At 30.6% G+C, this 144,179-nt stretch overlaps 2 protein-coding genes across 2 annotated transcripts; both read right to left on the minus strand.

The window, feature by feature from the left end:
• Positions 1-2,657: 2,657 nt before the first annotated feature.
• On the minus strand, positions 2,658-91,473 carry LOC129988447 (serine/threonine-protein kinase SBK1-like). The gene is made up of 6 exons (XM_056096675.1): positions 91,307-91,473; positions 46,693-46,795; positions 19,123-19,452; positions 14,326-14,618; positions 11,435-11,678; positions 2,658-6,591 (listed from the first exon to the last, which is right to left on the minus strand). Exons 3-6 carry the CDS (start codon positions 19,426-19,428, stop codon positions 6,388-6,390), a joined length of 1,047 nt encoding a protein of 348 aa, XP_055952650.1. The 5' UTR covers positions 19,429-19,452; positions 46,693-46,795; positions 91,307-91,473; the 3' UTR covers positions 2,658-6,387.
• An 18,802-nt stretch (positions 91,474-110,275) lies between these two features.
• LOC129989362 (anillin-like) lies at positions 110,276-143,777 on the minus strand. Its single transcript, XM_056097852.1, has 19 exons — positions 143,615-143,777; positions 140,773-140,887; positions 139,283-139,483; positions 136,928-137,157; positions 136,664-136,769; positions 134,295-134,837; positions 131,533-131,702; positions 129,464-129,755; positions 126,476-126,543; positions 125,309-125,521; positions 122,718-122,853; positions 121,925-122,083; positions 121,019-121,188; positions 118,757-118,807; positions 116,875-116,932; positions 115,543-115,655; positions 114,008-114,094; positions 113,591-113,698; positions 110,276-111,576 (listed from the first exon to the last, which is right to left on the minus strand). Exons 1-19 carry the CDS (start codon positions 143,639-143,641, stop codon positions 111,289-111,291), a joined length of 3,135 nt encoding a protein of 1,044 aa, XP_055953827.1. The 5' UTR covers positions 143,642-143,777; the 3' UTR covers positions 110,276-111,288.
• Positions 143,778-144,179: the final 402 nt, after the last annotated feature.

Below are 144,179 nucleotides of genomic sequence, written 5' to 3' on the forward strand. Positions count from 1 at the left end.
CAATCCAAAGGAATCTGTTACCTATCCATGATCCATAATCTCTTCATACTCTTTCTTACACTAAGGCTTACTTAGTTCGACACGGTACTTAATTTCCTCAAATCAAATCCAGCGGAATGTAATATTGCTGTAGTCGAAAAAATTAACTAACAGGAATTCTGAGTAGTTTTTCTATAACATTTAATATCCACTCAATGTTTCTAAACTTAATTGACGCGTAGGAAATTTAATATTTCGTAACATTTTGGACAATCCTACGATACACAAGTTGAATTAAAGAGAGAGAGGTTTACCCAAAGGGAAGGCGCTTAAAATGCAGTGTTTGTGTTGAATTACCTTCCTAAATACTTCCCTTCACTTTTGAAAAACGCAGGTAAATTCTCCCGAAATTTAAGAATCGAATTCAATAAATTTAAATAAGATTAATTTCCATTTCAAAGATATTTATTCTTTCATTGCATCATTCAAAGATATTTATACTTTCTCTTGTACAAAGTGTACAGAAAGTACTGTCAGTAAAAAAAAAAAAAAAAAAAAAAAATGCAACCTCTAAATTTTGAGGAATTTTTACGCTTTAGACTTATTTAAAAACACATTTTTGGAAAGCACTCGTCAGTCCGTCTCTTCGTCTGTTTGGGACAAAGATAACTCAAAAACGTTTTGAGCTAGATGGATAAAATATAGTGTGTGGGTTTTACACCAAATTTGTAGATTTATATCAAATTTTGAGCAAAATTTATTTAACGAAGAGAGCTGGATGGATAAAATTTGGTACACCAGTTTAATATTTATATTGTAGAAACTTATCAAATTTTGAGTCAATTCCAACAAGTGGCTGAATGTCCATTGGTCTGTACTTTCAGAAGAATATAAACGAGATAACTTAAAAACTCAATGCCTTTCCAGATTTCTATCAAGTTTTGAGCTAAATCTATTCAGAGAAATTCTGTCTGTCCAGTTGTTCGAAGATAATTTAACATGTTAACTACAAAGCGAAGATCTAGATGGATAAAACTCAATACAAAGATTTAATGTCTAGAGTGCAGACATCTATCAGCTTTTCAGCCAAATCCGACAAAAGGTTGACTGTCAGTCAGCGTATACTTTCAGAAGCATATAAGCATAATAACTGAAAAGCACAATGACTTAAACATATCAAAATTCCTATGTGATTTTGTGATCCAAATGTAATTCAGTGTCAAATTTTGGCTTTAATCGTTTGTTGAAGAATGTATCTAAAACAGAAATTCACCTTTATTAAAAAATGTACGAGAATTTTGAAGAGATCAGTCCCAGTAATTGATAGTTATACAGATGCAAAAAAATAATAAAAAAATAAATAAATAAACAATCGTATTCAGAAATGAAAATGAGTATCATAAATATTAAATAATTTTTTAAAATTATTTTTCAAAAATTCTTTTTTGTTTTCGGAGTTTCATTCTGAGGTAATTAGGATCAATCTTTTAATATAATAAAACATATTTTTGATGCATTTAGAACAATTTTTTATATGAGAAATGATATTAAATCTAGGAACACAGAGCACCCCGTCTCTCCAATAATGATCATTATTTTAACAGCTTATATTTTTAAATTATTTTCCGTGTTATTTACATCCATAATACTTTTCACTCATGAAACTTGATTACCAATGATTAGAAGATGTGGTCGTCTAGATAAGTTAGTATCAAAACGTGATCACCTAGACAGGTTATTATCTTGCTAACTATATCTAAGATATGATTTATGTCTTTTGCTTTGTCTTTCCGTCCCTCGAGCAATTCTCTATCTTTCTAACCTTTGTTTCCTTGCATGATATCCTCTCTAATAATAATATTCCCCAACATTCAAATCAAAACTCTTTGCCAAAATCGGATAAAAAGTAATGATCCGTTTACAGAAAAAAAATGGCTTAAAGGAATTATTAGCAATAATCTCTAATTTCTCTGTGATATGAGAATATGATGAATCAGCAGATCTCAACTCACTGATTTTTGTTACAACTAATTTAATATACCGCCGATAAATCAATCATTTTAACTATCTATATCTACAAAACAAAAGCTAATATGCTTGAATAGGAAGTCTCTCTTATTATTTGCAGTCGAATGGCAACAGTCAAATATAAACAAATCGTGGTACGAACATTTTAAACTGTTCCAATTAACCGTTTTACAGTTAACAGAACGTTACTTGATTTCTTTTAAATTTCCATGCATATTGATTTGTTGCCTATATATTAGAAATCTATGAAAACATTTCAGATAAAATAAAAGTAATCCTAATCGACAGCCATGTTTGATATTTAAAAGATCTGCCTGTTAGATATTTAAAAACATCTAAATGGAAATAAAGCAATTTTATTTTATCATGCATTTTTTTTGTATGGTCATGTATGAAGACTATATACTTCGTTATATGTACACACACGCACACGCACAAGCCCCCACACACACACACACACACACACACACACAACACTTACATACACACACATACACACTATCAAAACAGCATGTTATTTCTTGCACCTACCTTCAATTAAATAAAATTTTAAAATTTTCATGCATTTCCATAAAAATTAGATTTTTTTTTTCGTTTGTCCCATGCATCGGAAAATTTTGGAATATTACATTTCAAACTCAGAGAATGAGAAAATTTCAAAAGCAGTTCTTTATTCAACACATTTTGTACTGTATACACTTCAGACATAATCGCTCTCAGTAGAAGCAGCGTTTTTGTAAAGGAATACACATCAGACATAATTACTCTCAGAAAAAGTAGCGTTCCTGCAGTGGGGTTCACTTCAGACATAATCGTTCTCAGTGGAAGCAGCGTTTTTGCAGAGGAATACATTTCAGACATAATTTTTCTCAGGAGAAGTAGCATTTCAGTAGAGGTATATACCAGACATAATCGCTCTCAGAAGTAGAGTTTCTTCAGATGGTGCGTGTGCTCATCGACAGGGCTTCCAAAATCACGTGGATGCAGAAAATTTTGTACGTCATGTGTATGTCTTAAATTCTTTGAAGGGAATGATTAAAAAATCATATAAATTTAAAATTAATTGATCAGTTTATTGACAATTTGCCAAATTTGAGGTATAAATGTTATATTAACTAATAGCCGTTTTTAGCGACAAGCTGAATAATTGAATTTAGCTCTTGGAATATTGTTTGTATGTGATTTCAATTAAATCTCTTATGTATAACTTGATATCCATGGTTCTTCGAATGAAGTGTTTTTGAACTCCAAACTGGGATAGAAATTTGAGTAGAATTATGAAAGTAATGCTCTTAGAGATCTACTCTATGTAAGTACGAACTTGCTTAAAACCTACAACTAAACTAAAAATCAAATTCTTTATACAAAACTTTGAAATCGAGTATCTAAAATTAAAACTAGGATCTAATATTTAATGAGAATATTGTCTTACACGGTGATGTAAATGCACTTTCTTAAAATGGGTGGGGCACATTTAATTTATATTATATGCACACGCCCGATACAGTGTTAACTAGATTGAAAAATGTCCAAAATTTAAAAAAAATAGCAAGTACAATCACACAGCATTAATTCCCTAATATTTTACAGGAATTGGTTTAATTCCACAAAAATAGAATATAATAAATTTAAATAACAAAATTTCGGGAATATATTATTAAAGAATGAGGAAATATAAACAGTATGTACATTCATTGTCTTTTAACATTGGAAGTTACTGCAAATTATGCAAAAAAATTAAGAAAAAAATGTGGAAAAATTAGCTTGGTTACATTAAAAATAATTCATAACTTTTAAATCGATTCAAGACATTTTTGTGCGATAATAGTTTTAGAAATTACTACCAGAAAATTTCAAAATCTCGCTTTTCCCACTTCATTAATATAACAGGAGCTTGAGAATAAAGGGTGAATGCAAAAAGTTTTTTTTTGTTAGAGAAGGATTTTACAAATTGGAAATAAAAAAATTGGCGAAATTTTCCAGATAACTCTACTTAAATGGTATTTACAAGTGTTTAATGGTGAATTTAGTTTAATTAAATTGGCATCTATCTTTCAGATTCTATCCCGACTTATCACTCATTCGATGCAGATATATTCAAACAAATTAAGAATACGTAAAAACGTTTTAATGGCCCGTTTTTAATCAGCCATTAAATACAAAGAATAATAAAGTATACTGTTTGTCAATATAGTTTCAAGGAGGTAAGTTGACACTAAAAAACAAAGACAAAAAACAACTTAAATTGTTAGAAATAAGATTTCTAATTACGTTACAATAAAAAACACGATTTTTGAAAAAATTCTGAATAACAAATTGTCCTCATCATTATTACATTATGTTTAATTAAAAAATTTTCAATTGTGCACACATACCATCTGCGAAAACCAAAATAATTTCTGAAAGCTTCATGTGAGAGACAAATACTTGCACTAATATTTCATTAAGTTGAAAACACGCATATCCACATTAGTTCAAGGCTTCTCGGCACAATATGTATTGCACAGTCGCAGTTCCTGAAAAATGAGTTTTTTTTTCAGACGAGAACATATTCCACAGATTTCATATTAGATATCGTTCGTTCCAGACAGCAATATATGACAAACACCGGAAGCTCTTTAAAAAGTTTTTTCACCCAACTAGATGTTAAAATCGTATTCTTATAAGAAAAATAACAACTATTCCATTCTCACTAAAATAAATTCGTGAAGTCCTAGAAAATAACGAAGTTTTTGATTGATTGATTGAAATTCGCATATTATAGATTCCGACGAACAATCATCGAAAAGGCGCCATGTTTCTGTGGAATTCTTCTAGAACACAGAGAAAAAATGTAAAAGTTGGACTGCCGTGTTGATACTGCTAACTAAAGTCGAAACTCTTATTTTATACATATTTTTTTTAATTCCACAACTTGAATATAAAATAAATAATACACTGAACGTTTCTGGAAAATAATGAAGGTCATGTAAGGAAATTTATTTTAAAGTTGATAGTTAGAACTCAAATTGGAAACCTTCTGTCGATATATAAATTTTTAAATTCAATAATGCCACATAAAGATGATAAAGGTACAAACAGTTTGAAGCAATTTGCTAGAAAGATACAGGTACTACCAATGAATTAAGAACCTACAAACTATCACGCAAATGTAACTAATTGGCAAAAAGTATATAAATTCACTTGGAATATACGAGTTGCATATAATCACAACTAGTTCTTGAGTATTGCATTTGTCCATGCCATTCGTAAAGTCCGGATCAAAACAGTACGTTGAGAAATGTTGGAAAGACGCATCCGACTATAATTTTCGCTACTATTCTGCTCAGAGGTATTTAAGCTTTGCTGAAATCAAGGTATTTTCTGCACTTAAAGGTGCCTCACTCTCTTATGGTGAGCCATTCATGTCTAATGTCATGTCTAATGCTGTGATTCAGTGTAAAAAAATCATTAAAATGTTGAACTAAGGTTTTTAATTTATTGGTCAGTACCTGTCTGAAAGCCACAGAAAAAAGGTATTGTTTTAATATCTCTGACGATCCCCAAAAGAACGTTTTAGAACATCTGTCTCATTATAAATAATCAACAATGGGTATATTGATAATTTAAATAATATTTTTTTTAAATATGAGGAAGAACAGGCAAAATAAATTCAAAATCTTCTACAATCCATTATCAAAGACAAGACGATTCAATAAGGATTATTATACAAATTTGGCTCTTGACCATTTGATGTTCTTTAGAAGAAACTTCTTTAGCGCCAGAGGATTATTGTTATCATAAAAATATCAAGCATTAAACATTTTAGAGATTGACTTGATTTCTATTTCATGTAAGAGTGGACATTGTTCAAAGATGCAAAAAGAGAGAAAGATTACAAGCCACATGTTCTTTTCTTCAGTTCACTTCCTTTGTTTCTGTCAGTGAAACACTACACAAATATTTCTTTTCAATGACGCCTTATACCATAAAAGAATAGAGGAAGTATCATTATGAAAAAAAGAGATATAGAAATTGTCCATCTATTTTCAAAAGTCAAGTGCAGAAAATTTCATAAAAATTTGCTTTCCATTTTTCAAGTCCTTGCAATCATGCATTTTTTTTAAAACTCATATCTACAAGCCTTTTTTGTTTAAGTTTAGGAAACCACTTGATTATTCTCTTTGGTTAGTGAATTCGTCCAAAGCTGATTATTTTTTTTTAAAAACTCATTATTATACAGAATTCTTGCTTCAATTTTAAATTTCCAAAATGAAACTATTTATTTCTTTACAGGTTCTTTGAAAATTTTTCGGCTTTACTATAATCCAACTTTTAACACTGGACGCTGATCCTTGTCCTGATATCTCTACGCCTACTGGTAACCCGTATGCGAGCAGTCTATGTATCACTGTCAGAGTCGAAGTTGGACTGGACCCATTCGCTGACCCGACGCTCTGTGGTCCGAGTGACGGTTAGAGTGGTTAGCATCTGTCCGAGATTCTCGGCGTGCTGCGCTGCGTCAGCCGCTTCGGATTTCGAGACCGTCGTCGTCGCCCGCGGACTTCGACAAATCAACCACTTGTCGTTGAGGTACTTGTACACCTGCATGGAACAATATAATATTTGTTACACATGAGAAAAAACAAAATGTCAAAATTCAATCCACAAATCGAATGCAATTCATTTGAAATAATATAATTGTATATTCTAAAAGTAAACTTCCTTAACCACTTGCGATGGTAAAAAATTCACTGCCGCGCGTGTGCCAAAACAATCCACTGTTAACTCCACATGAGGCCACACAAACCAATCTTCGGAAAAATCGGAAAAATATTTATATCTTCAAAATGGATTAACTTTCGACCAAAGACCGTGCTCCTGTGAATTGAGTTGCAGCAAATAGTTTCAAATGACAGGTTAGAAACGTCTTACTTCTGTGATAATTGCCTGATGACGTGTAGAGCATGTCGTTGGTGATTCTGTTACAGCAGCATCTTTTCGTGCCATGAATGACAAGACGCTTTTGCCTTTCTACCACAATTGGGTAAATTAGTTGTGATTTTATGCAAACACACCCGCCCGTAATACGAATTCTGGATTTTTCCAATTAATAAAGTAATTTAAATCGCTTCATATAGAGTTCTGTTATGATCTTAAGAGAAAAAAAGTACACTACAACAATAATTTTTCTGCACATGAATGCATTTGTGTAACTGAGGAACTAAGAGATTTCTTTCTCGATAAAGAAAATAGCTGAAATTAGGATTAAAAAAAACAATGATATTTTTTCTAAATGTAATTATAACTGATTAAATCCTAGTATATATAGAAAAAAATAATTTTTTTTATTACCAAATATTACATGAGGTACTCCTATTTAATAGTAAAATGAAATGTGCTGTGATTAAGTAATCTACAAATTTATAAGCTCAAATCAGTAGGATCAGTAAAAAACAATTCTGAATAAAATCATTTCTCAGTCAGCATTATATGTGGATAAACTTTCAATTATCACAGTGAAATTATTTTCATTTAATGAACTTAGAATAAATTAAAGCATATTAAGCATCATATAATTAAAAAATAAATAATATATATTTTATTATTATTGTTGTTGTTGCTGTCTTGTCCAGTAGTGCAATAAGATTAGATCTGTCCAAAAGTGTCTAAAACGGCTTTGGCCACATCAATAACCTCAGTAGAGTAGAGGAGTTGATGCGGTGAATCGAGATGGATCTTGAAGAGCTTCGCCAAAATGGCCGGGCAATCAAGGATAGGGTCGGGGGAGAGTTCAGTATCAATGCAGTGAGGACAACTTCTGTAGCTTCGACGGCCATCGGAAGATATTTTCATTTCCCTGAAGTATTTAGTCCTCAATCTAGCAATGGTTGTGGATATAGTACGATCAAGATTTAGGGCAGGGATGGAGTGCTTCTGAAAAGAAGAAGGAAGTAGTCTGCGGCTGGCTATTGCATCAGCATCAGTCAGGGTAAGAAAGTTCAGGATTTTCTCGGGCCTCCTTTGCCAGGATATCAGCTTTCTCATTTCTCTCGATATCGACGTGTGCCGGAATCCATTGGAGAATGCAGGTTCTTTGGGCCTTAGTTATTTCGTTTAAGAGAAGGGTGATATCTTGGGTGAGTTGGGAGTTTCCTTTTAATATGGCTTGGAAGGCCCCTTATTATTATTAATAGCTTTAAAAAAATTACTACCCAAAAATAAATAAAAATAAATTTAATACATACATAATACTTACAAATATTATAACATATAATTTCTTATTTGTGCAATGAAGGAATTTTGTTGTGCGTCTACAAATTTGTGACAAACCATGTTTGGGGAAAAAAATACAAAATATGTATATATTTTTATCCGACAGTTGTTTACATTTTTAAAAGTTAATTTATGAGTTTACGAGTTTTGAAACCTAATGCATTCACACACATATAACACATTCCGGAATCGGTGAATTACTCCCTATTTTATTGTATTAAAAAGCAAAAACAAAAACAAAAAAACGTTTTTTTACTTTTTGTATAAAAATAAAAAAACGTGTTTTTTTTTTTTTTCGTGCAAAACTTTCCACTTTCCTAAGATAAATCTCCTTCCACATCTCGAAAGAGACACGAAACGAAGCATAAAATAATGCCTTAATTCTATCCTTTTTCATCTTGCATATCTTTTTTGATGAATCCATTATTTGTATTCAATATATGCTCCCCCAATGTTTTAAAGACAAGAATTCAATATCAAAGATGCCAGATATTTTTTTAAACATTTAGCCACAATGAATATTCAAAAGACGAAGACTTGAACATAAATGATATAAAATGTATACAAATTATATCGTGACACCTCCAGACTTGTATTACAGCTAGGGACTCAAGGTAGATTAATACTTGCAAGACATGTTGAAAAAAATATTAATGATACTGTCAGGTAAATGTTCGTTTTCTTTCGTATCTGTCTCAACATTTAGACCTAAATCTGTCATTTGTTGCCATATATTAATATGCAAAAAATGTTTGTCGTAATAAACTTAATTTCACATTTAAGGTTTTTTTATACATCTTATGTGTGTGTTATATCGTAGAAAGATGTGTTATGTAGTAGAAATTTTGGGCCACTACGTTATCATTTTCGTAACTATATCCAGGATTTTTTCAATGTTTACAAACTTCTTTTATTCATTTGCAGATTATCTTCGATTCTAAACTGCTTTCTTTTGACAATTTACTCATAAATGCGACTTAAATTGTAGTTAAATAAAAGTTAACACAAAATTAACGGATTAATTTTGACAAAAGAATACCCATAAAATCGAAAAACCGTAAAACTGCAATTTATTTTGGGACATTTTTTTAAAACTAGCTATTATATTAGAAATTGGCTGTATAATATGAATATAAAATATCCAACATTTGTATCTTTTTATTAACTAAACTACTTACAGCTATCTATTAGAAATGTAACAAGATAAAGAAGGAAAAAAAATTCAAGAATATTACTGACTGCTAATTAAGGTGTCCATTAAATTGAGTATTTGCAGTAAAATCTGCTGTATATATAAATTAACTAACGAATAAAAAATAATTTGTTATTAAAGTTAAATTTAAATAAGTCTCACTACACTGAGACTAATTAAAATTGCATTTTGGAACTGCTTTAAACGGTTCAAATTTCCACATAAAATATATGCCATGATAATTGGAGATGTCAGTTAGGAAGCCTGAGAGCAAGAGGATTTATTCAAGATTTAAAGATAATTCAAGATTTTTACAGGATGTTTCATTGTTCACATGTACTTGCAACGCAGCCTGAAGAGATGCATCTAATTAAATCTAAAATTCGAATCTAAAAATTGATAAAACTGTTTAAAAGATTGTGAAATACGTGCTTTCACGAGATGTACTATGAATCGAGGGATGAATATAATGAGCCCTTAGAACAAATATTCAATAAACAATTTAAGATAACGTTAAAGCAAAACAGACATACATGCATTGGACAATAAAAAATAATTAAAAACTATAATTATAGATTTTTGTATTTAACTATTTTAATTATTATTACTACTGTATTTATATTTTTATTTAATTAAGTATTAATTCTTGTTCTTTTTTATATAATGTTAACTCGGTGCCCTGGCCTAGGGGTAACGCGTCCTTCCCGTGACCTGGCCGTCCTGGGTCAGAATCCTGGTTTGGGCAGTGTTGCTCTTTATTGTGTGTTCTATCGGTGAGGTGTGTGAAAGATCCCCCCCCCCCCTGTAAAAAAGAGGTGAGTTTCATCTTCACATGAGCTTAAGTCAGACTTCTGCCCTCTGGTATTCAGGGGTCCTTGCCCCTCTTTCCCGATCTCTTGGACTTGATTTCAATTGGAGTTGAATACAAGAGGGATTAAAGCAAAAACAACTCTTGTTCGGAATCTCAGTTTCATGGAATTTTTGGGACATGAAGAGAACATTTATACACATGAACATCCCTGGTTTGCATCCCTGCTTGAAGATAACTACTGATTAAATTTTCGGATCAGAATAATATTTATTATTTTTTTTCTAAACTTTTTGTTAATTTATACTTGTCACATAATTGATATTTCTCTTATAGTGAAAGATGAGATGGTGTTTGGCTATGAAGAAAAGGATCCACTTGCCAATATTCGGGCACTCACTATTTATTGTAATCTTCCTAAAATCATCACCCACAGGCCCTTGAATTCCAACAATTCCATAAGAACCGAGAGTTGCTGCTGTAGCCTAATGATTTTTACCCGCAGCGTATTAATTTAGACCAGAGAAATCCGTAGAAGAATAAACGGATTTTCATTTTCTTTCGTCTCATTCACAGACGAGAAATACTTCATTAAGGGATGTATATTAACCCTCTCGTTCCTAACAAAATTTTAGTTTAGATACTTCAGAATACTAAAACACCAGAGTTCCACTTTCAGAAATAAGAGAAATTTCCCATCTCTCACCCCCCCCCCCAAAAAAACAACTCAATATTCCGTGTTCTTAAGGGGTTGTTATAAAAAGGGATATCCTTAGCTGAAAATTATTAAGCAAATATATATTCGATCATCTTTTGAGTATTCTTAAAAAGTCTCCTTGTTCTCCAAATCCATCGGGGCGGGCGTCTCTTGGGGAAGAGATTTGACAATGACATCCAGGCAACTTCTAGCATCATTGGACGGGTATTTTCGGCCTTCCTCTATTGATAGAATTAATCCGTGTTTCCGAAAATTTTCCTCGCTTTCTCTACAAGTAATTGTTGAGCTACAAACTTGTTACAATTTTGTTTCCAGCCCCCAACTGCTGTTTGATACCACTTTATCTTTGAATACTCCACCGAGACATTTGCACACGCAGTGACGAATCAGTCCGATTGATGACGTCAGAAAATGGTACGAGAAGAACATGTGTTAGACCTGCCAGAATGCTTACCTCCTTGATCTCATAGCGCTTGGAGGGTTTCGGATCCATGAGGCGGCGGATGAGCCTGTGGAGACGAGGTGTGAACCTGCGGAAGTCCTTGGGTGTTCGCGTGATCTTCCGTTTCTGCCACTGGACGAATTCTGAGAAACGAGGATCCGTGATGTCCGCTTTCTCCCAAGGAAAGCGAGCGAGCAAGCCGGCGAAGAGGAACATGCCCATCTGCCACACGTCTGAGCCAATCTCCACCGTGTACCTGCGAATGAAAAACATCGCTTAATACGAAGGGGAAAAAGATATCATAGACATTCTAAGTTTTAATATGCAAGAGGGTCTCCTGTGAATCCAGGAACGAATTTAAGATCCCTGCTTTCAGATGAAAGAACTTAATAATTTGTTGCTTATGTTATGACATACCATCAGAAAGGCTTCGAAAAGTATAATTCTTCATCTGACAGCTAATCTCTTGAAGATAAGACGTACGCTGGTTATCGGTAAACTGTTACTTCGTCAAATATCGTATCTTATGTAGCGTATCATTCCATTAATTGCAGAAACATCTGGACCAAATATGGACCGATAAATTCAGTTTAGTTTAGTTTAGTTATATTAACGTCCTGTTTTAAAGCAACATTAGGACTATTTTGGGGCGGACCTCGAAATTTTGAGCTGCGGTCAGATGGCGAGGACGACACTTGAGTTGGCGCACCCTCTCCAAACTTCCACACCACACCAGCGGGATAACTCAATAAATTCAGACTTTATGACCCAAACATCCAATTTCATTTCTATCTTTTCTGTGCAAATTATTCCTTTCTAAATTCGTAGGCAGCGGTGGTTCGGTGGTAAGATCTCGGCTTCGAAATCTGGGGATTTTAGGTTCGACACTCAATTCCACCGAAGAATCGTCATGTAGTTGGGTCTGGTGCACGTTAAATCTGTCAGGGCCAAACGTGGTCCCGTTGGTATGGTGTGGAGTTTGGAGAGGGGGTGCCAGCTCAAGTGTAGTCTTTGCCATCTGACCGTAGCTCAAAATTACGAAGTTCATCCCCAAATAGCCCTAGAGTTGCTTTAAAACAGAACGTTAATGTAACTAATCTAAAATTCTGTGTTAATTTATTTACTAGTAATGGATTTGTAAACTTTGTTTCAAGTTTTGTAACGTCCAGTACGCATTACATTTGAAAGCCAAGAATGTAGGTAAAATATAAAAGGTATAATAAATTTTGATATTGAAGGCAAGATTTTAATTACACGAATATTCTTAAATATTAAATATAAAACAAATATATAATTACAATAAAACTAAGGAAAACATATACAATTGCCATGAGGAGGTCCAATATTTTTAAAGATCCTGTTAAATGAAAAGAAATCGCGTGTTTGAGTAACAGCGGTATTCGCTGAGTACCCTCCAGATCGTAAAGTGCTTAATCGCATTTCCTAGAGTGCCACAGTTCATCATTCTATTCATTCTCTGAAGACTCCCGCCGTGTAAGCGAATTTCTATTCACACTAGAAACAAAGGCCATTGCACTTAATTACTTCTCTGCCACTGAGCATCATAACATCATCATTATTTTATAACAGGTCACTCAAAAGCTGCGATCACAATAGAGAGTGCTCTGTTCAAAATATCTCAGGAATAACAAATGATCCTCTTTTCGGAAAGTTTGTTAACACATGTTTTTTCTTTTGCTAACCACAGACGGTGTATATCTCTTCCAATAATGATCAAATAGTCCTTTCTTCCAGTGAAATAAAAGGGCACAAATTCAAAGCAGCTCTAATTCTATATAGAACAAAACGCATGCCAATGTGCCCAACATAAGCAATGAGGATGTTCACAAGGCACAGAATCTATATTTTATTAAATCCAAGATTTTAGTTGGACCATAATATCACTATACGAATCCTCAATATCAGTTCTACAATTACAAATATTTTTATAATCATGTACTTAAATCGTAACAGTGGGAATGGTCTCCTTGAAGCTTTCATATTTTCCAATACCGGTTTTATCCATACTGCATAAAATTGTGAACCTTTAAAAGGCCGAGAATGCCCTCATATGCCAGTAGTGAAATGTTATCCAATTTATCTTTATGCTAAAATATGTGGACAGGTGGTCAACACTTTGAAAGATTTAATTTAAAACTTGATAAGAATCCAAATTTCAAATGCCAAATTTGTCTACGAAAGTTCATCTGCCCAGCTCTTTATGTTCTCGAGTTCACTTGTACTTATACTGCCGGACAGGAAGATTTCTTCTGAACGGATTTCGTTCACGATTTCGTGTAAATCTACAAATCTACAAATTTGGAGTAAAGTCTATATACCAAATTTAATCCGTCTAACTAATTTGCGTGTTTGAGCTATTGCATTCAGAGAGACATAAAGTCAATCAACTGACTCTCCGACCCGCCACGAAGGCACACGGATTTAAACCATAAGACTGAATGACCAGACCGCTGCAACAGCAACACTGGCGGTAACTGTGGTTGAGTCCTAAGGGCCATCACCGACCACGGTACAACCCTCCCCGAAGGAAGTACGTCCCGTCATCGATGAGAGGAGTCAGATCCTCCACCTATTTGTGTACCCTCCAGGGTGGCGAGATGCAATCGCCATGCCGGAAGCATCTCATCCTCATTGCGAGGTGCCCCCCCCCGGTGGTTCAGAGAGACATAAAGCTAAAAATATGTTTTTCGAATTCAAAGAGGTCCGAAATATGAAGATTCATCAAAGTTGTGATTTCGAATTTTTTTTGTAGATTACAATCTTTCTCTATGCTTACTTTTTTACTTTTATTGACACTTTTTCTATGGATACCATTTATTTTCTAGCAAAAAGAGAAAGCAAAAGGTATCCATTTCAAAATCAAAATTCAAACCAGCACTAACCCTTCTAGGTGCACGGCCTCCCATATTTCAGGTGGGCAGGTAGGCAGCGACCTCGTCCTCTTCTTGACCAGCGTATCCGTTCTACGCGTCAGTCCAAAATCTGTTAGCTTGATTCGTGAAAAATCTTCGCTGAAAATGAGCATATTCTCCGCTCGCATGTCCCGGTGAACCAAGCCCTTGCTGTGCATGAATTCGAGGGCGGATGTGATCTGGCGCACCACTGTCTTCAGGTCTGACTCATCCAGTCCGCCAGTGCGTTCAATCGCTTGCCACACATCACCATAAGGAGCCACCTGTTGCAAAGAAAGCATTGATAAAACAGATTTTGTATCACAAAAACTCTTCCATGCATAAAATCTGAGAAAGGATATATCGATGAAATGAATTGATGGGAAGCATAATAAACAATTCAATTATGTGGAATGATGAAAACTTTTATTGAAAATACAGGAAAATAAATGATTAGAAATTTATGAACATTTGTGCAAAGAGAATTTATGCAAAATTAGCTGGAACCAGTAAATTCTACTGAGTATCTGGAGGACGTGTAAGGAAAATGTTCTACTGACTGGTCATTTAAATCTCAGCTCTTTCTGAAAAGTGCCTGCACAAAGATTACACAAACTCTTTTGGGCATCGCAATTGTTCTGCAATGTTGGAGTTTTCACTCCGCTTATGACAAGTTTTGTATGCATACTTGTAGGTCTCATACTCATTCTTTTAAAGGAACTATTCAACAATGGTTTCTTGAGCATGACGCTGAGCCTCTACATAGCATTTACTGAGCATTGCAAAGTCCAAGATTTGAACTCTAGAGAACATTTTGGGCCTTCACCTCCATCAAGGTTACAGGCCCTTAAGCTTTGCTTGTCAAATACCAAATATACTTTGCACTCAAGTTTCATATAGAGTTCCTTGCTATAATTTGAGCAATAAAATACTGAATTTCCTGTGTGTATAGCCGACCACCCCACAACCACTGAACGAAGCATTATTGACAGGATTTTCCAGTGTATAGGAAAAAGGGTTTAGGCTTAAATGGATAATCATTTTGGAATAGCTACGACGATTCTAATTACGACCATTTGTACAGTTACAAATAAAAAAAAAAATCCGATGTAAACGTAGTTTTTACAAATCAACTTCATATTGTAGGATGAAAACTGCATTTAATTTTTATAAATTAGCTCTTAGGAATTTTCTCCTCCAACTTGTTTTATTTATGGACAGTGGTTACTCTATTCCAATATACAGTGCATTCAGTCTGGCAGTCGTATCCTGTTCTTTGATCAATGGTAGTCGAGCCACAATATGTTCGAAATCCATTAATATAGTTGCTAAAAAGACCTGCAGTGTTTTAGTTCATACATTATAGAATCTTTTACAATCCGACGCGCTTTGTGCATATAACTACAGACATTCGGGAGAGATTGGGACTATCTGTAAAAATTTTGGAGAAAACGGTTATATTTCAAGCTGTATTTATATTTCTTTGATTATAACTATTTTTTTATAGCTTAAGCATTCTTTCATTATATTTTTTGATTTTAGCAGCAGAAATATTTTTTCAAAAATTGTAGGCTGTTGCAGTTTGTTTCATTTAAGAATCTAGTCATAACAGTAAAAACAAAAATATTTAAATCACTTTCCCTACCATTGTTTTATTAATTAAAAAATCAGGATATTTGGTAATTACTATCTATTGGTATACTAATAGTGATAAGAAAAGGTTTACAGTAATATAAAACTAAAATTATGTAACCAAACATTATAAGTCTGTCAGCATTAGCGATGCAGTTAACGCAAGCAAATGATAGCCTGTTTTCTATCGTATATGTATTGTACCAACATTTTTCAAATTGGGCATTGAACTAATTCTTCTTTTTAGAATTGGAGGCCTCGGTGATCGTTTTATAATGTGTTTTTAGTTTGAAGTCCGATTTCGACACTGAAACGCTGTGTAAGCGGATTCGTTGTAGGCTAAATGTGTTGGTTTTGAACGTTGCTTCATAACGAAATGATAATACAAGGTGGTTATAAATGAATATCCTAACTTTACAAGACTATCAAAATAAAATAAATTAAAGTATAACCCATGTTGTTCTTCGGAAACTACAAAAAGAAAAAAAAAACACTTGAAAATTTAAATTGAACGCTTTTAAGTTTTTACTATAAGCACCTCCAAAAATACTAATTATATTACAGCGACACAATTTACCCCATCTTGTTTCAGCATCTCAGATGTAATGCTTTCAAAGCCTGCAAATATACATTTCTTCAGTTTATCAGCGTCAGTTAGTAAAGGGGGAACAAACATCTGCTCTCTTACGTAGTCACAAAGGAAAAAAAATCTCCATAAAATGCAAATCTTTTCAAAGCTTCACACTAGGCATACAGAGAAAATTGTGTCTACGTTATCGACCGTTTCGATATCCTTCGTATTTCTGGGGCGGGGGGAGGTCATATTGAACCATACAACTCTGCTGAATTTAAATTGTTATATTTTATTTCCGATGAACAACAAGGCAGTACTTTATTTTGTTTTCTTTTACCTACAAAGCCGAGCTATTCCTTTAAATCATCCTGCACTATAATATATTTTCAGAGTTGCTGTGTGCATCTCCGCAAAATTAAAGGCAAATGTTTTTTAAAAATATGTATGCTAGTTCAAAAATTCTCTTCCACATTATTTTTCTTCACTTTCTCGTATACGAAGAATAGAGACACTATTGTGATCTTCAAAAAATTCGAGCTCAAAATTTTGATGCATTTCAACGTCTCTGAATTCGTGAATATGATAATTCAAAAACACGTTGAGTAGACGGTATAAATTCGGTTTATGTACTTGAGACCAAATTTGCAATTTTTTATTAAATTTTGAGCAAATTTCATTCAAAAGAAGTCTATCAATTTTGCTGCTCGAGCACAAGTAAACTCGACAGCTACAAAACGTAAAGAGCTAGATGGATAGAATTTGATAAACAGATTTAGGATCTAAAATATAAACTATTAACAGAGTTTGAATTAAATTTGTCAAAGGGTTAACCGTTTATGTATTTGTAATGTTTTCACGCACATAAACGCAACTACTTAAACCAATGAAATTTAATAAGTGTTCTTATGACTAAAGCTGTAAAGCTGTATCAAATTTTCCTTTTAATCGGTCGAAAAAAAAAGTGGTTCAAAATATATATTCACGCGATAGGTTAAACAAAAATGCTAGAATCAAGCCAAGGTTCTAAATTTTTCGCCAATAACATACAAAGCATTTTTCGCTTTACTTGAAATAGGTAATTTTATGCAGAGGAAGAGGGTAAAATCTTTACTGGAGCAAAAAAGTTTTAGGGAAATCAGCTATTCCGTTTTCTTTTGTTTTCTTTTTTGGATATTTTTCAGGTGTCCTTTTTCTCTTATTTTCTCTTCGTGTTTTCATTTGTTATTATTTATATTGTCGTTTTCTTTTTTTTCATTGCTTCTTTATTAAGAAGGTGGAATAAGGTTATCTTTATTTATCTTTTTTTATGAAGTGGTATTCTATCAGACCCTTTCAGAGATGTAACCTTAGGGAGAGAACTGACCTATGAAGATGCGCGTTTAATATTTAAAGCACAATGTCTAAGAAGATGAATCAAACACAACTGAAGGTAAACCTAAGATGTTGTCATCTGTAACAATTTCCTTCATCACATAGTTTTGAACATACTTATTGATTTATAAAAGAATATGGCGATCAGGGAGAAAAGATGAAAGCAGTTTTCTTTTAAATTTAAAATATATACAAATGAAATACAAAAAACATCTTTAAAAACTATCAATAAACATACCTTAAATCAAAATTTACGAAATATTTTTTCCTCCCTTTTAACTCAGACGTAGCATAGGATTCACAACTTCTCCCTACCTCCTTCCCCATGAGTCATCTTAGAGTATATCGATATACTCAATACCATCGGTATTTCGGTGTACCCATCTTAGTAAAAAAATTATCAAAAATTCTGATTAATAATTTTAAAATCCGAGGTATAGTGTACGTGTTACAACTTATCTCTGTTACAATTAGCCTCTGGCGCTCCTAAAAAATCCAGAAAATATTTTGAACTCTTTCCTTCAAACTATTGAGTAATAAATCGATTGGTGTTTTGAACAACTTGACACTAGATTTAAAATTATAATACCAAAACCATATGTTAAATATTTTTTTTATCTAGCATGTTCTGTTTTTAAGCTATCGCAGTTTCATAAACAGATAAATCGACAGTCACTCCAACCTTTCATGACTTTGTTCCAAGTTTTGCCAAAGATCAATAATTTTGATGATGAAATCAGAAATCGAATTTCAATCATTACGCCTGATATATTTTTAAATTATAAAATCTTCTCTTTTTTTATGAGAAATGTGAATTTACTGACTGAAAAATTACTTACAAACCGCCATTGGCATCTGAATTCTACCATATATTAAGGAACAAAACAATTATCTATCATCGATTCACAAATCTAGCATCTAACATGGAACAATCATCTATCATCGATTTACAAATCTATCACCTAACATGGAACAATCATGTATCATTGATTCACAAATTTATCATCTATCAAGGAACAATTATCTATCTTCGATTCACAAATCTATCATGGAACATTCATCTATCATCGATTCAGAAATCTAACATCTAACATGGGACATATAATCTATTATGAAAGAATCAACTGACATAGTTGATAATTACGATGTCTTACTTCAAAACAGATCTTAAATCAATCTTTAAAATGGACCATTAATCTAACTAAACTCACCTCTTGGGCGAAGACATAATGTTCTATGGTCTCGAAGGCGACGTCATAAGTGTCGAGTATGTTGTTGTGGGGCGAGAGGAAGTAGCTGTAGTGGAACTCGATGAGAAAGTCCTTGAGTGGAGTTGTGATCTTGGGGACGGCCTTGAGTGCCACCTGGGATTCAGTATCCCGGTGCACGGCCAGCATCACTTTGCCATAGTCCCCTGAGCCAATCTCCTTGATCACCTCGTACTGATCCTGGATCTCGATCAGCGGCAACTGGAGCTCGCGGATCTTATGGATGCTGCACAGGCGCTTCGACGACATGATTACAGAGGAGGACGATGCATCCTGAAAAATAGTGGATAATGATTTATATTTCTTTCGAATTTATAACTCTAGAGAGTTCAACTTTCTGTCCAGAAGAATATAGAATCTTACAACTTCACATGTGCAAACGTTAAAGTGCAAAAATCAAGGAATATGTCACTAATATTATATGAAATTGTTCTAGGTATCTATAAATGCTAACGATATTTCTTTCGAATTCATGTCCGTTATTAGAATCATCTTACTTTCCAGAAAAATTTGGATTCTTACAACGTCACAGATACACATGATAAAATTCTAAAGTCATGGAATATCTTATTGACATTGTATGCAATCAGATTTGATATCGACAAATAATCGAAAACGCAATTGGATAGAAAGTATCTCTATCTGAAATATCTGCAGATTAAAAGCTCGTCTGTACAAAAATGCCAAGACGGTCTGTACCCAAGTCTTTCAACAGAATCAGAATTCATGCAATAAAGCTGCCTGCTTTTCTATGACCCTATGCCCTTTCAATATTTGAATTTTCAAATATTTAGGTCCAGAGTCCCATTGAATTAGGATCATAACTGAATCCGTCAGTTAATATTAACTTGCTCATAAATTCGATAAACTATTGATTTTTAAATTAGAACAATTATTCCAAGATACACATTTTCAGATAACAATTTTTTTTTTTAGTAAAACTGCACCAAAATTTTTTTGCAACATTTTTTTTTCAAAATCTGTTACTGAAACTTAAGCAATGTGTTACGCAATGGATTGCAGTTGCTTCTGGATGGTAAACAATATAAATTGAAATACAGTTCGAATACACAGTTTATAACTGTGTAACCGTAATCCTTTAAAGAATAGTCGGTTTCTAATTACTTAATTGAATCAGATAATGTCTATAATAAATGAGAATGTAAGTAGAAACAAAATGAATAGCTTGAAATTACTTAGGTATACATTTATTTCACGTTAAAAGAAATCTTAAATATCAAAATAACAATAATTTGTCTTTGACTTGAAAAATTTAAAGAGACACAAGCCATTGATTTGCAAAGAATTATTTAATATCAATAGTAGAGTTATAAAATGGATTTTGCTTAAAATAAAAGAAGAGTCATGAAGAATGTTCTGATTTCAAAGCTGAACGAAGCAAAGAAGTAATATTTATTTTTATGATACATACTTCAAGTAATAATAAATTCAAGTTTTAAATGCAAGAAGCTTCAGAAATGTTCGTTATGTACTCATTTTCTTAAGCGGCATACATCATGCAGTAATGTTGTTTCAAAATTTACCTGTAGATGGTGGCAAAAATAATAATGTTGCATTAAGTTGAAAAATGTATGGAGACACAAGCCTGAAGTATACGCTTTCATATCGACGGTGATAGATGGACAGTCAATGTATAACAGCCTTTTTGGACTGTTTGCTCAATTGACGCAGATACCTGTTGCTTTGGCCATCGTTACTCAAATCGCAATACGTACGGTTTCTTTTTATTTTGTATAACTATATGCCCCCATGTGCAGAGACCATGAATGCTTTGAAAGCCTATGTCAATGCTACAGAAACAAGCCTGTAATATTTTGGCAAGGCATATAGAATTATTCTATAATAATCCTATCATAAGAATAAAAACTTACAAGAATTATTCTATAATTCTTATTCTTATAATTAGAATCAAAGAATACAGATACATATTTCCATATAACAAGAATTCTAAAGAAATATATAATACAGATCAAGAATTATTCTTAAAATCTTGTAATTAGAATGATAAGAATAAGATAATTTCTTCTTTATTCTTTACAGTTTTATACACAACAAGAATTTTGCAGTACAGATATATGCCGTTAACAAAAGGAGAACGCAATTCTTATTTTAAACTTGAATATATTGTTTGAATTCAAAATATGAATGTATTATTTTTAGAAGCATGTATCTTTGAAATAAATGCAACCACTACTTGTCGTGTAATAAAACTTTGAAATCAATGCATTTGTTTTGATTCATCCTGTATTTTAAGAAGAAAAGAAATATTCTATATGTAAAAAAAATGATTCCTCCAACGTCTCCAGATGTTTAAAAAAACAGGAACCCAAGAATTTGGAATTCCAACGTCTTATCCCTGGTAATTTACAGCTGAGGAATATGTTTCTTTTTCTTTCTAACAAGCTCGTCATTTCGGAGTATTTCTTTCCTCTCCTCAACGTTTTGGAAAATTTAAGGGTTCCATCTTTAGTTTTTGTTATTCTTTTTATCTTCACAATCATTAAAGTGTGGCAATGAAACACACTTAGGAGGAGCGCATTTTGGGAGAGTATAATAAGTATAAATATTGACAGAAGAGAATGTTTTCTTTGTGGATGATCTGAAGAGGGGAGATAAGAATAAATGTCACAGGTTATTTTCGTTTGGAAACAGGACTTCTGAATTAAGATTTAGATGCAAGTAGCTTTAAGATTCAATGCCGGTTTCAGGTTTTGAAATTGTTATAATCTTATATTTCATGATAACTTAAAAAAAATATTTTTCACTCTGTAATTCTTATTGCTATAATTCTTATAATCTATTTATGAATGTTGTATTTGGAGTAAAATTACTTTTGTAAGAGTTGTAAGGAGGCTAAGTGTTTTACCGACAAGGGATCAGAAAACTGTTGTTCGAAAGGACATTTTTAGAATTATATTTTCGGAAAAAATACATAAGAACTCGAAAGGCAGCAACCTGAATTATGAATTATACTATTTTATGAAAGATTTATTTTTAAAAACTGTGTCTGAAAACCCTTTTTATCCAGTTAATTTTTGTTTTGCTTAAAAATATTATGAAAAAATACATTGCAATGCAATAATATATAATTAAATTATTTGATAATCGCAACAAAAAAAGATAATTTTTCAAGTAAAAACAAATATTTTAAACATTTTTAAACACGATTTCTTCTTTTCCTCTTACAACGGAGTAAACTGGGTTTTCAATTATTTTATTATTTTTCATTTACTTTATCATTTAACGTATTAATAATAAAATAAAAAATATATATTTCATAAAAAATCTAAGAGAAACATGTGATTATAATAAGATTTCTGTGAGTAAGATTTTTTTAATTCGTGATTTTGGGTATCAATTTATTGTTGTCAGCAAAAGAAAGAATTTATAGCTAAACAAAAATAAAAGATAAATAATCAATTTTAATAAACTACTGTTCATATTTGTTAAAGTAAACCATTTATAAACTGATGAAAACCATGTGAAACTGCGGAAAATGTATTTAAATCTGGGGCTCCTCGTAAGATAACTCCTAGAAATCAAATGTTTATCATGAATAAAATAAAAAAAAAATACCCAAGAACTGAATAAAGCACTTCCGTAAACTGAAAGCACCCAAGCACTGAAATTTACAACAGAATTAGAAAAAAGATTTGCAATAAAAATAAACCATGAAACTGTAGAACAATAGAATGAAGAAAATTTTTTTATTAACGTAAGAACCAGAAAGTTCGGTCTGAATTTTACAAAATCGATAACAGTTTACGGAAAATGTCATATTTTTGAATGAATTAAAATTTAATAATCAGTCCGAACTAATGGACCTGATAGCCGAACAACTGTGTGGAGAAAGCCCAAAGAAATGAAAAGAAAAAGTGAGGAATGTCAAACACGGAAATGGGGGCATAGTAGTTGAATATGTCTTGTATTCTTTAGCTTGTTTGACATTAGAATAGAAGCTAAGTTATAAGGGATGGCAAAATACACCATAGCAAATATATGTTTGAGCAAAACATCTTCTGCATAGATAACATTTTTATTTTCTTGTACATGAAGTGTAGAGATAGTATGGCAATCATAAAAAATTCAAATTCGAGATTTGACGACTCTCCAGATTTTAAGATTTTCTTGTTTGTAGATTTCTATCAAACTTTGAATGAAGAGCTTGGTAGAAATCTACAAATTACATGTAAAGATCATGTACAAAAATTACATACTCTATCTTAACACGTCTTGGAATTATCGTATTCAGAAACGTATAGACAGGATGACAGACAGACACATTCCCAAAATGTGTTTTTTCTGACTCAAGAAGTTTTGAAATGTAGATATTAATCAAAATCTTGAGTTCGAATTTTTTGAATTTTTCGAATAGTATAAGAGAAAAGAGAAAATCAAATCATATGTATGAATTTTGGATACTTTTCTATCTCCTAACTATAGGATCTAGTCACATTATTATGACCACCTGTTAAAATCCAGAACCAGTACAGGGAGAGAGTCTATTAGGTTCCTAAAGGTGTTCACTGGGATGTTGAGCCATGCCAACTCCAGTGCCGTGGCCAGCTGCGCTAGGTTACGCGATTGAGGATCCAGGTTCGAACAACACGATCGAGGTGATCCCACAGATTCTCGGTTGGGTTCAAGTCCGGGGAATTTGCTGGCCAAGAGAATACGGTAAACTCGTGTTGGTGCTCTTCTAACCACGCAGGTACACGACACGACGAGCTTCATGACACATCGCATTGTCCTGCTGGTAGATGCCATCATCCTGAAGAAAAACAATTCGCATGTAGGGGCGAACATGGTCCACAAGAATAGATGCATACTTGTGTTGATACATGGTACTTTCTACAATGATGAGAGCACCCAGAGAATACCACGAAACATTCCCCAGACCATACTCTCCCTCCTCCAGCTTGGATTCTTCCGGCAATTTTTGCAGGGTGTTTACTTTCAGACGTTTCACGTCCATCTGTCCAATGGAGCATAAAACGTGATTCATCGGAAAAAGTCGCCTGTTTCCACTGTGGAAGTCCAGTTGCTGTACTGGTGTGTAAATTCCAGCCTTCATCGCCGATGAACAGGAGTCAGCATAGGTGCATTAACTAGGCGTTTGCTGCGGAGGCTCATACGCAGCAATGCTAACTGAACCGTCGTTGTGGAGACACTGTTGGTAGCCTTTTGGTTCATCTGAGCGGTCAGTTGCTGAATGGTTGCACGTCTATTCGCTCGAACGCATCTCAGCAGCCGTCGTTCACATCTGCCATCTATAGCCCGTGGTACATCACATTTGTCACTTCGCTGATTTTGGATAGTACCATTTTGTCATGCACGGTATACTTTTACCATGGCGGTCCTCGAACAGTTTATAAAATTATCCGTTTTCGAAATGCTTCCACCCTTGGCCCGATAGCTAATGATCATGACCTTTTGAATGTCGGATAAATTGCCCCGTTTCTGCAGACTGCAAGAACTGAAATATTTTTCGAATGCCTACAATACACTTTATATATCCACCAAATTTGTTGATAACATGTGCATTCTGCAATTGGTATTTAACATTGACGTCAAAAGTTGGCGGTGGTCACATTAATATGACTGGATTGTGTAGTTCTAAAATTTGATTGGCATTTGCAATATTGATGAAAAGAATACATATCAAATTTTAGTTATAGAAGTTATTATCACTTTTGTACATGTTATGTAGTTATGTAAAAAGTTACATATTTACCACTTTTACGCACTTCCACAAATCAGAAACATAAGTTCACCGTATTGAGGGCTTCTTTTACTAATATGAAACCGAACTCAGATTTTTAGGATAAAACCATAAGCTAAATTCCATCAGTATAGCTCTCAGAGTTTTCAGTTACTGCGTTCAGATAAATGTGGATGGGCAGATAGACAAACTTTCTTTATATAGATTTTTGGCCAAAGTTTGATAGAAATTTACAATTTTAGTGTTAAGACCATATAATAAATCCGTCTAGTTTGTTCCGTTTCTGAATTACAGTGCTTAGACAGAGACAGATAGTAAGAAAACGGTCGAGAGAGTTTTCTGTCAGACAGTATTCGAGACCATTTTTTCGGGACTCGCTTAGGTTTAAAATAACAAGATCAGTCAAAATCTTGAAGTCAAATTTCTTGACGATTAAAATATTTTGCCTTTGCGCTCTTTATAAAAGTAGCACAGAAAAGCAATTCATTATATTTAAAAAAATAATTAAAACTGTAAACATCAATCGACATAAATCAGAAGTACTTTTGAATTCGGATCAACGGAAAATGCCATTCAACAGTCTCGCCACCTGTTAAAGCTAAATAGGGTAGACGATTCCTCGGGAGATAGCGATTAATCTTCGGTACTTTTGACGTATCTGTTGCAGCACCACTAATCGACGAGGGAGTTCTTTTGTTCGAAATTCGCGAATCAATAAGGGTGGAGATCGTTCCTCGGGGTCGCACCTGTCATTAGAACGTCTATCGAAAGGACATTCCCTCGGCAACAAGACAGGATTGAGCAATCAACCGGCGTTTAGAATAACCGGACGGTTTCTTTCAGAGAAACGAATAATCAATCATGCTATCAGGAATGAAAATGTAGAAATGCTTTACAGTGGGACTGTTTTCCCCTCGACAGTTTGTTATACTAACACATAACGATGCATTTTGTGTTTTGCAGCATAATAAAGAAAATGAAGCTTTGCTCCACTTTCTATGGACCTATCGGATTTAAAACCAACAGGAGTAGTCCCCTCCCCCAAATAAACCTTTCCAGCATATTCTGTAAAAAATTATTTTGTATCTTTCCTCCTACCAATTGAAATTAAAATTTCCCACAGAACTACAATTACAGTCAAGAAGTCGCATACCAAATTTGATATATTTAAGTTATTGCATTTTTTTATTTAGTAATCGTGTTTATATGCTTCTAAAAGTACAAACTATCGATAGACGGTCAACCTCTTGTTGGATTTGATTCAACACTTAGCATACATCTACGATATAGATGTTAAATCCGTGTTCCAAATTTTATCCATCTAGCTCTCCTTATTTTGTAATTATCGTGTTAGCTTATATTCGAACAGACAGACATCCTCAGAAAGTATTTTACTCAAAATTCGGTAGAAATTTATAAATTTGGTGTCCGTATACCAAATTTCATCCATCTAGCTGAAAGTGCTTTTGTATTATCTTTGTCAAAGCAGGAGGAGAGAATTTTTCCAGAAATGTACTTTACGAATTCAAGAAATCTAAAGCGTGAAAATTTGCCAAAATCGCGAATTCGAATTTTTTTAATGATTTCGATATTTTTTCCTATATTTTGTATAAGAGAAAGTAAAATTTGATACAGATGTTCAATGTTGGCAACAAGGACACAAAATTAATCTTGTTAATTTAGACCATTCTGATTTTTGGGATGTCTCTTTAATATATGATCAAATAGAAGGACCAGTAAACGATCGATTTGTCGTCCAAAATTTAAAACAGATTTATATTTTTGATGGCACATTATGTACAGACAAATTATTTCTTTTGAGGATATGTTTCAAAATTTAATAGAAACCTTCAGTTTCGTGGAAAAGACGACATGCTAAATTTCATTAGTCTAGCTCGAATCATCTTTTCTTGCGTTATCATATTCACAGACATGGAGGAAATATATTTTTAGTTCTCAGAAAATGTAAAACATGGAAATTTACCAAAATGTCGAAGTAAGTTCTTTTCTGTTAACGTGTTTTCTTTCCGTACACGATAAATAATATTTGGTCTAATTGTCCAGTTCTTACAGACTTAACAATTTCGACCACGGCTAATTTCGAAGAATTTCAACGTCTTTGTATAAATTAAAGTAAAAACTGAAAGAGGAAATAATCGTACAACAAGACCAAGAAAATGTAGTTTCAACAATATATTTCTAATAATGAATAGAAAAAGACTTGATATCCTATAACATTCTTTAAATCTTCCTGGAAAAATTCGTTTAAAGAGGTGAAATATTTAAAAAAATGATTTAATATCTAAAAGACTATCCATATCAAGAGCTTTGAAAGTTGAATAAATGGTGAATAATTAACACTCAGAAACTCACAACAAAGACGAATGAATCATGGGTATTTTTTTCCAACTTTTCAGCTAAATTTCGTCAAGTAGAGATTGCTCACGCTCCTGAAATGAAACAGACTATGCAGTAGACGAAAGCGGACGAAACTTAATTTCTTGGCGCGTATGGGAGAAGGTTAAAAAACATTCTTTTCTGGCTTGTGCTCTGCGTTCCAATTTCTGTAACAATAATCCATTCTTTTCTGGAAAGGAAGTAAAACACGACGCTTGATGAAAATGTGCTAATCCGGAATTAAACGTTCTTTTCTAGAATGTTCTTCTAAAAGGCACATTATATTAATCAGATGGAATACGACAGAGACGAAAGCAGCTGTAGTTTTTAAATGCATTTCTTTCAAATTTTAGTGACATTTTGCATCTCATTTTGAAGCAAATATAGAGTTACTTTGAGTCGAACATAGCCAATTACAACTAAGCCAACATTCCAATCTCCAAATGTCGACTTTCGAACATTTGGACAGACAGATTTAACAAGCGCCATATCTGCATATTATCTGAATTCGAACATGGAACCTTCCGGTTCCAAAATCAAGATCAGGCCACCGCAGCTACACATTTATGTCAGAAAAAGAGAATGGAAAGTTTCAGAAGAAACCAGTGAAGGTTTTCTCGCAACAGATTTGTAATTTTTACCTTCTCGTATGCGGAATATAGAAAAAGTATTTAATCTTCCAAAAAATCGAACTCAAGTTTTTGACAAATCTTCACGTTTGAGACCCTGAGCTCGGAAATTACATTTTTGGAAAATGTCTGCCTATCTGTAACAAAGATACTTAAAAACATTTTGAGCAAGACGAATGAAACTTGGCACATAATCTTTACACCAAATTTGTACTAGTGTAAACACTTATTACCATGCATAGTGTAAACACTTAACAAATTTTGTGCTAAATTCAAGCACAAAATTTGATAAGTGTTTACACTATACATGGTAAACGAACAAGGAATTAAGCGTCTATCTATCCTTTCAGAGACATGTAAACGCTATAACTCAAATGCGCAATGGCTTAAATATATAAAATTCGTATGTGATTTTCTGACCATGATAAATTTTAGTTTCAATTCGCTGGAAAAACCGCGTCTAAAATACAAATTCGATTTTTTAATACTATTAACTGCATGTACGGATTAATCGCCAAAAAACTCTCCAAGGATCAGACGATTCAGTAAAAATGCCAAATTCACACCAAATATTAATATTTCTTAAATATTGCACTCTTGAGTAGAACACTTTCAGTGGCTTTATATAAATTTGAGTTCTCATCTCATTTTAGAGTAAATTCGTGGGTTAGCCCACACGAATTTTAAATGCATCATACGTTTTTGCTGCATTTCATTATCAACTCAAAACGAAATCTTCTATCACTTCAAAGTCCAACCGCGCATCGAACAAATTCTAACTTAAATAGTCTCCCAGCACACCGCTGAAAAATTCCAGGGAAATCACTCAAAACCCTTTTTACGTCATACTGCTCGTTTTAAAAATGACCGATTTTCCACTGGCGAAAAACAATTCCTCGTCGCACTTCTAAAAAAATGGCGCATTGAAAATCATCTTTCCATTTTTGCAGCCTCTTGACCTTGATTCCTTCTGCATTTTTACTCATTCGCTCGCTTTCTTACCGACTATTTTTAGGCACTCGAGAATTTTCATTTTTTAAAACATGGCTTGGATTTTTCTGATGACGATGTTTTATTTGATTGGGTTGATCAATTTTTCTTAATTTTCGTGACTGCATGTTTTTAAATTTTTGCCATAAATTCAGAAGCTTCAATATTTTTCCAAGTTATCTATAAATGCACATACCATGTAAAGTTAATTTACTTGGGAATGTTAAACGCTTTTCACTTCTTACTTTTTATTTTATCGTACAAAAAAAAAAATGATTGAAAGAAAGTATTGTAATTGTCAAAAATTCTTTCCCCGAATTTTACACGAATCTATATGTTTCAGATTTCTTCGAAAACCCATTTAGAATTATTTCTGTAACAAATTAGTTTTTTTTCTCATTTAAAAATGGCCTAGAGTCCTGGATTTTGCAGGACAACTCCGGTTTTAACTCTCTGCCCTGGAATGAAAAAACAGTCCTGGGTTTTGCCTCTTTATTTATTGTTAAATAGTTTCTCATATGTAAGACTAATAATAAAAAAATTGATTTTTTGAAATATTATTTTCTATGTTAGATTGGCGAATTTTTATTGTGCTTTTATGAATTGTTCTATTTTAATATTTGAAGCTGTGAAAAACTACTTCGGACTCATCAGTGGTCAATGACAAGTGTAAATAAAATTCTTAAAACACGCCTAAACCTGGTAATTTATCCAGTGCAGAATAGGAAATGCTATGGAAATGTAAGAAATAGGAATGTATAGGACGCGGTTCTACCCTACAAATAAAAGTGTAAGACATAAAAAAAATCACCACAGAAAGAGTACCAAGACTTCGGCATCAATCCAATTGACTTTTTATTAAAATTCAAAAATCTACAAACAGTACCAGAACATGGACAGGAATAAGGTACAGATAATGCATAATCTAATTAAAAATAGAAAATATGAGTATATAAAAATAACCCATGCTAGTGTCAAGAAGGCTTGGAATAATGATGCAAAAAACTATACAGAAATAAACATTAATATGACAAAAAAGTGAGTGAAAAGTCATCAGATACACAACACAAATCAGCGCAAAAAAAAAAAAAAAAAACTTTTTATTTGAAACATAGAATAACACGCACACATATGTACATAGGAAATTTTGTATTAAATATACCATATGAAATATCAAAATTAAAACAGTAGAAGGAAACATATTTAAACCATGCATCACGAAACTATAACCGGGATATAGGAAAGAAATTGGGTTAGTCAATATACAATGTTTCCGGTAAAACGGTAAAAATAAATAAGATGGATCCTTTTCTCTCTTGCAACATTGAATATAAGCTCAGTTGACTAACATTAAAAAATTCCATCCACCCATTCATAAAGATGGAAATGATGTATCTGAAAGCATGGAAGAAATACCCACAATAGCTGGAGAAAAATAAGTAGAAATAACGAACATTAATTGGCTCAATAAACTGAAGCATCTCTTAACTGAATTTATGACGGATCATAGAAATAATCTCAACTTTTAAAGAACTTTGAATGAAGAATGAATACTGTATTTACGAAACGCTAACGAATGTGGCACAGAAATTGCTCTTATTACTTATTATCGAATGGCAACAATCAAATGTAAACAAATCATACGAACTTAAGACTTCTTCGTGTAACATTTTTACAGCTGCATTAAATTAATCACTTCGCATCGGTAATTAATGAAATTGCAAAATATTATTAGAAATGCTCTAGAAAGAGCTTGCTGTGTCTCTAAAAATCCGTTCAATTAGAGGAAAGAAGATCAAAAGAAAAAAGAATAGGCTTCAAGCAGAAAGTTTAAATATTATAAAGCACGAAGCGTTTTTATTTGATCACAATTTTTGAAATTTTAGCGCCAAAAATGAGGAAAATTAGAGTATTTGTCATTACTCGCATTTATCATTCTTGCTTCAAAATTCGCTTTTGATAGATATGATTGAAATGTCGACATATCAAGGGGCATGTTGTTTTGTAATGCATTGTAGAAAATCTTGCTCTAATGTTTTTTGAATTGTGAGTAGCATCACAATTTCTAAACGGATTCTCATTTTAAGGGTTAATTCTAAGCATTAATGTGGGAAAAGAGCCTTTGGTATAAAATCGTTAATTATAACTTTTTAATTGATTATTTTCCAATATCTCATACCATTTTAACGATAACAAATGCTAACACTTGAGACAGATTAAATTAGTTAACCGAAGGCCAAATGAAATGGAAACAGTTCCTCTCCTTTGCAGCAGTTTGCTTTTCAGAGAGAGAACGGCCAGACCTTTTCTTCACAAGAAGAACAGAGAAAGGGCAAAAATTTCACCTTGTAGAATGTTATGGGTGATTTCAGTACTAATGGGAGAAGCGACAGAAGCCATCAAGGTATGAAAAATTTTGCACTGAAAGTTCTATTGCTAGCTCTTTTTCTTAGAGCTTGCGTGAGATGCCTGTAGGGGGTCAAACGAAGCAAAGATTGCGTGACCATTCGCAGGAGTAAGTGAACAAATTCCCAAAGATGTGACCATCACCGGGGACTTCTGACCTTTTCATACACTGGTAATGTCTAGACTACTGCCAAACGATCATTAGATTATTCGGTTGATCGACATCTCTTCTTTGTTCTTTTTTAAATTTCTTCAAGGATGATTGGGGCTTCCTTTCAAAAACGAGTATTTTTAGTTTTTATTCATTCAAATACTTTGACCAACTTACAATCAATCAGAAGACGTTATCATCTAGATATAATCTGATAGAAATCTAGAGATTTGGTGTAAACATCAAATATGATATTTTTTATCGTCTCGCCAGACAAACTTCCTCTAAAGGAAGTTTATTTAAAATTTAATAGAAATCTACATATTTGGTTTTAAGTGTGTATGCCAAATTTCATCCGTTTAGTTCAAGCGTTTTTGATTTATCTTTGTCTGACGGTCATTCCACAAAAATATGTTTTTCGAACTCAGGGAAATCTAAAACGCGGAAATTCGTCAAAATCTCGAGTTTGAGTTTTTTGATGATCAATATAAGAATTTTTACGATTCATTATTTCTTTTACTTCCTATACAAGAAAGTAAAAAGTAAGAAGAACCAATCATTGATATTTTATTTAAAGTCTGGGCATTTTGTCAGACCCCCCCCCCCCCCCAAAAAAAAAAAACCTTAAATGGGCACCTATATTTTACAACAAAAAATTTGAAAAATTCATTATGGAATACTTTTATTAAACATAGGATAACCTTTGATATCTAAAAAGACATGTTCAAAAATTTCCTCGGGGGAATAAAAACTTTCAAATACAATTCTTAGCTTTAAATCTAATTTGGTCATTGAAATTCAAAGGATTTTCCTCTTTTTGAAAATATACATATGCTAAAAGTTAGAAGAAAAGTTTTCACTCAGAGTCTTCACGCCTGCCATCGGTTTATTTATTTATCTTTCTAAGAAGGTAAATTCTACAGATAAGGAACATGCGACTATCTAAAGGATAGGAATTTGTTTCAACACGAATACGATTTTTTTCTGCACTCTTTTTTATTTCAAAATCAAATAAAAGCAACATACAGGGCGATGCTAGATGTATAAATAAAAATTGCTAAAAGAAACAAACAAACAAAAAAAAACTTCTCCCAAGAATGTTGTTTATGCATTTCTTTGAATTTCCCAAAACAAGAGAAATTATTGTTATTAAAAATAAAAATATACAAATGGTTTACTTTAAAGAAATATTATGGTATATTATCCAATTATCTTTCAAAATTCAATAACACACATTATTTCGCATTTCTATTAAAAGCGTAATGTTGTCACTCAACTAATGTTTTCAAAATATTGTATTTCTGTTTAACGACATCTAAATATATGTGTGTGTTTCTCCATTTTGACAATTTCTACAAAACAGTGAACACTAGTGATATGATATTTGTTAATCAATTTGGGGTTCGTTTACAGGTCAACTATTTTATCTTTGATCTTCAAAAAATTATTTCATAAGTTATTCAAATAAAGAAAAAAATTAGGATAGTCAATAGTTTTTGTTGGCTTTAGTATCTTAACAATTTAATCTTAATATTTTAATTTTTATTTTAATATCTTAATATTTAATTTTAATATCTTAATATCTTAAACAATTATTACACGAAGATGTTTTTTTAATTATTTATATTTTTTTATTTTTATGATTTATTATATTATGATTTATATTAAATTATAGCAACATAATAAAGAGCAAGCAGTTATCTATTTAATTAAGCGATTTAGAAACTATAAAAATTTTTTCAATAAATTTTGCAAAATCCATTAAAAGTTGTAATGAAAATTAAGTAAGTTGTAAAAAGGAAGAGTTATATTTGTAGTTATCAAATATTGAAAAGTAAATTATAAAATCAAAAACGCAATTAATCTGAAAGTGATTTTATTGTTTGATCAAATCCTTCATTTAAGCTCTACTGTCTCTATTAAAGATATGTTAATAATATTGCTTCCTTTGAACTCTTAATTTCAAGACAAAATTTTTACTTTTCTTTTTTTCATAGTAGGCATAATTTCTAATATACACTCACAATAATTCAATCAAGCTAATTTAATTAGATGATCTTTCGTTTTACTTTGGCAATTTTTTGAATTATCCATATTCGATTATTATACTTATTGATTATTATATCTATCGAAGTGGAAGACCTCGGAAGCAAGATTGAATAAATAGAAAATTAATTGATACTGAACGGTGCATGATAATAAAAACGTTTATTTTAATAGTTTCTCAGTTTTCCTTATTTATTTCATACTGAATAGATAGAAAAATTAAACGTACTATTCTAATAGCAAGTAAAGGAGAGAAATCTAACAGAAAAGCATTTCAAGATTCCAAGGAAATTCTACATTATTCATTTTTTTTTGCTTCGGATTTGAGTTTTGAGACAAACGACACTCCTTCATTTTTTATATTCATCTTACTCTCATCGATTTATTTTGTACATGTTTAATGTACAAAACAAATCAAATACACTCAAATACTTAATAAGTGCAAAGTTTCCTGTGGACAAATTCATATTTTTGCCATTTTCTTAAATTTAAGTTAAAACAAAAGTAAGTTTGATCATTCTGCCAGTTGCTGCTGTAGTGTAATTATTTTAATGTGCCGTTCAGAAGCTGCTTAAAAGTATTTGTATTTTGCTATGGATCTCATAGCTTACATAACTTTACAAAGTGGTCAATTATATATTATATATATGCATATAAAATTAAATGTTATTATGTAGAATTTTATCTAAATAACTTGAAAAATTATAAATGAAATATATATTACATAATATAAGAGCATATACGCATAATTCTAATTGTACAAAGTTGGTTTTCATGTTATGTAGATTTTTATATTATATAAATTTCAAACAGCTTTATGAATTGTATACGTAGTTTTCGACTAATCTGGAAAAAATTGGAAAAGCACCCTATCTCCCTTCCTTTTTTTTTCAGCTTTCAGCTCAAACTAATTTTTCCGGAAAAGAGATTACAGTTGAACAACCTACGCAATTTAACACCCAATTTTCCCGTAAAACATGGGAAACCTACAGCAGAAAGTCGAGGACTTTTGAGATAACATTAATAATGTCATAGCTAAGGTCTCTGTGAAAATAAATTCCTGATTTAAAATTATTCCGAAGAAAAACGCTAAAGTAATTAGATTAATGGATAGCAGAATCGAAAGACATGGCATAAGACAAGTAAAAATGGATGAAACACTCTGAATGAATTGAAACTACTTTAGTGAAAAGTTATAAGCACTTAAACATGAACTATTTTTATTTCTAGTATTACTAGGTATATCAGTTACTAATAAATTCGTCTAAAATTTATGAGACGATCATTCTCACGAAGAGCAGGCTGATGAGAAAAGTCTAAGCAAGGTTGATGCATGTTTTTTTTTTAAATTTAAAATTGCGACCCATCAAGTAAAAAACTTAATGCGATTTGTAGAGGGATTTTAAATTGTAATTACTTCACCCCTCTTGAGGAGAAAGCAAACAGAAATAAGATTTAAAAAACCCTCCATCTAATTAAGAAAAGGGGAGAAAAGCGCTCGCCAAGAAAAAAGAAAAGAATGCAGACTTCAAAATTATTCAATAAAAGGGCTAAAGATATTAATCATTGCTATACCCTGGTGATGAGGAATCGTTTATTTTCAGTCTCCCACATTTTCAAAATCGTAATTTTTTAAAGATAATCTATCATTTCTAAGATTTTTTGCATATTTATTGATGAAAAGTTCTCTACCAAAATGGTGATAGTCATTTGCTTTATACATATGTATAAACGTAGATGGTGATAACTGCAATTTTTCTTCCAACCCTGGACATCACGTTCATTTCTTAGTGATTAGAATACACGAATGCCGCAGTAAATATCCCGCAGAACAATAAATAAGTATAGAAAAATAAAGACGTTTCAAAGTTTTCAACTTTTAGATAAGTATACTAAATATAGAAATTAAGAGTAGAGAAATAAAGAAGTTGCAAAGGTTTTCAACTTTTAGATAAGTATACTAAATATAGAAATTAAGAGTAGAGAAATAAAGAAGTTGCAAAGGTTTTCAACTTTTAGCTAAGCATACTAAATATAGAAATTAAGAGTAGAGAAATAAAGATGTTACAAAAGTTTTAACTTTTAGATAAGTATATTAAATATAGAAATTAAGACTAGAAAAATAAAGACTTTACATAAGTTTTAACTTTTAGATAAATATAGAAATCAAGACTAGAAAAATAAAGATATTACAAAAGTTTTAACTTTTAGCTAGGAAACGAAATGTGGAAATTAAAACTAGAGAAAGAAAGAAGTTACATAGATTTTAATTTTTATTTCAGCGTATTAAATATACAAATTACAGTAGAACTCTTGTTAACGGAATCGCAAAATCTTTCCGAATAAAAACACCAAAACAATTAATTTTAAGTTATGTGTTCAATCTATAGTATTTTAATATATTATGTAAGTGTGTAAAATATAAACAAACTATTCATATGAAAATTTTGCGTTTGCGTTTGTAGTGATATTCATCTTCTAATTTTCTTATAAATTACACGGATATTGTTACTGCATTATAGAAAATATAAACAAAGCCTTTTTTTATATATTCCTTTAATTAATATAATATGAGAAAATATCGTTTTATTCATAAAAAAATATTTTCTTTTTCATCAAATATTTAATTACCAGGTTATTCGATTATCCGAATCGGATCTCGTCGGAATCCATCAAAACAACAGAAGTTTTGTTATAATTATTTTAGACGGACTGTCCTACTGCTATTTTGAATTCTCAATTATAGAAGCTTTCTCCCTTTGGCGCATGCGCCAAGAGGCGTTTATTAAGCCAGAATAGAAGCGAGATAATAGACAATATGTCGAACAGGAAGAAAGTCAAAATGACCTAATAAAGAATTCCGGGCACGTGCACATTTGACTACGTATCATCTCTTAGCGGAATTAAATCGTCCGAAAGTTCTAATCTCGGGATCATGAAACAAACAGTATAGAAGTACAAATGTGTACACTTTATTTGTTTATTTCAACAAAGTTAAAACTCCTTCATGTAGTTATTTTATTAACTTACAAAAATTAGCTTATGAAGTTGTTTTCTAAAAGTCAAAGGATTTGAAAGAGTTCAATTATGAAATAATATTACGGTATATAGGAATTTTTGTATCGGCAACTATCATATCAAATCTACGTGTCTGAAAGAATTTCATTTTTTATTGGTGAATTAAAAATTCTTATTAATTTTTTTCAATTCAATAGAGTAAATTAAGTTTTTTAAGCATGTTTTCCCCTCGTACACATATGCAGTGTGGTCAACATCTCCTAAATACAGAAAGCCACGGCTTTGATTTTTGGCATCGCTAATCGTTGGATTTTCTTGCCGTGGAACTGATTGGCTGTGACAGATGTCGATGCGTTGCCTGGAGACAGTCGATATCTGAACACGACAAGCCAATCACGCGCCAAGAAAATCCAACCGTTGATGACGTCGAAAATCAGCACCGTTGTCTTTTATATTTAGAAGGTGATGATACTGCATAGTTTGTGTTATGTTTTGTAATGAAAAGAATTGAGTATTAATCTCGACCTTCCTTCTTTGGCTCCTAAATTATTTGTATTTATAATTTTGATGCTAAGAATTCAATTAAATAGTCTGTAGTGTGTTTTACTTTCTCGTATGTGAAGTATAGAGAAAGTATTGTATTTGTCAAGACATTTGTTGATGATTCTTCAGATCTTAGACTTCCCTAATTTCTACAAAACACATATTTGGTGTTATGTCTGTCGATCCGACTATCTGTCTGTCTGTCACAAAAATAACTCAATAGATAAAATTTGATACGAGTACTTTACACTGGATTTGCAGCTTTCTATCACATTTTGAACAAATTCCGTCCCGAGGAAGTCTATCCCGCTGATCGATCATAAAATAACAACACAACAATAAAATGAAGAGAGCTAGATAGATAAAATTCTGTACAGGAAATTAATATTTATAGTGTAGATACTTATCAAATTTTGAGACATATTCAACAAAGAGTTAACCATCTGTCGGTTCGAACTTTCAGAAATATATAAACACGATAACTCAAAAAAGCAATGATTCAAACATATCAAATTTAGTAAAGGATTTTTGTGACTACAAGTGTAGTTCTGTGTCAAATTTTGGTCTCAATTGGATGGGGAAAACGCTTCTAAAACACAAATTCGTTTTTGGATAATATTAGCAGCATGCCATTGATTTGTCGCCAAAATACTCGCCAAAGATCACACGATAGAGTCAGTAAATATAACAAATTAAGATCAAAGGTTAATATTTCGTAACTATTATAAGTCAATGCCATCTAATCTCTGAAACAACGCCTTTATTACAGAGTAGGCTCAGTAAGTTTGAGATAGTCCACTCGCATTAGTTTAGTTAACGCATTTACCCATTCATCTACGGACGGTAAATTCTTTGATAGGTTTGGGTGCAAATGTGATGCACATTTGACGTTTCTGATAATGCCTATTTTTTTTATGGAGTCTAATTCTATCTGTTAATGCCTATTATTCTATTATTCCTTCATAAACACATATTAGAAGGACGCAGTCTTCCTATTGACGTCCAAATGGGATAGAATTCTACATTTCAAATGTTAAAACCAAATACCAAATATTATACAAGTTATGCTTTTAATATGCTCACATGCGATGATTTATTATAATTTCAAGATAGTATTTTTCTTTATTTATTACTGTGCTCTTTCTATGCATCGTCTTCATAAAAATGACGCTTTTGAATAATTTCTAATTGATTCCTAGTTTACTTTATGTGCCTTCAAGTTTGTCGCCAATATGGTAACCCAGACAAGCAAATGGAATAGTTCTCCTGGTAACCCTAATGCTTCTTTGGTTACTATTTTTGTTGTTGTTGTTGTTGAGTTGTACATCTCGTACAGCAATTCTGTGAGAAATGGAAATTAAAAATAATTATCAAATAAACAACCATTAAAGAATTTAATTAAGTTACGTGTTATAATGGAAAGCATTATCACTGCTAATGAAACATTCTAGTATTATTTTTAAAGTGAACTACAATAAGAAAATATTTATTCTTTTACAATTCTTATTGAATTAATTTATTTTAATAAAAATAATCTGTTCATTAATTTTATCGGAACAGAGAATAAATTATTCAAAACATCTGCTTGCGCTTTTTAAAATCGTTTGTCTTTATTTCGCAATTTTTCATTTTAAAACTATCTTGTCATTCTAACGGAATTCTTTGCGATTTATTGTTGTTTTCGTGGATTTCCCGTTACAATTCGATGAAATATTTATTGAAGAATCGATGTCTGATTATTGGGATAATGAGACATATTGTAAATACAAACATTATCAAGATTTTGTATCGGAGGCTTCGATTCCTGCATTGGCGAGTATATATCACACTGACAGAATAAGATAGAATTGAAGAGTTCTTCCGATTTTTTAAAGAAATTTCTAAATCAGTCCCAGCTGAAATGAAGAAATAGTTGAACAGAGTAAGTTTATTTATTCCTTAAAATTTCTTCTTAAGAAAAATATCAAGAGTACCGAACTACTAGGAACGGATGCTTTTTTTCTTCCAGTTCTGTTTCTATTATCCTGTTGCAACATAAATTATAAATATTTCATTTAAAAGAAACTCGCGAGTAGTTTTATAATTATAAATATTATTTTGTAAATAGCTGTTAATTCATATTGGCAATAGTGATATTGTATTGAATTTTTAGAGTTAGTTGTTTCTAAAAATACTAATTTGAATAAAAATAAGTTGATGTTAATTTGGTAATATTTGTAATGTAGTAAGATTTCGTTTAATAGTAAATTTGTCTGCATTCTATTTTTGTTGACACACGAAAGCAATAATTGGTGACCCAGACGTGATTTGAACACGCAACCTTCTGAAATGTTGTTGAAAAGAGAATCCTTACTATCAATGTGCGAGCGAAATTACTGTTCCTGCTTCCTGCGGGTTTATGGGGTTTTTTTCGTAGAAAATTCTGCCTGGTGCCTTCTTTAGATGCCGAAGAAACGCGCGGTTGATTTATCTGATTTCTTTAGAGTTATTCAAGAAGACAAAATTCCTTACTTTCAATGAGCTAGCAAGATTACCATGTTCCGTTGGATAGTTTTTGTTAAAAAAATTTTGCTCAATGCCTTATTCAGATGCCGATGGCTTCGCATGCTTTAATTTTGTTGTCAAAAGCACTGACCACTCAGTCGGTGTGAAACAGTTCTTTATTTTATGATTCAAAGAAGTTTCCACAATACTGATCCATGAAGGTTCAAAAACGTTTTCTTAGATAAAGCAATCTTGATCAATAAATTTCATACTATTAATTTAAAAAGGGGGCAGTTACAACTGCTTCGTGCTATTGTTTATCTAGTTAACCATCTTGATGACGACTTGGCATTGCTGACATCTATGGCGAAGTAGGGGGCACATTAAACCAGGATTTTGCAGAATTCCTTATGCCAGTTACTTAAAATATAGTCTCTCCTTTTTCAGTGCAGAATAACGAATCAGCATCCAAATGTTCGTGCATAATGGTTTGTCAAATCTATCATTCCTTTGAATATTTCCTTTAAAAGCAAGTTATGCTGTAAGTTTGATATATGTTTTATCATAATAGATTCACGTGATGACTCATGCCGGCTAGAAATTCAGAAAATCTTATAATTTTAACTTAATATCATTTTGGTGTCACGAAAAGTCTTTAGCTTATAGATGCAAAATTTAACATGTTAATGCCTTTAATCTGGAAATTTTTTTGCAACTTGCAGATTGAGAAGTCAAGATTCTACAACGTTACTAGTGAACCTAGAGTAAACTAATATTGCTTGCTGTTACTTTTTGAGTTGTAGATACTCACTATGAAAGCGGTTCTCAAAGTCTCCATTTGATTTCCATTAATTAAAAAGTAATCTAAATTCTAATACTCTTCCTTAACTTTGGAACATGTTATCATCCACTTTTATAGAAATTAAAATTATTAAAATTAACTTTTTAATTAACAATGTTTTTAATTTCTGTAATAAAGTTATTTATTGTTATTATATTATATAATTATTATTATATTATTGTTTAAAATTATTTATGAACCTATTTTATTGTCTCTTTCACTTGCGCATTTTTGCCATTCTTAAAATTGGGATTAAAAAAATAGTGCAATTCAGTTTTAAAGGTGACCAAAAAACACGAAGAAAAAATTTCACCAAATTATAAAAATATACTCATGCATTATTTATTTATTAAGAAAAATTTTGAACGTGCAAATCACACACTATATAGTTTGACAATAAAAATCGCCAAATTGGCGAAATTTTTTCTTGGCGCCTTTTGGTCGTCGTTACAACCGACAAATACCAAAAAATCAATTCCATTGTATTTAAATTTCGAAACGAGGCATTTTCTTTGAATCAATTTACGACGGTCGACGCAAAGCACGTCTTACAGCAAATTCATACAAAAATATTTAATGGAAAAGATTCTCACTTCAAACAAAATTGGACGTGGGTGTGAAATGTTTAAGATATTGCATCCCTGGAAAAATGGACGAAGATAGACAGTATTTCAAGATATCGCTAAAATTATGCCGCATTTGAAAAAGTATTGCTGTAGGGAAAAAAAAACCCTACCATGCCACGTGCCTCGTCCCTCGCAAAAACCGAAATCGAAGAAATGCAGCCGATTATCGCGAGGGCGTATTCATTCAGTGAGAGCAATTCTCCTGATGGCCTTCAGGACATCCAATCTGCTGGTTGGAAATTGAGTGGGGGAGTAAAGAATGCCTTTCCCCCATCCTCTAATCCCCTTCCATCCATGTTCCGAAAAAGTCAGCAAATGTCTGCAAGTGTTTTCCTGATATCGATATTCGGGGCAGAGGTACTAGCATATGCAGGAAACAAATTATCCATCAGTTGATCAGTGATTATAGCTTTATCAATATAGCATGTCTTTTTGTTTTCTTTTGCTTGGCAACTGGAGTATTTTCTTTTCCTCATATAAGAAAGAAAGAACTCCTATAATTAATATTAACTCATCTTAATTCATTAAATTTAATGAAAGAATATATTTTTACTTTCCAGAATGCGAAAAACACATTTTTAAAATTATATTTGTCTGCTGGCAGATATGATATCTCAGGACCACTATGAGCTATGGAAATGAAATTTAATAGATATCTTAACACTAAAATAGAAGATTTATATCAAATTTTGGGTGAAATATGGAAGTGTGTCTTCCCTTTCTTCACGAGGCCGCGGTGGACTGGCGGTAAGGTCTCGGCTTCGGAATCGAACAGTTTCAGGCTGGTGACCCGATTCCACCGAAAAACCTTAGTGTAAGCGAGTAAAGTGCAAGCTAAATCCGTCCGGGAAAAACGTTATCCTGCTGGTATGGTGTGGAGAGGGGTGTGCTAGCTCAGGTGTCGTCCTCGTCATCCGTTCGCGGTTCAAAATTACGACGTCCGCCCCAAAATAGACCTAATGCTGTTTTAAAAAGGGACGTTAATATGACTAAACTTAACTAAATTAAAACATTTCTTCAAGCGCAAGTTCAAAGGAGAAAATAAGTATGAAATTTCAGTAAGTTTTTTTAACCTCAGAAATGAAAGTCAGTATCAAATTTTGGACAGAAATTTAGTCAATTTTCTGACGGACTCTCTGCAAGATTGTCTTATCTAATGGGCTAGCAGCGATGTAACCCAGGAATGTCATTGAACTGAGGTGCCCTAAAATTTACTTCATTAATTGAATTTAATTTTGAACCAAAAGATTTATTTAATTATAATTACAAATACGTTTAAAAAATATGATTAAGTTTGTAACTGGAAATCTAAAATTCGCGTTAGTTCAAAGAAAATAAATATTTTTAGAGAGTCAATGGAGGATTTTGTTTATATTTATGTTGTAATCGCTAAATATATCCCCTAATCATTTATATTAATCATGCATGCGAACAGGGAATGGGTGGAAGCTGGCGTCAAAAACCTATTTTGAAGATGCACTATTTGCAAAAATAGAAAACATAAATTATATAAAAGCGCAGGGGATTTTTCACAATTATTTTATTATGTAAGTATTTTATTGGTTCATGGTTGCTGAAATTTTATTTTATGGCTGTAAAGGGCAGTCCCACTTCCACAATGATGAATAAGATACATTTAGATTAATCTATTCACTTCAATTAATGTATAAGTTCGATAAAATTAAATAGTTTTATAGGGGGAGGCATTTCAAATGAAAATCAAAAGCTCCGCATTTCTGAAGGAATACAAAAAACACCTGCTAATATTAAATTTCATAATCTTAAATGAAAGGAAATATTTCGAAACTTCTACAAGAGGACTATTGAATTAGACGATACCTGCAAATGATATTTTGATTCGAAGACACCAGTAAACGCTTCTTTATCCGTAAAAACAGTACCTGAGAGTAATCGTATTTTTTCTCCTTTCTCTTACACGAAATATAGGGAAAGTATTGTAATAGTCAAAAAATTCCAATTCGAGATGATGACGAATCTTTAGGTTTTAGACTTTCGTGAGTTCGAAAAACGTATTTTTGGATAATGTCTTATATCTCTGTGGCAAAAGTAACTCAATTCTTTTAGCTGGACAAATGAAATTTGTTATACGGTGTTTACAACAAATTTGTAGATTTCCATCACATTTTGAGCAACTTCTATTTAGAGGTAATCTGTCTGTCCGACTGTCTGAATATAAGTTTCTGCGATGACTACAAAACGAGAAGTAAATGGATAAATTTGGTACATAAATTTAATATCTATATTGTAGACACCTTCATTTTGAACCAAATCTGACGCTCTGTACTTTCAAAAGCATATAAATACGTGAACTTAAAAACGCAATGACTTAAATATATCCATTTTGGTATATGATTTTGTGATCGCAATTGTACTTCTGTGTCAAATTTTTGTTTCATTCAGTTAGGTAAAAACAATTCTAAAATGCAAATTCACCTGATATTAGTATGCGAGAAAATTTTAAGAAGGCCACTCCGCTGTTTCAATTCATCTGTTTCGTTATCAGACTACCATTTTATTTCTAAATAGCCAGGAAATCGACATCATTCGGCGAATTTCACAAAAGAAAATCGAGTGTTTCTCGCGCGGAGACTGAGAGCGCCTATTCTCTTCTTCGCGAGTTAAAATTACTCTTCGCTGCTGGCAGCGTTCCCGTCCTTCCAGTTGGCTCATTCAGGGGAGAAAGGTGAGTACACTTCGCTTATTTTCTTCGGCCCATTATTTATCAAAAACGCAACTATTTTAAGCAGCCGCTTCACCTTCCACAATAATGCGATTCATAAGTGTCAGTGGTGATTTGATTTCAAGATAATCCTTTCGCTACTCGTATACTTTACTAACTACAGTGTATTACTTTCACTTTCTGGTAGGTACTCAGAGAGAAGGCATTGCAATTGTTACTTCGGAGATCTCACCGAATCTGAATTTTTCTGTTTCTTTTGCACTTGTGTCGGTTTCTTTGATCACGCAATAACTGAAAAAATTGCCTTATCACAAAAATTGCAGATGTCAATTCAACTGAAAAAGAGCTGAAATACTGAGCATTAGTTTTTATCGTCAAATTTTGGATTAAATTTGCCCAACAGTTACCGTCTGTTGATCTATCTATATGAAAGCATGAGAGTACGACAATTCAATCAGTGGGAGGGGTGTTCCCAAGACATTAATGTATATTCTCTAATAAAATGAACTTGCTTTAGATGCTTTTTTCCCTACGGTTGAAACTAAAATTTGATACAAAACTATAATTGTTATTATAAAATCACATGCCAAATTTGGTATATTTAAATAATTGCATTTTTAAGTTATCGAGTTTGCATGTTTCTGAAAGTACATACTGACAGATGTTCACCACCTTGTTGGATTTCGCTCCAAATTTGATAGGTGCCAACATTATAGATGACAAATCTGTGCATCGAAATTTATCCATCTTGCTTCCTTTATTTTTTAATTATAGTGTTAACTTGTATTCAACAGTCGGAGAGACAGAATTCCTCTGAATAGATTTTGCTCAAAATTTGACACTCATCTACACATTTGGTCTAAAGATCATATATTAAATTTCAACCGTCTAGGTCAGAGCATATTTGAGTTATCCTTGTCATATACAGACGAGTGTTTTTTTTTAAATGTGTTTTACTAATTCAGAGCCGTTTGAAATGTAAAGATTCGTCACAATTTAGAGTTCGAATTTTTTGACGTTTAGAATATTTTTTCTATACTTCGTATACGAGAAAATAAAAAAGAAAAGGCAAGTTGGAAAATGAAGAGATATGACATTGATCTCAAAATTGTAGATTTGCATAGAAATTTTAATTCATATTGTCAGAAAGAAGACCCCAAAATATATGTGTTGTTTTTTTTAAATAAAATACGAGGCAAGAAATGTGTCATTTTTGTTTAATATAAGAGGAAGTCGAGGTGAGGATACTCTTGAAACCTCGGCATCGTAATTTTCCCAAAAAGTTTGTAAGTCCCCTTGAAAGTTATTATGCATAATTTAACAAACTCACTTGCGAATAGAAATAACTCTTTTCGCGAAAAATAAGCTCTTCGCTATTCAAATCCTTCCATGACAAAAATTTTTTAATGCATTTTCTTTTTTTAAACATTGAATTATTTCCCATAAATAAGTTTTAATGTTTCGCATAAAGGAATGATTTGGCAACGTAAATAAAATAAAATATACAAGTTTCAAGTTTCAAATTCTAGTGGATTGTGTTCAAAGTGTTAGTTCTTCGAAATTCATAAATATAATTTAAACGAATCATTTATCAGAAATGAGTTAGTTTGAAGGTACAACTCCGTTTGAAACTCGAAATATTCCAATTCCACTTTTTCTTATAATTATTGAATATAATGAATTTTGTCTACAATGATTAGGAGGCACAACATCTCCCTCCCCCAACAGCAGTCAACCTCCTTGGCAATATCGCCAATAAATGGGTGTTATGAATTCTAAAGATTTATAACAAAATCTCTCGATGCTCTAGAATATTTTTACATGATTTTTTTTCAATATTTTCATTTAATTTATGAATTTGAAAATTTAGAATTTATTTTAGGAGCTTAAAATTTGAAATGTTGAAAAATGTAACTATAATTCAAAAATTACTTTTTAATCTCTTTGCATGCAATGAAATGCCTAACTAGTATATATCATTATAGAATTTTTAATATTTAAATATTATGCGATAAAGCAAATTAGCAATTCATTTAAAAGGCTTAAATTCAATTGAATAAGTAGAAGTTACTCGAGTCGCATATTATGGACCTCTTTTAGATATATTTAACTGACAATAAATATTCCAAATAAGATAAATAACGACCTAATAAGTAGGTATAATAATTTCGTAAGACAAGGAGTTAGTATTATATATTCGAAAGATGAGTGCGAGGACACAGGGAAAGCATTATGCATCTCTTACAATGCATATTTAAATGCATAGCCAAACTTAAAATTGCAATATATATATATATATATATATATATATTGCTTTTTAATTAATTAATTCTTATTTTAATTAATGAATTCTTATTTTAATAAATGAATGTTTATGTAAAAGGACAGTTTGCAATGAAATGTGTGTAACAAATCCCAACTTATAAGCAGACTTCTTTTATACATGAGAGCAGGTCGCCCACTGAGACACAAATATAAGCAACATGAAGAATAAATTGTTTCTTCGTAGTATCTTTCATAATTATTTCTCAAAATTGTTTCTATGTAGTGATGTAACGTTGGGAATCCTTTTCTGAATGGATCCCATTGAGGACCTCGTCTCTCGAATATTCGCTGATATTTCATGTTTGTGGGAAAATGAGCGTTAATCACTCCATACTAGCTGACTAACAGGCTTTGCTGTCTGCGGACAGTTCCAAGTTAGAATTTCATAAACATCGTATTGAAGAACATCAACTCTGCTTGTGTACTGCCCATTTCATATTACACTACAAGTCTATTTCTTACATTCGTGCCTTAATTGGTCACTTAAACCCATGCACTTCTGTACAAGCACTGTTTGTTTTACTCTGTCATAACTTAAACTTTTTCCCACGATTTGAATTCATTCTCTACAATAATGATAATCATGAATGCGAAAAAAAGCAACAAAACTTACCGCACAAATGTTGCGAATGAAGACTTTTAAATCAGAATATCCGTTTGTTTCACATGAGACTCGGGTCCTGTTGCCCTTATTTTATGAAAACTTGAATTCTTCTCTGAAATATAGGAAATAAATCATTTAGGCATATTTATCTTTTATAAAAACAAAACAATAAACCTTCGTTTTTTACTTTCCATGCATAGAAAAAGTATTAAAATCGTCAAAAAAAAAAAAAAAAAAAAAAAAAAAAACTAAACTTACACATTTAGAAAATTTTTATACTTTTAGATTTGTTTTACAATTATTTGTCTTTAACTCTTCACCGAGCTGGAGCGTAGAACCTAGGAATTCGCTCTTCAGTTCTTACCCTAGAACCAGTTGGAATGTAGAAAATTGTCCTAAGACCGACTCCGACGCGGAAAATCGTCAATCGTTCGTATTTTACCATGAAAGCTGTATAAGGAAGATACAGATGATGGATAACTAACGCAACTAACTAAAAAAACGCAATGAGGTAGACAGATAAAATTTTATATTTATTCTCTTTCCCAAAATTGTAACTTTTTGTGAAATTTTGGACTAAATCTGGCAATGAAAGATCTTTCTGACTTCCGTGAGCAAATAAATGTGACAACTTAAAAACGATGCTTGCTAAATGGATGATATATAGTTTTATTACTAACTAGCCGCCTTTGGCGACCAGCCGGCTCGCCAATCTTAATGTTCGTTTAAATTTTAATAATTAAATAGCTTCAACCGGAGTTTAACCCCCTTCTTCACCAAGTTGTGATAACGCGCCAAAGCTGGCAATCTTTATTATGCACTATGATTAAACATCTGCTCTTTTGCTTTTGAAAATTTCGCAAGGCCGTTGTTGGCGATTTTTAAAAGCAGGGGGTTAAACTCCGGTCGTACCATTACATATTTTACGCAATTCCAACTTTAAGTAGATTCTTCAGCAAAATATTTTAAAACTTCAAATTTTGATAGTCATATAATTCACTCATAATATTATAAAGGCCTTCAGTCATAACGTGATATGTATCTCTCTAATTTTCTGTTACCCCTCGTAAAATTTATGCTTTAAATGAAAGTGAAAATGATTAATCTGCAATTAATATAATAATATTTTTTACTGAAACAAAGCATTTTTTTTAATAATATGATTACTGATAATAGAGTCACTGAGCGTTTAAACTTTATGGGCACTAAAGAATATCTTTCTTAATTTATGTAATATCTCAAGAATTTGTCTACAAAATTTTCTCAGATTCATCATGAACAGATCTATTAATTAACAATGTTTAATTTTAAATGCATCAAACACTAAGAAAATAAAATGAATCGTTTAAAATAATCGGTCTAAAACGGGTTTAAAAAAACTACTTAAAAAATGATGTACTTAAAACTATAAGAATATACAAAAAATATATAACTAACATAAATACAATTTATTTACAAAAGCATGCAACTAACCTAAAAATAATTTAAATCGTCCTTTGATAATGGTTGTCATGGCAACAATCAGAACACAAAGCGCATGCGTGAATTTTCCTCGCCACTTACGGTAACGCAACTGCGTGAATTTTTCTACTCCAGTTGGGGTAACGCTATGCAGATTAGACATTTTTAATTTCCTTTATTCTGTGTTATTTTAATTCAAAAGTACTTCAGAATGAATTTGAAACATGGATTAATTAAAAATGTTTAATTTTAAATGCATAAAACATTAAGAAAATAAACAGAATCGTTTGAAATAATCCGCCGAAAAATGTTAACCCAAGCCTCATTACTGTTGGGAGAAAAAAACAACTAAAGCCTTCTCATTTGGCGGTGAGGAAAATGGAAGATTTTTTTTGGCGGAAAAGTTGGCGGAGGGGAAAATGGAAGATTTTTTTGGCGGGAAAGTTAGTTTTTAATCAATAATTAAAATTCTAATTAAAATTTCAAAAAAAGGGACCCCAGGTGCACATTCCCGACCTCTAAGGTATACATGTACCAAATTTGATAGCTGTATGTCAAATGACATGGCCTGTAGAGCGCCAACACACACACACACACACACACACACACATTGAGCTTTATTATAAGTATATAGATAAAGGGTGTCCCAAAATTAACGCAAGATTTGAATTTGCCACCTTTCGTGCAGAAAAGTGTCGGCAGCCCTATAAAATATATTTGACAGCTGATAGTTTAGAGTTAATAAAAATCAAGCGTTACACCATAGATAAACGTACTAACGCAAGATTTGAATTCAATAAATAACACAGTTTTTTTCTTTAAATTGTTATATTTTTATTGAACTGTAAAGTATACAGGATAGGGTTATGTATGAAATAACACATAGGGAAAATGGCAACAAAGCCACTGCCGCTCTTTTTATTACCCGTCAGTTTAAAAAAATATTTTTAGATTTTAGGTTTTATCAGTTGATGATCTGAGAATAATCATCAGTGACATGGGAAGTTTCTTTCACCCGGAATACAATATAATTATCTGAGGAATAAGAGGGAATTTTTGAAGTGCCCAGGGAAGTTGCCTTTCATGAAAAACAAACAGGAAAGAAAGTGTGATAAATGTGATAAATTTAGATGTGATAAATTTCTTTAAAGGGTCAGAACTTTATTAATACAGAAATATTGAATTCTCATGGAAGCTTGAAGGGTTCACTTCGCTCTAATGAGAGAAAAATATCGTACGATATACAACAAACAAGTCGAAACGAGATTATGTTTCTAATTACATAATTTTTCACGGAAGGATTTTAAACTCGATAGATACCGGAATAAATGTGGAATAAAAAATTCGTGTCGTTGAGTAAGGTAGAATTATTTTAATGATTCATCAATTATCCATTTTTTATTGATAATGTCTTAGCAAAGGTATTTAGCAACAAAGGCATAATATTAGTTTTTTTTTTAAATCTCTCAATATATTTGACTTTAAAAAGTGTATGAAAACACGAATGTTCCATTTCATACCCCTTAAAACTGATGTTTCGCGTTTTTATCACATCCGGTCGATAAGCCATTCGCATTGTCGGCAGTAATGAGTAAAATTGATATTTCATTGGAGGCTGAGGAACAATCATAGCTACATCCAACCTGAAAAATTATAAGACAAATGAAATCTCTTGATTAAGGAAAGTACTCCCAGTAATCCTTACCATTAATGTCTATTTATGGAACCGCAAAAATCTATAAATTTGAGAAAAAAAATGAGCTGAACTTATGAGACAGATTATCTTTCATAACACAAATTAAAGAAAAGAAAAATCTTTTGAATCCATGCTGGAGTTAAAATGCATGGCAGCAACAGTACAATAGGCCCAAAAAATCAAATGAAAACGATATGCACAGAATATATTTACAGACCCAACAGGGTAAATAACATCTTCAGTATGATTAAATGACGTAAATGATCACAGACTTAAAATTATGATGGCAAAATGGAGCTAAGCGAGACAAAATCCTATCATTGATTGATAGATTGAGCATATTTCAAAAGCATTAAGAACTAACCCGCGACAGTGGTCTCCTCAAAACTTTCTCGCATACTCTCTAATAAAAACGAATTTGAAATTTATAAAGTTTTTATTCGTCAACCGATTGAAATCAAAATTTGACGCAGAACTACAATTGCAGTCAAAAAATCGCATACCAAATTTGATATATTTAAATCATTCCGTTTTTCAGTTTACATGCTTCTAACAGACCGGCATATTGGATTTGGCTCAAAATTTTACAGATGATTACAATACAAATGTTAAATTATGTGAACCGAAATTTCTCCACCTAGCTGTCTTCGTTTTGTAGCTACCTGCTAATTTACATTCGAATAGCCGGACAGACAGACTTTCACGAAATAGATTTTGCTTTAAATTTGACAGAAATCTAAAAATTTGATGTAAAAACCATATGTAATACTAAATTTTATCTGACTAGGTCAAAGCGGTTTTGATTTATCTTTGTCACAGACAGACGGACGTTTTTTTTAAAATGTGTTTTACGAACTCAGGGAGGTTAAAAATGTGGAGAATCGTCAAAATCTCGAGTTCGAATTTTTTGACGATTTCAATACTTTATACTTCGTATATGAGAAGGCAGAAATAGAGGTAGAGATAAAAGCGATTTCTCGGAGTCTTAGTTGTGTTCGTCTATCCATGATTTAGATTCGGACGTACAACTTCCAAAATGTTTCTGATTCCTAATTGAAAATGTCTAAATGTGTACATGTTTCTCTTCACTGGACTGCAAGGCTTTAAACCAATCAACCCAAATTGCGTAACTATAACTGAAACGTGAAATGTGAACTCGCATTCTCTTTAGAAGACTGTAAATTTTGAATGTTATTGCCTATAACCAGATCGAGTAATTACTTTCTCCTATATGAAGTACACAGAAAGTATTGTGATCATCAAAAAATTTGAACTCGAGATTTTGACGAATCTGCATGTTTCACTTTCATTAAGTTAGAAAAAGCACACTTGTGGAAAATGTCTGTCTATCATTCTGTTCGTCTGTCTGTAAACTCGATAGTTCAAACGCTTTGAGCTATAAAGATCAAATTTAGCATACGGGATTACAACTGAATGCGTAGATTTATATCAAATTTTGAGCAAAATCCATTCCGAGGAAGCCTGTCCAGCTGTTCGAATATAAGTTAACACTATAACTACAAAACGAAGAACATTTGAATATACAGATAGTGTACAGATTTAGCATGTATAATGTAAACACATATCAAATTTTGAGCCATATCCAAATTAGTGTTTGACAGTCTGTCTATCTGTACTTTCAAAAGCATGTAAATGAGTTATCTCAAAAAGGCAATATCTAAAATATATCAATCTTGCTACGCGATTTTGTGATTGCAATTCTAGTTCTGTGTCAAATTTGGTTTTGATCGGTTGGGGAAAATCGGTCTAAATAAAAAAAATCGGATTTCGTATACTTTTAACTGCATGTCAAGAATTAATCGCAGAAAAAAACTCATCAAGAATCTCAAGAGAGATTCAATAAAAAAAAGGTACTTTTTCGTTAGCCGGACGCAAATGTCGCCAATTGTGAACCAAACGCGAGCCAAGTAGCCAAGTGAAGCGAATGACAAACGTAAGAAATTTGGCGGAATTCTGCAGTATTTGGCGATTTTCCACTTGCACCCAGCTAACGAAAAAGTACCAATAATAAAAGTGCTAAATTCAGGCTAAAGGTTAATATTTCGTAGCTATCATTCCTCAATGGCATGCAAAGTGTTCTCTGTCTTACTCAAGATCCACAATCTTTTGTTGGGTGATGGTGGATAACATCTTTCTTAGAGAAAATGTGAGGAAGTTTTGGCGAGAGAACCCTGCTGATTCTTTATGGAGTGATCTGGTCCGAACATGTGGGGCAACGGAATTAACGAACTTCGAAAATTTCCGTTGAACTCGGTAAGAAGTGGAAGTTTGCTCTGCTCCCAAGTATTTTTAAAGAGCGCGCATCTAGGTTCTTAAAACTTCCACCTCTGACGGGGGAAGGTCAGGGGGTGAGAAAGCTCAGTGCGACAGAGGGTGAGGAAAAACAAGTAAGCGGAAGGAAAGGGTTCACCGAGTGATAAGTCCACGTGGCTCGCAGACGACACAGGAAGAGATGCCAAGGCTTCACACCGCAAGGTGACCTTGAGACGATTCTGCTGCCAAAGCCCTCGCACAAAAGCGTCAGCAAAGATTGGTATTACCCAGTGTGGCAACGCAGCGTGTCACGGCAAGTTTTTTTTCTTCGGCTCAAAGCACATCTCGTAACTTTTTCCATCTCTCAAGATAAAAATCACGTAATATTGCATTAGATATTGTCCGATATTCTGAATGCAGGCCAATGTCATGAAACCATGCTGCCGAGAATTTTCTGCTATAAGGGATAGTAGGAATGGATGAACTAGTTTATTTAAGCCTTGAACAGGGTTTCAGCCTCACTGTTTCGAATAGAAAATATAATACAAAAGTATCGTTAGCCCAAAACATTTGACTTCGAAATTTAGGTGGAATGTTTCAAATCTCTTCGAATCCGAAAATACAGTTTTTTGAAGTTATATCAATCAAACTCAAAACAAATTTGTTATATGGTCTTAACACAAAAGCTGAAGATTTCTATCCAATTCTAAATGAAATCCGTCCACAGGAGGACTGGCTGCGCTCACTATTATAAAATGCAACGAATTCAATTATTAAAATTTGTTAGAATTGTATATGTATATGATATAGCTGGCTGAATCCATTAGAACGTTGATTATTAATCATTTAAATGTGATTGCAAAAATTCGAACAAAGAAAAAGATTATATAGAATATTTGCTATGTGGTCTTGATAGAAAAAAACTGCTGATCCTAAACAAGTCTTGTATAGAACGGGTCGAGAGTTGGCCTGTTTCTCTTTTCCTATATACATGAATACAATAAATAAGAATGGCAACAAAACATAAAAATGAATATTAATATTTTGACTTGGATTCACAACTGCGATGCCAAACCAAAATACTAAATTAGAAATATCAAATATGGAAGGGATACCAAATTAAATCATATACCAAGATAACAAATCAATTAGTATCAATAATGTAACCAAGTAAATTAATTAGTATTAAACTTTTAGATAGTATATCCACTATATTTGAAAATACCGAATAAAGGTGCTAAACTGAAAATATCTAATATGAAGCTAAATAAAGTTACTAAATTGAAAATACAAAATATGAACCTAAATAAAGTTACTAAACTGAAAATACCAAATATGAATCTAATGGGTTCCATAATTCGACCAAACATAAGTGTACTTTCCAACCTGCATAATCTGCATGCAAAACATACCATATTGCGCAAGTATTTAAGAAAAAGAAAACATTAACGGTGCTTCAAAAAATAACGATTAAAATGAATCGGTGGACAATTCCGAAAATGATATTAGAAACACAACGAAAGAAGAAAACAGAATTTAATCTCGTGGATGAAAAAAAAAAAAGGTCATTAAAAGAGACAAAGTGCCCTTTTGGAAGTATGAAAAATGAGAAATGGATGATGAAGATCAAGTCTCAAGAGAAAAAGAGCTTTTCACTTTTTGAAAACAAAACAACAATAAATCGACCTAGAGCCTTTCAGAAATCATTATAAATACTGATGTTCCTGAATAATATATATATATATTTAAAAAAGACAATGCCTTCTAAATTAAAACGAGAAAGCGAGAAAAAGTAAAAAATAAATTTGCTTTTGCAATTTATTTTTTGCAGTTCATTTTTCTTTTTTGCAGTTCATTTTTCCATCCGTTTTTTTTTTTTTTTTTTTTTTTTTCGTTTTTGATAAATCGAAAGTTTCGGAACTCCGGGAAAAATAATGCTAGTTAATTGATTCTAAAATTCTTTACAGTTTCTTCTTTTTTTAAAAGAAGTCAGTACCAGGGACATTTAAGTCTGGTTACTTAATGTCCCTGGCACTCTTGGTACTCAAGCACTTTAATTAAAAAGTAGTGGTATATAAGCCATCAGAGAAAAAGCAACTTCGATAAATAGGTTTGTGTTAATCGGCTGCTAATTTTTCTGAGGCGTTAAATTGTTTTTCCTCATAAATTTCTTCCTTTTCAGTTGACAGTTACAATCCAACTTTTCTTTAATTAAACTTATTAGTTAATTACTAATAAGTTTATTTAAAGTAAAGTTGGAATTTACCCTTTTATTTTAATTATTTATAACAACAAAAAATAAATTTTATCTTTATTTGAATCTACTTGTCTTTTAATTTATTGTAACAAATGTTATGGAATCCTTGAAATCAATTTCTTCACAAATTCACTACCCCTTGATGATATTCTGATCAAAATTTAATTTAATTAATATATTAACTGTTGATTAAATTTTGAAAATATTAAAATTATCATTAGCGACAGTTTACATAATTTGAGACATCTAGTATTTCATGAAACGAATGATGGATATAATCTCAAATATTCCTTCTTAACAAAGATGGAAAAAATCAAATGAAATGAAAGTGTGAGAAAAGAAAAGATAGCTTTTGGAGTGTAGTCCACGCTAAACGTTTAACTATAGCATTTTGCCGTTATTTTAATCATCTGTTATATTAACGAGTGAATATTTCTCAACTTATAAACTTACATTGATGTCATTCATATACTGCGTACAAAAATAAGAAGGGCAATCGCTTTTTGTAAATTTTTTTTTATATTTTTCTCCTGACTATCAGATCCTTATGCAGATTTTGTTTAATTAGTTTTCGTTAATTTCACTTAATACAATGTCTATCCAAATGCTAATAAAAAATACCCATATTAACATGATTTCTGCTGCTTAAAAATAGGACTAAAATTTTTTCGCCCCTAAAAATAACTATCAACTTTTCTTCAACTAATTTTTTCAAAAAAGCTTATTTTATTAAAAATTTCGTTTTTGTTTTCTTTTTATTAATACTTAGAATATTACCCTTAAAGGAATTTTAAATAGGCCAGATTTTCGAACATAAAAGTGATGGTAAACCTGTTAGAGGAATTGCGAAAATATACCGCATCAGTCGCAATACTGTTTCTAAATCAGAAATCTAGATAGAAATGCAAAGAGAAAGAAGATGGGTATGTCTCAAAAGTTACGCCTCATGTTGAAAGAGAACTTGCTCACCAACTTAAAAAAGCAGTGAAAGTGTTTCCAAGGCTCGAAATCAGACAGGACTTCCTCGTGTGTCAAGGAAAACAGTTTGCACTATATAAAAAAGTCAAAAAAAAAACTCATTTTCAAAAAGTGGAAGCATCATCCCAAATACAATCAAATACATATCGATAACTATTTGTTTTGGGCTAAAGAAACCAGTAATGGATCACAGAATGGGCTTCTACGATATTTTCAGATGACACGAATTTCAACTGAGACTATTATCATTATGCTGGCATTGTATAAATATATAAAAAAAAATGTATATTTCATTCAATTCGACAAAAGGGAAAAGAAGCTTAATGACCTGGTCAGCAGTTAGATATGGAGAGTCTGGTCTTTCTCAATGGTAGACAGAAAAATACAGACTATATTCAAGTGCTAAATTCTGATCTCCTTCCTTACGACTTCGAATTAAGAAAAAGAATAGCCTTTTCAACAAGATGGACTCTCCAATTACACCACCAATGGAGTTCAAAATGGGTTCGTTGCAAATAATGTAGCAGTGTTACTATGGCCAGTTAAATCCTCCGATCTTAACATAGCAGAAAACATATGGGAAATATTTATTCGTCGAGTGTATGTTGGTGGAAAACAGTTTGCATCTATCAGTGTATGGCGTTAGGATACAACAGTTACGAAATATTAACAATGGATGGGAATTTAAGCATTTTTTCATGTGGTTCTGGCGAACCTTTTGGGGATTCATCTTTGATAGGGTTAATATCCGAACATTGAAATTTGCTTTAGACACGTTCTTCCAAATTCGACTGAAACCAAAATTTCACACGGAACGAAAATTGTAGTTACAAAATCTCGTACCAGTTTGATATATTAAAGGCATTTCGATTTTAACTTGCCACGTTTACAGGTTTCTAAAGATACAGACCGGCAGACGAAAAATCCTTTGATTGATTCGGCTCAAAATTTACCTAGATGGTAAATTTTCAGCTAGGTACTTAAACTATAGATGTTAAATCTGACTACAGAATTTTAGCTATCTAGTTCTCTTTATTTTATAGCTATCGTATTCACTTATATTCGAACAACCGGAGAGACTGACTTTTTCTAAATGGATTTTGCTCAAAATTTGATAGAAGTCTAAAAACTTGGTTTGATGTAGAGACAATATACCAACTTTCATCCATCTAGCTCTTGTTTTTAGTTATCTTTGTCACATATAGATAGATAAACATTTTCCAAAAATGTGTTTTTCGAAAGGGTGGTCTAAAACGTGGAAATTCGTCAACATCTCAAATTTGAATTTTTTGAAATTAAAATACATTCTCTAAACTTCGTAAACAAGAAAGTAAAAAGTGATGTGTCGATATTCATATGAACACATTAACGGTAGAGAACGGCATAATAACTGAAAACGCGTGTAGAAAAATAAATGACATTTGACGTATAGTTTTATGATTAGAATTCTGGATCTGTCTTAGATTTTTAATGAAAATCCTCAGAAGGCTTCATCGTCAGTCCTAGTGCATACTGGTAAACGTGATGATTCAACAATGTAACTATTTAGACAAATGAAATTTAAATAGGTATGTTACTAAAAAAATAAATCTATATTAAATATGAATGAATATATATAATCACTCAATCACTAAAAAAAGCTGAATGTATATTAAATGTGCATGTCACTAAATAAATATGTCTTGTCACTAAACTTGTAAGTCTGCATCAAATTTTGGACTCGATATGTTGGAAAGAAGATGCCCAAATTTCGCATTCGGTTTTCTTCTCTATACAGTCGAGGGCACTTCAGACATAGGGATGAGAATCTTCCGAGATCGTGATTGGTTCTCGCACCCTTGGTGGCTGCAAAAATGTTGTGAAGTCAACTATTTTCTACCGATGATAGGAGATGCATTTTACTAGAGGGGTTGTACCGTGGCCGGTGATGACTCTAAAGATTAGGCAGTCTACTTATTCAGATTTTTCTTTCAAGGCATATTAGAGTAGCTGTTTATGATTCACTATACAGGGAAGCACAAAATACTTCACATTGTGTTTGTAATACATTACTGTGAGAAGGTGAGAGCTCCCTTTCATTTATTCTTCTTCGAACATGAGCGATAGATTTCAAAACTACATTGGGGTGAAGCAATGAATCATGTGAGAATCAATTAATTCCGTTGAAGACATCTCAGTTGTATCAGGATCTCAGTTTTCGGGGCAGATAACATGCTGCTATAACTGGATTAGAGTGGGGTTAAGATCTTGAAGACAGGAGACTAAGTGTCTTAACTGAATAATTCCACAACGTATCACAATTTCTGTTGAGTTCCGCCAAGCAGTCAGCAAAATCGTTTGTGCATTTTAGAGCTTTTACTTCTAATCGATTAAGCACATAATTTGATATAGATCTAAAATTTAGATGTGAATACTACATACTGCACTCCACGTGTCCAGTTTTTTGTGTTTTAAATTTATTGTACTTAACATCCAACATTCCTTGTAGAACGGAACATTTGATGGAATTCTACATTTTTCATTTTTGAAAACCGCATCCCAAATTTAATCCGTCTAGCATAAGTATCGTGTTTACGGAGATAATAAATATAGTCCCAAACAATCGGAATGTCTCTCCTCGATTTTTTTTGTCTACTAACACAACATGGGTCATTTTGTGCTTCACTGTAGGGTGAAGAAAACAAAGTATGAAATTTGCATGTATTCTGGTCCAAAATTTGATATAAAGTCCAAAATTTGATCTACAAGCTTGAAATAAAAATACTTGTGGATTTGTACAAAATAGATTACTTGTAATTTTCACAAAATACTTGTAGTACAAAAACACTTGTACTTGTAGTACAAAACGCTTTAATATAAAAACACTTGTAGTACAAAACACTTTAGTACAAAAACTCTTATAGTACAAAAGCATTTGTACTTATATACAACACACTTGTAGTAGAAAAACAAGAACAAATACTTGTTTGTACAAAATAGATTACTCGTAGATTTGTATAAAATTTGATACAAATCTACAAGCTACTAGTCCAAAACTCGATACAAATTTACAAGCTTAATGATAAGACTAAATATTCAAATTTCGTTTGCCTAAATCGTTGCATTTTTGAGTTGTCACATTCATATGAACGCATATAGATAGACGGTTTACAATTCGAAGGATTTGATAAAAATTGGCTACAGATTTGGAACTCTATTATGATAGAACTAAATCCTAAATGTCATTTATTTATCTACGCATGTTTTTGAGTTAAAGTGTAAGGTGTTAAGGTGTATTCTTGGATATTGACGTGCAATCAGATAGATTTCCTGCTGAAGGCATACATCCGAAATACGATTTTACTGTTAAGAGCACTTTTTTAAAATTTCACGGTTACAGCTAACTGAGTTCTTGAATTATCATGTACATTGCAGGATCGGACAATTAAGTAGAAAAAGTAAACGACTGTCTAGGGCTCTCATAACTTTAGAGGGCCCGTGCTTTTGGGAGATACTTTCAAAAATACTTAATTTTTTTTCGTATTATTTTTTATAACTTCGCATAAATTAATTTTTAAATATAACATTATGAATTTTGTATTTATAAAGGACGTGTAATCTAGCTTATTCAAATTAGAATCAAGTATTGTTTAAATTTTTGAACACGATTCTAGTAACATTCTAATAAATTATCATTTGCAAGTTTTATATTATGTTATTTAATAACTGCAAAAATGTTCTGCTTTAAAATTTTAAAAAAAGGTCTGATGCTATAATTAAATATTATTTGGGTAACATTGAAAGTTTTTTAATAATATTTTTTAAGTTACTTTTACATTTCAATTATTCGCATTTTCACTGGCGCAATACAGAAACCAGGTCTTCTGAAAGTGATTTGCAAGTAACTGTTTCCATTTGCAAGTTTTATATCAATTAGTCAAAACTCGCTACTTAAAGCTGATTTTATAAGGATAATATTAAAATCAATAATTTCTTTTTTAAGTTGAGGGAAGGAAAAGGGGCCCCGAAGCTTATATGAAAGTTCCTAAAAGAATCGGAGATCTGAAATTCCGGCCTTTGGAAGTATCTGAAACATGGAGATTGGCCAACATTTGGGAAAGCGAGGATTTTTATATGGTTCCAAACATTTCTCTTTGTGTATATGAGAAAGTAAATCTCTGTAACTTCGCTTTTCCTTACCTTTTCTTCCTTTTCATTTCTTTCTATTTTCGCATTCTTAGCCGAAAATTCAATATTTATGCTATTAGTGATATTTATTGAAATGTAATGATTTTAACATGAAACTTTCCAAAAAAAAAAACTTTCTTTTCAAAAGTTACAAAAAAGATGCAAATTTAGAATCAATTATTTTATTCCCTTTTGAATCTACATTTGTGCATTTTCGGCGACAATTCAGTAATATTTTCATTTCTTACTGAGGATTCAAGCTATTAATTTACCTAAATTTGGTTCCATACGAGCGTCGCCAAATGCTAGTGAATCGGGGGAAAAATTGATTTTAAGATAGAGTATTTATTACAATTAATTACAAAAAAAGAAATAAAAAAATAGTAGATTTTAATACACTAAGAGAAGTGAGTTTAAAAATTTTGTGCGTGATAAACATTTGCATACAGTTATAATTAATTAAACGCAAGTGTATGAAATGGCAATTATCTATTATCCCAATTGTATGAGTTCATCATAAACGCAGATTTCCATATGGAAAGAAGATATTTTTAAAAATATCACCATTCAACGAAAAGGATCCGTCTGAACTACCTGTGCACCGAGCAATTACATTCGATCCGGAATATTTAGAGAATCTAATTTTCTTGCTGCAAGGATGTTCTCAAATCGCAGCATTTCAATTGCGCAATTACGCGAAGGTGCTCGCATGAAACTTAACTCGCTATAAGAGCTTATCTCAGAAATCGATCCGCCACATCGCAAAAGCGCACCTTTTTCACAGATTAACCGGCAGCTCGTTTTATCTCGGAGTCCAATATATACTTCATATTAAACTTTTAGATTTCGAACTAGAGAAAAATTAATAAACTGTTCACAGAGGGTGAGTTTGATGAAGAAACAGGTAAACGACCCCCTCTTTACTCATATCTAGTAAAGATTTGGATTATAATCCCAGTAGTCAAATCTCAAGGAACCAATATTCTGACAAATTAATATCTATAAATCCATGTATTACAGAAAAAAGAGAAATATATGTAATTAACTTCAGTTTTGTTTACTTCAATACTGTTTTTAACTAATCAATTAACTTCGGAATTTATTTCCTACAAGTTAATTGCAGAAGTCACACAAGTCCAGCTTTTACAGTCAAACGATGACGCATATGCATGTCGAACACAATATAAATGGTTGCATAGTAAATTTTGCAAAAATTATAACAAAACGAATAAGATTTCATTTTTATTAGATAAAAAATTATATCGACCGCGCCAAAATGAAAATTTCGATCGACGGGTATAAACTTCCAAAGATTTAACTGAGTAAATATTTCATAATATTAATAGTCAGGCTTCAAAAGTCGTCTTTGAAGACCACAATTTTTGCCGACAATAATGACAGAGTTTCATGTCATTTAAATCTCTTGTATAATTTAATATTCGTGGTTCACTTAACATCGTATTTTTAAATTCCATGTACATTTAAAGCTTATTATTACAGTAGTCATACTCTTACTCGATTCATTGATTACAAGAATGTTCCTAATCACTTACTACCTTAGAGGGCTTTATTTACTAATACTACAAAAAATTTTAAGAAGGAAAAAAGAAAATATATTAAGAATTAATAAAATAACGTGGGAGGATTTGCAAAATCTTAGTCCTTTAGCTTTAAGTCCTTATCTTAGCTTTAAAAAAAAGATGAAAAACAACTAATTATTAATAATGAAAACGATTTAGATTTCATTGCAGATGTTTCTAATGTTCTGCAATTCCAATATTTCTAAAAATATGTAACAAGTTTTCAATAATAGGAGTAAATCTGGACAATAATTGAATTATTATCATTGAAAAAAATTAATTTACAATTTTATGTAGAGTGAAAATAATTTCTGTGCAATAAAATGTGTTTCGAAATTTATCTGCAAAACTATCAATATTTTCATTCCTTATAATTAATTATAATTATGAAAGAATCAAAAGCGACATTAAAATTTTAAAAAATTAGGAAAAAAATGCTCTTATATTCGAAAAAGCTAAATTGAGCATTTTGATTTAGCTATTTTACTTCCTAAAATTATGCCCCCCCCCCAAAAAAAAATTGCCAGTCAATGCTTAAAATTTCCAAAAATACCAAACCACTAAGAATTATTCTTTTTATTTTCACTTATTAGCAATCAATCTAGAAGCAGACTGAATAGAGCAAAAGGAGTGAAATAATCAGAAGTTCCCAATCTATGATACTCGTACCCGTGGGAGTAGGCAGTTTAATTGTTAGGGATACGCGAAAATAATGTTGATAATGACGAGAAAACATAAGGGATTAAAATGAAAATCAGCGGAAATAATTCCCCCCGAAGCTTTTTTACATCCTCCTTAATAAGAATGTTACCTCCTTCACCTACCTATAAAATTGTGGATCTGTGGTAAGGTTGTGAATACCACAAAAGCTCAGATTTTTATTTTCAGAGTTCTGCATATGAGAGTTATGTTATTTATAGTATAATACAGAAATGTATGACAAGGACAAACAACAGTTACGAAATATCGATTTTCGGCGTGATTCTAGCATTTTTACTGAATTTAGCAATTTTTTTATTGGTGATATGTATTTTGGATGTCTTTTTTCAAAGGTTTTTAGATTAAGATTAGACTTAGAAACTACAATTGTAGTTATAAGATCATATGCCACATTTCATTTATCTAAGTCATTACGTTTTTGCGTTATCGCGTTTACATGTATAAGAAAGTGTTAACCAACAGACAGTCAACATCTTGACGAATTTGGTTCCAAATTTATACCAAACACGTGTTTACATGCATAAGGGAACTAGTTAAATAAGCATGTGTTTATTTATCTAGTTCCTCCTTTTTGTTATTGTATGTACCTGTATTAAGGAAACCGGACTTCTTCTGGCAGGATTCCGTTACAATTTGGTAGAAATCTACAAATTTTGCATTCAGTCCAGGAATCCAGTTTCATTCATCTAGCTCAAAGCATTTTTATCATATTCAAGCGTTATCGTTTCATATTTAACAAATATATACATACATGATGTTGTTGTGTTATGACACTTCATAAACCCAAGTGAACGACCTTGTTTTTTACAGTAGCACCAACTAAGGCCCAGCGTACGACTTAGCCACTTCATGCATTGCATTCGCTTGCACAACCCCTTTTTACACGGGGAGCATATTCACACACCTCACAGAAAGAACATAGAAGAAGAACAACCAGCCCCGCATCGAGACTCGAACCTGGGACGTCCAAATCACGGGGAAGACGCGCTACTCCTATGCCAGGACGCCGGCATGCATTCATGTATTCACATACTACCTGATATATAAATATCTGTATTACTACTAACAAGGGAGAGTTCTTCCCTTGACTTTTTCGTATACAACGCGATACGATGCGGTTTTGTGCTTCATAACTGTGTATGGATTTTATCTCTTTTTTCCATCGATTCGTTTCAAAATTTAATAGAGACAATATATTGTAGTTGACAATATCACAAACCAAACTTCAATATTCTAAAGCCCTGCTCCGACGGCTCGTTATCTTTACGGATATGATCATAAATCTGCCATTTTACCCAATGTAGGAAAACCCACGTCTGTAGACGTCGATCGGTAGCTTCCCGCAATTTGTCAATAAAATGAACAGACATCAAAGAACTCCGGAAAACTACAAGAGAGGGAAGCGATGGCAAAATGTACCTGTCTAAAGATGTGCACCGGCCGTAGGAACGGGGCTTAAGACGTCGCAGTTTTGAGCAATCGCGATTCCACACACGCGAATAAGCAGAAGCACTTGCTCCAAACTGTAGGCTCGACTTCTTTCTCCCAGATTATGACATTTTAAAATCATCGTGTTCGCATGGACATGGATTTATCGACATAAAGTTGAAAGTTGAAAGAATTCTGCAATCTTTGAGTAAAAACCGAGCATGCATTTTATCAGTTGAGATTTGTTTTTGAATTATGGTGTTCAGAAACAGACACACAAACATATAAACATACGCAGCTCCAAAAATGTGTCTTTTAGACTCGGGAGCTCTCAAGTATGGTGATTTTTCAAAATCTCAATGTTCAAGATGTTAAATGTTAATGCTTCAGACCTCCTTTTTCTCCTAAAAGTATGATCAAGAAATTATATCTCTCTGTTTATCTATGAAAGCGATAATTAAAAAATTCAACATGTTAGATTAATAAAATTCGGCCAGTGACTCTATCGACAGAATTGTAAATATTTTTCAACTTTTGAACTATATCTACCTGTTGATTGACTATCTGCCACCTTTTTAAGTTCTCATATACGAAATAAAAGAAACTACTGTAATCACTAAAAAAAATCGAATTTCATCTTTTTAAAATTCCTGAATTTAGAAACATATTTTTGGCATTATGTCTGTCTGTCCATTTGTGACAAAAAAAAATAAATAAATCTCAAAAGCATTTGAGCTACACGGAGGATAACACCTTTATAAAAGCGTATGCGAGAAAGTTTTGGAGAAACCATTCTCGTTGGTCTTAATCGTATTTATTTGAATGCTATAGCTAATTAAGGAAATAAAGTATAATATGTTATCTGCACTTGTTATATGTTATGTCAGTGCGTAGATTTGAATCAAATTTCAATCCAGTTATTCAAAAATGCATGCTAATCTAAAATGCGTGCTAAATTTTCTTCACTGCATGGCGAAGTTAAACGAATGTTCCATTGTAGAAATATGTACAATGTAAATAACACTCCAGCTAGGTTTAAAAATAGGCTATTTATTATCTTTCCTCATTCTCGGGAACTGCAAGATATCTCTTAAATTACGTGCAGTGAAATTAATTGTTCTCAAGCAATAAGACAACAGCTCACAATTCGATGCTGAAAAATAAGTAAACAATTCAATTAAAAAAATAGTTTTTTTAAAATATTCATTTATTTATGTACTCAAAAATTTTATAATGAAATAATGGAGGTAAAAACAAAGGCGCAAAAATATCAGACCCTCTTAAAAACACAGAGAGCAAATCATAATTTTTATTATGTTTGTAAAATATTTTCAAATTTCCAGCAAATGTTGGAATTTTTTTCATTTGATGTATTTCAACTTAAGTCTACTCATAACTATTTTCATTGGTGACTCACGCTTTTACGATTTTATTTTCACCTTCAGAGTCAAGATCAAATATATATATATATATATTTTAATTATTAAGTACATAAATAAAAACAATGTTATTTTTGACTACTTTCCGTTCTCTGTACTTCATATTTCGTCGTTACAAATAGTATAGCTTTTTTAACCCGAATATCCAGTTGGATAAAGAGTCATATATAAAATTAAAATTAATTATAAATTCCAAAAATATTAAAATAGGCTACTTTTGACCAAACAAGCAAGAAACAAATTAGGTTAAATAAAAAGTATGGGAAACACTACAAACGAAGTATTTCTAGCAATATATAAAATAACATGATAACAAAAGTTTTAAAACCTTCAGAATCCAAACAAGTTAAATTTTTTCATTGTATATAAGTATAAATGTCACATTAAACTTGTCTTTTTTTTTCTTTCTCGTATATGAAGTATACAAGGAGAAAATATTTTAATCACCAAAATATTTGAACTATTTATTTTGGCGAATCTTTACGTTCGGACCCGCCCGAGGTCAAAAACACAGTACTTATGTCTATGAACGCGAGAGCTCAAAAGCACTTTGAGACAGACAGAAAAGATGTGATGTATATGCATTGTGGTGAAGAGCTTATAAGCCAGTTAACAGCTACGAAACACAAGCAACTGCTTTTGTCTTGTGGTCTTGCTACTTGGCTGCGAACCAAAAGGTCTCAGATTCTATCCTCGCGCATAACAATCTTCAACATTGATGACCTCGGACAATGAACCTTCAAGCTTCGCACAGCTGTTGTACCGCCATCTACCCACAGCAAACCAAGTCGTGAGATTCACTTGACGCAGCAACACAAAGCCGTCAGACTCACTTAAAGCAATAGCAACCGCGTTCGCCATAACGCTTGGCGCAACTCAATGGGTACAGGCGCATTTGACTCAACGGCTAATACATCACCACTCAACAGCCATATCGTTCGTCTCACCTCCGACTCACTGGAGGGAGAGTACTGTGGTGAAGAGCTTATAAGCCAGTTAACAGCTACGAAACACAAGGAACTGCTTTTGTCTTGTGGTCTTGTTACTCGGCTGCGAACCACAAGGTCACGGGTTTTGTCCTCACTCATAGCAAATCAGCTACATGATCTTAGGCAATTTTTAGGAGTTGATTAATCTCTGAAAATGGTTGATACACAAAAACGCATGTGTCATTTGGATGATTTTTTCCAACGATTCAAAACAAAATTTGATAGAAAACTACTATTTGTAGATCACTTAAAAATTTCAATAATTTATCCATTTCGTTTTTAAGCTATCATATTTACATACATGAAAAACAGCAGATGGAAAAATGGTTAACATTTTGGCAAATTTGTATCAAAATTTGATAAAAATCTACACTTTAGATGTTAAAATTATGAAAAAAAAATTCATTTACTTAAGATGTAACATTTTTGAATTATCAGGTATATATGTACGCAAAAATACCCCTTGAAATATTTGGTTTCAAATTTCATTCCGATAATAAAATTATAGATGCGAACCTGTGAACTAAATTTTATTTATCCAGTGTTACACGCTTATCATAATTATTTGCATTCGAATAGCCAACTAGACAAACTTTCTTTGAAAAGATTTCGTTCAAAATTCGAAAGAAATCATCAAATTAGGTGTAAAAAGCATATACCAAAGTTCATCCTATTAACCCAAAGCATTTTTGAATAATAATGTTCACAGACATAGTTAAAATTTTTTTTGTTCATCTACGGAGGTTTGAAATCTAGAGATCAATTTTTCCTTTTACTTTCCGAAGTGTAAATAAATTATTATAATTCTCAGTGAAATCAAACTCGACATTTTAACGAATCTCCATGTTTCAGACTTCTCTGAATTAGAAAGATATATTTTTTGAATAATGTTTTTTCTGTAAGTATCCGTCCTTCTGTCTGTCTGTCTGTCTGCCTATGACAAAGATAATACAAAAATACTTTGAAATAGTCGAATAAAATTTGTTATACGGTCTTTACACCGAATTTGTATGCTTCTATCTAAAAAGAAGAGAAAAATCTGTTCTGTGAAAAAGTTCATCTGGCTTTCTATTAGAATAACTACAAAACAAGGAAGCTAAATAGATAAATATCCCATGCACTTCATTAACATCTGTAGTGAAGATACCTGTCAGAGTTCGAGTGAAATCCAATAGTTTCAGAAACATGTAAACACAATAACTCCAAAACGCAATGACTTAAATATATCAAATTTGGTTTGTGGTTTTTAAGAGTTATTTTACGTCTGCAAGTGCAGATCTCTGCCAAATTTTAGTTTCAGTTGGTTGGGAAAATCGTGTCAGAAACCCAAATTCGATTTTCGGAAACTATTAACTACATGCCAGGGGTTAATGTCCAAGGAATTCGCCAAGAATGACATGATATATTAAGTAAAAATGTTAAATTCCTGCAATTATTGTCTGTCAATGGTAAGTAATTATATGGGATAACTCCTTCACTGGAGAATATGCGAGAAAGTTTTTAGGAGACCACTCTTGCTGGTTTGGCGATTACGGTACTGTTTGTATACTTCGTACATGAAAAAGCAAAACGAAATCAAAATGTAAAACACACACTCACACACACACACATCCACTAAATCATAGAATTTTTTCACAACAAAAAAAATTGCAAGGAAATAAAATAGAATGAGCGAATTAATATATATATTTGATTAAATGTTAAAGAACGGATTCCATCAATTGAAGAAATACATTCGATGGTGAATAGCATTGGCAGTCATTGAGGACCTGAGTGACGTGTTGAGCGAACGGCGGAATTTTGAGAGTTCGCCAAAAAATCGAACAAAAAGAGCGTTATTATAAATATCAGGGGCGAGCCAACAGCTGTTATTGACAACTCCTGCCAAGGAGGAAGGCAAAACAAGAATTTCTTGGGGAGCTTCCAGGATTCTCCTGCCACTCGTGTGAAAAAGGGGAAAGTTAAAAGGCTTAGTTCATCAGAGAGCTTTAAGGAGGAGCCTGGAAAATTTCTTCGAATGGAAAAAGAGAAAAGACGATGATGCTCCTATGACGTCACAGTTTTCCGATAATTATCAAGAAAAAATAATCGCTCATTCTATCGTTTATTTTAATTGGATGGATGGAGGTAGACATTTGCTTCAAAATAACAGAAAGCGAAATGTGTGACACTGAAGTCATTCTCATCATATCAAAGAGACACGACAAAAGTAACTACGCATGCCATTCATCTACTTGCTGTCTTGCGCTAGGCTGTCAAGACCCCCCCCCCTTTTTTTTTTCCCTTACTTTTTGCTATACGAAAGAGAAAAAGGGAAAGTACTGGGATCATCAAAAAGTTCAGCAATGAGATTTTGATGATTCTCCACGTTTTAGAACTCCACGTGTTCGAAAAATATATTTCTGGAATGAAGCCTCTAAGAAACTGTTCCGTGATTTAATTTGTTTTTTCATGTATAAATACGATAACTGAAAAATCGAGCAAGTTGGATGGATGACATTTAGAATGTGGTCTAAATACATTTCGGAAATTATAAACTCCTATCAAATTTAAGACCAAATTAATTTGGGAAGATGTCTGTCTGTCCGTCTGTGTGCATGTGATCATGGTAACTAAAAAAAAAAGCCATTGACTCTAGAGAGCTGAAAGATATTGGGACTATTGATAAAGTTTAGTATGTGGGTTTTAACTGGCTGGATATTAGTAGGAGGGGGGATCAATTAGAAACAACTTTGTATAGAAATATTTTAATAGTTACACTAAATAATATACAGGGTGATTATAATTAAAGTGTAAGTGTTTGAAGGACTGTAAAAGAAAAACTACATGGAGTATATTGAAGAAATTTGGTATATGTTATATTTAAAACATGGGGAAATGAATTACACCATTAAAAAAATTAGTTCATTTTTTTGCAATAGATGGCGCTGTACATCGTTTTTGCTCAGTACTATTGTCAAAATGAATACCACTTCAAATTTAAACTCATTATGATGATAAAAGTTATGTATCTTTAAGCTATAATCATGACTTTGTCAAAGGTAGAACGTTCTCTGTTACTAAAATGTTATTACCAAAAGAATAGCAATTATAGTGCTGCTTTGAAAGAATATCGTCGTCTTAGAGATTTGAGAAAAGGACCGATGTCTGTGAATGGCTTAAAGAAAATGATTTATAAATTTGAAGCTACTGAAGAATTCGGAGTGCTCTCTAGAACTAGAGGAAGAAGATCTGTGAATCAGGAAGGTGTGGAAGAGATTAGGAAAACAATTGATTCAGGGTTAGTGGATCAGTGACCTGTAAACACTAGAAGTGTAGCAAGGACTTAACAGTACACAAAGTCTTGCGCTACATTTTAAGACGCTATCCATATAAAATTAAAATTTTGCAGCACTTACAACAGGCGATCCACAAGAAAGAAATGATTTGACAAACTTCGTTCTTGCCAGAATTGATGAAGACAAATCATGGATTCGAAAGATTTTGTGGACTGATGAAGCGCATTTTACTTTATCCGGACAAGTCAACACCCATAACTGTAGGATATAGGGCTCATCCAAACCGCATACTGTTTTTGGAAACCTTTGAATTCAACATTTGTTACAGTTTGGTGTGGTATGACTGCTGACTTTATTATTGGTCCCTTTTTTTTTCTCGAAAATCTTATACCAACAAGGCTAGTTCGCTACACCGTAAAAGGTGCTAGTTACACTCAAATTTTAGAAAGTAAAGTGATCCCTACTTTGCAAGACAGAAACTGCCATGATTCAACAATATTCATGCAGGATGGAGCACCACCACACATTGCTCACACTGTTACACAACTGCTTCACCGAATTTTTAGCGAGGATCGTATAGTTAACAGATGTTTCCAAAATGCGTGGCCACCTCTTTCACCTGATTTGAATCATTGCGATTTCTGTATGTGGGGATATTTAAAAGATAGCGTCTACAAGGACAAACCTAACTCTGTTGTTGCTTTAAAAAGCAGCATTGTTAGACATGTCCTCGAAATCCAGCAGGAAACATTAGGTGCTACTGTGAATCACGCTGCCTTGCGTCTGCATTTTCAGAAATATGTAAAAGCGATAGGTGAACAACATCGCAATGACTTAAATTTATCAAATTTGTTTTGTGATTTTATGATTGCAAGTGTAGTTCTGCGTCACATTTTTGTTTCAATCGATTGAAGAAAGCGGGTCATAAACACATTTTTGGATTTTTGTATTAACCGCATGCCAGAGATTAATCGCCAAAACAGTCGCCAAAGATCATGCGATATATTCAGTAAAAATATTAAATTCACACCAAAGGTTAATATTTCGCAACTATTGTACTCCAATACATAAAAATATTTTACTATACCAATGCCATAACAAAACATTATTTCGGTTTTCCTTTATTAGAGAGTATGCAAGAAAAATTTGAGGAGACCACGCCCACTGGTGTATATGAGCAATATAAACAGACTTTTACCGAAATCACAATTATTCCTAATTATTGGTTCCTACTCATCATCTGATCATAACTGCAACATGAATAAAATATCATGAATAAAAAAATTGAACTATAAATGTTTTAAACCAGAAGTATGCAGGCAAACAAGTCGAGTGCTAAGGATTAAAAGAAATGCTTTACAAAAAGGGCAAAAATTAAAAAATAATTTTACCAAAATCTAAAATATTTTATTAAGTTTTGCCAGAGTTATTAATTATAAATCAATCAGCTAACTATAAAAAAAATACATTTATCTATAGGCAAATCTAAAAACATGAAAAAAGTAAATTTCCAAAAAGTTAAAACTAATGTTTTGAAGTTATTTTATTTGAATTTGAATCATTTCGAATATATAATCCTTGAGAATCGAATGAAAACATAAAATTAAAAACTACCCTGAAAATACGGACACAAAAAAGAAAGAAAGAATGAAAAGAAACTCCCTCAAATTTGTGGGATTCCTATACTTGAAAACTCAGAAACCAACGGGTATAATTTCCCCGAAACTTTCTCCATACATTATAATACAGGTGTCATCCTAGAGAACGCCTTGAACGGTATTGGCGTACAATAATTACAAAATATTAATGTCTTGGTATGAATTTGGTATTTTTACTTAAGTTATCGCAGGATTCTTCTTGATCCTTTTTTGTGGTTAATTTCTAGCATGCAACTAATAGTATTCGAAAAAAAATTCATGTTTTAGAAGCGTTTTTGCAATCGAATGAAACAAAAATTTGAACTCAGAACCGCACAGGTAGTCACAAAACTACGCACCAAATTTGAAATTAATGACAGCGTTTTTGAACTATCGCATTTACATGTTTCTGGAAGTACAGAAAGACAGACGATCAACTCTTTATTGGATTTGACTCAAAATTTGATAAGCTTCTACTTTAAAGATGTTAAAACTGTATGCATAATTTTACCCATCTATCTCTTTTGATTTTGTAGTTACCTTGTTAACTTATATTCGAACAGCCGGACAGACAGACTTTCTTTGGATGGATTTTGCTCAAAATTTGACAGAAATATACAAATTTGGTGTAAAGATCGGTCCAAATTTCATTCCTCTAGTTCGAAACATTTTTGAGTTACCCTCATCAAAGACAAATAATCTCACAGATGGACAGAAAGATACAATGCCAAAAATGTATTTTTCGAATTCAGGAAGTCTGAAATGAGGACAATCGTCAAAATCTCGCGTTCGAATTTCACGAATTATATTCGAACAGAGCGAATTGTACTCTTTCTCTATATTTCATATAGGAGAAAATAAAAAGATACCGAATGAGCCCATTTGACTTCTTTCGCCATACAAAGCTTTAACAGAACTATTCAAACAAAAAGTCTAGGAAAATGTGAGGGAATCTGTATAATTTTATACATGAAAGTTTTGAACGTTTTCCTCTTTAAAAGAGAATTTCATTTTGTAAGTGGCTGTCCTGGTAACTCAAGTATCTGTCACTTTAAATACATCCCCATCTGTTCAGAATAACAGTTTATCATTTTAGGTACATTCACAAAATTATGAAGTCATTAGAATGTCACTATTTATCGATGCTGTTTAAAAGTAATAAAATTTCCAGAAATACCCAGCGGGAGTGATCTTCAAGAAACTTTCTCACGTACTTTATACAGTGCCCAAAAAAATTATAAGGACACGCGAAAAATCTTTGCAGCAAAAATAGAAGTAAAACTAAAATATTTTATGAGTAAAGTAATTAAAATTTTCAATTTAAAATCTGCTAAAATTTAAATTTTGATATTTAAACCTAAATGAAAACTGAAAAAAGTATAAGGACATTGCTTTTTTTCCAGTAATTATTTAAAAATTTGCATATTTGAAAACATAAAAGGACAATTCCGAGTTAAAAGATTCATTTGCGAAAAGAATTTCCCACTCGGCGACTTTCAGTGTGAATTTTTAAACGATGCCCAAAGGAACTCAACTTTCTGACTCTGAAAAAGGAAAAATTGTTGCTTTTCGAGAATGTGTATTAAGTGGATAGGAAATTTCAAAAAGAATCAAGAGATCTAAAACGGTGGTTTATAATTTTCTAAAAAATCCTGGGATGTATGGTATGAAAAAGCGAACTGGGAGACCAGAAATTCTCACTCGTCGACAAAAAAGAATGATTGTAAGGAGAGCTTGCGAGAAAAGAGAAACCGCAAATGAAATTGAATTTGAGTTTACCATGAAATTTGAGTTTACCATGCTCAACAAGGACTGTTCAAAATGTTTTGAGTAAACATCCTCAAGTTTCTTATGGGGAATTAGTGTCACGCCTCCCTCTTGCAAATCATCATAAGAAAAGAAGAGTTTACTTTGCCAAAAAATACATTTCTCTTGGTCAAAAGTGGGCTGGTGTAACTTTTTCGGACGAAAAAAAGTTCAATCTTGATGGACCTGATGGTTTTCGTTATTTTTGGTATGATCTGCGAAAGACCAAGGAAGTGTTTTCCAGGCGTCAATATGGTGGTGGCTCGGTTATGGTATGGGACGCTTTTGCGGCAAATGGAACCACTCCATTTGTATTTATCAACCGTAAAATGAATTCGGACAAGTATGTTGATATGTTGGGAGAAAGTTTGTTATTTGAAGCGCCACTAATTACTTCAGGGGACTATATTTTTCAGCAGGATAATGCTCCGATACACGTTTCTACGAGTGCAAAACTCTGGTTTGAAGCTAATTCTGTAAATTTACTTGATTGGCCGGCGAGAAGCCCCGATCTTAATCCAATCGAAAACTTATGGGGACTTCTAGCACGAGAAGTTTATAAAAACGGCACACAGTATCAATGTACACAAGATCTTGTCGTCGCTATCAAAGACGCTTGGGAAAAAATATCTGTGAACATTTCAAAAGATCTTTCAGGATCTATGACCTCTCGGCTTATTCAAGTGATTGAAAAAAAAGGTAGTTTTCTTGATTATTGAAACATTTTTTAAGTATTTTACAACATGTCCTTATAATTTTTTCCGTATTTCCTTTAATGTTAAATTTTGTAAAATCAATATTTTGAAGCTAAATTATGTTTTTTATGTGGTATAAGTGTTATCACAAAATTATGCAACAGAAGTAAGAAATATAAAAAGTTCATTCAGGTGAAATGGAAATAAAGCATATTTTCATGCAATTTCATGTTGTCCTTATACTTTTTTCGCGCACTGTAATAAAGTAGTTATCCCTTTTCCCCCGCATAAAATTGTAAATCTTGGACACGGTCGAGAAGGCCACGAGAGTTCAGATTTTTATTTGCCTGGGAGTTTTGCATTTTTGTAAAGAAAGCTGGTGATTTAATTACGTTGGAGAATAATAATTAAGAATGAAATCTAGCGTGTTTGCTGAATTAAAAGCTCGATCTCTGACGATTTGGGGGTGAGTAATCCAATGCGCTTCATACACAAGTATCAGAAAATCGAATAAGTATGTTGGGCGCTTTTATTTTCCGTCAGACTGAAACCAAACTTTAACATAAATATACAACTGTAGTCACTAGATCACTTGTCTAATTTCATTTATTTACATCATTGTGATTTTGAGTTATCGCGTTTGGCTGCATGGCAAAGTACTAACAGATAAACAGACAACCTCTTGATCAATTGGCTTCCAAAATTGATACTGATCTACAATATTGGTGCCAAATCTGTATCCAAATTTTATTTATCTAGCTTTTTTGCTATTGTTTCACTCATATTCATAAAGACAACCAAACAATTACTTCGAAATGAATTTCGTTCAGAATTTGATAGAAAATTACAAATTTGTTTGTTTATTTGTTGTTTTCGTACAATAATTACGAAATATCAACCTTCGACATGAATGTAAGAATTTCATTGAATCTATCTTACGATCTTTGACGAGTTTGTGAGCGATTTATCTTTGGCATGCGATTAATAATATCTGAAAATTGATACAATACTTTCTCCATATTTACTACACGAAGAAGTAAAATATTGATCACTCGTGACAAGCATGATTTAGTTCAACGTCCACAATTTTATGTGGGTTGGTTTACACTTTTATTACGTCATATAGTAGAACGATTAGGGGAGATCATTTTGGCTGGTTTCTCCTTCTATGATACTTAAAAGTGACAGATGATATAACTCATGCGTTTTAGGCGTCGTTTCTACAATCATTTCCTAAAACTTCTCGTGATGATTCTGATTAGCACTACCTCCAAGAATTAGAGGCTCTAGGCATAAAAATGGAATGAGGCCTACTCTAAATAATATAATTGGAATATGGAATATGAATGCTCATATTATAATAAAGAATATGATTTTTCAAAAAAAATTTAGGATATCAGTATATAGGTCAACCTTCAAGTAACTTCTGTTTGTTTGTTTGTTTTTGTTTTTCTTTTCTTCGCGATGGATTCTCCCGCCTTCGTCTTATGCCCAGTTCTCTACAATACTTTATGTTATCCAGTGCCACGATCATAATCACAGTTAAGACGTAGGAAAAAATAGACTCTATTCGTTCATAAAGTTTATAAATTTTAGTAAATTTCTTTTTAAAAGTGACAATTAATTTTTTCAATGGTTTAAAACCTTTGCTTAGAAATCTGTAAAATATTTCCTCGTTTTAATAATTAATATTGAGAAGATGCTCATGATGTTTACTAAGTGTTTTTTGGAGAACATGAGAGGGAATAAGTCTGTAATGGCTCACTTTTCTCTCAAGCGTCCATCAAGTTTTCAGACATTATCTAAAGAAAACAGAATAAAATATCATGCATAGAATTTAAGACGCATAAGGATATTTTAATGGCTGAGATGTTTCCTTAAAGGTTTCATAATTTTGTTCCCTTTTGTATTCTTGCATTCATTGTATTCTAACAAACTATATTCTACATGGAGCTTAATATTGAAATATGGTTCCATAAACAAGAAAATGATATTCGTAAATATATATTTTGGATTTAAATAACAATTTGCTAGGAAACTTACCGAAATTTATTTGCCATTATCTCACTTCATCGAAAAAACAGTGCGCGAAACTTACGGTGATGAAGAAGAATTAAAAATAACGAAGTAAATAAGAGAAAATTAAGAAGTAATTGTAAATATTTTCTACTTTCATCTATACTAAATACAAAGAAAGTGTTGTCAAAAAAATTCATACTCGATATTTTGAAGAATCTTCGCATTTCAGACCTCTGAGTTCGAAAAACACATTTTCGGCTTTATGTCTGTCTGTCTCAGCACGATAGCTCGAAATCGTTTTGTTCAGATACTTGAAATTTGATATATAGATTGAAAACCAAATTAGTAAATTTCTTAAAAGAGACCTCAGAGAAGTCTGCCTGTCTTGTTATTTACTAGTAAATAGCTACTCAATAACTAGAAAACGTAGAACGATAAAATTAGAGCTAGGAAGATAAATTTTGTTACACAGGTTTTGCATCTAAAATATAGATTTTTGTCAAATTGTGAAAGAAATCTGACAACGAATTGATTGTCTGTTGAACTGTTATAAGAACTCATAAAGGCAAAGTTGAAATCAATGAAATTCGGTATGTAATCTTTTAACACCAACTGCGGTTCTATATCGAATTTTGGTTTCTATTGATCAGAAGAAAGGCGTCCAAATTACGTATTCGAATGATAGATACAATAAAAATGCTAGATTTATGCAAAGATCTACATTTTGCAAGTATAATTCGCTAATGCCATGTAAGACATTTGGGGCTTTATCCAAGGCCTACCATTTCATGCGGGAGGAAGGGGATAAGAATTTTATTGGACATTATGCGATCATTTTTTGGGAACAACATTACCACCGATTTGTTTACTTTGCAAAAAAGATGTAAAAGGAAGTGAAAAACCAATTTTAATTAAACACGTTTCATTTTTTTTTTGAAATGCTAAGTAATGAATCGCAAAAAATTAAAATAAAAAGTTCAAGAAACCTTTAAAAAATGAATTAAAAATCTCTACTTTTACTTTTTTGTTTAGGACTTTCAAGTCCCGCAAAGCAGCAAAACTTAAAAACACTATTAACACATCGTTTTTTCTTCTTATATGTCTCATTAACTTTTCAACTTTCACTTTAACTTTTCAACTGTAAATGAATACCCTATCTTTTATCTGCCCCTAAGAATGTAAACATGATAGTTCTAAAACATGAATGAAATTCGGTTTCTGGTTCTAGTGCCAAAATTGTGGAAGCGTATCTAATGAATCCAGACGAACGTATTGACAATACGGTCGTTTTATTTATTAATATTTGTGTACTTTCGAACCTTAAATATCAAACGGTTTTGATTACTATATAATCTTCATATCATATAAGTAGATCGGTGCAAAATGGCGGGAAGTGTCTCCATTTTAAAATATACATTGGTACATAAAGAAACTAAATACAAAGCGCGTTAGAAAATACAAGATACGAAACACGTGAATCGAGCACTTTTCCTTTTTGTTTCATTGGTCTATTGCATATGATCTAATCTAATACTGGTTCAAAAACGAATGCTTTCATTTTAACCTTCCAGAAAGTGACTCGTGATCCTGGCATAGTTTAAAAAAAGAAAAAGAAAAAATTTCTGCCGATAAAAGTTGTCATGGTGACTTCATCGGATAGAACTCTCTTTGGATAGAAATATAAAATGAGAAACATTTTTGGGGATGTCCAAACGCATTTTGAAGCGACTGCGATTGACAGTTAACTGAAATGGTAAATACAATCACAGACAGAATTCCTTCAGTACGAATTTTGTAACATGCATTTGAATTTCACTCCGAGTAACAACAGGAAAATGGGAAACAATTTTCTTTATTTCCAGTTTTTCCGTTAATTTCCTTTTTAATAAAGAACTAATGTGACATTTTTTCTGTTGATACAAAAGAAAGAGGTTTTTCGTTTTAGATTCTGGAATGATGCCTTTCATACTTCAATAATATTTCAAAACAGAATAACATTAATCTCGACCATTATTTAAAAGACGATCTTTCAAATTTTTAGCTTCTCGTACGCGACGTATATGAGAGAAAAAATGCAATCGTCAAAGCAAAAAATAAATAAAAAATCGACATTCAGATTTTAACGAATTTCTCATATTGCTGCCTTTCCTGAATCCGGAAAAAATGTTTTAGAAATCTTGTCTATCTACTCTCCTAATATATATATTTGAATACTTTAATTGAAAAGCACAGAGTTCTAGAAACTTGACATTTGAGGAATGGTCTAAAGACATAAATTAAAGATTTTTTTTTTATCAAATTAAAAGAAAACTCTCATATTTCTAACTCGTTGATATATTCTTTTTTTTTTTTTAAATTTCAAAGTAGATTTTGTGATATTTTCTATTCAACTTTATTGCAATTCTTTATATTTTTAACAAGTACTTATTCTTTACATGAAGTTTCCTAAATATTTTTGCTCTCCATCTCCAAAGCTTTTCGCCAAGAAATATCGCTTCACAACTTCGAATAAAATGAGCTACCATTCTTTCTTATTTCTATATAGAATGTCCGGATGCGTGATTTTGTTTTCTGTACAGTTCATCACTTTTCATAGCAAGTACATCAAAGAACAATCGAGTCAGCTAATATTGGGGTAATTTCACTACCATCCTATTTACCTTCCATAACTGCTGTGTTCTGTTCTTATGAGAGGCGCCATCTTAACAGGACAATGTAGTATACCTTACGATGCATTTTCTCCTTGGGTGGTTTCGATGAAGAAAGTGTATTTTTATGTACTTTAATTACGTTTTTTCTGTGCCCTTGTCCACTATTAAAAATGACATAAATGTAACTTCAATTTTCCTATCAATTGACTCTGTAAGTAATTTTTCTCCAGTATTAACTACCAGTTAATAAGAGATTTACATAATCGAGGCATTTTTATATATACAGATCATAATTCTCTTCAATGCTTATCTTTTAACCCTCATACTGAAATGTTTAATTCACTTGCTTACCGACTTTCAAATCATCCATTTCTTATTAACATGAAAAAGCTGCCCGTAATATTACTACTGCGTGATGCGAAAATCGTTTATTAAAAAAATAAACTACTAGCATACAAAATATAAAAGAATTCGATAGAAATAGACATGTGATAGAAGGGCAAGCAGATATACTTTCTTACTTTTTATTTTACCATGATATAAAAACTGTAATACATAAAATCCAGTGGATGTCCAGAAGAAGTCCAATGAAGGCGAAACATTCTTCTCATGATGTTAATGATAAGAGCTTCTGGATTTCTTTTTTTTTCAGTCATAAGATTCAGCTTTAATTTAAATACAGAATTAATTGAATAGGAAATAGCGAATTTTATTTATTTCTGCATTAGTTCCTTTCTTCAAACATAACAAATTAATATTGGATTATCATAAATATTATATCACTAATCGGGAAAAAACAAATAGTAATCTATCATTCAAGTGCTTTATATGAATAAGTCGCCTATCTTTCCACTTTCTCCATACAAAATATATAGAGAGAAATCGTCAAAAAATTCCAGTTTGGATTGGCGCATTAAAACGGTTATAATTTTCATCACAATTCGTTTACTGGAAATCTGTAGATTTGCATGGAAATGCTATAATTGAAAAATTTTAAAGAACTAGAGGAATGAATTATCCTCATAAGTGCAGATCTCTCTCAGATTTTGAATAAACGGCAGCGGAATATTTGCTTGTCGACCAGTCGTGATAATTCAAAAACACAAGGATTTATATCATGAAAGTTGATTATCTTATCATTGAAATTAAAGATTTGTGTCAAATGTTGGGTCCAATCGTTTAACGGAAAGCCGTCTCAAATGCCTACAAGTAATGCATACTTAATTTTCTTGTCACAAAGTTAACTTAAAATAATCTCAAAAACTCACCATGTTAATTATTTGAGAGAATAGTCCTACTGGGGCTTTTAAGTCAACTATTGCAATTTAATGCAAACTATTTCAATTATTGAATTTTTTGAAACTATACCGTTATTGCAAGTATATAAAAATACTTTAACGAAGCAATAAATAATAATAATAATTCGCATATCTTTTATTAGGGTGTGCTTCTTACAGAACCCTAATAATGTGAATCCTAAATTCCTCAATATTTTGTATTTTGAACTTATCATACAACATGTCACCACCGGTAAATTAAATTATTGTGTATAAAATAAAATAAAACTCTAATTGAATGTTTCCGTATAAAAATAAATGTATGTTTGAATTCCTTGAGTATATTAAAAATCGGACATCTATTTTTTAAAAACAAAGCAAATGGCACATTTAGACAAGCATTCAGACGGGAGAAGTATAACTGAGTTTCTATCTGTAAAAGAACTGAAAAAATTCCAAAATTCTTATTCGAAATAAATTATGGGATGTATACTCAAAGTCAATGTTACCATACATACTTCACCAAAAAGTATTTTGACAACGTATAAAATATAAGATTAAAGGCAACACAAGGTGGAAAATATTTCCGCGTTTGAATAAACTTCTTTTGCTTTTCAGCACACATAAGAAAAAAGAAGATTAAAAAAAAAAAATGGATTCAAAATTGGATTTGAGTCACGAAGAAGAAAACTTATTTCCTGCGAGAAGAACGAGAAGACGGGGAGAGGAAGAAAAATAAGATAAAGTTAAAGGGGAATGGTCTTTGGGGGAAGGGAATCTTTAAAAATAGAAGGAAATCAGAAAAAAAAAGACATTTAACTGAATATTCATGGAATAAGGAACTTCACAAGAGAAAAAAGAAATCGATGTGCTTAGTTGAACCGGAACGAGTTTTATACAGGTAATAGTTTATATATTTATACAAAATATATATGTTGTATGAATGTATATGTGAATATTAAGCAAAAGAATGAATGAATGAGTTATACTATGTTACTAAATAACAATTCCCTTACAGATAAAAAGAAAAAGGCACCAAAAATATCCAGTCTTAAAGCAATATTTTTTACTAGGTCTAAATAAAATAACTATCATGTCTCGGAGATATAGGACCACAGAGTCCAGGTGTTCCGTCCAAAACATTCATCACGTCTTCTACTCCTAGTATGAGATATATTTATAACTTTGTGTGTGTGCATAATGATATCTTTTAAATTAATTTATATTCTAATTGGTTTCTATTTTTTATCTTAAATTAGCCCATGTTACTTTATTCGAGAACTTTCTCTGATTTTCTGTTCCGAAACCCATTTTTCTGTCACGGAATCTAAAAAATTTCTTACTATAAAGTTTTCACTCTCCGAATGAAAGAATAAAAATCCCTAACGCCTACATCCTATTCCTAACGCCTACACACACACTCACACATATATATAAACATAATTTTGCAGATGCGTGAGCAAAAAGTGAAAAGAAGACACTTTTCGAATAAACTTCAATTTGTTTTTTCGTAGGTGAGCATAATCTATACGCGGCAGGAAGCGATAACACTATGTCTGTTCACATTGCAATACAAGAGACAAGTTTTCTCTTAGGGCTTTTTACTAACAAAGTCGGTTATGGATTTCATTGAAACGTGCTGATATAGAAAAGGGAATCTTAGGTATCTTCAAAAAAAAATAACGTGGTAGGCTTTTAGGTATTTTTATCTTTTCGCTCGGAGTGTTGGAAATCAAAACTCGACAATTTTTTGAGCACCTGTTAGAAATAATTGAATAAAATAAGAGGGCTTTGGATCAAGAAATAAGAGAAAACTTTAGAATAAAGTAACATGGCTATTTTAAGTTTTTTAAAAAAGGAAATTATTTGAGATTTAAATTAAAAATGAGATATCATTGTATCTAAACAGAAAGAGAGAATATTCCATGATCGAAGATTAAGGTAAATTTAGCAATTAGCTTCCTAATCATGTTTTTTAGACAACCCGGGCTTTCTATGGACTCTCAAACTTTTCACAAAATTTCTATACCTAATTCTTATGCTATTCTTGTCCAATTCTTATGATATGCCTATGCTATTGTTGAGCACGGGCCCTCCTGAAATGTTAATCTGCATCCTCCTCTCTCGCCGCCTTAGTGAAAAGTGACATAAAACCAAAACATTACATCTCAGAAAATACAATTGTTGCAACTATAATTTTGTGGATTGCCAAGCTTATTACTGGATTTGCACCATACTGTAGCGTATGTAACTTTTAACTATAGAAGTTGTTGAAGAGTTAAAATCTGTCTATAAATTCTAATTCTCCCTGTACTTTGAAAATTTTTCCGAGTTAACTTCTAACGACATTATTGGTTGGAATATTTCATTCAACCCTAATCCTTAGTTTCAGTTGCTTAGAAACTAGCTTATTTTGAAGATTTCTTCTTGCAAATTTCTAATGACATGACCGATCATGATGCCGGCATATTTCATTCGTCATTAATACGGAGTTTCCATTGCTTAGAAACTAGTTTATTTAGAAAACTTCTCCAAACCAACTTCTAATGACTGTTATGGTCATGATGCCGATGTATTTCACTCGTCACTAATCCGGAGTTTCAGTTGCTTAGAAACTTTCGTAGTATTTCTCCACTTTTCACTTATTTAAAACGAACTAAAGAAAAGCTCTTCCTTTGCAGTCAATCATGCAAGTAATTACGTTAAGTGCAAAGGAATTTCACAGACATTTCGGCACATCGATACGGCCATTAGGAATTAAACGACTCCAATTCCACTTTTTATGTGTGCCCGTTACAGTGCTTCTCATTAGCAGTTAAATTTTATGACCGGGAAGAGAATACAGCTCATCAAAAGAAAATGGCTCCAAACTCAAAAGAAAATAAGATTTAAAAAAAAGAGCACTTTCCGGAAAATAATGAAAGGAATTTCTGCACAAATCTGCTAGAGTTATTAAACAAAATGAGAGAATTTCGCTATTTTGTCTGGAAATCTTTTTTACCCTATTTGAAGGAATTTATCGACACAAAAATGCTCCCTTTCTCTTTTGATTGCCTCAAAAAATAGCATAAAAAACGTTTCAAAATGTCGTGTTCGTATTGGAAGAAATGAGTTCTTTTAATAATTATGGGCTTTTGTTTTGGATTGTGTCAAATCAGAAGAGTGTTTGCGAATAAAGGAATTAAAATGATAATCTGAAATAAATCTGTATCTCTACAGTTTATAAACGAATAAAAATTACAGTAAAATTACAATAGGGGAGCACATTTTTAAGATGATTCTTTTTAAAATTGCTTTACGACTGAGCAATTACTCTGCGTAAATTATATTCAGAATGATTGTGATATTTTATTTAAAATAGTACTTTCAAAAAATGACCGGTATTCTTTATTTTCTTGTATACGGAGCACGCATTCACAAAATACTGCAACTGATAAAAGTCCAAATTTGAAATTTTTATGAATGCCGTCATTTTAAGCCTTCCGAGTTCAAAATAGCCCTTTTTGGAATGACACTATTTGTCCATCTCTGTGTCTATCTGGTTTCATTATTTCAACCAGGGGGGATGGTTCCACAAAACTTTCTCTCATAATCTTGAATAAAGGCGCATTTGTTTTTTAGACAGGTTTATTTCCAACCGATTGAGAAAAATTTGACATAGAAATACAACTGGAGTCACAGAATCCCATACCAAATTTGATATATTTAAGCCATGGGATTTTTGAATGATCGCGTTTACATGCTATTGAAAGTACAGACCGTCAGACAGTCAATCCCTTGTTGGCTTTGGCTGAATATTTGGTAGGTGTCTATATTATAGAAGATAAATTTATGCATCGATTTTTAACTATCTTCATCTCTTCGTTTAGCATTTATCGTGTTAACTTATATTCGAATAGCCAGGCAGGCAGACTTCTTTTGAATTGATTTTGCGCAAAATTTGATAGAAGACTACAAATTTATGTAAAGACCCTGTATCGTATCTCATCTGCCTACCTCAATTCGATTTATCTTTGTCACAGACATTTTCTAAAATTGCGTTTCTCTGAAGCTGGAACTCTGAAGTCTGATACGTGGAGATTCGTCAAAATCTCGAGTTCGAATTTTTCGATGATTACAGTACTTCTTTTATATTTCTTACATGAGAAAGTAAATGCGACGGACTGGGCTTTATTGTTGAATAAAGCTAATGCAACAAAAGGGGGGGGGGGGGCGTCATGCCCGGATTTCTCTAAAGCAGGCTCAGCGCAAATTAAACCAAATCTGCAAAAGATGTTCGTGGAACTGATATTTACAGTTGAATGTGAGCAGGACTGAATGCAGGTCATGACATGAAATCACATGAAGTGACATTAAATGTAATGACTAATTGCGTTTGACTTGTTTCTGTCATGTTAACCATATTGACAAGATCGGTTGGAAATAATCTAAAATAGTCTAAAAACAGTTCAAAGTAATAAAATCCTGCCCCAAATGGCACTCTTGTTGTTTTAAAAAGGGACTATCTTCCACATATTAGTTTTAATGCGCCTCCTATCTGTCTGTTTATCTGGATCTCAGCTTCGTTTCAAATTGCTTGTTTATCTAAATAATCACGTGCCTCATTACCTGGAAGGCAGAATCTCACTTTAATCCATTCCAATCTTGGCACGTCTTCTGAAGGGTTCGCTTCCCAGCTGTCGGGACAAACTGTCTTTAAATCAGCAGAAGGATGGAGCATCTTCCCGATCAGTTATCTAAAAGTGGCGATCTTGAAATCAAGTGATCTTTATTACTTTCTCGCATGTGAAGTATAAGGAAAATATTAAAATCGTGAAAAAATTAGAATTCGAGAATTTGGCGAATTTCTACGCTTCAGATCTCCCTGAATGAAAGCAACACATTCTTGGCAATATATCTGTCTATCCATCAGTGACAAAGATCGCTCAAAAACGATTGGAGCTAGATGGGTGAAATTTTATATATAGTCTTTTCACCAAATTTGTAGATTACCATAAAATTTTGAGACAATTAATTCAGAGGAAGTCTGTCTGTCCGGTTATTTTAATATAAGTTAACACGATAACTACAAAACGAAAAGAACTAGATGGATAAGATTCTATACACAGATTTAGCATCCGTAGTGTAGACAATTATTAAATTTTGATCCAAATGGAACTGAGAGATGACCGTCTGTCAGTCTATATTTTCAGGAACATGCAAATGCGATAGCTCAAAAAGGCGATACTTTAAATATATCAAATTTGGTGTATGGATTTATGAATACCAGTGTAGTTCAGTATCAAAACGCAAAAATGCAAATTTGATTTTCGGATACTATTAACCACATGCTAGGTATTAATCGCCAAGAATCACACGATAGGTTCAGTAAAAGTGCTAAATCCACGCCAAAGGTTAATATTTCTTAACTATTGTACACCAATACCATACATAGTACTATCTGGTATAACAACTTTATTAAGAGTGTATGCGTGGAAGTTTGGGGGGGGGGGATTACTCCCGTTGGTTTCAATATATGAAAAAAAAAAAAAAACGTCTTAAAATGCTAAATGCATATCTTAACTATAACAAAGTTGAAAATATATATAGTCAGATGATAACAAACATCTCTTTAATCAATTCTGAAGCTTGAAGGGAAGAGTTACAGAATTTGGATCGTAGTCTAGATTGAACCTCAATCATAATAAATATTTGGACCATGGAACAGGCATATTATGTTGCAACGATGAAAAATGTGGTTTGGGGAATACTTTGTTAAAGAAAGTGGTTGTTAATGGCAGAACAATTGCTTATGTTTAGATAGCATCAGGCCAAATATTTTCACAAATTTTTAGCAATTATTAAGTTATTTTTAAAGTACCTAACCAAATATATTATTACATATTGAGAGGATATTTATTAGGTACTACTTACTATAATGATGTTATAATGATAATTTACTGATAAAATTAGGTGAATGTTGTTGTTGTTTCTATTCAAAAGTTATTTAGATAGGACTTCATACAGTTGCCTAAATGGATTGTGGGGTTCCATTTTTTCTTGAACTACAAGAAGAGACCAGAAAACAATTATAATCATTAGGCATTATCATTATTCTACTATTTTAGACATTATCATTATTATTCTCACAAATAGACAGTGAAACCAGTCAAAAAAATATTACAAAAGGACACAGAAGACATAGGCGGCTCGTGGGTTTAGAACTAACAGTGCCGCAAAAAATATTTGTCAAGATAATAAAGATAAGATGCAATTAAAAAAATCCACTTATCTTTAAATAGACCAAAATTTTTTCAGTGTAATTATCTGAGTTGTGTTTAAAAAATTTATCGTCGTATCTTTTTTTTGGAAAATGACATCCAACAACAACAAAGAAAAAAAATGCTTGTGTTTCTGTTGTGACAGCGTGAAATCAAACAACAGCGTGAAAAAAATGAAGGAAAACAAATTAAGAAAACGAAGGAGATTCATGGGTAGAAAAAAACTATAAAACTAAAAAGAAAATCTTATAGCTTAGTTAGAAAGGAATAGCTTTATCAAATATGATTTTCAGACTGAACAGTTTAATTAAACCCAATCAAAGTGTTATCCCTCATGCCCCGCAAAATGTTTTGGATCTTGACTAAGGCATGACATTTGAATACAATAGTTACGAAATATTAACCTTTGGAGTGAGTTTAACACTTTTACTGAATCTAACGCACTGAATCTTACCGAATCTTTTACTGAATCTTAGCACTTTTACTGCATTGTTACAGATCTATAACGGCAATCATAAAATTGCATAATATATGTGATACATTTAAGTCACTGCGTTTTTGAGTTATGGCGTTTTCATCCATTTCTATTAGCGCTTTTGAGTTATAGACAGACGTTCTTTTCCTGGTTGGATTTTGTTCAGAATTTGATAGGTACCTACACTATAGATGTTAAATCTCTGTATCTAATTTTATCCATCTAGCTTTTTTTTTTTGTTATTATCGTATTAACTTATACTGGAACAGGTGGACAGACAGACTTCCTTTGAATGGAGTTTGCTCAAAACCTAAAAAAATCTATAAATTTAGTGTTAAGACCAGAAATAAAACCATTCATTTAGCTCAAAGCATTTTTGAATTATCTTTGTCACAGATAGACAGGCAGATATAATGCCAAAAATGTGTTTTTCGCACTCAGGCAAGTCTGAAACGTGGAGATTTGTCAAAATATTTAGTTTTAATTTCTTGATATTATTAATTATGTCATTATTACGTTCATTATTTGAAGTTCAACAGGGTTCTCCTATATTTATCCCCAGGTTTTGCATTCAGCTTTGCAGTGCCATGAAGAGAATCTAGCATGCATTTCAGACATTTCCCTATAATTGATCTAAATTTGCTATAAATAGCAATTTTAATGTTAATAATGCAAACAAAATTCTATTCCTTCAACATGCAGGAGACATGGGACAATTGATGGATTTGATCAAAAATAATGATAGAAATCTGCGATTCTGATGATAAAATGACATGTCAAATCTCAACCATCCTGCTCTCTGTATTTTGATAAATCGCTTTTACAGAACAACACACATAATTCGAAAATTATGTTCTCCGACTCGACTTTTAAACCATGAACATCATCAAAATGTGCCTGCCGTATTTCATCACCATTAAAATACTTTCTCTGCTACGAAAAAGGAAGGGAGGGTAATAATGGGGGTATCAGAGATCTGGTCATGAAGCATCGTACCTCGATAATGCATTTATCGTGTCTATAATATTTTTGAAAACTTACTCAAAATTAAACTACGATGACTTCACAAATGTTGCTTTTAGTATCTTCTCAATGTGAATATACATAAACCTAGTAATAATAAAGATGAATGTATATGTTTTGCAGCTTCACAGATCGGATCGTATGACTCATGGCTATGAAATTCCTCACATATATATCTTAAAACGTGGAAATGTTCAACTGGGAATGATTGTATTAAAATTTTAATCAAAACTTTAATTTCCTGAAAATTAAGCTGAACTTTTTAAAATGTTGGCGTTTCTCTGCGATAACTTCTGAAAATGTTACATCACTGAAATAAATCTTACACCGTTTCAAAATGAAATGTTTGAAGTTTTAACGATTCAAATTAAAAGCATTGCGAATTTTTTCTGAATTTTGTCAATATTTTAAAGTTGTTTATTTTGGTATTTTTATTTTATTATTTTGGAAATATATTAAACTTTGTTTTGCGCCATTTTCAACAATAGATTACATTGTTGCCCATGAATTCTAACCATCTTTATCGTTTCATGAAATACTAATAACTTTAATGATTAGCTAACTCTCTAAAGATACCGGTTATAACAAGTAAATCGTTTAGATAATATTTCATGCCCATGATTCCGTCAAATAGTAAAACATAAAAGAAGTATTATTAATAGTCTTACACATGTTTTGTTCGTTGCATCTTGGAACTTTTCTAATGGAGACCAGTTTCATGACAACATAGCGCTATTATGTCCGATTTATCTTATAAAAGCGGCGCTTTTTTTTACTCGTCCTGTAAACTACATAGATATTAGACAAAATCCTTCTTTAATTTTCAATAGAAGAATAAAATCATGCCATCGAATATTTTGATGACACAAAGAAAACGATTTCGGTTTCAAAACCAAACTTAATATATTGCTTTGAAATTTACTTAAAAATGTGTTTAAAAGTTAATAAATTAAGTAAGTAGATAATTTTTAAGTAAAATTTAAACAATAAGTCTTCCCACAGTAAATTATATAATTTTTTCAATAATTAACAACTAAGTGCAAAGTTTTTAAAAAATACTACGTAAGTATATTTAAAGAAAAAAAATATTTTATTTTAAAATTTCGATTCTTGATGAATGAAAATACAAGAGATAACTCGGATCGTTTATTCGTTTCCTCCGAATTGCCAATTCCAATATTTCATTAAATTTTGTATCTCAGCATAAAAATTATTAACAGCGTTTAAAAATTCATGTTTCGATTGTTTGTAAAAATTGTTGGATAGGCATGACATTCACATTTCATTTTTTTAATAGCAGACAGCGTGAGAAATCCTCGTGTTAGGATTTATTTAAAACAAATATCTATTTTATATAAAAATATTAGACAAGAAAGCAGTGCCAAATACTTCAGCCAGCATCTGAATTTGACTGAACATATTTAGTGAAAATATATTTCCAAAACCAAAATCTCATCGAAAGCATTTTTAATAATCGATAAAAATTGACTAATTCAAAGCTGTTAGTACATGAAAACATTATCAATAAATAAGTAATTTTAATAAAAGAAAACGGTATATGGAATTTTAAATTAATTAATAAACAAAATAAACAATTATATTCACATATAACATATTCAAAGTCTTTTATTTTTCGAAAATCAGAAATTTTTATTGTTATTTTAATGAAATATTTTTTCAGTAATAAAATTCTAGATTGTATAAAAAGCTTTAAAAAATTATTCACTTAATAGATAGATAGACTGAAGATAGAAGATAGCATGTCTGTAAGTAATTCAAACAATTCAGAAATACAGTTTTAAAAAATATATAAAATGGTAATGCTTAGGCTGGAATGTAACTGTGTGGGGAGCCATAGAAAAATTATTCTGAATGCAGTTGAATCTAGAACTATTTAATTTCGCTTATATTTACTATTGAGGCAATAGGTGCTCTTTCAGAAAGGGTTTACGAAATTCAAGTCGAAACGAATTGAAATTTTTTAATTTCCTTCACAAAATTTTCTTGGCGTATACAAAAATCAAAATCAATTCAAAATTCAAAAAATATAATTTTCTATGATGTTAGGTTTATTTCCGTGCAACTTTTTTTGTAATTCCGAAAAAAACTTTTACTAAACAGTGGATGCAATATACTTTCAGCATTCATTTCGCTAGTGAAATACAGAATAGATGGTTTAATTTAAGTAATTCTTAAAAAGTAAATTTATTATTAATAAATCTACATTCCTAAATTGCTAAATTTTTGGGTTTTGCTTGAGTATTTCTATTTCATATTTAATGGAACTGCTTCGCATTTCTGATGGCTTTATTTTTTAATTTTATATCTAGATTAGAAACTAGTAAAATAGTATCAAACCTCATAATAGTATCAAATAAAAGCATGGGGGTAAAATAAATAATACTTTTTAAGAGGATAATGTTATAATGCAATGATGCTTACGAGTAGATGCTTGAATTTCCTTTGATTTTTTTGATTCGGAAATAAGGAAAAGAAATTCATATTATAGAATATATTTTAATATTATGTTAATACGAACTTGATAAAAAAATAAGAATTACAAAGGATTTTGAATTAAAATCTCAGAATAGCCAAATTCCACACTTTTGTAATTGATATTCCAAAAAGGCCGTAATATATCAACTGATAATCTTACTCATAGAAAAGCAAATTTTAAAAAAGACTTCCTTAATATGTTAAGTTATATTTTCACCCTAGAGTTGATTGTTACATGCATACGTTTATTTTAATACTTCATAGCTAATCCATTTAACATACATCCTTCTCGATCACTTTATTGCTTATGGAATTTACGTTACATACTTGTCAATAGCTTATCTGATATTTGACAATTGTAATTTCGTGGAAAGTACTTTAAATTTTCTTCACAAGTATTGAAGTTTCATTTAAAGTTTTGTGGCAATGGATTAAATGTTTAATATTTTTATAAATAAAAATAGCCACGAAAATAAACTTATTCCAAGCAGAGCCAGGTCGATCACTTAGTCAAAAACACACACACAATATATGAATGAGATAGGCATGCATTCAAACACATAATTTCAAAAATTTAATCTGTGGAAGTGAAAAGTAAATGAAAACACATAAAAAACTATTTATATTCTATTTTATCATTTAGTAGTCACTAGTTCAATTTTTCCAATATTATTTTTAAGTTTAATTTAAGGAAGGTTTAGCTTTTTGATGGTAGGAATAGGTATTATGTTCCGAGAATTCTATAGATGATAATCTGGGAATACATAAGTACAATCCCTCTCAATAGAATTTTAGATGAATTTTTTTATGGTCATAAATTAATTCAATAAGTTGAAAACAATATTCTACAATTTGTAACACTGAGCTATCAATATTCGAGGATATTTTATATTCGTTCAGTATATTAACCTAAATATACTGAATTATACTATATTAACCTATTATACTATATTAACCTAAATATAATGTTTGAAGGAATTATTTGCCTTATCATAACATCTGAGAAAAATGTTGAGTAAATTTCCTAAATTCTATATGCTTATGGATCACAATCTTCTCGGCGAGCATTCCCTGTTTGTGTTTTTTTAATTACACATGTGATGGTGTAGGCCTGTTCATACACGAATTAGCAATTTTTCTAATAAATTATTTTGCTCGAACATTTATGGGTGCAGTGGACGATTCAAACGCGAAAAATTGACCAACATTTTGAATTTTTCGCTGATACAGATACTTTCAGGATAGTGGTAGCATTTTTTTACAGTTTTATGCCAACTATGTTTGATCATCATTAAACTTTTAATTACAACGCTTTATGTATGTAGCATTATTAATATGTTGTATAAATATAAATAATTAAACAGCGGCTAGTAAATTTGGTTGAAATCAATGAGAGTGGGATCTTAATCTGAATTCGTATCTATATTAATACATATATATATAAAGTTGCCAATGAATTGCCAACTTTTTGTACCTTTTTTTACTTATGCCTTTAATTTTTTCTTTTTACTACATAAAAATATCACGAAACTGTTAAGAAAAACTAAGTTCAATAGTTCAGAAATTGAAAAATTTTGTTCTGAACGCCCGTTATGCCTTTAAAAATAATTTTTTTATTAAACTAAAATTTAAAAATAAAAAGATAAATAAAAATGAGTAGTTTAAAAACTGATTCATTTTTTTTTCAGATTAATGCCGAGCATTTCAGGTTTCATTCTTTTAATTACGCATACTATAGAATACTCTTAATTTACATATTCATCGCATCAACAATTTACCTTTAGCATTACTTGAAAAAGAAACACCTCCAGCGTCTCATTTTAAAGGTCAATTTTTCCGAAGCGATAAATAAACAAGCAGTGTTCGCTAATACGAGATAACAACAAAAAAGTAGTTTTGCCCGACCTCAAAAGAGGACTCGGTCGCTAAAAATAATCGCGCCTCAGTCGTCACAGAGCTATTTATAGCAGCTCCGAATCCACGCAGTTCGGAATCGAGATGAAGAGAAATATATTACCTTTGGAGTGACCCTTGCGTGGTCAGGACGAGAGGTCCGCGTTTACAGTACCCGCTCGGATTTTTGTGACACTGCTCTTCTGGAAGGAGTCGAAAGATCCGAAATCCTGGGGATGTCTTGATCCTGGGAGAAATCGGTTGCTTCTGAGACTAGAGTTCAGGGTTGCCGTCTGCTCTGGATTAGGAGGATAACGGCGTTTGGCGATAGTTGACGCGCTTGGCGAACATTTGACAAATATTTTTCGGTATTCGGAATTTTTTCAATGCTTTGTTATACACTGCTATATGCCTCATATTAGGCAAAACAATTTCTCAGATCACATGTTCTGGTTTTAAGTACAATGGCTTAATAATGTTCTGGTTTTAAGTACAATGGCTTAATATTTAATTGTTATAAATAAATATCTAAAATATACAGACTATCCCTCAATTCATAGCCCAAACATTAAGGATAGATAAAGTGCATATAAAGAAGCATTGTTTGTATGGCAATATAGGGTCGAAGATGAAGAGTATTGGTGAAAAAAAGAAAAACAAGAAATGCAGAGGAAATTTTTTTTTTTAAAAAAAAGCTCTCTTTTAATATAATATTTTTAGAGCAAACGCCATAAAAGCTTAGTGACGTGGTTTAAATAAAGATGCACTTTTAGAAAGAAAAACTACGAATAATTATGGATGTTTATTTAATTTGCAATATCAAATAATCTGCAAAACAATTTAATTGAATTTGGATGACATTTCGTGAGCTTTAAAAAAATTATTTTCTGTTTGAGAAAGTGTCTGCGTGATGGAGCGATCTACGCTCTCTGAGAACGCAGGCATGCATCTTATGTAAGGGCTGCGAATGACAACGAAATAACAGCGCTAAACCAAAGGTTCTTCCCCAATAGGGCAAAACCGGAACACAAAATGTTTCCACATTCACACCGTCAGCTTTAAAAGTGCGGTTCACTTCATGCCAAGAAACCAGACGCGGACTACTTAATCCTTAGCATTTCTTATTTTTCTGTCTACACTTTTCATTTTTGATCCAATATTGCTTTATATAAACAAAAACAAAAAAAAATGCTTCTTTTAATATATTTTATCTACTCTTAAAATTTGGCCAATGAATTTAGGGATACCTTGCATATATATTAGATATTTTGTATTATATATTAATATATATTAGATATTTAATTATAATTATTTCTGCTGCGTCACAGAAGCCTTTCCCAGATGTCCCAAAAACTATTCTATTGAAAAGATTGTACCTTTTAGAGGCTGCCATAATGATACGTGGAAAAAAGTGTAGTAGATTCCCTTATAAAGTAAACTGGTACAGTACCACGAAAAAATGGCAACTAGTTATCAAACAGTGCAGTAAATATTCCCATATTAAGCATAAGATAAATTTAACATTTTAACAGATTGATCCTTTGATTTTTATTTTTGAAAAAGCTGATGTTGGCTATCGTTCATAAGTGAACAGTAAAAATGTTTGTTTGAATATTATACAACTGAAAACTAAAGTTCTAACGCACTCTAACACTCTTCAGACTTTTTAACTCGAATTTTTTTTCCTGATACCTTCAGTCTCCTAGAAGGATAATATTAAAATATCTTTGATAATTCGACTTAATTTTGGTAATTTCGAAGTCAAAACTAAGAAATGTTAAAAGAAAAAAAATTCATTTCTGATGTGTCTTTGTTAATTGAATATCCCGTACAGTGTATCCTCAGTGATCGGCAGGAAAAAAAATTTTAAAAATACCTTTAAAAGGGATTGTTTATAAGGGAGATTGTTAAGGGGAAAAAGAATCTAATCTAAAAGAACTTTGAATTAAATTAGAATTGAATTAGAATCTTTGAATTCAAAAAAAGAATCAAAATTGCTCACTTTAGGGAGAAAAAGAATGAAAGGAGATTTGAACCTCTAGACCGAAATATAATAACATAATAATATTTTAGGCTTGATTCGTTTTTTTTTTTAATAATTAGTTTTAAAATTTTCCCAATAACGTAATTTTCTCGCAATAAAATGAAGAAACAATTACATATACATAAAAACGTATTTAAAATAGTTATAATACATAACAAATAATAACTGTTCATATGTAATAATAGAAGTTAAATAGATAAAAAAATTTATTTAAAATAGTGTGAGTATAAATCCAGGAAGCAAAAAAAATTAAAAATATTGTAACAAAACATATAAGGTGTCCTTAAAATAGCTTTTCCCGAAAGGAAAAATCAGCTGCTAAAATGGATGAACGATATGAAACCAACATTCATATACACTTAGACTATAAAAATCCACGTGGAAATGAATTCTGAAAATAAGTTAACAAAGTCATCGGTAAGAAAAGTTTTAGCGCAGTCAGAACAAAAATGGCTAATAATGAACTTATGTCAAATGAATTCCGCTAAATTCCTTTAATATTAAAATGATGTAAAAAGGAACATATAGATATGAATGATTACAACGTGAAAAATTATTACAACACGGAAAACACGAATTTGTTACAACACGAAAAACTATTGTTAATTAATTAATATCTTTTCATTCTGGCTTCATATGCAATATTTTCAAAGAGCTGATCTTCCTTGTGTACAATTTGTTTTCATGAATTAATCTCAATGAAAACTTAATTTGTATTTGCACAGTTTAAAAAGTAATTTATTTCTCCGTGCAATTGATCCATTTAGCCAAAATAAATAAATAAATACACTTCTTTTTACTCTCTTGTGTACGAAGTATATAGAAAGTATTATAATCATTAAAAAATTAGAATTTAAGATTTTGTTGAATCTCTGCTTTTCAGACTTTCTTGAGTTCGAAAAATACATTTTTGGCATTATGTCTGTTTGTCCGTCTGTCGGTCTGTGACAAAGACATCTCAATAATGCTTTGAGCTAGACTGATGAAATTTGGTTTATAGTCTTTGCACAATATTTGTAGATTTCTATCAAATGTTGAGCAAAATCTATTTCAGAGAAAGTGTGCTTGTTCGGTCATTCGAATATAAGTTAACCGATCATTATAAAACGAAGAGAGCTAGATAAATAAAATACGGTACATAGATTTAAAATCTTTAGTATGCACACCTGTCAAACTTTGAGTGAAATCACGGAGTTGACTATCCATCTGCCTGTATTTTCAGAAAAATGTAAACGCAGGAAATGAAATATTTCATATTTGGAATGTGATTTTGTAACTGTAATTGCAGTTTTGTGTCAAATTTTAGCTTCAATCTGTTTTGGTAACGACGCGTCTAAAACATAAATTCACCTTTACTAGAGGTTATACGAGAAAAATTTACAAAGATCACTGTTGCTGATCTCATGTCACAACTTCGTGAAAAAGTTACAAAATATTTTAAGGGGAAAAAAATGACTAACGTTATCCATTCATGCATGAGGTTTAAACGTTGTAGCAACTGGCGAAAATCGAATGCTTTTCCATAATTTTTCTCTTTATCTGCTTATTATAGCATTAACTGATACATATGCAATTTCTTAAAAATAATAAATTTGATTCGTCAGAATCGGTCCTTAACTTCCTGCTGCATATTCCTCGCAAACTAGACAACTTTAACAACTTTTTTTTTCCAGTTTTCTCTCCTTTTATTTTTTATAATGTTATCAGATAAGAATTCGGCTTCCAAATATGGTAGTCATATTTTTTTACAAGAAATACATCCCACTTTATCTCGTTAGAAACTTTATGCTCTTCTGCATTCGTTTTGCCACGATCGCACTGGGATTGAGCGCTAATCTTACACTTTTTTTTTCTGGTGTGATGTGGAAGAATGGAGATGGATGTACCAGCTCAAGTGTTGTCCTCGTCATCTGACCTCGGCTCAAAATTACAATGTCTGCCCCAATATAGCCTTATTTTTACTATTAAACTAAATTGAAATAATCTAAACCTACTCTTTTCTTACTATAAATTTGATCAATTTCCTTTATATCGGATACAATATCTTGATTTCTTGATTCTACATCTAAACATATATATATATATATATATATATATATATATTACTTGAAGATAATTTTACAAAACTCAATTTTTCACATCCCTCTCCTGAAAGATCTATACGATGTTCATCTTTTACCTATGTAATTTACCCTTTCCAAGTAAAAATCTACCAAACGATGATCTTCCAAGATCATAAATTTCATTTTTATAACAACAAGATTTCACTTGCAATACATGTAGCAAAGAACACAGAAATATCTATTCTAGAACGATGAATGCAGTTACAAAATTAGCAAATTTCTGGTACGATTTCAAATTATAATAGATTTTTTTCATCCGAAGGGCTGACTATTAGCCATTTCTTACTTTTGCATTGGCACATTATATTCATGGATGGTTTATCAGTCTTAAAATCTCTTGGAAAACGTAAAAGACAAGTTGCCTCGAATAATATTTTTCATTTAGCAAAAAACCTTTTTATTTTCTCTAGAACTGGTATGAATACCAGAGCATGTCGGTATATCTTAGAAAATGAAAAGACAATTTAGCTTGACGACTCCATACTTCTCATTTTAAAACGGCGTAAAAATAATTTATATCGTGGAAAAATACCAAAATTCAGCTTAATTTTAATTAAGTAAAACTCTAATTAAAATTTTGAATAAATCTCTGCTTTGTACACATCTCAACTCTCCAAGGTAAATATATGCCAAGTTTGGTGCGATAGGTCGAACGGTCTGATCAACAGAGCACTGACACACGCACAGAGAGAGCGCGCGAGAGAGAATTACATATACATGTAAACACCCACATTCATCTTTATTATTAGCAGAGATTATGTTTAATAAAGGCTGCTTTATTTGTAAAGTGTGTTAAATGGTGATATCATGTTAAAGAAAGAAGGGATGCTTTCGCACTTCAGTGCAAACAAAACTGAAAAAGTCAGATGACGCCACAACTGTCTCTAGCTTTCAAGTATTATATGTAAGTAGAGAGAGTATAACTCGGGTGGCTTTGAACAATGAAACCCAAATTAAAAATGTGAAAAGGAAACGTATGGTTTCTTAACTGAACTAATACTATCATCTAGTACCTGAAAGGAATTGACAAAGTAGGCGGGAATAATATCATAACTTCTGTCGGTTTCCCCAAGATAGACTTGTTTTCAATCTCTCCGTTTGGCAGCAAAGGATTTTTTTCGTTTGTTCTAATCAAAAACCAACAACTTATTTCTATGCTGTTGATAATAGGCATACTCATCTAATAAGGAAAATTTATCTAAATAAACTATATTTTATGTGGTTTGAATTAAATAACTGATGAATTACGAATTTTAATTATAGACCCTCGGTTCTATAAATCATATTTAATAAAACTAGCCGCCTTTGATGACCAGTCCGTTCGCATAGTTTAAGTTGTTAAATGATTAATCTGTTATTTGATACAGTTGAAAAACATGAATTCAATCAGTGAACTGTAAATTAAGAATATATATTACGAAATAAAAGCGGAAGTAAAAGTTCTACTACTGGGTTAATAACTGTTAAAAACGCGCGATGGAATGTTTTGATGTATAATTTGAATTCCTTCATAACATTTGAAAACATTTTTTCAGATAATGTATCAAATATAATTAAAAATATTATTTCTTTTCAAATTGGAAATTGGGCATAAATGAAATTATCATTAAAAAGATCATTTTTTTTTGTGACTTAAGATAATACAAAGATCATTTTTTATAAGATAATTGTTTTAAAAAATATGAATATCAATTCCCATAAAGAATTTATAACGATACGGTTAGATTTAAAAGGAATGTTCGGTCGACAAAATTGATATATTTTGAGAACGACTTGTCACCAATTTTTTTGCAATCTCTAAAAGCCATTTGTTTCCATTTCTGTTATCCTTCCAGAATAGTAGTTTTTATGCAAGATTAGCACGAATTTGATGTACTTGTCAAGAAACTGTTAATTATCAAAAACTTTATCACAATTACTTATCTCGAGATTAGGGATTGCAATACCGGACCAAAATTTCAATACCGGTATTCGGTATTTTTTAGATCTTAATACCGGGATACCGGTATTAATACCGGTATTGGAAATTTTAGGGAAAGAAAGAAAACACGGGTGTTTCTTTGTTTTATTTACCAGTTTTATAAGAGAATGTAAATATCACAGAAAATAATATGGAACTTATAAATTATAACAGTATATAGAGAATCACAAAAAAGTAAAGGAGCAACTTATTTATTTAAATCACAAAAAAGTGTAAATATCACTATTCAGTCTGTGGTACTATTACAAATTTTTGAAATGTGATCTTAAAAAACATAATGCATCAATTGTAACATCATTAAGCCTGAAAAGTAATTTTGTGTAAAAATTACCAGCTGTCGAAAACGCTCTTTCGGCATCTAGGCTAGTTGGTGATATTGTTAGCAATACGCGATATACTTCTTCCAAGTATTTACCTCTAAATCCCTCATCTTGTTGTAATCAATCAAATCAAAGAAATCAATTTCTCGTCGGATGGTTTTGGATATAGCTGATTTCTGTATTGTATTTTGGTTCGTTGAATTTTTTTAATTCATCGCTAATTCTAATTTTTGTTCAAGAGACAATTCCTTTTCACTATCGACATTAGTGTCATCATAATATTCAATAACTGAACGGAATTGTTCTGAATGTGGAGAGGTTTGTGGGTAAAAAATTGTAAGAAAATTTACTATAAAAATCAGATTTGAATTGATTATTTTCTTTTCTTCTTTTTCATTTTCATTTTTAAAATCATTATAATTATGTAAATACCATAAGACATTTTCTATTTTGGTATGCCTTTCTTCTGTGCGATTTTTCAATGTAACATATAATTCTTCAGATAGTGATGTGTGCTGTTCTTTCATGATTGCAACATGAAATTTATTGTTGCATTAGCTGTTAATAAATTAAAATCTCTCTGACATAGTGCCTCTATAATCAGTTTTATTGGAAGTAGAGCTGTTATAGTTCTGGATATTAAGTCGAATTGACTGTCTGAAAAATTAATTTGCAGGTTTAAGTCTATTATTGCTTTTTGGATTGGATTTCTAAATTTCAAAAACCGTTCCATCATTAGGAGTAAACTGTTCCAAAGTGTCTTAGAATCTATTATTAACATATATTCGGTTTTATTTTCAGTGGGTATATATTTTTTTAATATAGCATTTTTTTGTAGGGAAAAGTTTAAATATCTTCACAATTTTTCGAACTTTATAAATTATAGGAAGCAATTCTTGATGGGTTAATATTTCATCCTCATTAGCAATATCTTCTTACACAATTACATTGTCATTATCTTCATTGTCAATATCACTCTCACTCTTATTCTCTTCAATGTCAAAATTCGAAGTTTCTATATCCACAATATTTGGATTATTCTGTTCTTTATATTTTTGGTATAATACATCTATTACTCCTAATTGAATTCCATGAGCATAGCACAATTGCTGATTTGCACCAATCAACTTTCCTAATTTTTTCATAACTGTTGCTCCATTACTCGTTATGGATACAATATCTTCTTTCAGGGATAATCCATGTTTCACTAATTTAGATTTAAACTATTAATTAAACCATTAATTAGCTAATTCATTTCGCCCATTAGGGAGACATAAAAACAAAAACGTATACTATTTTTCTATGTTGCCGATCCTTGAACATATAGTGGAGACAATTTTTAAAATTTCTAGTAAATACCGAAAAACCGGTATTTGAACTTGTGAATACCGGTATTACGAAATTGTAAAATGGCTCAAAATACCGGTATTCGGTATCCCGGTATACCGGTATTGCAATCCCTACTCGAGATGGGTAAGCTATTTTTGCGTTCGATTAAACTTTTTGTTTGAAGTCTATTTCTTGATTTCTTTTACATCATCATTCCTCTGACTGAATGCACTTTTTGGTGAAATGTTGAAATATCTCCAAAACATTTCTAATAATATTTTGCAGTTCCATTCATTAGCTGAACGAAGCCTCGGATTTAAAGCTCCTGCAAAAATATACGATGAATGAAGGGCCTGAAATGCATATGATGGTTTGCTGATATTTGAATGTTGCCTTTCTGCGGTAAGAAATAAACGGCATTTCTGGGCCATGTCCGTTAGCGTTTTATATCTATAGATAATATTGAGAATTAACATTTTTAAGCGAAAAAATCTGCTTTTTTGTGATTAAGCCTCTATGAGTTATGAAGATTTGAATATCACTGTTTTATAAAAACGCACGATATCAGACTATTCAATGGATGTCTCGAAGATATGCCGCAGAGCGCTCGCCATTTCCTTAAGGCTGATTGGTCTAAAACAATGAAATAGTTGATAATTTAAAAATAAAAATATTCAAAGCGTCATAACTTGGGCAAAACTGCCAAAGGAAACTGATTTTTTTTATTTATTTATTTAAAATTTGGAAATGTCAAGAATATGTTATTAAAAAATAATTCGTAGGGCAGATGGACTATGTAAAATTTAGACTTCATCATTTTTCTATCTATTCTATCTTAATCTATTCACTGAAACAAAGTAAAATATTATTTACATTATTTAAATCCTTTTGAAAATAAAAACTAAAAATTAAATTTTTTTGATGACATAGACAAATTTTTGTAGAATAATCTTTTGAGATTTTATAAAAATTATAAAATGTATTTTGTAGTACACACGAGACTTCAAAGCTGGCCGATTATCTATTCTGTACTTTTTTTTTTTTTACTTTCTCATATCCATAACATAGAGAAAGTAAAGTAATCATCATAAAATTCGAAGTCGAAATTTTGGACGAATCACCACGTTTTAGACCTCCCTGCATTCAAAAAACATACTTATAGAAAATGTCCGTCTGTCTGTCTGTGGTATGGGATTTTGTGATTACAATTGTAATTTTGTGTTAAATTTTTGTTTCAATCGGTTCGGGAAAATGTGTCTAAAATGCAAATTCGTTTTTTAGATGTAATTAACCGCATAGCGACAATCAATAGCCACTCAATTCTTAAAGCGTCACACGGTAGATTCAGAAAAATGTGAAATTCACGCCAAAGCTTCGTATTTCATAACTATTTTATGCCAATGACATTCAAGGCATTTTTTTAGTATAACACCTTTATTGGAGAGTATACGAGAAAATTTTTGGGAGACTATACACGCTGGCTTTAATATGTTTAGTTTCAGAAGAAGGAAAAAAAATAAATAATTTAATCACTTTTGCTTCAGATTAAAGGAGAGATGACAAAAAAATTAGGGAAAGGCATAGTACAATGTTCGCCATGCCGAGAACACTATAAGGTTTCTGAAATAGGATGTATTGTATGAATATCAAAATTTGATGCTTAAAAAATATTTTGTTGTTGAAACCATAAAACCAAGTCACATAAAATATTCAAATGACAATTTTAGAGCTCATTAATCCCAGAAAACCAGTTGGTCACCAAAGGCGACTTGTATAAAAATAAAATTGCAAGAAAATTTATAATTTTGCAAAGCTTTATAAATTAACTGGAAATAGTTTAAGCATATTCTACCTTAATTTTTAATCAATCAATGAATGTCTTTTTTCTTGTCTACAGATTGCATTTTTTGAATTGCATGCATTAAGCTTTCTGCAAAGAAATAGGAAAGGTAAATGGGACCGAAACACGAGTAACTTTTTCATTATATATTTCCCATTGTATTTCAAAAATGGATTGTCTCCGCGGAATATGCTCTTCCTTCAAGTCTATACCTCTGGCTCTAAATAAGGAAATCGAGACGAACTTTTGGTTGTGAAACTGAATTTTGTAGCAGAATCAACCAAGCGGTGCAGATTTAACACAAGTTAGAGACACGAAAAAATGTCCATTCTGGAATTAACAGAGTACGCATGGCTCAAGTAAATACAGAAATGGAAAGAAATGAGCATACTGATACCCTGGTCTCAAATCCGAGTCATTTCAAAATGTTCTTATTATTTAAAGTAAACAAAATTGAGAACGGTGACCACAAATGAAACACATTTACGAAGGACAAAAATTTTGAAAATATATTAAATGATTTAGGAAAAGCAATTCTTGTTGATTTTTAAAATATTGTGACACATTTTTTTAGGAAACAAACAAAATCCTAAATATGAAAAATTAATTAAAAGTATGTTAAAAATTTACAAAAATTTAGGATGTTAATTTTCTTGATATCTCATTTAACTTTTCCCTTGAAAGTATGGAATTGGAAGCTACGATTTTGGGGAACGCTGTCATCAGAACATTTATGCAATCGAAGACCAATTTCAAAGTAAGTGGATCCCTAGCATACTCAGAGATTACTGTTGGATTCTTACTAGAGAAGCTACAAATTGCAAGTATAAGAGAGCCTTCATAATGAAGGCATTTCCTAAGTATGAAATCTGGAAAACTTCTTACGAAAATATCATTTCTTTTCACAAAAATTCACTTTAATTTTACTAGAATTTTATAACAGTTTCATTTTTTTCATGCTTACAAATTTTTCCTTAAAAAACTAATTTTGTCGCACTTTTTAAGTACCTTTAGAGGAAAAAGTGAGTTAAGATTATGTTATATTTTTGATTATAGAGCAACGTGTTATGTTTATTTTAGTTATATTAACGTAGTGTTGTTATATTTAAAACAACACTAGGGCTCTTTGGAACGTAGTTTTGAACAGTGCACAGGTTTTGAGAACGACATCTGAGCTGACACCCTCTCTCCAAACTTCCACCCCATACCAGTGAGAGGGCATTTGGCCCCGAAGGATTTGGCATGCACCAGATCCGCTTATACAAGAGTTTCTCAGTGGAATCGGGTCTCGAGCTGAATCCCTCCGGTTCGTAGGCCGAGACCTTATCGCCAGGCCACCGCGGCCCGTATGTGCTGTAATGAAATGAATTAAATTGGGTATTAAGTATGTAAGTATCCACTATATAAAATGTCACCCGTGATTGCTGATTATTTTTAACCAATGTTAAAATTAAATTATTAAAAATGTTTTATGAAGTTTCTTTTGAAAAATCTTATTAAAGCTCTTTTATGGCATACCTAAAATTATTTTATTAAACTATAATTAGTAATATTAAGAAAAAAAAAAAACTCCGTTTCATTAACATTTTAATTCCTTCAAAAAAAAAAAGATATGAGCATGTTATTACACAAAGACACAGAAGAAACACATTTAAGCAAGTGGACTATACTACTAAATGTTAACTTCAAGGATACTATTGTCGGAGTGTTAAATTTTATTGATCAAAATCACTTTTTATATTAAGCATTCAAACAGAAGCGCCATCTGGTGTCTGGTGCTGGCTTTGCAAGACAGAAACAACGGCGCAAATAGAGCATAAGAAGCAAATCTTGGATATAAAAACTATGACAATTAAATAGGTCGATAAAAATGTGTTTTTCTTTGGAATTTTTTTCCAAACTCCTTCAATTAATTTAATAGTTTTTCCCAATTCAGTAGATTTTATTAGTAATGTTAGATTGTTTTAACAATTTCTATTTAAAAATTTCATTTTCTGTAAAGAATTTAAGAGATCAATTTCTAACGTTCTTTATTGTATTTTTTTTATCTTGTATTTATTGTATCGTATTTTTTCCATCTTGTATTTATTGTATCTTGTATTTTTTCCATCTTGTATTTATTGTATCTTGTATTTTTTCCATCTTGTATTTATTGTATCTTGTATTTTTTCCATCTTGTATTTATTGTATCTTGTATTTTTTTGTAGTTATTGTATATTATATTTTTTTTTCCATCTGTTTCTTCAAAAATATACAATATTTTGAATGAGCCGATCTTGATAATTTTCTTAATTGTTTAGTAATGTTTACTCAGTGGGTTCCGCCAGATTGCTTTATGCAGCCATAGATAATAATATTCTGAATAATTTAAATTTTCCAATTCAATGTTTTTATCATTGCTGAACTGATTTTCTTTCAACTGATGCTTCTTTATGAGAAAGAATGAAAATAATTTTCAAAACATTCCTCAATTTTGTTAATTTATGGTCATTAAATAAAAGATAAAACTCTCATCCAATTGCATTTTAGCGACATTAAAATTCTTGAAATCGAGTAAAGCAAATTTGACTATCATTTATATACATAGTGAAGTAAATCTATATATTCCAGAAAAACAGCATCGTACTTTTCTTCAGCTTTATATATTTTCTATTGTAAGAACAACACAGATTACACAGACCTACAATATTTGTATCATGGGAAAGTATTTTCAATGTAATGACAGAATTTTATATTTTTTAGGGCGCTGATCATAAATATGGCCTCCGTTCTTATCAGCCACATAAGTGTTTAAAAAAAAATAGGCTTGATTAGGTGGGGGGGGGGTGACCTAATTTACATATTCTAGAACTAATTTACAATTCAAAATATTTTTTTAATTTTTTACATACAAATATATTACATATCAAACAGTTGAAAATGATTTGCTAAATTCTATTAGCAAGAGTGGCGATTGTTGCTACTACATCCTGACATTCATAGGTTCAAATCCTGTCTGTTCCTTTCCCCCTAAGAGCTCCATTTGGCATTTTGTCTTGTTGGTAGTATGCGGATCTTTTCTACACAGCATCCAATAGCAGTCCGTCATCATACATTGCCGTTTTACATGCAACGGAGTTCCATCTCCGTTGATATCCTGGTGAAATCTCTTCCCCTATTCTTCACTGTATCAAATTATAGCTCCAAAATTTTCGAGAAAGTAATCAAAATGCGAGTATAAAAAGTGAACTTTCAAACTCTTTGAACAATTTAACCCTATTAGTACAAGATTTTATTCGATGTATGCACGATGTTCTCTGATATACTGAATGCTGGACAATACCGTGAGGACGTTGTAACTAGGGATTGCAATGCCGGGATACCGAATACCGGTATTTTGAGCCATTTCTACAATTTTGTAATACCGGTATTCACAAGTTTAAATACCGGTTTTTCGGTATTTACTAGAAATTTTTTAAAATTGTCTCCACTTTATGTTCAGATATCGCGAACATAGCAAAATAGTATACGTTGTCGTTTTGATGTCTCCCTAAGGGCGAAATTAATTAGCTAATTAATGGCTTAATTAATTGCTTAAATCTAAATGAGCGAAACATGGATTATCCCTGAAAGAAAATATTGGATCCATAACGATTGATGGAGCAACAATTATGAAAAAAGTTGGAAAGTTGATTGATGCAAATCAGCAGTTGTGCTATGCACATGGAATTCAATTAGGAGTAATAGATGTATTATTCCAAAAAAAATAAAGAACAGAAGAATCCAAATAATGTGAATATAGAAACTTCGGATTCCAACTTTGAAAAGAGTAAGAGTGAGAGTGATATTGACAATCAAGATAATGACAATGTAATTGCTGAAGAAGATATTGCTAATGAGGATGAAATATTAACCTATCAAGAATTGCTTCCTATAATTTATAAAGTTCGAAAAATTGTTAAGGTATTTAAACGTTCCCCTATAAAAAAAGGATATATTACTAAAATATATACTAACTGAAAATAAAACAGAATATATGTTAATATTAGATTCTAAAACACGTTGGAACAGTTTACTTCTAATGATGGAACGATTTTTGAAACTGAGAAATCCAATCCAAAAAGCAATAATCGACTTAAACCTGTAAATTAATTTTTCAGATAGTGAATTCGACCTAAAATCCAGAACTATATCAGCTCTACTTCCAATAAAACTGACTATTGAGGCATTATGTCGGAGAGATTCTAATTTATTAACAGCTAATGCAACAATACATTTCATGTTGCAGTCACTGAAAGAACAGCACACATCACTATCTCAAGAATTATGTATTACATTGAAAAATCGCACAGAAGAAAGGCATACCGAAAAAAAAAATGTCTTATGGTATTTACATAATTATAATGCTTTTAAAAATGAAAATGAAAAAGAAGAAAAGAAAATAACCCATTCAAATCTGATTAAGTTTAGAATAAATTTTCTTACAATTTTTTACCCACAAACCTATCCACATTCAGAAGAATTCGGTTGAGTTATCGAAGATTATGATGTCACTACTGTCGATAGTCAGCTGGTAATTTTTACACAAAATTACTTTTCAGGCTTAATGACAGTACAATTGATGCATTATGCTTTTTAAGATCACATTTCAAAAATTTGTAATAGTATCACAGACTGAATAGTGATATTTACACTTTTTTGTGATTTAAATAAATAAGATGTTTTTTTACTTTTTTTTGTGATTACATACTGTTATAATTTATAAATTACAAATTATTTTTGTCATATTTACACTCTCTAACAAAACTGGCAAATAAAACAAACACCTGTGTTTGTTAATTTGCCAGGAAAAAGAAAGAAACACCTGTGTTTTCTTTCTTTTTCCAAAATTTCTAATACCGGTATTAAAACCGGTATCCCGGTATTAAGATTTAAAAAATACCGAATACCGGTATTGGAATTTTGGTCCGGTATTGCCATCCCTAGTTGTAACAATGTTGCTAGTCATTTCCTTCTAATAGGAAAGTGTGAATTTTATTAATATACTTTCCCCGATATATTTAAAGTTAGGGTCCTTAAAGTTCCAGAGTTGGATAATTTCCTAAAAACTTTCCAGTTCTCTTTCTCACTCATTGATATTTTACTTTCACATATTTCGTCATTAAAATGTTTCCGAATATCTGGAATGACGGAAACGCCTTTTATTTTTTGCTTCCGACAATCCTGGAAACTTGTTGCTAAAGTACATAAAAAATCTTAAGTACTTTATTTCTTCTGATAGAGCTTTAGAAAATTGTTTCCTCTAGCCAAGTTTTGTAGTCAAGAGAACTTTATTGGACAAACAAAACTTTTCTTAACCAAATTAATTGTTGCTTTTAGCTTTTAATGCTTTCGAATACAACAATTTTTCAACTCTCTAAGTCTGAAAAACATATTTTTTTTTTTTTTTTTTTGGAAAATGTCCATCTGTTTGTCTGTAACAAAGATAACTCAAAAACGCTTTGAGCTAGACGGTATACGATATTTACAACAAATTTGCATATTTCTATCAAATTTTGAATAAAATCTGTTCAGAGGAAGTTCGTCTGTCCAGGTGTTCGAATATAAGTTAACATGTTAACTAGAAAACGAAGACAGCTAGATAGATAAGATTTGGTACACAGATTTAACATCAATAAAATAGACACCTGAGCCAAATCCAATACTGGGTTGATTGTTTGTACTTTCAAAAATTAGTAAACGCAATAATTCGAAAACCTAAACCTAAATTAACTTAAATATATCAAATTTGGCATGTAAATTTGTGACTAGATGTGCAGTTCTCTGTCAAATTTTTGTTTCAATCGGATGGTAAAATCGTATTTAAAACATGAATTAGATTTTCGGATACTATTAACGGAATACCAGAGATTAATAGCCACGAATCGCACGATCGATTCAGTAAGACTAAATCTACTCCAAAAGTTAATATTTCGTAACTATTGTAAGCCAATGTCATGCAAGACATTCTCTGATAGGACAAGTTTATCAGAGTATGCGAGGAAGTTTTGGGAAGGCCACTTCCGCTGTTCTAGTATTTTTTTTAATTTTATCTCGACTGTTCTATTCAAAGATTTCAAAAATCTATCCAGATCAGCTGTTGATTTCTAAACACTTTTTTGATTGCAAACCTGAGTTATGTACATTTTTTGTACTTCATACTTGCAAGTTTCCTCTAGCAATTCTTTTTACTCGATATTTATTCATTTCGTACTCATTTTTAAAACAAGTTACTGAGAATCATACTTGAAAAGAATATAATTTTAGCGAATATTGCTTTTCTGGAATGCAAGTCTTTCAATAATTTGTCCACTCTAACATCGTCAATCACTTTATCAATTGCGAAACATGATGCATTATTAGAAAAATTAAATTGGCATTAGTTATTTACTAAAAAATAATTTCACCAGAATTTTTTTTTTCAAAATTAAAAAAAATAAATAAAAATACAATACTTATTTTACTGATTTATGAATGCAAAATGCATAAAAAGCCAAAAATGGGTCATCATTCCTAAACATTTGAAGACATGGCGCAATGCTTCTTTCAACAATATATGTGGGACTAGTGGAAATTATTTTCTCAATGTTATTGCATCTCCTTAATAAAAGTATTATCACTTCCTCCCTCCATAAGGAATTGTGTCTGAAGAGTCTTAAGCAATTCAGTTATTTTTAACTAGTTAACTAAACTTCGTCATAGATAACTGGAACTTTTAGTTCCAACATTGATGCCTCATTGTATAGTGATTCTAATGTGATTTCATTGTCAGCCACTAGCATTATCTGTATTCACAGACATTTTCACTTCAGAAATTTTAACTCTCTATATGGTATTAAATTAATTCAAAATTATAAGATTATCCAATTGCAATAAAATCTGAAAAAAATAGGCCTGTTTTTCCAATTTCTAGAAAACAGAAATTATAGAAAGAATTATATTATGAAATTAAATTAGAATCCTTCCTTCAAAGTATATTGAAATTATAGTATACTGTGAAAGTATACTATAATTACAAAGTATATTGTAATTTATAAAGCATTTGTATTACTGCTTGTCTACAGTAACTTCGTAAACATTCATTTTAGAGTTTTTATACAATGTGCATTTTGAAATAAAAGTTTTTCATTGTATCTTTATTCAAACTGCTTTTTAGTGTTATATAAAATTTGGAATACCTATGCATTTCGACAATTTAACATATTCTTTTCATCATTTGCTTATTTTACTTATAAATTAACATCTATTTTCTGTAATTTTCGAGATAAATATTATTATGCAGAGTTAGTAAAAATAATTTTCGACTATTAAAATCTAAAATTTTAAAGCATTTAGGATGATGGTAGTTATTTAAAGTTGTATTTGAAATGATTTTAATGTTTAAAATTAAAAATTCTAATTATAAATCAAGAACTATGTGAATGAATATTCACTTTTGCATAAAAAGTAATAACATATATCTAGTCCAGGATTAAACTCTGGCCTCACGGATACCAAACCAATGCCTTACAGAGTGTGCTGTCTGGACATTCAGCTATGGTGACAAATTACTATTAAATAAGCCGTACTGAAAATCTGAGGGCCGTTTTCTCGGAATTTAGATGGCTGCTTTTTAATATTTTATTAAATAAACACCCTAAAAGTATACTACCATTATACTATATCTCCAATCTTAAATTCACAACCTGCACTCTCCCCCTGTAAAATGTTAAAATTAATATTGTAAATATAATAAACGTCATGAAATCCGATTTTTGTATTTTTTTTTAAATATGTGGCCGATGAAATATTTTTAATATCATATTCCTTTTCAGTGTCTCTCAAAATATAAAAATCCCCTTACTTAATGTAAAATAAATATTATCCTGTTTACCGGTGATATAGCTTTTAAATGATAAATGTAGCAAATAATAATTATAAATTAATTGCAGAGTATTTTTAGGAAATTATTTTAATCCAAAGTGATATTTCACCAAAAATTGATTTTTTTTTTTTTTTAAATAAGGAAAAATAATTTTATGGGAAAAAATTTTTACATTTTTATATAAAATAAAATTAAAAAAATATCTGTAAGCTTTAGTTGTATAATCAGCATTCTCCAAAAAACAAAAATAAGTAATAAAATAAATAAATTGGAACTATTTTCCAATTTTAAACTATTTAATGACAATACATTAACTAAGAAAGCTAAAACATTTGATATATTATTAGAGGCATCTAAAGAATTTCTTTTAATTCTCCTATCGTTATAAAGTTGTTTAATGTAAAGAATTATTATAATACTTAAATTTCTTATTGCTATAGTTTCCACTAGGTTTTGACTGCTTTTCAAAGTAAATTTTTCACATTTGAAAACCGGTTTTTAAATTAAGAATACCGGTTTCCCTGAATATTCCTCTTCAAAAAAAAAAAAAAAAAAAAAAAAAAAAAAATTAAAATTTTATTGGTTGGGACCTATTTGTCTAGGCTTAGGTGATGAGATACCAATTTATTAACCGTAAAAGGTATGTCTAAATTTAGGTTAAATGAACTAAAAAATTTAAACACTGAAATTAGTTTGAAATTATAATATGCTTTAGAAGAACAAATTCAAGAAAGAAGTAGAATAGCTGTATTTGCACATTTCTAGTTCAGCGAAAAAAATCTAGTGTACTTTCTTTAGCTTCGAAAACCGAAATTATTGAGTTATCTGGAAAGATATTGTAGAATATTTCCGAATTCTTATGTGGAAACCAATTTCAATGAAGAGCAAACTGAGGAAACTATTAACCAGAGTAATGCTTCTTTAAAAGAAACAATGGAAAAATCAATTCAAAAGTTTCTTGAAGACCCTGAAGAAAAGCTTAAAAATCCAAAGACACTGAAAGCTGAATTTTCATTATTTGAGTGAACGAATAAAAGGACAAAGATTTCATGCCATGAAAACTATAAAATCAAGCTCAATAGCTAGTGAATGAGTATTTTCAATTTCAGGCAATATTGTGTCCAAAATAAGAACAAGACTTAGCCACCGTTCAGTGGATATTTTATGTATTTTAAAATCCTAATTTCTTAGGAGAAATTAAAACATGTAAAAATAATATATTTGAAATTTTTGTTTGAGTTTTCGTTATTTTGTGTAAGTAATATATGTATATGTAATTCTTCTTCTTCTTCTTTTTTTTTTTTTGATATATTTTGACTTTGATTTTTTTTTGTTATTTTATATAAATTAAATTTAAAAAAAATTCCATATTCTATTTTTTTTTGGACAACAATTTGAAAACCAGCTAAAACCGCGTTTTTTTTGGAAATATTGAATTCAAAAATCAGTTTTTCAAAAAGTCGTATAAACCCTAGTTTCCACAACAAACAAGTTTTAAGAAACAGATAAACAAATTTATTGTTATATCACAAAATCTTACAATAAAAAAATATACATTTACATAATGGGTTTAAGCACTTTGATTAAAAAATAAATGGATTATTAAAGGATTATACATATTTTAAAATATGGTCAAGCATTAAAGATTCAGAAACATTCAGATATATAAAGCATATACACATATTATATAAAACAAGGAAATCAAATTTTATGATAAAGGAATAATAATACATCATATTAAGGCCCACACTCTTCTTGAAACCTCAGTGATAGAATGAATAAAGAAAGATTTTATGCATTCTTAAATATTCAAAGAATTAAAACAAATACTGAGACACAGTAAAGAAGAAATAATCTGAATGGATACAGATTAAGCAAGAATATTAAGAAAATTAGCAAATATTCAGTACAATGCTAATGAAAATATACAAAATAATTAAAATTCAAAAAGTATTAATTGCTAAGATAAAATTAATTTTGTTCTACAACAAAAAGACAGGTTTACTTTATTCATGAATGTTTGCTATTTAATATATAGTTTTATATTCAATGATCCGAAGAATACAGACATTGAAGGAGCATTTCCTTTTTAACTACAATTCCATTAATGTGCACGTGCAAACTAACATAAATGTTATAAATTTGAAAATCTGCATATGCAGCAAATATCCTATATTTTTTTAAACAAAGGGAAAATTTCTGGAATGGATGGGTTTACAGATGAATATACTCGGACAATTTCTGTACAATTCTACTTATTGATTCTCACAAATAATAAACATATATATAAAAAAAATGACAAAAAATGTCATATATATATATATAAAAAAAAAATGACAAAACCAACCAACTACTTTTTAAGAGTATGTAAATCCAAAATAAAACAGATCCGAATAATCATCTTTCAAATAAAACATTATCTTATCATTTGATTTAATTAAAGGAAATAATATAGTTCTAACTATCAATAAAAAGATGGAATTTCAAATTCAAACAACAGCACAAAAGATATATAGCAGCATATGAGCAGCATTTGCTACAATATAAAAAAATAAAAGCTCTATAATTATGGTGGTACAGTTCCCTTTCACTGTGTGGGCGCCAGGGCTTTTGGGTCCCAAAGGCGGACATAACGCAGGGCATCATTCAGTCGTTGACACCATCTTTCCCGCTCTTCACGGGTATCAGCTGAAAGCAAACGTCTTGTGGTAGTGAGTGTGTCATGACTTTGGGATATCAGAGTGTCACGGTCACCTTTCTTCCTGGGGCGCACCTCCACCAGCTGGAAGGTGTGGGGACGAGCACAAATGTCACGCGATACCACTCGGACTTCCTTTGTGATACATTGACGTAAATCAATTGAACCCATTGCATCCTGGAAAAAATGATTGAAGAAACTTTCATTGTCAATGATAATAACAACCTTTAGCATACTATTTTTAAAACATATGTTTCACACTTTATTTATTCAACTATATGGCATCCTACCAAATTTCAAAGGAGTGGAAAGGGGATGAAATTCAAAACTTCAATGATGTTTTACAACTATATTAACATTTTTATAGCAACTGTGTTTAGGAATTCTTTAATTACCTTATATTTTTGTGAAAGTGTTGCATATTGGATCTCAAGCCATTGCTCATATTCTGTGCAGAATTTTTTCAAAAAATTTCTAGGAAATAAATGTAACATTCAATTTTCTTAGGTGCCTAAGCATACTTTTTTTGTCAATATAAAAAAAAAGGGGGGGGGGATCTAACATATGATTATTCATTTTATAGATTAGTTTGATTAGCACCTTGTTTGGAACTTAAATAATTGCTGTTTTGGGATACAACATGAATAAATCATTTTAAACCATAGTCATGAGACATCAAAATTATCCACCTTCCAGGTTTCAAACCTATCTAATGGCACTATAAACTAGATTCTACAATTAGGTGACTGTGATTCATTCCAGAAGTTCTAGATGGGACACTCATACTTCATAACATATCTAGATGTAATTTTGTTGCTTCCTAAAAAAGGCATGCTTAAAAAGAATGAATTTGGGCATAATAACTTTTTTATACTTAAGACGCAATATTTTTAAATGATTTTTATTACTGTAAAACTATTTAGATAATGATACATTTATGTACAAAATGTTATAAAAATGCATAATGCTTTCCTTTTAATTTAGTATTTATATAAATGTGTTTTGTTTCGAACGCTTTACAGAGATATCTTAAATAAAATTGAATGACCTTATTTTGTGCAGTAAATAAATTGATGCAAAAATTCCATTCTAATAAAAATTCTCTATTAAAACCCAATGACAAGAATAAGAAATGAATTTTAGACCATTATTTATAAAGATAAGGAAAAGTTTTATATGATTCAATGAATTCATGAATAATAGCCTGCCTGGTGAATATAAAAAAACTACCAATCATTAATACTGTTATTACACTGAAAATTGATACTACCAATGTAAAACAGTCATTTTGCCCTCTTGATATGTTGTGATATGTCTGGTAATTGAATTTATAATAAAATCAATTTATAATCCAGCTAATTATTCGTAAGTATCTCATAAACTAAAATAAAATAATATAGTTCGACTATAAAGAAAACTTAAATGAAAAAAATAAAATTGAAGAAATTCTAAAAGAAAGTATTGATAATTTTTAAATAGTCAAATTTAGTTAGTGTCAGTTGAAATGATATACAGTATATAAACATGACAGGAATTTATTTTCCCCCCTATACATATAAGTTTAAAAATTATTCCGTAACATAAGTTTAAAAATTGACTTGTGAAGTTGAGCAATATGAACACTTTAAATGCATGAAAATGCAAGCTTGACATTTATATTCATTTTTCTTAAGTTTGTGTAACACCTAGTGTATAAGGTATATAAATATATATTAGACAATTCAATCAATGTATTAACACATTTAATTTTTTACAATGTAATTTAAATGGGCCTGCCGGTCATTGGTGACCCCCAGGGCAGTCAAGGTGTTAAAGAATTCCTTTTCAAAATAAATAAATAAAAGTAATGAATGATTAAAAAATAAAAAGAGCAAACAACAATGAAGCAAAATATAACTGAAAGAATTATATAATAAACTTTACAAGAACTGATATCTTAAATATCAATGTTTATAGAAATATTACTTAACAAAAACAAAAATAAGCATAGATGTAAGGAATGAAATATTTTAAACAAGAATATAAATATATGAAAATTAATTAATAGAAAAAATAACTATAAACTGAGAAGTAAAAAAGAAGAATAGAAAATTTGAGAGACAAACATGTACTGAACAAAGCAGTAGTGTACTACACATATATTTGGCAAAACTATCGAATTAAAATAAAACCAAAAACTATACATACATACCTTTTTGTTTTCTTCATCTGGATATTTCCAATAAGATAACAGATGGTTTTCTAAGCAGCACCATCGCCTATGCCAGGCTCCAAAGCCACTTACGTCTTCAAACATGGTCTGCAAAATAGAACACGAATATCATTTAATATAAGCAATCCTCATTTTCAAAAAATACAACTTCACAGATAGAATATAATAAGAAATTGACAAATATATATGCCCAGAGGTGTCTATTTTCCTTACACACTACCTCACTATAACAGCAAAATACTTTCTCTTCATAATTACACGGTCAAATATCAAAAAGATCTAATGTAACTATAAATGTGTGACTTACAACCACACATATATTTATTAACATATGTTAGTCAAAGAATCTCATAAATCTGAAATGGATAAATGAAAGCTGAAAACTTTATTACTTACTAAAAATCCTCTCTCTGTGACATTATGTTCAGCATGTAACTGTAGTTTGACTTTGAGAACACCTTCCAAAGGTGAAGTAAAAGGAATCTGCAAACAAAAAGTTTAGTTATATTTTTTGTAATTGCGACTGATTTTTAATATTCATATAATTAGATATAAAAGACAACTGAAAAAGTTCATTAAATTCTTAATTTTTAAAAAACTTTGACACATTCTAACAAATCATATCACAATTTAAGCAAAGTAAGAGCATGTGAAATTAAAAGCCTCTGCCACCCCACTCATATTATTTTAAATACCTTTACTTTGAGACACATATTCAAGCATTAAATATGCTTATGATTTACTGACCTGCATGTTCCTGCTTTTATTTCAACAAAAACAAATTGGATACCTTTTTTCCTCCAAGTACCCTTGACTAATCAATTAAAGAATTTAAATTTAACTAATTCATTTTTAAAAGCAAGTCTGTAAAATTCAATATTTCATCTGATTTCCCTTTCTTTTAAAAAGAATTCTACTTAATAATAGTATCTCTCCACCACTATTCTTGCATGTGTTTCTAAATTTAAAAATTATAATTTCTTTTTCAAGATTCTACAAAAAATAAATTGAAGAAAACACACGATACATTAAATTATATTTTACCAAAAATGAAAAGCCTGCAAGCCATTTCATTTAAACAAACACCTAAATTACACAGCTTTTAACAATGCATTAAAACTATTAAATATGTGTGGAAAATATACAATTCATGAAAAATATTGTTGATAGTCACATAAAATCTTAAAAATTATTAAAATTAGAAAAAAATATTCTTCAAACTAAATTATTTATTTTGAAAGAATAAATTACATTTATTCTCAGGTATTATACCTATTTTTGACCAATATCACATCATTTAGTGTAATTAACCAAGTCTACGAATCAAAAACTCAAAAAGATTGCAGCCAATGATGCAAAGTTGGAAGGCAGACACCTTGCCATACACTGACTGCCCTTGTTATTTCTTGTTTGTATGATCAAGTAAGAGTCAGCCATTAGTACATTGCATCTGCAAAAAAATGTTTTATCCCTAGGTAGTGTACTTGCAAATAACACTGCACTAAAAACAAATCAAGGATTTTAAAAAAAAATTATAATTAAGCTTCTTACAGTGCTATAATAATTTCGTGATGAATGTTAACTCATTAATTTATGTTATTATATGGAATTATTAATTCTGATATGAATTGATGCTGCTGCAAAACAATTTTTACTATACAATTGTTTTATAACTTAAGTACAATTTATTTCAACCATACAGAAATCTTATGTTAAATATAATTTTAAAAAAAATTTAGAAATTTAAAAAAATATATTTACTTAATAAAAAAAATTAAGTCAAAAGATAACACCCCATTTAGATTTAAAAAATTTAAGAAAGATACAAAATTATCACATTGGCTTATTATTTATGAATTATTTAGCTTATTAAAAAGATTTGATGCCTAAAATATAAGCAAAGGTCTTCAATAAAATAATAGCAGACTCACTTTGTCTAAAGTAAAACATTTCTTAGTGCAATTTTGGAGAGTAAAACGAGTGTAACCAACAACTCGGAAGCTGGGGGACCTCACAGCATGAGGCCCACCTGGGCTGCTAACGGCTGTAAGGGAAATGAAAAGATAATTTAATACAATTTTATTAAAAGTATCACAGTACTGTGATGAGGTAAATAATACGTTCAAAATAAATATTTAATTAATTAAACTGATAAACTTTTCTTATTAAAAACACACTTTTATTCATTCACTATAAAACAATGATTTTTTTTTAAATAGAGAAATAGATCAAATCTAAATTATAAAAGAATGAAAGGCTGGTAGAAATACTCCAAGAAATAACAGAAATTTTGTTATATTTATAGTTTATTTTTAATGAAAATTCAGGAAATTTGCTATAAAGAAATAAAACCACAATAAATATCATAAAATTTTTACTATAAAAGTTTTAGATAAAAGTAAGAAAAACACTTCTACATCACAAATGAGAAGAAAAACACTTTTTTTTGTGTGTGTGTGTGTGTTTGAAATTCAAAACCAATCTTAAAAATTGCATTTATTAACCCATTAAAAGACCAGTTTTCTCAACTCAAGGTACAGTAAAACATTTTTTAAGAGTGATTCATCTAGGTTATTAAATTAATTAAATAATAAGTAAAAATCAATATACATAATTGTGTGCGAGATAAGGAACTGAAGCATCTAGGATTTTGTATTATTAAAAGACTTGTGAAAACTTATACCAACATACATAACTTCATTTAAATATTCATAAATTTAAGCATTCTTTCCATAGTCCCAATAAAGGTTAATTTATCATTAAAATAACTATATAAAAGAAAGCGGTTTTTATTTCCAAGCCAGTTCCATGTATATCGTGAATGTTTCTTTTTTTATTAATCACTGAAATCATTTTGAATAGCAGTGGCTAAAAGTTTAAGGATATTTATTTTTTTCTTGGAAGAAGATAACTATAATACCAGGGGGGGGGGAGTAAATAAGAGAGAAACATAATTTTTTAAAAGAAGAGAAATGTTTAAGGATTGTTCATATCTGTCTACCTCCTATAAGATAATGGGGCAATGGGTACATCACAAAAATGCTCTGCCCAGCAGCAAATAATTAATTCGTGGAATGTCTTAAAGTATGCACATAATTCAAGCTTCCAAGGTGTATGTGTGTGTGTGTGAGAGAGAGAAATCCATATTTTTGCACCCTCTTTCTAAAAGAACAAATATCTCAGCAAAATTATAGAAAGGTTAATCAAAACATGCATTGAAAAGAAAATCTCAAAATAGTTTATTAAGACAATTGTTTGCTTACCAGGAAGTTTTCCATCACCTTTCTTTCCTTTAGGCGTTAGTCGAATCTTGCTGTGATCCTTCATGAGAGAGAGTAAAAACATATTAAAGTTCATAAAGATTGATCAAATCATTCTCAGTTCGGATACAAGTACAAGGTAGTTTAAATCATTGTTCTGATTACAAACAATTTCATATATTTAATGATTTATGGTTTAATGAGGACTAATGAATTAACTAGAAAGTGGATGAAAATTCAAACATTGCTTTACATAATTTAGGACTGTTCTATGTCACTTGAATAACATCTCTTTGATAGTCAATATTACAAGATATGAAACATCAATAAACACCAATACCAAAAAATTCTTTTCCTTTTAAAAGGTACCTACTGGTTTCTTTACACATTTTTTGAAAAACATATTTATAAAAACAACTATTCTTTCAATGATTTATATTCATATCTTTGCTGGTCACCAACCGCCTTTTTGCATATGTCTTGCTTTGGACAAATGTTGATTTTATATATGTTATTGATCTATATCTAAAAGTTCGTTATTGTGTAACAAACAAAATATTTCTTGTACAGTTAAGAGACAAAAACATTTTCAAACATAACTTCTCCCCCCCCCTCAGGAAGCACTTATAAAATGTTAACTTATTAATATATGAAACTGCAGTTGCACTGAATTTCAGTTTACAACACTTCATCTGCAATAAATGAAATTTCTGTCTCCTACTCTGTAAATTTCTCCATTTTTAATTTAATAGTTATAGCTGTTTGTAATGAGGGCAATAATTTTGAATTACAATGCAGGGGAAAAAAATTTTTTTTGTACAATTGGTATATCTTAATGTTCTTAGTCTTCAAGAAAAATGTATGCACTTGTGCTTTAATAAGTTTAACTTCAAAAGATTAAAACAAAATTTAATTATTTTTAAAGGCATAACTGAGATTGAATAAATACATAGAAATAAAAATAATGATACAAAATTAAACAAAACTCATTAATTGATATAGGTGACTGATGGGAAATTGAATACATAACATTATAAAAGGGATCAGTAAATATAATCCAAAACATCATAAATCATCGAATGTTTTAAAAAATATATATAAATACACCAGGGACAGCTGGTCCATGAGGCTTATAAAGCTGCATAAAATCCAAACTTAAACAGACTTAAAAAAAATCACCACATATAGCAACAATCTAGTAGTGAAAAACTTGATTAGTATTACATCTTAATTAGGAAAAACAAGATCTGCTTCTCACAAAAATATAATTTAATTTTTTTTTACCATGCATGTCAAAATGATGCACAAATAGAGAGAAATAGCATTAGTAAATTAGGCAGCATATTTTTAATCACAGTAAAATTCAGAAATAAAAATCCCCCGCTCATTTTTCATATATTTATCCTAAATGATTTATTTTGGGTTAAAGTCCCCCCCCACTCTTTCAGTCTAGTTTTCACATTAAATTGAAATGATGAAAAAAATAATTGAAATTGCACCTTGCCACATGAAATATTAATGTTTTCTTTCTCTTGTAAAAAACCAATTATTCCAAAAACTGTTAATTAGAAAGAAATGAGTCTACATTATTTGAAATATATTTTCAAATCAGAGCTCTTGCATTTAATGGGAATAGAGTAAATAATGCAAACACCAAAAGCTGATCATATCATCTTTAGTTATTTAAGAAATATTTCAGAATACATGCTTTTCTTAAAGCTTAATTTAAAGTTTACTTTACATCTGCCATAAAATTTTACAATTAAATATTCAAATTTTTGGAAAATTACATGACATAATTGTTTGAGAAATAACATGACTGTACATTTTTAGCAAAACGAATAAACAAGAAAAAGAAAAATATATTGGATGTCAAAATACTTACTCTTCTAATACCATACTTCTTATCATGAGACATGCTTTCTTTTTTGGTTTGCTATAAAACAATGAGGCAAAAAAGTAAAATGTTAAGCAAATATTGTTGATAAAATCATATTTTTATATGAATTTTTTCATTTAAATCAAATACCATATAGTTTTGAAATAATGAAAGAGATACAAAATAAACATCAGAATTTAAATTACTGAGTCAAATGAAAATCATGAAATATATATAAAAAATCAAGATAAACGTTAAAATAACTCTTAGTAGCATCCACCTTGACGAATTCAATATGACTGAAGAACATGACAAAGGACATTTTGTATTGAAATATTTACTGGCAAACAATAATGTATTATACCACTTTGTAAAAATGCTTCAAATCTTATTTCTTTCTAATGTTCAACGTGCAACTATATGCAAGAAATCATTGCAATTGTTTTTAAGAAACTGTACAAAAGGGGAGGTTAATTGATTGCACTGTAAAAAAATTAGAAAAATGGAATAAAATCTAAAAGGAATTAATAAAAGTAATATTGTTTTATAAAGTTGAATATTTTAAAATTGCTGGTCTTTTGTTTGCTTTATTTTAGATTAAGTGTTATTTCATGCGCAAAAATTACAAAAACATATATATTTTAAACAGACTATTATTTTCTCAACAACTGTTGTAATTGTATTTGTAAAATAGAGAAGGGAGATTTAAAGGTTGCCATTAAAGACCAGCAAAAGGTAATATCTGAAATTCCTTCTCATTTTTATATTATTTTACATCAAAAAAGAATTAATAGTATGCATTAAAGTGTTACATGTTGAGCAGTAAACAAATACAAAAACTGTTGTTTTCCTCCATTTCAATTCCTTCATTCAGTGAAATGCAATTATAAAATAGACTTTAGAGATTTAAAAGATAATAGGAAAAAGCAAGATTTTACTAAAACTAATTAAGAGGTATTCAAAAAAGTTCTGTTTTGTCCCAAGATTTTCTATAATTATTTTGAAACAAGAACTTTAGATCCTCATTCTGCTGATATTTTAAATATATGATTGTAATCTACTAAAATTGCTTTAAAAAAATTTATTTAAAAGCTTATTGAAGACCATGATATTATGCAAATATAAACAAGAATATTTATCAAGGAAATAAGCAGTGACTATGTTGGTGTAAAAAAGTATATTCTTTTGCAAATAGGGCAGATAATAAGGCCAAATGAAACTAGCTTGCCTTTGGATATTTCATTTTTGTGTTAGCATACCATATATTTGAAACTGGGTTAAACTAGTATTTATTTACAAAGTAATAGAACCTCCATTAAATAAAATACTTAACATATAAAACTCTAAAAATAAGCACTCTTAAGCAAATTTATATATTTTCTTCAAATCATTCTATAATGTGGCATACTATGCTTAGTTTCATCTTAAAGTTAAGAGAATTGAGAATGAATTGGGACTTTTTTTCCAACCAACTGAATCCAAAATTTGATAGAGAACTAATATTATGGTGTAAATTACCAATTTTAATTGCATGACTCATGACATATTTTAGTTACATTCATGATACTCAGTGCAAAAAAAATGAACAAACAGTTTACACTTTTTAAAATATATTCAAAGCTTAGATAAATCTGGAACTTAAGAAGAAAAGATAGTAATTTGAAAATCATTCATACAGCTATACTTGCACTTTCGAATTAATATGTTCATAAATACAGGAATAGACAGACTGATAGATTTAGGCTAAAAATTTGTCAGAGGTTTATAATTTAATAAATTTTAAGTAATATAATTTTAGTAATAAACTTTATCCATCAAACAAGAGCAATATTTAATTATTGCCTTAGCATGCAAGTGGATAATAGATAATCCTTTGAAGCATTTTACTAGAATTTGACAGAAAGATGTGTTATTTCTATAAAGACGACATAAAATTGCATCTATCTAACTTGCTTCAATTTATCATATTCACAGTCCATCATATATTTTTTAAAAAATAGCTTTTCTAATTCAGTGAAATGTACAGGTCAACCAAATTCTCAAAATCAAATTTTTGATTATTGTAGCACTATTCTACATATTTCATACATAAAAATAAAATTTAATATTGTATATATTTATTTAAATTGAAGGAGTATAAAACTTGCAGGCAAATGCAAAGTTGTTCTATTAGGGTTTTTTCCCCAAGAAAAGTATGAAATCAAACAAAGTTTTTTAGGGAATAAATTTTAATGTAATGACTCTTAAAAAGTGCCTGAAAATACTTACCAATGTAAAGACTTCAAAGACAACAGAAAAATCTGGAGGAAGATTCTTCAATTTAATCAGATTGGTGAAGTGTAGAGAGCCATCTGCTATTTTATCATTTGTAGACACCATTTGTGTTTCAATCACTTGATGACCATGACGCACAAGGCACAGAAAGTAATGAATATCACCTGAAGAAAAATTTTTTTAGCTTATTAAACATCACATGAATATTATGTTTTTTTTTAAAAAACAATATCTGTATTTCTCAATGTATCATATTTTATTTCAATAATGGATTAATTTTAAAAAATTAGCTTCTTTAAGGCCTATTTAGAAAATATCACTTACTCACACACCTATGCCTTTCACATCGTCATGAAAAACTGATTTGGTATATGAATAGGATAAATTTTAAAAAATCTATAAGAAAGGGGATAAATTGAATTTATAACACATATATGTGCATCATCAAGTATAAGTATTAGCCATAACCATTAATTTTGTTATATATACATAAACACATAGACTACCATGTCAACCCTATTTGGATGATAGCAAAAGTTTTCATTTAATAGAGAATTTAATACAAGTAAAACATGCGCTTAATTTATAATAGGTTGTTTTAACAGGTGGACATTATGGGAATCACTTGCAGTTCACACCTATTATAATATATATTCTCTTTCCTACTATAATTAAGAGATAGCAAAGCGTCGAATTAAATAATTGATATGAATGCAGGCATGATTTATGGCAAAGGAAGTATTATAAGAAATACATATTTCATAATATGCCACTCAAAATAAGTTTATAAGCAATTTCACTGCTATAAAGCTAATTGATATGATATAATCCATTGTTATATTATTATTGAAGAATGTAATTAAAATTTAAATAATGAAATGCCTCCCGGTGCACACTCACTGGTTTTACCCTCAAGCTGAGCAGCAATGAAGTCTCTTTTCAGCGGCAATTCCATATTCATGATAGTAAGTGTTCCATATCCATCCTCTGCAACACCTCCTTGGGCTCCATGAGATTTCAGCCGCTGGATCTCATTCAAGCAGGCTTGACGCTTTTGAGCTGAGAAATGTAACTTTTTATTAGTTTTAGATACATTTGAATAGTTATTGATTAATAATGAAACAGACTAAAACACATACTAACATAAAATAAAAAATGTTTAAATATTTGCAAAGTATTATAAGCAATATTAATTTTTAAGAAATGATAATTTGCATTTATAGTATCTATGAATAAAATGTTAATTGAGTACAATACTTAAGAATATAACTCTACATTCGATCTATAGGATAGACATTGTTGTTATTAGCTTTTTTCTTTCACTCAAAACTATAAAATTTAATAATACATCGTAAAATATTTTTATATTTTGGAAGAGAAATACCGAGGGTTTTAGTTTCCACTCAATCTGGTACTGGATTTCTCACAAATTTGATTAAATTTGCTATAAAAATATTCATAAAAACTTTTAATAACAAAATTGCAGTACAGTAAAATTATAAATAAAAATTCACTTAGTAATGCAATGCATAAAAAATTAATGTAAAAAAAAAAAAAATTTGAAATATTCTCTTTATTTGAAGTCATACCTTTGTCAATATAATACAAAACTTTTTCCATAGAATTTCATATAAGAAAGACGTACAGATACATATTTCCTTGAAAAGAAATCTCAACAATAGTTTGTACTTACTAGCAGTAAGTAATACTTTCTCTGCTTCAACCTCTTCAGTGGAACCACTGAATTCTGGTTTAGTACAACAAACATTGATCAACTGGCTAGTCTGTCCAATGATGTTTTGCTGTAGAACAACTTCTTCTTGCAGACGCTGTTTGGTAAAAGTTTAGGGAAAATGAAAGTTTTTATTATATACTTCCTTTCTTTTAATGCAAAATACTTTTCAAAAAAACTGAAATATAGACAATATTTAAAATTTACTAAAAAAATTAATTATAGAAAGGATAATTTTCATTTAATGACAGAGTTCTAAATTTTTATATTTTAATGGCACAAAATATATAAAATTGATGTAATATCCTCATGATAATACTTTTATGAAATGGAACGTCAATGAAGAATCAAAATTACTTTGAAAATACAGTCATAAAATAACCATTGCTAAAGTTTAGATGAGACAGACTAGTAGCTTTGAATAATACTTAAGATTTTGGTAAATAAAGTATTATTTATCAATTTATCCACAGTTAATTCCCTATTAATATATCTTTTCTTAATATTCAATGCAAATATTCTTCTAAAAATCAGGATGAAATAACAAAATACAAAATTTGCTTCTGAGAAATAAATTTTTCAATATTATTCTTCATTTATGGTTTAGAAAAGAATGTATATTTTTATACAAGATTTCACCACTTTATCACTGATCTCATTAAGATCAGGATAAAACCCATTTACTAACTCATTACTTCCATACAATTTAATGGTAATGTGTGTCTGTTATGTAAGTGTTGCTAATGCCCAAACAAAACTATTGCACTGACTTCCATGAAATCTGGCATACAGGTAAACATAACAATTATTCTGTGCATCTTTAACCCTACATTTCAAAATCTGCCACAGAAAATTTTTATTTAACCCATTTAAAATGGCTTTTTTTAAAGGTAATTTCCAGATGCTGAAATCCACATTGGCTGATAATTACTATTCAATATCATTGTACACACAGTATGCATCTTTTTGACTCAGAAATTTGTGATACTTATGGTGCACAATCCATCAGGAATGAGTTAATAGTTTAAGTTGTCTGGGATTTTTTTTTTTTTTTTTTTGCACAAATTTGGATGTAGTAAAGTTTGTAATGATCATAAGAAGAAAAAAACATCTTTGCCCCATCAAAAAAAAGCAATTACCATGTTAAAGATGTAATTTAATGATTTTCTAATTTCTTTGGAAACTTCTAAACAGTAGTTTTTCTAAAAAGTTATAAGCATAGCTGTCTTTGGTGACAAGCTATTCATTGAATATATATATCTAAAATAATTGATAAAATCAAAAACCAATCAACCAGTCAAACCATTTCACCGATTTGGCTAAATCTTGTTTTATATGAAATTTGACGACACATAGATACATCATCAACAGTCAACTGCCCTCTGCCAATTTGACTTTTGAGAGAAATCTTCAAAATATTAATTTATTGCACATTGTCTAGGGGGGAAAAGTCACAACAATTTCTGAACGTCAGCTATTGCAACAATTTTGCAGATTTTTATTTCATATGAAAGTTCACAATCACTAGATATAGTATCAAGGATCAAATTGTAAAATGATGAAATTTAATCTCCAGTTCAATAACTGGTCGAATATCAACAATTTTTGTTGTAAATTCTGTTACTTTGGAAGTATAGTTAATTAATTAAATAGCTCTATCTATAATATGTCTTCATTATTTAAAAATGTATTTTTTATTTAGATAAGATGCTCTTCCATGAAATTGGTTAACAAAATATTAGTAACATTTATAACATCACAAAAGTATTAATAAGATAATTTCAGTCATGTAAATCAATTTTGAAGAGAATTTTACTGATAAAAAAGAATTCCGTTTTAATCAAACCATATTATTTTTCCCATAAATTTTTAAGTTTAGACTTGAGAAACAATGATAGAGCAAAACTGGACTCTTAAAAGGCTCTTTCAATGTTTTAAAATTGTAATGAATTGAAAAATGAAAGATTATTCATGAAAAACAGGTGACATATTTAGGGATCATGAGCATTGATATGAAATAAGACATTCTTTAATTGATACAATACTTGCATCCGGAGAACTCTATCAATATTTTCCCTCCTCTCTCAAAAAAAGTATATAATGAAGTTTATTTTTCCTACTCCAGTTCCTTTACAAAATACAGAAGAGAGAGAAGTAAATAACCATTGATTATATATTTAAAGATTATGAGCTTTCATATGAAATTAAGGGTTTCAAAATCAGACTAGTAATTAAATTTAAAAAAAATGAAAATTAATCTCTTCCATAAACAATTAAAAATTCTTTGAAAGAATATCATAAAATTTAATAAAATACGAAGCTCTTTATTTACATATGAAAACACTTTTTAATTATTAAAAAAAAATGAGCCATTTAATGAAATGTGATGAAATCTTGACTCTAATTCCTCATGCTTCATAGCAACATTTGAAATATATATATCCATTCCGTAGTTTCAATTTCTTTAGTGCACAAATTATTTACACATATTTTCATTCATTATTTATACTGATAAAATATTTTTTTTAAAAAAAGTTATACATTGACTTTACCTTGATGGCTTCTTGAATGTCAATTATTCTTCCCTGCTCTTCCTCAGTTAAAGGAGGGACTTGCTCCCGCCTCACAATAGTACGCAAAGGTGGAGTGCGAGAATCTTGCTTCTGCTTGCGGTAGAAACTGACAGTGTATGAGAGAGGCTGATGACCGGCTCTTTCTTCCCCATCTGTTGTCCCACAAGAGCTGCTGCTTAAACTCTGAGAAGGCTGGAGAAGAAACAAAATACATTCATAAATTTATTATCTCTCTTACAATTTTATTTTCTTCAAAATTATGAGCAAAATTGGAAATGGTAGGGGAAAAACAAACAGCAATCATATAATATAAAAAAGCTGAAAATATGTTCAATAATTTCACATCTGATTTTTTTTTATACATAAACATTTTCAAAACAGAAAACACAATCAACTTGTATTTAAATGATAATAGAAATATATGAATCTAAGCCTTTTCTAGAATACTAAGACAATATTTTGATATTTTAGAGTTTTACTTTGGTATTTTTGATTTGTTTCTCTAAAATGAAATAATAACTCAGTTTAGTTAATGATAAAATAAAAACTTGGTATATTTTTTGAAATAGTTAATATTACAATTCACATTTCCTATTTTGAATTAAAACAAATTTAAGAAAATAAATTCAAGCTGTAGTAAACCAATTAAGTCATTTTTTGAGAGGGAATTAAATGTTTAGAATGGCTTTAATAAACAAAAAGAAAGAAAGCCAAAATTTTACAAGAATTTTAATACATTTCCGGACTTGAAATTTTTAACAACAAATGCTCAGTTCAATTAATATTATGCAAACAGCTATTTGAAGAAATATTTATTATTTTTTCTTTTCTTTTTAAATAGCAAATGATCCACTTTCAAGCATTTATTGCTTTTTTTTTTGTTGTTGTTATCTTAGAATTCCTATTAGAAAAACTAAAGCAGGATTTATTTTATTTTATTTTTTATTCTTCTCATGAATGAAATCAATGGCCATTTCTTGACTGCAGTATGCATACATAACATTTTTATATAAATATTTTAAAACAATATGTAAAAATGTTATTTATATTTATGCTTTTTTTTCTTATTAAATATCAATGGTCTGAAAAATATTTAACTTTTAGATGTTTTATACTACAGGTAGATATTAAACAAATTTCACTTACATAACAAGAGCTTCCATCCGAGACAGAATTGGCAGAATATCGATCAGGAGCACTGTTTCGATCTTCATCTGTTTCAGAGAAAAACAATTAAAATTTAACCCATAAGTTATTTAGAAATTAAATGTAAAATATTTTACATATTTTTATAATTTCACTAATCAGCAAACATATACAACTTACATTAAATATACAAATAGGAAATTCACAAAGCCTCTTTACAATTAAAAAAAAAAAAGGATATGATGAAATATCCTACTCAGATTATCTCATGTACCCATTTTGTTCTTAAAAATTTGAGATTACACTGCATTTATAATATCGTGATAGTGAACAGGGGTGTTTGTGGGACCCCAAAAAATCCCCTGAAACTTTTACGGACTTACTACCGACATTTTGGAGTTTCGAGAAGGGGGGGGGGGAGAAATGAAAAATTACAATTATGAAGTATTGAATGACCTAATTATAAAAGTTCAATGAATTACTTTTTTTGAAAAATTAAGACCTTTGAACCCAGGTCACGTGATCGCACATCTGGTCGAACGAAGTCTCTCCCTTTTTTTTTCTGCCGCGCCTACTTGCCGAAAAGAATCCAGAAGAGAATGTCCGAGAACCGGGGGAATGAGTCATAACTCGCAATAAGGAAAGAACAAAAAAGTTTTTTCCCCCTTTTCACGCATTATCACTGTCTTTGGAGAAAGAAAGGAAAAGTTTTCACCACACACACTGACCTTGCGTTTTCTGCTTTCAAAGCAAACAAAATTACCCAGATCAAAATAAAAAATTCATTATTATTCCTACTTCCTTTTGAACGACGATCCCCGGAATTTCCGGGTATCAAAGTTCAAAATCCCTGGAATTCCGGGGTTTCCCCGGAGCACAAACACCCCTGAGTGAAAGAGAAACTGAAAAAGAAACTTCTAAGAAATCATTAATTTTCAAGAAAAGCATTTACATTACAATTCATTGTAACAAAAGTGAATATGCAAAATTACAGTATTAAGTAAAGAAAGCTTCCACTTTATGACTCTTGAATTTATGCATCCTACAAGAAAATTACGGAAACATGGGTTGATACCATTACTACCATACATAAAGCCATACAATATACACGGAATACATCAAGCTCCATCAGATTCATAAATTAATTGTACTCATAGAACTGTATTATATTAATGTCCACTCATTTTTTATATATTTTCTAATAAATTTTAATTTAATTAATTTCTTAATAAATTTTTAATTTATAAAAATACTTAGTCGATGCCTTGTTTTATGCCATTTAAGCTTTAAGAAAAGTCAGATTTTAACTTGCCTCTACCAAAATCCTTTCACATAATTAAAATTTTAACACTCCTTCCATCTTTTTCCCGCATCCCTGTATTCTACTTTTCCTCTCAATCAAAATGTCACTCCTTCCAAGTTGAAAGAAATAGAATTCATATTTGGATCCATATAAACTATTTATATAAAAAAAAAAAAAAAAATTAAATCTCTTAATTAAACTGGAGATCAATTAGTTAATTGGATTTCTGCAATTTACAACTGAACCAATCTTAGAATATTAAAATTACATTTCATTAGAATAATTGATTTTTCACATTAAGTGTTTTTATTTAATTATATTCCCATTCATTTTGAATTCATATGGTTATTATATCACCATCCACTATGTAATTTTTCAGCCTTTGTCAAATGATGAAAAAACCTAACTTTATCCCTATACTAAAAAGAGAACATTTAATACAACTTTCCCAACATGTCTCACATTTGCTTATATGGTGATTATTAATTAAAATCGAATTTGACAGGAATTGGATTTGACCCAGAACCCTTTGATCCTAATCATAAGGCAACTGCAGCCCATCAGAATGAGTGAAAATTAACTTTAATCATTAATTAATGTAAAATTATTTCAATGCCATCTTCAAATGTTTCGATATAGGATTAATATCATTATAAAAAATGGGGAAACATAAAATAAAGTATGAAACCTGCAAAATGATATTAAGTATGGTTTCTTGGGGGAGGGGGTGTCAGCAATAGCATATACTCATAAATAAAAAGACTATTTAAGAGATGGGAGGGGAGGGAATGATGGTTGGAAAGCACTGCAATAAATGATAATTAAATTAACAGTTCTAATTAAGCTATCCAAGTAAAATGTATCACATGCTTTTTCTATTCCTTTACATTTAGTTTGTCATCATTAACAGAAACGCTGTTATTCTTCTTTAAAGATGCAATTTCTTGTGAAAACTTATTCCAGAACTTTTTTTTTTTTACTGTAGCAGGAATTTTATGTCATCCTATATATATAAATAGTTTTTTTATTATTTAATAAAGAAAATAGATTGCAACATTTGTTTTAATTTTTCTAGCTAGTTAAGTTATAATGAAATGCAGATGACTGTCTTAGGAAATTGTAATTTTGAAGAGCTTCCTGAAGGAAGGAGTGTTATCCGTAAAAGCAATGCGTTTCAGTAAAATTAGTGTTATTTTAAAAGTGTATTTGCCAACCTTTAATAAGCAAAATCATGCAAGTTAAAAATTTCATATAAATGCATTCTTCTGAATTTAATTCTTTAACAACTACAATAAAGTTTGTTTTCTTTTGTAACAATCAAAACTATCAAATCCAATCAGATAAACTGCTAGCTTTCAGTAAAAATATTTTTTTAAATTGATTCAAAAGAAATATCTATAAATGTTTTATTACTGAACATCTTCTAAAGTTAAACTACCAAAGTAGTTATAATAAAAATTCTTTAAGATCTAAAAGAAATGATACTTATGATGATGATCTTATACAGTGTTTTGTTTGGGTTCAATAGTACAAGAGCCATTTGTTAGCTAAACTGTACCTGAAAGGGCACAAATGTATATCCAAAATAAGAATCTGTATGTGCACATACACAAGTTGACATTTGAACTGGAAGTCAGTTTAAAAGAAAATGCTACATTTAAAATTGATATGAATCTCAAACTCACTTTCAGTTTCAGTTTCAATCCCAGCTGCAGCAGCAAATTTCTTAGAATTGAAAGATGAAGTATCTGTGAAAGGATCATCATCAGCAGATTCTTCTTCATCAAAGTTTGAATCAGTTTTTGATTCTTCATCTTCTGAAGCAGCTGGCTCTTCATGTTCTGACTGAACATGCTGTTCCTCATGTTCAGATTCAGTTAGCTCTTCCTCACAGTCTGACTCTACTTGCTCATCTTGTTCTTCTTCCGATGAGTAAGACACATTCTCTCTAGCAGGGAGTGCATGTGGTGGAACTTCCTGTAAAAGAGCAAAGCACATCAAAGGCAAATATAAAACTATATCACAGTATAGAGTTTCTTTAAAATCTTTTTCCTAGATTTTAAAAATGATATTAAAACTAAAGATTTTGCTCCAAATAAACAATAACTTTGAGAGGTCCCCATTAATATGAACAATTTTCTAGACGATCATTAAAAATATCTGTACTAGCTATTACACAAGAAAAATTATCAACAGTGAAATGTATTATGTACAAGGTAAAGAATTCTATAAAAATAAACTTTAAGAATTGGTCAGGCATAAACAGGAGAGTCCTTTTTATATAGGCAATTATAAATGCTTGTTGTGACAATATAAATAAAGACAATCATAACAAAGTACAATGAACACATGCTAGTACATTACATTGTGAACTCCTCTTTAAAAAGATTTAATGGGGTCTCTTGCAGAGAAGTGTTTACGACAATAAAGAGAAAACTATTTTGCTAATAATAATACTGAAATATTGCCATGCTTGCTGTTAATGAACTTAGATTCCTACAGATATTAGTTATGTACATTCACATCATCATTAACCCATACCAGAAAATAAGCCAACATTACAAGCATAGATGACTGAATTCTATTTCAAAAACTCTCAAGTTTATTATGGAGTAAATTACCAAGAATAAAAAATATTATAATGGAATAATAATATATTATATATTATTAATATATTCTTGGTAATATATTATATTACCAAGAAAAATAAATGATTATGGAAGTGAACCTTCAGAAAATGCAGACATATCAGCAGATGTCTGGATTTGGAAAAAAATAGACAATGTACCCAAAATAAAGAAATTTGTGTATTGGCTGATGTAATGCTTTGTGCAAACAAGATACTAATCATAAGTAAAGGTTAGTAATAATAAACCTAAATAGAGGTTTTTAGAAATGTTGTACATAAACTTTTGGAAAATATCGGCAACCAAAACCAACATATGTAAAAAGAGCATTTTCCAGGTGAGAAAATTGATACAGAATATTTTCTTGAAACTATTGAAAAAACAAAAGTAAATTGCACATGATCCATTATTATGCCACAAGAAAAACAGATTTTAAAATTTATTAATTAAAAAGGTCAATAATATGTATGCCAATATTTTTACATATGGTGCCTCTCAGAATATTCTTAGTTACATCAAAATCTAAATGGACAATTATTTAACTGTTAGTAACTCAGTAGTAAACTAAACAGTTAACTCAGAATGTTCTTGTAATTGAGCTTTGAAAGATATGCATTTTATGAAAACTCCTCAAATTTTTGCCCTGTACTGAAAGGAAATTTATATTTGAAACTAATTGTAAATATAAATAAAGTCAAATTCATGCAAAAGCAAGAAAATGTTGAATGCTTCTAAAAATTGTGACAAGTATATTAGCAGAATCTGTACATTTAAAATTAAGAAATCAGCAATTGTCTAACAAATTTATTTTGTAGTGAAAACTATAGTGAGACAATTTATAAACTTTTGTCAAGTTTTAAAAGAATTAGAAAGATTTTAAAACATTTTAGTTCTCTTTTATGCCTAATTATCCTTTATTTACATAGGTTTACTTATTAAACAAGCAATTATATATACATATAAGATTTAACAGTACAAAATATTGACAAAGAGCATGCCTTTTCTTTTATTTCAGACTAATGGTCATAATGACTGCTGATCATAATTATAGATATATGGGAAACAATGTAATGCCATTGTTAAAAATAACTTACCATTCATACATAAATGGTTCAAAGAGATCTTACCTCTTCAGACTGGCTATTTGTAACACTAGATGATGAAGATAATTTTTCCCAGTGGTTAACAAGGCTAGACAAAGGTCGTTTCTTATCTGGCTCAATACCAGCAGATTTTACCCATTGCTGCTGGCTGGGGGACATAGGTGGCTCTGCTGGAGGTTTTGGAATAGATGATTCTGATAAAAGTCAAAGCAATAATTAAAAACTTAATAAATCTCAGTCGAAATATAAGTAGGGAAGTAATTAATAATTGGATATTATACTTTATATGTTATTATATATTATATTACAGAGTTAAAACAACATCACATATCACAATCAAAAGCACAAGTATCACATATTTTATTTAGATGTCATGCAATATATTATAAGTAACATCAGTATATAGAATAGTTCCAATTATCAAGACCATTTTGCAGAAAATGTAAAAGGCACAGAATCCACAAACAAAATCCTTGTAAGTAAAGACAATATAACATCTAATATTAATTGATATGTTCAATCTTTTATATTTTAAACAGTGTGTAAGTATATAAAAAGTAAGCAACAGTTTTATAATTATTAAATTATATTATTAATAACAAATTACCCAGCCTAAAAAATAACCTTATTTTTATCAGTTACCCAATTATTTGAACTGAATCAATCAGGTACGAGTTAATCAGAATGATAGTACTAATGCAATTGAAAAATATTTTTTTATTATCTTTATTTATTTTTTTTCATATTGGGAGATATAAATATGGATTTAAACTAAGTAAAAAAATGTCAGAATTGTTACCTATTTATTTTAAATCAATTATACAAGCTTTAATAGAAAATTAATAATAGTTTATTACATAAAAGGATCATACAATTCATCTATTAGCTGTAAGCAATTTCAAAATATCAAATTAAAAGTTAGAATAGTTTTGAAAGAATTCATATCCAAAGTTCAATTAACATTAAAAAAATTTTCCCCCTATATCTTTAAAAATGATTATTACAACTTATATATTACAAATAGAAGACAGCAACATCAAAAATAGCATTCATGCCACGACTAAGAGGATATTTGGCTAAACTTCTCAATGCAAGCAGTGCATTGGGGTCCAGATGCATTTAAATGAAGTTTGGTACTCATTCACCTTTATTTTGTAGAGGCATAAACATTTGTTGACACTTGCGATCAAAGAAAAAGACATTCCTGAAAATTCCCATAGTAACTAGATAGAATAAATCCATCATACCAGATAAATTTCTTAGGATGTTATTTGAGCAGAATTATAACTTGAATGCTTCCCATATAAACAGATGATTTATTCAATAAGAGTTCCAATTAAGAAACTAAAAACTTCATGAATTCATGCAAACTACAGTAGATATTGGAATAAACTAGAACTTTTGCTATGGAAGTTATGGTATTTTGTGACCAGAGATTGATTTTTGTACTCACACAATATGTTCATCAAAACAGTAAAGTATATAATATATATTATGAATTATTTAATGTAACAATCTGAATTAGAAAATTTTTAACTAAATTTTCCAAATTTCTGGCTGGGTACAAAGTGGTTTATTTTAATCATTTAGGATTTCATTTCAATTGTACTATGAATCTTGTGAAACAGAGGCAAAATTTAAAATTTGCTTTAATGGTCATTTTTATTAATTACGGAAGTTACTTAATTATTAATTTGCTAACAAGTTTTTTTTTTCTTTTATCATTCTGAGCTTCTTTATTAACAATGCTAGATTTCTTGTTATCTGAATTTTTGTTTTCAATAAAAACTGAAAGGAAAATCTGACAAAACTATTCATATTTTATCTATTTAGGAATTCTTTTTCTAAAATTAGAGAAAAAAAAATTTATTTTTGTTTTATTAGCTCAATAAAAAGAGCAAAAATTACAAAAGTGATTATGATGCTCATTTCAAAATTTAGATAGCCTTGGATAAAAGTCTAAAATAATTTTAAATAGTTTAGGTAGCATGCAAACTTGTATTTTCAAAAAATTAAACATTATTTAGAAAAAAAAAATATTCGAATTAATTTGTTTCACATTGTTTTAAATAGTTGTTTACATTTTTGACTCTTCAACATTTAAAAAAAAAAAAAAAACTGCTATTTTTGATGGATTTTTAAAAATAATTCTTGGAATTTCTATCTGAAATTTTGTAAATTATAATTCTTTCAACAGTTGAAATTTCATTATGAGTAGCAAGATATTTCATAATAAATAATGGCTTTTCATTTTGTTTTTAAAATCGATATGATAAGAAATATACATATAAACTAGTGTCACAGATGATATGGTAGGAAGTTGATGTTCACTTATTTAAGAATGAAACCTGACGACATGAAACCAAATATATGGTGAATGCACACAGATCCATCCACACAGTAATGTCATAGATAAAGAATTGCAAGTAAAAAGATAATGATTCATGGAATATAAGAATTTCATGAAACTATCCTGCTATTCAATATTTTATCTGTAAAATGTGTACCATAAGAAAAATTCCTTTCAATGGGAATTTTGACTGTGAAATTCACACGGGTTTTTTTTTTTTGTTTTGTTTGTTTAATTAGAATAAATATTTTATAATCTGCAGGGTTATCAATATTCAAAAATGAATAATATATAAGCACTAAAATTTAAGTAAAGCCATCAAAAAGTTTCACAAATCTGGCTAATTTCAGATTGGGAAAAATGGATTTGGAATTAACATTTTATTAGATCACAATCATCCCTGAAATCAATGGAAAAATAAAATATTTATACACACTTGCAGGGGTAGTAGCCCTTCCTTCAGTTGTTCCAGATTTGGCAGGACTATTGCGATTTAATGCAAATGATATTTTTGCAGGGCTTCCAGATGCTGCAGCCAGAGACTTTGAAGGACTACCAGTTAATGCAGCAAAGGGTTTTGCAGGACTTCCAATCAAGACAGACGAAAGTTCTGCAGGGCTACCCTTCAGTACAACAGGTTTTGCAGGGCTTCCATTTAATGCAGTAGAGGGTTTTGCAGGACTTTTACAACTTGATGTAGCAGCTGATTTAACAGGGCTATCTCTATCTACTTTTGTAAATGGTTTGTCGGGTGATGCATAAGCTGGCTTTTGATAAGCTGATCTGGACCCAAATTTGTTTTTGGGACCATTTTCGAACATGGCAGCTCGCTGAGCAACAGACAGCTTAGGTTCAATCGTTTGTTGTTCAGACTGTGTTTTATTCCCATGTGCAGCTTGCTCGAAAAGGGCTTTGCGCGCTGATAGAGGAAGGTTAGAAGGCTCAAAGCTGCGATTTAAAGTATCTTCCACTTCTTTAGCTACAAAAGGAATAATTGTAATAATAAAACTAAATATTTATGACAGAAAATTTTACAAATATGAATAATTATTTTTGATATTCAAATGCATATTTGAAAATTAAGACAATTAGGAGAATGGAGAAAACAAGTGTTTTCTTAGTAAGTTTTATCATATACATTCACAATAATTTTTATTATTATTATTAAATTTTATCATATGTTGAAAGAATCAAACATTCACTTGGACATCTTATAGTGGGTTTGGCTCAAAATTTGATGCATGTGGCTTTACTTATAGCTTGTTATTTATATAAAATAATGGAAATGAAGACAGTTTTCTTGAATTTGCATGAACAAAAGTTCCTTTATTATATATCTTGTGAATATTATCTTCTCACTACAAAGGATCTAGAAGGAAGACATACATCTACAGGTTCTGATAGCATTTATTAAGAATCCCTACGACAAAATTATGACTTTCTAATAAAATAAAGAATGTTATTTAAACTAATTTCTTATTTTTTTTTCAGTCCACCTTTAAAGTAATGTTTTTGGAATTTAAAATGGTATAGAGTTTAAATAAAATAGCAAAGCCATTGTGAACAACTGTCAATGAAGCCTTAATTGTAGGAATTGAGCTTCCACAGTTCCCACTTTCACGTATAATAAATTTGATGCATGAGTAATTAAACGAATTTTCATCACAGTTTAAAGATTTTACACATCTTGAACATAATGTTAATAATACATATTAAAAGTAAAGTCAACTTCATCTACTGCTGAGCTCACATACTTAGAACTCTTCTCTCAAGCGAAACCTCAAAATAAGAAGGACTGGATGGTACCTCCTACTCATGATTGGTATAGGGCCAATAAGCCGGGCAGTCCTTAATTCTTCCTTGTGATAGAAAAACCAATACATGCCTGTCGTGTCTTGCCAGTGGACACCTTAAATGTCTTTTCTTTTCTCAGGGTAAAAAATCTTACCCTCTTTGTCCGAAATGCCGCCAACATCAGGCCCCTGCTGAACATATTCTAGACTGTTTAGGACTTTGGGGAGAAATTTATTCTTCTCCCTTCCTTGTTTTTGACTTTCTTCTTGTCAACGGATTTTTGGATTTGGTTTGACTAAGTCAGGCCATGGAGATTAGCAACAGCAACAACAAAAGTCGACAATTTTTTGGATCTGAACTAACAGTAGGGGGGGGGGGCGCACATTACAAAAAAAAAACCCTATTTTTTTAGAGGAGGAGGCTTATAAATGAATCATTTTTCAAAGAATTGTTCATCTTTTGATCTTATTTTTAAAGTTTAGTTCCTATTCCATTCACAGATGAAATTTTATTATGATTAGCAAAATACTGATGAAGACCCCCCCCCCCCAAGATTAATTAGAGATGCAGAAATTATCAAGAATAAGAAATTTGGTTATGATATTTAATTTCCTTTAGATATTTACCATAAGTAAATCCTTAACAAAAAAGATTTTGGGAGGGATTTTTCTGATCTGAAAACTTTAAAAGAATTGATTTTTTGATAATAAGGATAAATATTACATATTCAGCACAGTATCTATAGATTTAAAGGTTATTTCATTTATTCTTTGGTATTATAACACTTATATAATTAAAATATGAATGTAATGGCTACAAAATGAAATTTGAGATGAATAATAAATACATTCCACAATGCCAAATTTCTGAAACTTTGAGAAATCTAGAATTTTATTATATATATATATATATATATATATATATATATATATATATATATATATATATGGATCACAATCTCTCCCACAAATAAAAACTACATAAGTATTCACAAAATGCATAATATCTTACCTTTGAAGCTGGGCTGAAGTATTTTTTCTTTATTGAAAGCAGGTTTCTGCTTTTCTGCTTCTTTCCCCATTTCTTTCACACTATTACAAGTCTTTTGTTCACCAATCTGGGAAAAAAAATCAATCAAATGTATCATTAACTATACAAAAAAAAAAAGATTTTTATATAGAAAAGGTGCTATTAAGTTGTTTTTTTTAAATTGAAATTTATTATTTAAAAAAAATACTTGTTAAAAAAAGTAAATTTTTCAACATATTTTCTTACTTTGTTAATATTAATATGATTTCCACTTTTAGTTTGAGCCCCTTTAGCAGTGGTAGTGGCAGGCACAGCAGTTCGCTTCAGATTGTCCTCCCAGCCATTAATATCAGCAGCCAGACTCGCCAATCGATTTTTACGAGTTGAGCACAATTCTGTACTATTGGTCGAAAACACATAAGTTGGAGGCTTGCCCATCAGCTCATCTTTAAACACCTTTTTATCATTTGGATCATCTAAATATTAAAATGAACAATAATAAAATAAAACACTGCAAAATATAACTAAATTTCACATCTTCAAAGTTTACTTCCAATAGCAGCTTTCTAAAATTTTTGAATATTAAATTCCTTATAACAGCTGAATTTATAAAACTTCAGTTATGAGAAAGTAAAGAATGGGTCTTCTAATTAGATACATGATCTGAATATCAGGCATGTCCTGAACCATTGAAACTGTTTACTTCACCAAAGAGGTAATCATCATAATTTGACTGAAGAAATATATTCATTTTTTCCTAAACTCTTATTATAAAATGGCTTTGCATTTGCTTAAAAAAAAATCAAAAATTAGCTTTAATATCAAATTCATTTTCATACAATTCTTAATTAAAAAATTTTTTAATTACATTTAATATGCAATGTTTTTAATATTATAATGAAATTCAAACTCTTTTATCAAAATATTCAATTGCATACTTTTGCTTGGGTTAAGATAAGTCAGCCATCTAATTCTCCGACCTGCCACAAAGGCACATGGATCTAAACCATAAGGCTGAATGACCGAACTGCTGCCACAGCAACATTGGTGGGAACTGTGGTTGAGTCCTAAGGGCCATCACCGACCACGGTACAACCCTCCCCGAAGGAAGTACATCCCGTCATCGATGGGAGGAGTGAGATCCCCCACATATTAGTGTACCCTCCAGGGTGGCGAAATCCAATCACCATGCCGGAAGCATCTCATCCTCATTACGAGGTGCCCCCGGGGGGTCTTGGGTTAAGATTAAAAAAAAGAAAAAAGAATTACTTTCTTTGGACATTAAATCAATGCAAGAAGAATTTCCATTTCAGCCTTTATAAGTTTTTCCTGTTCAATAAGTGCAATGCACAATATTTGTAGAACTGATTCATTTAAATTCACATTTTTCAGTCATCAAATAACAAAGTGACATCATAAAAAAATATTTTTATTCCACATTAGTTTAGCAGTCTAAAAATTATATCTGGATGAACAATTTGATCACCATAGTGGATAATTTAAAAAAACTATTAGAAAGACAAATAATTAGATATGATAATCAAATTTAACTCAATACTCAAACACAATAAAAAATTGTGGAACACTATATACTTGAGTAACGCAGTTCGTTGAAGAAAAAGTATCAAATAAATCTTTATAAAAAAACTATTCTTCATGAAAAGACATATGGTGTAATGAAATCAGAAAATACAAATTCAGTGAAACCCTATAGTATGTATAAATAAAACTACATTTACCAATATGACCATCAGTTTGTAGATGGAATAAAAAATTTAAGGAGTAGGGCTAATATTGAATACAGAAAGGAAAGGACTGATGACATTAACGATGCTATGCTACAAAGAACAAAGCAAAAAAATTTAGCTCTGTCATATATATTATATAATGTCCATACAGACAAATTTAATGAAGAGTTAAGAAGAAAAAAAGAAGAAAAAAAAACTACAATGTATTTTCTTGTTTTATATTAATTTTTACAAATTTATTGGTTTACTTTTGTAGCAAAATCCGGCACTATTGTATTGTTATTAAAATTAGATCAAAATATCTCTAAAGCAAAAAATAACGAAAGAAACAAAGCTAACAAATATACAGAAAATACTATTCAAAACAACATTAGCAATTCAGAAAGTAAATGAAGTTTGTTGGTTACATACAACTGTACTTTATACATTCTATGAATAAATGTTTAAGGCCATCCATTCACTTGAGCACTCTACTTTTGTACAATGTATTCAATTAAAAAAAAATTCTCTTTTTAAAAAATACATTATATATTTAAATACATTATATATTTAACATTTTAAAAGCCATTAAATATTGAAATAAAGCAAGAGTTTTTTTAAAACTAAAAAATATATTTTCATTAGCCGTAATAAGTTTTGGAGCCATCTTTTTCATAATTTAAATTTTTACTATGTTCCCTTCATTTTTCAATTATTTAAGGTCCTATGTATACACATAAATGGCTTCATTTTTTTTTTTTAAAGCTTCAACTGGAATTAATGAAACATTTTAAATAAATTCCAAAACATTAAAAAAAATTCGATTTTGAAGAGTCAAAAAACATGATCATGGGGGGGGGGACCTCATTCTCACCTTGCATGGTATTCTTCTTCCTCAGAGCAGCCAGGCCCCTTGCTTTGAGGGGAGCTTCCTCTTCTTCCTCCATGGGCTCACACTCTTTGAAATAATTATTTTCCTTCACTTCTTCCATTGGATCATCTTCTTTAACTTCATTATCTGCAGCTACTTGTTCCACACACAAACGCTTTGGTGATTCTTTGTGTCCTTTATCATCTGTAACGAGTCTAGGCATTGGTAAAACTAATACTAGGATAATGATTGTAAAATATATAACAAAAGAAAGAATAACATCTATGCTAATGATAAAAATGAGTATGTCTCTCTCAAGGTGCTTGGTTGCTCAGACCATAGGACATAATTATTAAATTTAGCATGAATATACTTTCAAATTACAAATATGCAGCTTGGAGTCTTATTTTTGATTTTTTCATTAAATTTGAGTTAGTTAAAAATCAAACAAGGTTTTGCAACATCTTTATGAGATTTTCGAAAATATTAAAAACCCCTATTCTCACATCATTGAAAAATTTAAGAGTTAATATTTTTAACGCAGTTTCTTCTCCTGCCCCAATTTTAAGTTAGTTTTTCAACATAGTTTTCAAAATTACTTTCTGCTGTTGTACTGTAGTCTGACCTATCTCATCATTTTATCAAATCTTTTAGCTCATACTTTTCCTCTACTAAAAAAGATTACTACATTTCAGGTACTTATTTTGTTTTAATTAGGGATTTCATTTTACATATAAGGCTATAATTAGTGAGTGTTTTATATAGCTTTCAGATGTCAAGATTTTTCTTTCTGTATATCATTTTAAGGAAGATTTGAGATATAAAATGTGCATGGAATTATTTAGAAGATAGTCTTAAGCTCTATAGTTATAGTTAAGTCTTATATTTTCATAAGAAACTAGTTACTTTTCTTAAATTAAAAGAAAAAAATATCAGTAGCTATCAAATTCTGTCATTATTATTAGCAAAAATTTAGACTTGATTATAAGTTAAATGTGTAATTTTTTAACTAAATTTAGTATAATGTATCATAAAAAAAATATCTTCATTTAATCTCATTTTTAAAGAATCAATGTCTATGTCTATTTGTTTAAAGAATCAAATTTTATAAGATCAAAAATTTTTTTTTTCTATTTTGTTTTTAATTTAAAATTCATTTAAAACAATTCATTTATTGTGCTTTTCCCCACTTTCTGATTTGTTTCTTCTTTTCATGTAATTAATTTTTTCAGCTGATCAAAAATAAATTGCATAAGCAAGTCAATACTGTTTGTAATATAAAAGAGTCGATAAAACTGGTCAGTAGTATACTACAAGTCATAAAAAAACTCTGGACATTTAAAAGAAAACTAAATTTACACATAAAGTTGCATTCTTTTATATGTAATTCAAATGAACCTAAACAAATATCTAATTAATTTTTTAAATATAAATAAATTAAAACACCATTGAAATGGTATCCTCATATTAGATCTTTCACAGATTTTTCTTACCTTCATTTGGAATCTGTTGTTCTTCAACGAGAGCAGTTCTCTTCTTTCTATTAGGGCTGTCTGTCATCTTACCCTTAAGATAATCTTTGCGAGCTTTTGTCCGCTTTAGCAACTTCTAATAAATATATAAGTCTAATAAATATATAATAAGACAATGAATATGACAGAATGCAACACACAATAGTAAATTTATAAGCAGAATCTTTTTATTATATTTTTCTTGATCTTGAAACAAAACGGTTTTAACTTTTAACCAAGATCATGTTATGAAAATAAACCAGAATTACCACTTTTTTTTAAACTCTTCAGCACATGCAATCACTTTGAAATGTTAATTTGAATTATTATGCAAAGTGTCATTTTGACTTAAAATTTTTATTTAGTACCTACATATTATAGTTACCACTTGGCCTTTTTGGTGACCTTAGGATTATACTAAGATCATCATACTCCATTATACTTAATACAACCATCTTCGTGCTTTACCTCAGTGATGTGACAGTTAATATATCTTTTTCTTATGTATATAAATTGAATTTCAGGTACAAAAACAGATTTTCAGCAAAAGTAAAAATCTTCTCTCCCCCACTTTTTAAAGGTTTCTCTTGTTTCAGTCATTCATTTTATAATCTATTTACATAAAATATTACAAATAAAATTTTTCTCCATAAAAGTACTTATTACATATTGTTTATAATTTTCTACCACAGTCAGGAAATTAAATAAATCTGAAACCAATGCATTTGCAGAATATTTCCACCAGCGTCCTGGCCTAGAGATAGCACATCTTCCTCATGATCTGGGTGTCCGGGGTTCGAGTCCTGGTTGTTCTTTACCCTATGTTCTATTAGTGAGGTGTGTGTGAAAGACCCCCCCCCCCTGTAAAAAGGGATTGTGCGAGTGTGTAAGTGTCATCTTCATATGAGATAAAGTCAAACTTCTGCCCTCAGTGCTCAGTTGTCTTTACCCTCAGATTGCACCCCCTTTTCGTAGTAACTCGGACAAGACATAATATTTTGTCTCTCTTCAAATCAAAATCTTCCTTCAGAAGCTACTGCACCCCTCTTTCCCCAGTTTCTTGTCTTGGTTTGAATTGGGTGTTCAATCCAAAGGGGATAACCAACAACAACAACAGAATACCAACCAACACCCCTAACAACTTCCAAAAGATCCATTTAATTTTTTGGGTTTTTGCTTTTTATGTCTTCTTCTAAATCACTTATAAAGATAAAGGAAGTAAAATCTGTGGGAATTGAGAAATTAATACAGATTTGATTTAAATTCTTCTGCTGATTTAATTTCAAATATAGAACATTAATAAAAAATAAAATAATTTAAATTTATGAACTTTCCTGAAAATAAACTAATTTCATATTCAAAACTGTCAAGTATTACAATCACAATATTAAATAAGTTACCAGAAAAATTACAAACCTATACAGTTTTGATATTAACATATATTTATTAATCTATACAAACAAAATGAAAAAATTGTAAGTAATTTATACAAAAAAAAAAAAAAAAAAAAATCTAAACCAATAAAAAGATTTTTTTTTTTTCAAATTGTGTTTATAAAGACAAGAAAACATAAGGAATGTTTCAGTGCAAATATCAAGGCAGACTTTTAGCTTCTTTTAAATTTCTCAGTATCCATTTTTTCCAATAACAATTGTCATAATCCACATATCAAATTCAATTACTCGATTTTGAACATTACATTAAATATTTAGTAAAAATTGAATATCATGGTTCCTAAAATAATGTGGGGGTGAATGTCGATAACAAAATCAGAAATATTTTCATGCACATTGACATTCCATTGATTGTTCACTGCATCGTATTCCATGAAAATTGTTTATGTGTACATTATTTGAATTTCATAATCCTGTTTTTAGTAGCCACTGAAGCTCAGACAATTACTTGCATTAAGATATTGATAATTAAATCAAGGAAGTATGTTCTTTCCAAGCTAAAATTTAATCTTTTAAAATTGCCATTATCAATTTAGAAATTTTATATTTCACCTACAGTCAAATATATTTTATCTTCTAGCACAGGAACTCCAAAGGAACTTTAACCAATTAGTAAGAACAATGCTGTTTATTTGAAAGTTTTAAAATCGTAATTAATTAAAATTGAGGGTCATAAAACTTTTTAAGACACTGAATATAGGAAATTTGTAACTGGTCAACATAAAAGTGTATGTATTTTTTCTTCTCCGACATACACATAGACAAAATAAATACAAGTGCAGTTGTAGATACAGAGGCTGGATGGCCAAAAAGATATATTAACAAAAGCAACTGTATTAATATATCAAACTAAAGGATATAATCAAGAATAATAGAGTATTTTGAAAGATTAATATTGAACTTTTTCTTTAAAATAATTCTTATAAATCAAAAAAAAATAATGATATTTTTGATAAGGAATTATGCTCAGTTTTTGTTTATTCTGCATATTAGGTCAATGATTATGAGCTTATTTTTTATTGCAATATTCTTTTATTGTAATTGTTTTTTGTCTTTAAATTACACAATATTTCGAATTGTTTACGCAAAAATCGATGCACCAAAATAAGAAAATCCAAACGAATTTTTGGTAACTAAACAGTTTTAAAAATATTTAAAAGCGAAATTCAAAATTTTTCCTTCAAATAAAAATAAACAACAAGTTAAAATAATAACTAGCATTTCATCGGTTTAATAAACATATAAAATTGCAAATCTATAGGAAAAAATAATTAAATAAGAATGTTTACGTTATGAGAATAGGATACCGGAAAAAATTATTTTTGTTTACAATTTGAAACAACTGAAAACTTTTACATATTTTAACTTACATCGGTAAAAGAGTCATCGAGATCCATATCAGGAACTTTCTGGATGATAAATTACTTATTAAAACTAATGTTCTCTAATAGGTTTTCTAATTAAAATCGCTAACTGTAAAGATTTACACCCTAAACAATCAACTACTCGTTTTACACCCAGCCGAAAGTTCAAGTGGAAATTTGAAATTTGCGGCATTTTGTGTTGCCATTCAATCAAATTTAATCAACAATTCATGATTCAAAATAAACTCATTAGTAAAAAAATAATAACAATAATAATATACATGCTTAAAAATAGGTTTTATTTAAGAGGTTTGAATCAATATATGACGATAGTAAAATTACAGACTTCAATAATCTTAACTTCCGTTCAGTATAGTCAAATCGAACTTCAATTTGTCAGGATATATCAGCAATATTATTAGCTCACGATGTTGAGTTGGCATATGGACTGGCATCTCCGATCTTATCTATGGAAATACGAATATACGCTCATGTCCGAAATTAAGGTCTCAAAAATGTTATTCAAAGTAATTCTAAATGGCTACCAGTAAAATTTAAACAAATTATATTT

This window comes from Argiope bruennichi, chromosome 10 (genome assembly GCF_947563725.1).
Source record: "Argiope bruennichi chromosome 10, qqArgBrue1.1, whole genome shotgun sequence".
NCBI lineage: Eukaryota > Metazoa > Arthropoda > Arachnida > Araneae > Araneidae > Argiope > Argiope bruennichi.

Coding starts and splice junctions, on each gene's coding strand:
- LOC129988447 (XM_056096675.1), bottom strand. CDS start 19,428: ATGTCGTCGAAGCGCCTGTGCAGCATCCATAAGATCCGCGAGCTCCAG. Junction 14,619..19,122: donor ATTATGTCTTCGCCCAAGAG/GTGAGTTTAGTT, acceptor TCTTTGCAACAG/GTGGCTCCTTATGGTGATGT. Junction 6,592..11,434: donor AGCGCTATGAGATCAAGGAG/GTAAGCATTCTG, acceptor TGTTCCATGCAG/GTGTACAAGTACCTCAACGA.
- LOC129989362 (XM_056097852.1), bottom strand. CDS start 143,641: ATGGATCTCGATGACTCTTTTACCGAT. Junction 140,888..143,614: donor TCGATGACTCTTTTACCGAT/GTAAGTTAAAAT, acceptor TATATTTATTAG/AAGTTGCTAAAGCGGACAAA. Junction 122,084..122,717: donor GAAAGTATTACTTACTGCTA/GTAAGTACAAAC, acceptor TACATTTCTCAG/CTCAAAAGCGTCAAGCCTGC.